Genomic DNA, 106,169 nt, shown 5'->3' with positions numbered 1-106,169 from the left:
AATAACCAATAGGAAACCTGTTGCTTACCGCGCGCGCGAAACCTGCCCCTTTACCCTATAAAAACCTGTACCCCAAAAAGCCCGGTGTGCCACATAACCGAAGCTCCGGCTGAGGTTTTGCTGCGCACCCGCAGGCGCCTGTGTAACCAATAAACTGCCTCTTGCTTTTGCAGCCAGTGATTACGTGAGTTCTTCCTTGGACAGGGGGGCTTAGGGTCTTTCACACTGGTATTACCAGTAACAAATTTTATAAGTCCTTTGCATGTGTTATGATGTTTTAGGCTGAAAGATTACCCAACTAAAGATAAATTTTCACAAAACAAGAAGTCTAGAGAACACTCCAGAATTCTGTGATATCATGACTTAGGTGTCATGGGCTGACTTTGATTCTCTTAACTTTCTCCTCATGGTGGCAAAATAGCTACCATTCTGAGCATGCTGTTCTTACACGCTAACATCCAAAGTTAGGAAAGAAAGATGTATTTCCTCCCATGTACATCTTTTTATTTAGGACAAAAACCCAGAAATACCCAGCAATGCTCCCTAATGTCTCATTGGCCTGGATTGGTGACCTGTGTCTTTGTCCATTTTGTCTGCTATAACAAAATATCCTAGACTGGACAACAGAAATTTATTGTTCATAGTTCTGGAGACTGGAGAGTCCAAGATCAGGCACCAATAGATTTGGTGTCTAGTTAGAACTTGTTCTCTTCTTCAAAGATGGTGCCATCTCCCTATATCCCACATTGTAGAAGGGATGGCAGTTTTCTGGGTCCTTTTTTTTAATTTTTAATTTTTTTTTAATTTTTTAATTTTTTAAAAATTGTCAATGGATCTTTTATTTCATTTATTTATATGTGGTGCTGAGTATCGAACCCAGGGCCTCTCACATGCCTGGCAAGTGCTCTACTACTGAGCCATAGACCCAGCCCATCTGGGGCTTTTATAATGCCCTTTTATAAGAGCATTAATCCTATTCACAAGAACCCTGCCTTCACCATCTAATCACCTTCCAAAGGTTGTACCTCTTTTTGATGTATTTTTTTTTTAGTTGTAGATGGACACAATATCTTTGTTTATTTATTTATTTATTTTTATGTGGTGCTGAGGATTGAACCCAGGGCCTCACCTCTCACTGAGAAATAGCCCCAGCCCTAAAGGCCCTACCTCTTTTTTTTTTTTTTTTTTTTTTTTTTTTATTGTAAACAAATGGGATACATGTTGTTTCTCTGTTTGTACATGGAGTAAAGGCATACCATTTGTGTAATCATAAATTTACATAGGGTAATGTTGTTTGATTCATTCTGTTATGGCCCTACCTCTTAATACTAATACTTTGGGGATCAGATTTCAATATATGAATTTTAGGGGAATGCAAACAGGCCATATCTTTCTTCCTCTGCCACCCGCCCCCCCCCCATTAATGTCCTTCTCACATACAAAATACATTCATTTGGAGCTGGGGTTGTAGCTCAGTGGTAGAGTGCTTGCCTAGCATGTGCAATGCTTGGAGTTCGATTCCCAGCACCGCATATAAATAAATAAAATAAGGGTCCATTGACACCAGGCATGGTGGCGTTCGCCTGTAATCCCAGCAGCTCCAGAGGCTGAGACAGGAAAATCTCAAATTCAGAACCAGCCTCAGCAACGGTGAAGCACTAAACAACTCAGTGAGACCCTGTCTCTAAATAAAATACAAAATAGTGCTGGGGATGTGGCTCAGTGGTTGAGTGCCCCTGAGTTCAATCCCTGGTATCTTCCCGCCCCCACCAAAAAAAATGTGTGTTTACAACTAAAAAATATTTTTTTAAAAAAAATACATTCATTTGATCCAATAGCCCCAGTCTTAACTCATTCCAACATCTACTTTAAATTCTTAGTCAAAGTATCTTCTATGTATCAAGATGTAACCCTTTTAAAAATAAGAACCCTTTTAAAAACAAAGGCCCCAAGTTGGTTTTTGTCCCCAGCTTTCTGGTAAGTTATTTTTTGTCTCTCTGAACTTCCTCATGCTGAGAATGCAAAATGAAAAGCTACCCCATGGCCCAAAGAGGAATTGTGACTCTGGCTAGTACAGCCTAGCTAAATCTACATATGTATATTTCCTGGGTTTTGCTTCTAATAAGTTGTAACTGCTTATATAGGACCAGCAGAGACAAATTTACTGCTTCTCCCCATTTTTGTCCAAATACTATTAAACGTTCACTTTTTCCTTTTTAAATCACTTGCTTATTTCTTAAGCAAGTGGGCAACTGAATCCAGCCAACTGAGATCCAGATTCCCTGGTTTGGCTGCTGGTAACAAACTCATTCCAGATATAGGTAAAATTAAAAGTGTGAATTCATTCTGATACAAACTGCTCTCCAACTATGAGTCTGTGGAATCAAATAAGTGATATAATTCCAAAATACAATGGTGGGATAGGTGTACAATAGATACGTTCATTCCAAAATGGAGAAATGGAAGGAAGGAAGGAAGGAAGGAAGGAAGGAAGGAAGGAAGGAAGGAAGGAAGGAAGGAAGGAGTAACAGATCCCACATTAAAAAAAAAAAAAAAACAACAGGAGTCAGGCATGGTGGCACAAGCCTGTGATACCAGCAGCTCCGGAGGCTGAGGCAGGAGGATCACAAGTTCAAAGCCAGCCTAAGCAAAAGCGAGGTGCTAAGCAACTCAGTGAGATCCTATCTCTAAATAAAATACAAAATAGGACTGGGGATGTGGCTCTGTAGTTGAGTGCCCCTGAGTTCAATCCCTGGGCGGTTGGGGTGGGGGGCACTCAACAGGGCAAAAACATGAAATCTTAAGGCTTGAGAATAATCTTTGACTATGTCACACCTTCCAGACGTAACTGAGGATTGGGCTCCCATGGCTCTCAGAAGGCTGGCCCTTCTGGCTTTGTTGGGTGCATTTCCCTCAGCAGTTTTCACAGGTTGAAGTCAGGCCTGCAGTTCTCTCAGGCTGGAGTTGCTCACTGGTAGCTCTATCATTCTGGCTGGGGTCTTGTGGGTGACCTGTCCCTGCTGAGCACTGCCCTAGTAAGGGCTCTCTGTAGTATCCCTTAGCCTGAGGCAGTTCTCTGCCTGGGCCTCAAGGCTATCCCTTAAAACTGAGATGGAGGTAGCCACACCCCAACAGTTTGTGCACTTCCTGCACCATGGTGATAGCACTGTGCAGATGTCACCATGCTGTACAATCTATACCTTCCAGAGGGGTGGCCTGAATCACTCCTGGGCCCACTGGAACCACAGCTGGGGTGGCCAAGGAGTGCTGCCACGAAGGGCACAGAATCCCAAAGATCTCCAAAATGCTTCAGGGTTACTCTTCCATCCCCTTGATGAGTTCCATCTGTCCCTACTAATCTTATCAAATTTTCTCTTGGCCATTCTCTTGAACATGAATTTTCATTCTTTATAATACCATCAGCTGAAAATTTTCCAATTTTTAAATTTATTTTTATTTATTTTGCAGTACAGGGACTAAACCTCCGGCCACTTTACCCCTGAGCTGCTATTCACAAGCATTTGTTTGTTTGTTTGTTTGTTTGTTTGTTTGTTTGAGACAGGGTCTTGCTAATTGATCTTCCAATCCTCCTGCCTCCACCTCCAGAGTTGCTGGGGGATTACAGGCATGCACCACCACACCCCGCTCCAAATTTTTTAAAGTTCTGGTCCCCTTTTGATTATAAATTCTAATTTTAATTCATTTCTCTCTTCTCACATTTAACTACAAGCAGTCAAGAGAAGCCAAGTCATGCCCCCAACACTTTGCTTAGATGAGCCAGTCAGGGACACTCCCCCACCCCCATGCAGAGAGAGGAAAATGCACTTGAGGGACTTTAATTTATAGCTTTTCCCACCTTAATCCATAGCTTGTCCACTATAAAGAGCATGATATGAGACTTTTCCTAGCTTCTCACTCACTCAGTCTTATCAACCTCAGAAACTAGGTGCATCATTACAGCAGGATGCCCTCACCATAACTCTCCAGCTCTAAACAACACAAAGGTAAAACTGTTAAGGAGCCATCAAAATGGCAAATTCCCAGGGCCTTTAACTTGTAACTTGCATGATTTATGTTCTCTCCCTCTTCATAATGGTATGTTCTCTTAACAGCTGTAGCAGTGCATTTCTGCTGCAGGGCAAAGATGTTTAGGCAGGATGTCACATCTGTATGAGAGATGTAATATAAGAGAACTTAGGAAGGCTACTTTTGCTAAAAGCAATGACTCTTGACCTAGGTCTGCAGATGCTTTATGGATAACTCACAGCAGGGTAAAGTATCACATCTCTGGCTTCATTTGGTATCTATCTTCTTTATTAAATTAAATTGTGTGGCCTGCTCAGCTCTGCATATAGGTACATTAATCATTTTAGGAGTGTTCATCTAAATATATAATAAAAGACTCATTAGCCCTAAACTACCTAACCATCTTGTCTACCTCCAAACTGTGGTCAGATTTGCAGAGATTTGCAGCATCTTGTTTCAGATCTCTGCAATGGCACCTAGAAATCTCCAGTCCTAGTCCTACACCTTCCAGGAACAGCCCCCTAGGCAGAAGTATTCATCTCACAGAAACTGGATTGCCCCCTTCCAGGATCACGGGGTTAAAAGATAAATATCCTGTATCTTGAGAAGCCCAATCAAGCAATAAGGACTTCTCCAGAGCCAACTCACAGAACCAGAACCAAGAGAATGGTCAACCAGGCCACAGTATGACCAAGACAGCTCAATTATGCATACCCTGCCCCCACCACACACCAATTCTTCCTTTATTTAAATCTAAAGTTCCTGTCAACAACCCAAAGTGGGATGTTGGATCTCATTTGGCATTCCCAATATGGACATATTAATTAAAGATTCCTCTCACCATTACCTTTTCTGTTTGGTTTTTGGGTTGAGTGGGCAGATCCAGCATGTTGGTACTGTGCATGTCAGGCTTGAGTGACAAGCTAACCAGCTGATTACCCCTCTCCCAAGGCTGAAATGCTCATCAGGAAAAGAAACACATCTCTGAAATACATCTCAACCCAATTAACATTCCTAACTCTAGCCTACCCTGCAAGCAGCCTTTATACTGGAATAAAAACTAGCCCATTTTGTTTGAGGAGCTAGCCTGACACTGTGCTGTCTCCTTTCTGAGTTAAGCAGAAACCCCTTAGTAAAGACTTGTCTGTGTTTAAATTCTTTCCAAGTCCAGCATTCATTTTTAAAATGCTGGATCCAAGAACCTGAAATCTCATGACATATTTTGGTGGCCAGAATGGGGATTGATTGAGACAGACTCCTAGGCAGGACCTGAGACCCAGATTGTCATTCTTTGCAGATGGCTAAGTGGACTATCCTGACTCCTTTGTTACTGAGCTGCAGGAGTAGCTGTGATTTCCAGCTGCTTTTGTCACTGCTAAAGCTTTCTGTACCACAGATGACACTCCCCTGGACCCTTCTGGCCCTCAAAAAGTTATGTGGGCTGCATCTTAAATGATTCCCTACTAATATCACCACCTAGAAGGAGACCTTCGTCCCTTCAGGGCCTGTTTCAGTCCCCAAACTGAGCAGGGAGAGGCCTCCAGCACCTCATCATCTATCTCCAGTTCAAACCCCCCCTTATCAGAATGGCCCCAATTTATATGCCTCCCTGCCAGAGAGTCTGGAGAGCATAAGTTTGGTTAGTACTACCCAGATCAGGACAGGTTGTCAGCCAGACAAGGGAAAACTGTACCCATTGCTGGATGTAGCAATCAGGAGGTCAGGGAGACCACCAGGGTTCATGCCCTCTTCTCTGTGACAGATCGGGCCCATGCACAGATAGAATTTCAGAAGATTCTCAAAGAACCCCAGAAAATTAATAAGGAATTCAAAAAATTAACCTCCTTTGATTTAACCTGGGGATATTTGCATATTTTATTGCCTACTTGTCCAGTGGAGGAAAAAGAAAGGATCATGGAGGCAGTGCATAGCACACAGATGCCACAGCAGCACATACATTAAGTAGTGAAATCTATGGGGAATGGGGGTCTTGAGCCGAGGCAGCAAGGATTGGCAAAAGAGGGACTGTATGATTGCTTGCTTTAAAAAAGAAATGAAAAAGTGCTTAGCCAATCCTGTCAATTATGACAAAGTTCTTGAGATCATCCAAAACAAGAGTGAAAATCCTGTCCTCTTTCACAGATGACTGATTGAGGCTCTTAAAAAGAAAACCAACACTGACCCTGAGTTGCCAAAAGGGTGAGCCCTCCTGGCCATGCATTTTATAACTCAGTCTACCCCGGCTATTAGGTGGAAACTCCCGAAGGCCCTAAACCCCTATAAATCAACTGATAGATATGGCTTTTGGAGTCTACAATAACAGAGACAGAAGAAGACAAAAGGCCCAAAGAAGTAAACAAAAGTGTCAATTGTCAGCTGCTGCTCTGGGCCCTGTGCCACTTAAGGGATGCCCACCAAGAGGCAGTGGTGCAAGGGCAGAGTGAAGGAAGACCTAGCTATAAAGCCACTACCTAGCCAAGGCCCTAGACAGCGGCAATGCCACCTATGCAAGCTAGAGGAACATTAGAAAAAGGAACAACCCTTTGTAGGGGAGAGACTGACACCTCCCTGCTCTCTCTGCAAGCAAATGGCGCAGTGGAAAAGGAACTGTCCTTGCTTCCCAGGGTCATCTAACATCCTGGTGGCCCAGGACAACTGAAGAGGCCCAAGACTTCCTTCAGCCTCTACAAAACAGCTTGTCATTCCCACCGTGGAGCCTTGGGCAATTCTGGAAGTGGATTGTCAGAATGTTTTGCTTTTAATAGATATGAGGGCTGCTTATTCTGTTCTGACCCATTTCTGTGGGTCATTACCCACTCAGACATGTACAGCGATCAGGGTTGGTGGCCAACCAAAGGTCCAAAAGTTTACTTCTCCCTTGGACTGCACTACTGTGACTCATACAATATCTTTTTGCCTTTGAATAGGAAGACCTTGAAACTTACCTTGCTTCCCAGTTTATATGAACAGTCCTACTCCAGAGGATTAAAAACAGCTTCCACTTGTTTGGAAATGCTCTGATTAGAGAACAGGAGAACTGCAATTAAATCAAGGCCCCATCCTCTAGTAGTGTGATGACTTATTGATCTGTACCCCCACTAGAGATGTCAGACCAAAATACCATCCAACTGCTCAATTTTCTCAGTGAAAGGGGCTATCACATTTTGTCTCAAAAGGTCCAAATCTCAGTACAAAAGATTACTTACTTAGGCTATGTCCTTACACACAGGGCGCAGGCTCTGGTTCATTCCCAGAAAGAGACCATCCTAGCCCTTCGGGCTCCCTTCTCAAACTAAAATCTGTTACAGGTCCTTTTTGAGGATGACCAGGTTCTGTTGGATTTGGATCTCAGGGTATGGACTTATAGCTAACCCCCTCTATGAAGTCCTAAGGGACAAAGATAATGAACCCTTAATATGGAATGAAGAGACTGCCATCAAGTTTTCCTTACCTTAAAGGAGAACCCAGGAACCACCCATGCCCTAAGGCTCCCAAAGTTAGAAAATCCTTCCCCCTCTATGTGACAGAGTATGACCCTAAAACAAAACCTTACCTACCCTCTTTTATCTTAAACCACTCATACTAACAAGTTAGTTATAATTTATATATATATATATATATATATATATATATATATATATATATATATATAAAACAGAGAACCTGGGAGACGATGAAACCAGTGGAATATTTTTCTAAATGCCTAGATTCAGTAGCATCAGGATGGTCAGGATGTTTATAGGCAGTAGTGGCCAAAATGCTGCTGGTAGAAGAGACTAGAAAACACACCTTCAGATCCACAATTAATGGTTCTGATCCCTTCTGAAGTAAGGGGAGTATTAGATATCAATGTTTAATAGAGACTCACATTCTTAAATATCAGGTCCTCTTTCTAGAAACTTCTGATGTCATCATTAAGTCCTGTCAGCTCTAAACCTGGCCATGTTGCTACCTAGCCCAATATCAGAGGAGGTACACACCCTGCCCCTGTGTACAGATCATAACCCAAATTCATTCCAGTAGAGGTGAACTTAAGGATAAGCCCATGTCTAATGCAGAGGCTAAACGGTCCACAGATGGAAGTAGATTATTTTTGGTTTTGTTTTTTGTTCTACTGGGGATTAACTAGCACGTTAGGCAAGTACTGAGCTATATCCCCAGCCCTTTATTTTTTGTTTTAAGACAGGGTCTTGTAAGTTTCCCATGCAGGGCTCAAACTTATGATCCTCCTGCTTCAGCCTCCAGAGTAGCTGAGATTACAGGTATGCACCATCTGTAATTTGTGGCTCAGATGGAAGTAGTTTTTATCCAGCAAGGAACTAGAAGGGATATGCAGTTCTGAGCCAACATATAGTCATTGAAACTCAAGTCCTACCCCCTAATACTTAGCCCCAAAAGCAAAGCTGATAGCCCTGACTTGAGTTTTCCAGATAGGCGAAGTGTCAAGGATTAATATATATAATGATTCTTAGAATGCCCATTTGATACTCCATGCTCATGCAGCTATTTAGAAGGAAAGGAACTCTTAAAGGGTCACAACTCTCACATAAAGCATGGAACAGAGACAACAAAACTGCTAGAAGCAGTTCATCCCCCTAAGGAAGTGGCAGTAAAGGATACAAAATGGGAGGCCCTATATTATTAAGGGAGACGACCTGGCCAACCAAATTGCTAAGACTGCAGCAACCAAAGGGCCCCAATTCCAAACAGCCCTGATACCTTACCCACATGGTTCACTGCTTCTCAGTATACTAAGGAAAAACAGGAATGGGTGACTCACAGGGAGCTCAAATAGGACCCTCCAGAATGGTGGGAAAGGGGGACTAAACTATTCCTTTCTAAAGTTCACCAGTGGGGGACAATTAAGAACCTTTATCATAAAATCCACTGGGGATTGGATACTTTATTTAAATGTATTGCCCAAATTTCCATGGGAAAAAACTTGTCTCAAACAATAAAAGCTGTTACCTAATCCTTCCACATCTCTGCTGCTAATAATCCTAAAAAATCATTCCACACCTCCACCTCTAATGAAGCCTGTCCAACACAGGAGAACTACCCTAAAGAGGTCTGGCTAATTGATTTTATCCAGATACCATCCTATAAGAGATTGCAATATTTACTGGTCTTCATTGATGTCTTTAATGGACAGATAGAAGCTTTCTCCACTATGATGGAAAAGGTTACAGAGGTATCCAAAACACTGCTTGAGAAAATAATTTTAAGATTTAGACTCCCTTTAAGCCTTCAGAATGACAGTGGGCTTGCTTTTGTGGCAAATAAATAAATAATCCATCAGGTCTCTGGAACCCTGGGCATAAAAGACTACCTCCACTACTCCTATAGGTCACAGTCCTCTGGAAAGGTGGAAAAGTAAACCAGACTCACAAGGGAACTTTGGCAAACTCTTCCCAAGAGAACACAGAGCCCTAACTTCTTCCTTTTTCGCCCATAGGACCCCTGCAAGTTCAGTGGCCCCAAAAGGAAAGCTCCAGCTTAGCCCTTTTGAAATGGCATATGGGAAGTCCTTCTTCACAACTCGTGGATGAAACTACCAACAACCTAATAGACCACACCAGTAACCTAGGTCATGTTCAAAAAGTACTAGAGGTGTATGGAAACATGATATTACCACAACCCTCCCCACTGAATTAGTCTCCTATACAGCCTGGAGATCAGACACTAGTTGAAACATGGAAGAAGAACTCCCAAAGGATCAGTTAGAGCCTAAATGAAAGGGACCCTACCAAATGTTAATAAGTACCCCCACCACAGTCAAAGTGCTAGCCATTTCCTGTTGGGTACATCTCTTTAGAATTAAACCTACTTCTTAAAAGCCCATATAGGAAAACCAGAAAGATCAAGCTGAATATACCTGTGAGCTGATAAAAGACCTCAGGTGTGTCTCTAAGACTGTTAAGATTCAACTATCGATTCATAAAAAGATGCAAGTTGCAGTACTTTTGAAAAGTACTGATAATAACTATTCTAACCCCATCAGGCATCCTACTCTTTCATTACATAAGTCTCCCAGGATGTAGGATTTAATTCTACTCACACTTAATTGGGAGGCTGGAAAACAAATAGTAGTGTCAATATTTCCCAGATTATATCCCAGGGGAAAAATCTTACTAGCTGTTGGATTTGTCACTCCAACTCAAGCACTAAAGACTCCCAACTGGGGTTCATTCATTTTAGAGGAAATGTTAACCCTAACCATACTCAGAGAATGAGGCTCTGAGAAAAGGAATTCCCTTATAGTTAACTTTCCATCTAACACATTACTCTCATGTGTATATGTAAGTACCACCTTTATACTTAACATTCAATCCCCATTTCCCAAAGTCATTACCCTCCTTGGTGTTAAAAAGAAAACTCTTTCTGTTGTCATTGCTCCAGGAACAAGCTAATTCACCCTGTATATATGCAACCACATGACCAAGGGACAAGATCTATAAATGCCTCTTTGGTTACCCCCTTGTTCTATCGTGTTCCTCGCTCTCATAATTTAATCCCTTATTGCCCCAATCCCTAGATGCAAATGGGAGATGCGACCCTTGGAATGGCTCTACACTCTCCAGAGCTTCCTGTCTGATTGTACCCATGCACCACCTTGGTGCTCTCGATTAGAAATGTGGTTAAGAAGGGAAAATGGCCACAACGTATGTGCTACCTCAGGATACATGTTTCTCTGTAAACTCCACAACATAATTTTGGCACATTGCTGCTTGAAATTCACTTCCAAGCCCTCCTAAAACTGTATCCTTGGAGTTCTGAACCCTACAGGCAAAGAGATGACTATACATAAGGTGACAAAAGTCAGGCCTGTAAGGGCTATTGCACTAGTATTAGCTCGTATAGGAGCTGCCATCAGACTGGCAGCATCATGAGGTGGATTCGTTTATCATGAGCCCTCTCAGAAACCTCAAGGCTATTCTGGAAGCCTTATCAACATCCACTAGGAATACCTTCTTTGGGTTACAGTCTTCACTAGACTTTCTGGTGTAGTCCTAGACAATTGACTTGCCCTAGACTCTCTCCTGGATGAACAAGGGGACGTTTGTGCAGTCATTAATAAAATTTGTTGTACCTATGTTAACAATTCAGGACAGGTAGAAGAAAACTATTCATGCCATTGATGAGCAGGCCACTTGTTTACATAGTTATAATCAAGGTACTGATGCAAATACCTCTGGTCCATTATAAAGTGAGCTTTACCTAGTATTTCCTGGCTCCTACCTGTGCTGGGACTTTTAGTTGCCCTTGTCTTCCAATATTTGGCCAGTGCTTGTTTAAATTCCTTATTAAGTTTGTCTTTTCCAGTCTATGATTTAACTGTTAGGAGGGGATTCCAGCCCAGCCCATCTTATGTGGAATCTCAACATATTAGTGCTCTGCCCTTGGAACTCTTAGACTAAGCTTCCAGAGATTGCTATACCCTTCAATAGGTAAGAGACTACATCCCTTTCCAGCTTGAAGGTGGAAAACAGATTTTCAACTTTCAACAAACCTTAAGATTAAGGAAGTAAAAAACCCAGGGGTAAATGAGACAGTCAGGGTGCCCCCTGGAAAAAGGCAAAATCACCTCAGAGACTTAACCCATAGTTTGTTATCTGTTAAGAGCATGACATGAGCCAATCCCTATCCTCTCACTCACTCACTCAATCTTATCAACCTCAGAAATAAGGTGCATCATTACAGCAGGATGACCTCACCACAACTCTCCAGCTCTAAACAACACAAAGGGTAAAACTGTTAAGGAGCCATCAAAATGGCAAATTCCCAGGGCCTTTAACTCGTTACTTGCATGATTTATGTTCTCTCCCTCTTCATAATGGTATGTTCTCTTAACAGTTGCAACAGTGCATCCCTGCCACAGGGCAAAGATGTTTATGCAGGAAGAAGCATCCATATGAGAGATGTAACATTTGGCTCCAGGCCTACTGGCAGACTACCCTCCTTCAAGGCTGAAACACTCACCAGGAGAGCAAACACCTCTGAAGCCAGTTTCAGTTACAGTTTCAGAGCAGTCAGTTCAGGTTTAGGTGTGGTGTCCAGATTCTACCATTCACCTTTCTCCTCTTACATGGTTCAGACTAATAAAAATAAAGAATTGCCAATCAGATAAGGATAGTAACAATAACAGCAACACTAATAGCAGACAACACTAATGGTGTCCTCTGGGTCAGGCAGTACTCTAAGGGCTTCACTGTAACCATGACATTGAACAGGCAGGACTGATGGGATGTAAACAGATAAAAGCTTTATTCTCCCTCCTTCCCCAGTGCTTTGCCTGAAACACACTCTCATGGACTAGTTCTTTCCTGCACTCTTAGATAACATCTCAAGCAGGTGCCATTGGTTTTCATGGTTACTCTTAGTGAGTTCTGAAGATGTGGGTTATACCAGTGTATACATTTGTCAAAACTCAGTGGATACACATTTAGGATTTTTAGGTTTCAACCTATGTACATTGTACCTCAAAAGAAAAAAATGTGTAAATAAATATTGAACTCTAACTAATAATATCAACCCAAGTTGATGCCTGCAATTTACCTTGATATACATCCAAAGATAAGATGGTTCTAGAACCTGCACTTTTAGGCCTGAGATAAAAATGGAGCCTCCTTGTTATCACCCTACATACAGGCAGACCTGGGAAGACCAGCTTCTCTCATCTGCTCACCCACTTCCTGAGAAAAGAAAATGGAGGAGCAGATGCACCTGGGATAAAATGAGAAGAATTGGAGCCTATTCCTCCTTTCAAGGCAAAATAACTTCATCTATATTCTCAGTGAATGTCTTAGATGCAACTTAATCATGTTAGTCCTTCCCTGCTCCTCATGGAGAGAGAAGAGGACTCATCTATGGAAATAGAGGGAAGGAGAATAAGACTCCCTCTTGACTAAGAGATGACCTTGCTCTGTGGACTACTCTCCACATCTTCCAAGGCAGTAGTCAGAGAAGAGTCCTAGGGGTCAGCTCAACTCTGCTTCCATGGTGGATGATTGCACTTCACTTTCTGTTTGCTCAGTCTGCAATTTGTGTAAGGTCTCACTTGCAGCTCAGAGGTAGAGCATGTGACCCAGACTGGTCAATCAGAAATTCTCATTTTCCTGGTCACAGTGATTGACCAGTTGAAGCTTTGGGAACAGGGCAGGAATTTTTTTTTTTTTTTTCGTTTTTACGAGAACAAATTATATTTTTATTAATTCACATACTTTTTTTCAAAGACATAGAAGGAGATTTATTCAGGAAAGTAGTACATATTCAAGGGAAAATGAGGGCAACCTCAAGAGAGACACTTTGGGATGAAGCAAGGAACACACATTCAAGGAAGAACACAGGTCATCTCCAGAGGGAGAGACAGCCAGGGCAAGTGTTCTCTCTTACTGATTTGAAGTTGAGGTGATACAAATTCTCAAGTCAAAACTTGTCACAGAGACCACTAAGCTAAGAAGAGAGTACAAATCCTTATAGCGTAGGCACAACCTCTGGATTTTTTAGTTACATGAGCCAATATTCTTTAAATGCTTTCAGTTGTGCCCCTTAGTACCATCTGAAGGGTTATGGGAAATAATATTCCTCCAAGACAGTTCCCTCAGAAAAACAGAGGGAGAGTGTGACTTGGGAGGAGGGAGGGAAAAAGCAAACTTTCATCCCTTCCTAGGTTCATCACTAGCATCTCCACCACAAGCAAACATTTACTGCTTCCCAATCACAATGGGTCCTGAAGGGAAGAGGCAAATACTGAAAGACTGAGCCCTGGATTTTCATCCTTTCTCATTGCAGATGACTCCTGGAAGGAGAAAAGCAAATAGTGAAGCTCTAGGTAACAATGGGTCCCAGAGGAAGGAAGATATAAGCAGTGAACACCAAGTTGTAACCTTTTCCCAGAGACAATGTTTCAAACTTTTTACAACTGCCTTCCTGAGTTAAAATTTTAATCTGACGGTCCAAACAGCATGTCCACAGTCTCCAATGATTACTTCACCCTCATTGTAAACTATAAACTCAAGACTCCTTCTGTAACCCAGGGGCCATTTCCACACCCAGAAAATGAGCCCTCCCATGCCTGATGGATTGACTTCACTGCAGAATAAAGGAAAGCTTGCTGATCAGAGGTTTGCTTCCTATTCCAACCTCTGTCATTTGTTTGCTCATGTGTTTACAACATCCCCACCAACACTGCCTAATCTTGCTCTTGTCATCTTTCATCTGACTCAATGCCAAAAGTCTCTTTACTCCTTTCTTCTCTAAACGGTCTGCCACTTGCTAGAAGATTTATTTCTTTTGTACTGGTGATTAAACCCACTGGCACTCTAACACTGGGCTACATACCCCACCCTTTTTCTTTTGAGCCAGGGTCTAACCAAGCTGTGAAGGATGGCCTTAAACTTTTGATCATCCTGCCTCAGCCTCCTAAATTGCTGGGATTACAGGCAAGCTCGACCACGCCCCACCTAAAGGGAACTTTTTAAAACACCAAACTGACTAGGTCATGGCCCTTCTTAAAATTCTTTAATGGATCCTTATGCCTCCAAGGACAAAATCCAAATGCCTTAGAACACGATGCAGGACTAGTTAACCTAGGCTCCACTGACCTCATTTTAACACCTCCTCTCCTCCCACCACACCCTGATCATGGGAAACCACCAGGAGCTTCCCTAAAGCATAAAATTGGTGCTAAGGCTTTATACATTCCTTTCCGTCAGCTGGGAACACACTTTCTCTTTTTCATCCAATAAACTGCAGCAGGGGTTGGGTGGGGGTGGCAGCTGGAGCATCATTTTCCCTGAGAGGTCCTTCCTTGTTGGCTAGGCGCACCATTTTTCATTCTCCAAAGTGTTCTGCTTTGGACACTTGTTTTCAAAAGTTCTTCACCATAAATAGGGAAAAGTTGACGGTGGTCACATTTCATTTTTCTAGAGCAGAGTGCACAGACCACTATGTGAAAAGCCATGTTAAGAAACAGTCAAGCCAGGCATGGTTGCACACGTCTACAACCCTACTGGCTCGGGATGCTGAGACAGGAGAATTGTAAGTTCAAAGCCAGCCTCAGCAAAACAAGGCACTAAGCAACTCAGATTCTGTCTCTAAATAAAATACAAAATAGGGCTGGGGATGTGGCTCAGTGTTTGAGTGCCCCTGTGTTCAATCCCTGGTACTCTCTGCCCCCACCAAAAAAGAGCCAATTAGTTGGGTTCTGTGGCACAGGTCTATAATCCCAACTACTCCAGAGAATGAGGCAGGAGGATCATGAATTCAGGCCAGCCTTGGCAATTTGGCGAGACTGTCTTAGAGACATAGTTCAGTAGTAGAGCACCTTGGAGTTAATCCCGAACACGGGATGGGGATTATATTACTGCACCTTAGTTCTTCGACTGTAAAACTCAGTCTTCTTATTTATCTACATATTCTATTACCAAAATTTAATGCTGTTAAAGTTTTAGATGTTACACTTAAAATAACATAAATATTCTACAATCAACAAACGCTAAACTGCTTAAAATATACTCTCATATATGAAGAGTCTTATATACTAACAATCTGAATTTTTTGTAACATTAGATGCCTAAGCATTTTTTACAAATTAGGTGTTAGTAAAACATGGTTTTAACAAAAATTATAGATAGTATTTAAGAATTATGAAATTCCCCTGATGTGTAAAAAATAAGTTTATTTGCATGACTTGTACCCTTCTACCTCCCATGAGCCAAACAAAAATAAAATTTCCGATACATTTGATGGTGACACTCTGCAAAGCTACTTCCTCTAAGTATATTAAAAATAAATATCAGCTGGGGGTTGTAACTCAGTGGTAGTGCATGAGATTAGCATACACAAGGCCCTGGTTTCAATCCCCAGCACCAGAAACAAACAAATATTGCCTAGCATTTCTCACTTGTTTGGAAAAGATATTCAATCAATATTTCCATAGACCAAATCCCTGTTACACTGTTGGTCTAGTTTAATAATTCCACAATTCTTTATGACTTGTGATTTGAAACGCACACACACACACACACACACACACACACACACAAAACCACCAAGAATATATAGATTTTTAAAAGAGGTTAGCTTTTAGTTACTTTAGAGAACAATTTGGTAGCATCAAGTAAAACTGAAATTGTGAATGCCTATGACCCAGCAACTCCACTTCAGGATATATACCCTAGAACAGTTGTTCTCAAACTTTAGTACCAGTACTTCATTACACTCTTAAAATAATTGATTGAGGATTGGGTACAGTGGCACAAGAAGACTGCAAGTTCAAGGCCAACCTGAGTAACTTAGTGAGACCCTGTCTCAAAATAAAATATAAAAAATCCTGAGGATGCAGCTCAGTGGTAAAGCACCTCTGGGTTCAATTCCTAGTACGCTCAAAACAACAAACAAAAGGTAAGTGAGATCTTCTTGTGGTTCATAGGTACGATTAGTAGGTTTCCATGTCATTCTGTGATATGTGCCTAATTCAAACCTTGTTAGGCTATCAGGTCATTACCCATCTGATGTGAAAAACAAAAGATTGAAGACACCAAAAAGATTTTGTTTATACATAAGATATCTACTGATATTTACCTTAAAATAACAATAAAATAACAATACACAGTATGTGTTAATCTAAATAATATTTTTATTAAAATAACTATATTTTCCCAAGTGAAAAAAAATTAGGAAGGAAAGTGTCACTGAATATGTTGTAGTTTTGCAAATCTCTCATGTCTGGCTTAATAGAAAATACCATGAGTCTCATATCTGTTTATAAAGTCAATCAGTTACAACATCACATGTCATGTAGCCTCTGGAAAGCTCCACTGTACATTCATGAGTGAGCATGAAGAAAGGCAAATAGCCAGGCCTGGTGGTACAAGCCTGTAATCCCAGTGGCTCAGGAGGCTGAGACAAGAGGATTTTGAGTTCAAAGCCAGCCTCACTAACTTAGTGAGGCCCTAAGCAACTCAGTGAGACCTGCCTCTAAATAAAATACAAAAAAAGGGCTAGGGCTAGGGCTGGGGCTGAGGATGTGCCTCAGTGGTTAAGTGAGTGCCCCTGGGTTCAAGTCCCAGTACCAAAAAAAGGCAAATAATACCTTAATATAATTATGAAAATAATTTTAGTCTCCAGGCCCAGGCCACATTTTGAGAACCAGAACCCTAAAGAATCCCACACACATGTATAATCTACTCTTTGTAGTCATGTTTGTTACAAGAAAGTGAAACTGACCTATCTGTCCATTAATAAGGAGCTATCTATTAGATCCATGAAGGCTGCAGTGGTGTTTCTTTACTCACCACTGCATTTCCAGTAACTTAGCATATGTTGGCACGCGGTAGGTGCTCAACAAATTTTTGTGGAGGGTGGAAAAGAAGAGAGGCAGCAGGAAACAAAAGAGAGGAGGTACAAATATGGTTCTGCCACCTGTTATTTTAACTCTATTTCATAAACATATTTTTAAAAATATATATTTTTAGTTAGAAAGGTATGGACAGAGGACTGGTGAATCTTGCGCAAGTAGGGGGCTCATTTTTCTATTGTTTAAAAATAAAGGTGCTAGGTAGCTGCAGTTTAGAACCATGGGTTGCAAACCACTGCCACCTAGCGGCGTATTAAGAACTCAACACATTACGGGCAAAACAGCTGGAGTAGTAGAGTGTTTGCCTAGTATGCTCCAAGCCCTAGGTTAGATCCAAAAAAAAAAAGAAAGAAAGAAAGAAAAGAAAGCAAATCAGCCCTCAGCAAATCAGCCCTCAGTATTCATCCATATTTTGTTTGGGGCAAATTTTGTTTGGGGGCATTCTGTTACTGGGACAGAAGGCCTTTCTAGAAATTAAATAACCAATGTGGACCTCTTTGTTAGGCCTGTAGTAAGTATGTACATTGGAGGATTTCCTTAAGGTAATTTAGATAAAATTATTGACATTTCTCCGATCAAAAAGCAAAATCAATGATAAAAAAAGTTAGTAGATTATTTTCTTCATTTAAAAATATTTTTATTTCTTTCCTCTTTTCTTCGTTTTATCTCTGATTTCCATGGTGAGAGGTTTTTCTGCACCTGGATACAGAAAAACAACAGTGCATAGTAACTATTCAAAATGTTTGCTACCATGAGGAAAGAAAAAAAAACATTCACAGCCTCCCCTGCCCAGCTCCCATTATCTGGTTTTGTTCATTTTTTTTAATCTCAATGCCTAACACACACACACACACACACACACACACACACAAAAATTCAAGAATATTATGGAGGGTGAGGGTAATTATGCTCAGAAAAAAGGTAGAAAACTATGATCTTCAGAATGCCTTTCATTTTGACAATTCCAGAACAATAATAATGATCATAGGGGCTAAGGGTACATAGTTCAGTGGAAGAATTCTTGCCTAGCATGTATAAGACCCTGCATCCCCATCATCGCAAAATAATAACAACAATAAAGACAAAAAATATGACAAAGTAATCATGTTGAATTAAGATTCTTTCAAACAAAGGCAAGCTAAAATTACTGCACTGGCAATGAAGGGATTCAAGTCCCCTTACTATAGAGAGCTCCCTTTATCACCATCAAAACAGCCTTGCCCTAAGGATGATTACTGGAAGGATTCTCATTTTTAAAATAAATATTCATTATCTAAGTCTCCACAGTTAAGAGTTTGGATATGGAAAAGTCATCAAAATATGCAAATATTCACTCATCAACTTCCACTTCAAAAATAAGTCTCCTTGCAAACATCTCTCCCCATTTAATGTTCTTGCCCATCACCACCTATCTAGCTAGCATCTTTGCACTTGAGTAATATAAACATTCTGTAATACAAAAGCTGTACAATGCAAATTTATTGCAAAATAAAACTAAATATTCCAACAAAAGATGAATTTCACAAAGTGAGGGGGTAAATTATTGAATAAAAGAATTCAGCAAACTGCAGATAATCTGATTGGCCCAGCTTAGGTCACCTGCCCATCAATGTACCAACTGCTCTGACAAAAACAGGCTATGCAGATTATTTACTAGGCTAGGTTGTATACCCCACTCCTATGGCCAGGAAGTGTGGCACCACGAATTTTGGTCCACAGGATTTGTGAATGGAGGTGGGTAAATACACAAAAACATGCTACTAAGAAAGAATGAATAATCACAGCGAGTAGAGAAGAACTATAATAACCACAGTTCATCCTGCTGCATATTTAGCATCTTTTCATGTGTTTCTCAACCAGTTATATTTCCTCTTTTGTAAACTGTCCTTTTATATTCCTTTTACTGATTTTTCTCCTGGGCTGCTTACTTTTTCTTTTTCTCATTTTTTTATTGGTGCATCATAGTTGCACATATTGATGGGATTTGTTGTTGCATATTTGTACATGCACACAACATAATAATATAATTAGGCCAATATCACTTCCCAGCATTTCCCCCCTCCCTCCTCACCTGCCACCCCTTGGTCCCTTTCTTCTATTGATCTCTCTTTGATTTTCATCAGATTCACCCCCATCTTTCCTTTTCCTCTCTAGCTTCCATATGAGAGAAAACATAGGACCCTTCACCTTCTGCGTTTGACTTAGTTCACTTAGTGGTCTCTAGGGCCATCCATTTTCCTGCAAATGACAAATTTCATTTTTCTTTATGGCTGAATAAAACTCTATTGTATACATACCACATTTTCTTTATCCATTCATCCATTGAGGGACACCTAGCCTGGTTTCATAGTTTGGCTATTCTGTGAATTGTGCTGGTATAAACATGGGTATGTATATATCATTGTAGTAAAATGCCTTTAATTCTTCAGAGTAAATACCTAGAAATGATATAGCTGGGTCATATGGCAGTTCCGTGTCTAGTCTTTTTGGGAAGCTTCCATGCTGATTTCCATAGTGGGTACTAATTTACAGTTCCACCAACAGTGTAAAAGTTTTTCTCCACATCCTCTCCAGCATTTATTATTTGTATTCTTGATGACTGCCAGTCTGACTGGTGTGAGATGAAATCTCAGTGCAGTTCTGATTTTCATTTCCCTAATTGCCAATGATACTGAACATTTTTTCATGTATTTTTTGGCCGTTCGTATTTCTTCTTTTAAGAAGTGTCTGTTTAGTTCATTTGCCCAACAAATGAACAACATATTAGGTTGTTTGATTTTTTTTTTTTTTTTTGGTGTAAAGTTTTTTGAGCACCTTCTATAGTCTAGATATTAATCCTCTGTGAGAAGAGTAGCTAGTAAAGATTTTCTCACATTCTGAGTTGTCTTTTCACATTCCTAATTGTTTTCCTTTGCTGTGCACACGCTTTTTAATTTGCTGCTATCCCATTTATTAATTTTTGGCATTATTTCCTGAGCTTTTGGGGATCATATTGAGAAAGTCATTGCCTGTGCCTAAAAGTTGGAGTGTTGACCCTGCTTTCTTCTAGGAGTTGCAGAGTTTCTGGTCTACTTCCAAGGCCTTTGATCCATTTTGAGTTGATTTTTGTGCAGGATGAGAGAGAAGGTTCTAGTTGCATACTTCTACATATGGAAAACCAGTTATCCCAGCACCACTTGTTAAAAAAAAAAAAAAAGCTATTTTTCTCCAATGAATGTTTTGGCACTTTTGTCAAGGATCAGATGATTGTACCTATGTGGGTTTGTCTGGTTTTGTTTGTTTGTTTGTCTGTCTGTTTTTATGCCAATACCATGCAGTTTTTATTACTATAGTCTAATTTGAAGTCAGGTGTTGCGATGCCTCCAGCATGGCTTTTTGCTTGCCTTTTTCTTATTGCTTTTTAGGAGCTCTTTATATTATTCCACATCCTGTCAAATGTTACAAATATTTTCCTCTTAATTTTTCACGATCTATAGTTTTTTAAAACACATTGTTGAATTCCAATATATAACTTTTATTTGGTGTACTCTTACTGACAGAAAAAGTAAAATGAACTATAAATTTTTCTCACTTCCTAAGTTACACTTTTTGCGCATGCTAGGCAAGCGCTCCACCACTGAACTACACCTTTTAAAAAATGACGCTCTCCTTGCTTATTTCTCTATCGCCAACGCTTAGGGAAAAGCAAACCGAAAGCAATGAAAGAGGGCGGGGACGTTAAAAATGAGGAACAAAACAGAGAGGGGAGAAAAGATTAAAAAGGGGGCGGGGTGAATACAACTACTTTAAGAGGGTGCCCACCCCGACCCTACGCCCATCTAGGACGGCCGGAAGACTCGACGTCTCGGTAGTCTTCAGGGGGCAGACGCTCCCCTCCCGAAGCTACCTCCTCACGTGGCGCCTCGCTGCCAAGTGCCCCAACCTGCGCGGCGCGGGACCGCAGGAGTCACCTCAAGTGCTGGGGACCCCAGGAGCCGGTGGGAGGGTCCAGCGGGTGGAAAACCCCGCCTAGGGGATCGCTCCGGAAGTGGCCACCGGCGCCGCGCCCAAGATGGTGGGGGCTACGCGATGGCGGCCGCAGCGGGGGCCCTGATCGAGCGGGAGGCTGGGATAGTCTGGAGGTGAGACTCCACCGCGTCTGCAGAGCTGGGGGTCCCGGCGCTTGCGTTCCTCTGGGAGGTGGCGGAAGGGAGCATACCTCCCTAGGCAGGGGCGGGACCCTGCTTACTCAGAGCGGCATGGAGCCGGGCCCCTGGAGGACGTAGGCGCGCGGTGCGCAGGGCAGGGTCTCCGCGCGCCACACCCGGGGCCCCAGCTCCACCGCCACCCTCTGTGTCAGTTTGCACCAGTTTTCTCTGTGCAGACTGCAAACGACATCTCGTAAAGGCCCAGAGTCAAGTCAACAGGCATGAATTTACCCTGTTCCCTGCCCAGTGTCTGCCATGCGCCTTTGTATGTACAACCAGGATGTGGTTTCTAAATTCCAGGAATGATTGAGGGTCAGGGCCCTGCTGGGGAGACTAGACTAAACCACAGGAATAAACTGGAGTTCAGACATATTCTAATATTGGATTTAAAATATTCATACTGTTGGGAGTTCAGAGGCGAAAGGATTTGGGTAGGCTAGTCTCTTCTTTGTAAAGTTCCGCATAATAATACCTTTAGGAGTAGCATCGAAAGTTTTCCTTTGGGAAACTTTCCCAGATTGCTACCTCTCTGCCTCCATCTTCTGTAAAGCTTTACAGCTGTACTTATTTAGCATATGATTCATAAGCACTTATTTATGTCCCGTTTTTGTGTGACTCTCCTCTAGGCACCAACTCCATCATTGTTAAGCATTACCCATTGTATGCATGAATGTGAATTTAAAGGGACTGAAGTGATTAAAAGGTACTTGAGCCAGGCCTGAAGTAGCGGGGAGTTTTTGTGCAATATGAAAAATAATGGCCTCTGGGCCAGATTTGACTGTATGTTCTTGACTCATGCGTTTGTACTTACTTAAATTAGTGGCCAACATTTTTAAATCAGAAAATTTCACACACATAATCTAGATTTCCAACTTTAATTGAAAAATCAGAAGATGTTGCCAATCAGGGCCCACATACTTGCGTGGTGCAGTTACCATGAGTTGAGTAGCAGCACCCCTCCGCAGATTCAATAAAATTTCCAGATCTGTAGTTCCCTCTAATCTCCATTGTCTCCCTGACACTGAAGCAAAGTATCAGTTGTCATGGAGCATCTGGTTTGCTTTACTCATTCTAATTAACTCCCTGACCTCTGGCAGCTGTTTGAGTTTTTTATTCCAAGTGTAATGGAGTCGGAAGGGCATTACAGGTAGGAGAGTCATGGGCAAAGGTACAGAATGAAAACAAGTATAATTATGGAAAATTTAGAATCCTGGAGCACAGATTTGCTCTTAGATGAATCATACAGAGAATTCAATGTAACTGGTATTGTTACAAGAAATGACCATGTGAAGAGACAGACATAGAGAATGTCATGTTAAAATAGAAGCAGAAATTAGAGTGATGCCCCTAAAAAGCAAGGAACCAAAGACTGTCAGCTCTCACCAGAGGCTAGCAGACAAACATGGGATAAATTATCTCTTAGATCCTGCAGAAGGAAGCAGCTCTCCCAACACCTTTATTTTCAGACTTTTAGCTTCCAGAACTGAGAGAATAGATTTCTGCTGTTAAAGTCCACCAAATCTGTGGTCCTTTGTTACAGGAACACTTAAGAAACTTTTACAAAATCAAAAAGAAGTTATGATTTCCTTTAGTAGGTGATAGAAAATCATTCTAGGTTTTTGGTTATTGGTATCAGTGACAACAATGTTTTAGAAAAGTATTTCATCTGGCAGTGATGAAATGTCACCAGTATCAACTGGAGCCAGAAAACATGTTGAAACATGTTGAAAGATTTTATAGCAGTTCAGACTGCTGAGGCAGAAAGGTTCTGGACTAAGATGGAGTTGGAAAGAACATACAGATTAGTTTTCAGTTTGTCAATCAGATGGCATGGAGAGGGAAGAATCAAAGATGACTAGAGCAGCGGCTTCTGACATTTTAGCATTTGTAAGAATCTCTTGGAGGACTGTTAAACATAGATTGCTGGGCTTCACCCCAGGGACTCTGACTCAGTAGGTCTGGGATTGTGCTTGAAAAATTGCATTTTTACCAAGCTTCTGAGTGATGTTGCTATTGCTGGTGTGTGACTCACATTTTAGGTATCACTAAACTGGTGTTTCTGTCTCTAGATACAAGCCCCCTGAATGCAGGGATTTGTCTTGTTCACCAGTATATCATAGTAGGTGTCTTAGTTTGTTCAGGCTGCTATAACAAAAATACTATATGCTGAGTGGTTTATAAACATTTTTTTTTTCTTCTTACCATTCCGTAGACTTAGAAATCCAAGGACAAGCTGCCAGCAGATTGGGTGTCAGGCGTGGACCTGTTTCCTGGTTCATAATCTTTTCACTGTGTCCTCACATAGCAGAAGCCAGGGAGATATCTGTGCCTTTTCTTATAAGGACACTAATCCCATTTGTGAGGACTGGGCCTTCATAACCTACTAACCTATCAAAGGTCTTATTTCCCAATACCATCACATTTGACATTAGGCTCCATATGAATTTGAGAGGCAATACAAATATTCAGTCTAGGTTCATGATAAATATTTGTTAAATGGAAACTGACCGTTTAGACAGAAATGGGTGGTAAGATAAACAAATGTAGAAGCAAAATGATGTGGTCATTTTTATCTATTTGATTTATACTGTCAATAAGACATTGGACTGAAGAGACATTGTGAATATAGACTAAAATGTGGGTGAGAAATAGGAGTTTTTGACTTAGAATTCATTTGGTACAAAGGTGATAAATGAAGTCAGAAGTTATGGTCATCAAGATATCAAATGTTGAAAGACCAGGGGCTCAGCCTTAGCAACAGACATTTAGTGGAAGGAGAAAATTGAAAGGGTAAAGCCAGTAAGGAAGAAGTAGAGTGATTGGAGTATCATGTACCATAGAAATCGAGGGAGAAAAGAACTTCAGGGATTATTTAGTCAAAAGGAAAAGAAGAGAGAAAGCTAACCTACTATTCACTTATCCAAGTGTTTTTTGTTTGTTTGTTTGTTTTTCATTGAGTACCCATTTAGTTTAGGAACTGTTTCCACACTGAACAAAGTGTGCAGCTTTATATATTAATATGTACAATAACCCTTTGGATAAGTGATATTATTTTGGTTTCACTATTAATGAAATGTGGCTTAGGGAAATTAAGAAGCCAGGATTCTGATTTGGTTCTGCTTGCTTCCAAAACGTTCTGTTCAGAACTCTTTAAGTTACAATCATTATCACCTTTCTGCTGAACAGACTAACCTCTCTGTGATGATTCTAAAATATTTGTCATTTTAGATTTTCAACCTGAGTTCCTGACCCATTGATCCATCCATTTCCTGAGTATTTCTTCCTTGATACCCTACAGGTACCTCAAATATAATATCTAAAAGGGAATTCATCACTTCTTCTCCTCACCTCTACTCTTTTAGTCCAGTTATCCAATTTTGTCAGTCAAATTAGAAATTTAGAATGCTGTTTTTAATGCCTTGAATCCTTTTTTTTTTTTTTTTTTGGTAGTGAGGAATTATCCCAGGGCCTTGAACATACCCGACAAACTCTGTACCACTGACCTATGCCCCCAGAATGCCCCCAACCAGCATTGATTGATTGATTGACTGACTGACTGACTGACAGGGTCTTGCTAAGTTGCACAGGTTGGACTTGAACTTGGGATCCTCCTTCCTCAGCCTTCCAAGTATCTGGGACCACAGTAATGTACCACCACTGTCAGTTCCTTGGATGCTTCTTAATACTTCATGCTCTCCATCTAGAATACCATCAGTTTGCCTGGTTTTGCATCTTTAATATATTGATTCAACCAATTTCTTAGTATGCTTATTGGCAGTAGTTCATTAGGTGTTCACTTTCTCCAACATAGATTACTGTGGTAGTTTCATGACTGATATCCCAGCTTTCACCTGTATCCACCAGTCCATTTTCCAGAAAGCAGTCAGAGCAGCCGTTTAAAGAGAGAAATCTGGTCATTCTCCTGTGAGCTTCCCATTGCATTCGGGGAAAAGTCTAAACTTCCCAGTCTGGTTTACAAGTCTGTCCATAATTTGACAATTACTGCACCAGCTTCCTCTTTTACTTCTTGTACTCCAGTCATGAGGTCTCAGTCATGAGGCACATTCATGAATACAACATAGGCTTGCTCACCTCCTGGCCTTTGTCTACTCTATAGCCCCAGTCCGAAAAGCCCTTCCTTTTTCTTATAGGCTGATTATGTCCAATTTCCTTTCAGGCCTAAGTTTCAGAAAGTTTCCTTACCTGTCCCACCCCTACAAGGTTGTGCTCTTCTTGTAAGGCCCCACAACACCCCATATTTACCCTTATTGAGCACTTAACCCACTTTATTGACATTGTCTATAATTGCTACCACAAGCTTCTAAAGAACAGGAACTCTGTCATCCTCATTATTGTATTCTAACCATCTAGTAGAGTACCTGGTTCATAGTAGGTGCTCAATTAAAGAATAAATATTAAAGAATAGGGGAGAGGAAATACAATAAAAATGGAGATTCATCACAAAGATAGGGTGATGTGAGATGTTTTTAATCACATTGTCTCACACATTTTTGAAGTAAGAAGAAAGATTATCTACTGAGACCAAGAGTTACAGAAGAAATAGTAGAGATTTAGAAAGAGAAGAGAAGGTATGAGTATCTGTTGTTTGTACTGTATTGAAGAGTTATTGAGCAAGAACTTCCATTTCAGAAATTTAAGAAGCTGCAGGATGCTGCAAATGAGTCACAAAACAATGATGGATACCAGGTCTGCACTCGGTGGAAGTTCTGCAAGAAAGACATGCTAGAAAAGGAGATAGATCTGGTCTCACTAGGTAAGGGTTCTGATACCTAATTTAGAGTCCATACACTCTGAGTTCTCTGTGTTTTGGTTTAAAAATAAAGCCTAAGAAGTTTTGAAGGAGCTCAGTTGAATTAGAGGTTTCCATTAGAGGCAAAATGTTTTCTCTCTTTGTTCAAAGATATCTAGCCCAATTAGTGGAGATGGAAATTCACAGCTCTTGCTCTGCTTAAGTTTGTACTACCTCTGTCTTTCTATGAGAAGCCAAAGTGTGACCAAAAGCAAACTCATCTGCAAACCATCAAAACTACTTTCAACTGTCTTGAAACCTACTCTTCCTCATCTGACTGTCTTCACTAATAGTGCCACATCCCACCCACTGCCTAAGTCAGAAAGCCAAGTCATTCTTGACTCTTCCATAGTAGACAGTGCTAACCCTATTTACAGCATGTTCACAATATCTTGTTATTATTTATTTACACGAATTCCCCCTGCAACACACACTGTAAGTTTCTGGAGGCTAGAACCATATCTTATATTTATAATTGTATTCCTGATTTCTTATACAACGTTTGGAACATGGGAGGTGCTCAGGTAATGTTTATGAGGTGAACAAATCAATGAATGATATGAAACATGGAAGCCCTTTCCTCAGAAACTCCTGTTTCGACTGAGTTGGATTGTCCAGGAGAACTTACCTCTGCTCAGCCCTGTTTCAGATGTTATTGCCTTCTGCCATGGACATCCTCTAAAGGGAAGATTTCTTTAAATTACTTCTAATTCCTTTCATCTGTAGAATAGAGAAAAATTTTGGTTTGTGTGGCCACACATCTCTGCAGAGCCATGTGAAACTTGGAGTAGATAGTTTGCCAAAACTGCCCATGGCAAAGGTTGATTCTAATGATTCATATAGAGAGAAGTCCTTTTTGAGCTATTCCCAAATAATTTTTTTTGTTTCCCATTTCTAGTCTTCTTATTACTTTTCTTATAGCATCTTCTCTTTGTTCTAACTCTCAAATGAAATGATACTATAGGCCTGTTATCAGTCAGGATTTAGTGAGGAGACAAAAACAATACAAGTAACTTAAACAAGAAATGTTTAACATAAAGAATTTTTAACTAGTAAAAGATAGTTAACAACAGGTGTGGTGATACATGCCTGTAATGCCAGCAGTTCAGGAGACTGAGACAGGAGAATTAAAATTGCAGGACTCGCCTCAGCAATTTAGTGAGTTCCTCAGCAACTTAAGACCCTATCTCAAAATTAAAAAAATAAAAAGGGCTGGGGCTGTAGCTTAGTGGTAGAGTGCCCTTGGGTTCAGTCCCCAGTACCCAAAATTAACTAATTAATTTGAAAGACAGTTAACTATTAAAACGGTTAAAAGAGGACTCCAAGGAAATAAATAATGCAGAAAGCAGCCTTACCTCTAGGACCGAAGGAGAGTAAACAAGGAAAGAACCAAGAAGTTAGAAGAGGACTCCCCCACCCTAAAACAGATTCAGATATTTTGGAGGATGTGGCCACCAATGGAACACAAAGCCTGCTGATGAAGAAACCTGCCAGAGGGCATAGTCCAGAGCTGTCTGGGCATGGCCTAGCAAATGGGGGAGAAATTCACTGAAGAGTGTAGGCAGGCCACAGGTAGTCCATAGGTAAGTTCTGTTGAATGGTAGAAAAACTCACTGGAGGGTATAAGCCATCCAGAGCTGCCACACAGGAAGCCATCAAGCCTCCCATTTATTGATCTGGTGGCATTACCAAAACCAAAGAAGCTCATTGGTACCAGCAAAAGAAATTCCTTTGTCTTTATATGGCCATACAGTACTCCTCCAGTGCCCTCTATTGATAAAGCCAAATGACAGAAGAGAAATGTTTACAGGATCCAGCTCAAATATGACAAGTAGGGCATTGAAGACAAAAAGAACACATATAATATGGTCCCATTTTTGTATTAGGAAAAAATATACCCAGAAATAAGTTTAGAAGAATATATACCAATATTACAAAACATTAGTGGCATTTCTCTTTGGGTGGAGGAAAGATGGGATTATGGGGGAGTATTTTCTTCTCCTTGTTTTACTTTGCTATTTTTCCTATAATAGGCATGTAAAATTTTTGTGATCAACAAAAACGGGTTGGGCACAGTGGCTCATACCTGTAATCTCACGTTCAGGAGGCTGAGGTAGAAGTATTTTGAGTTCAGGTCCAAACTGAGCAATTTATAAAGACCCTGTCTCAAAATAAAATATGTGCTGGGTATTGACTCAGAGGTAGTGTGCTTGCCTAGCGTGCACAAGGCCCTGGGTTCAGTCCCCAACAAAACACACATGCACACACAGAATTATGGAAAAAGTATTTCTCTGAAAATTTTAGGATTCCTTCTGTAAAATTGTGGGAGGAAAAGGTTATGAAAAACATTAAGATTTTGGAGTCATTTCTATTTTAGATGGTATTTATTGATTCCATCATGAAAGATAGACAAATTAGCACAATTTATGCTTATTCCTACTACCTTTCCCCTCACAGTCCAATTATTTCCTCCAGTATGGAGGATTGAACCCAGGGATTTTCTACCCCTGAGCTACATTCCCAGCTCTCTTTATTTTTTATTTTAAGACAGGGTCTTGCTAAGTTGCCTCACTTAATGTGTATTTGATTATTGTTCTATATTGACTAGTTTTCTCTATAATCACATTTATACCTATTTTATATGACTTCTCAAGGCCTTATTATAAACCTATAGTGATTATTTTTATTGTTTTTATGTGAATTTCATCTATATAATGCTTTTCATTTGCTTTTCCATTTCTTTCTTCAACTTTGTCAAATTACTGCTTAGTTCTTTTTATTGTTTTATAGTCTATAATCTGTTTTAAATCCTTATGTCTCCTCTTTAAGTTTTTTTGTTTGTTCGTAGTACTGGGGAGTGAACCCAAGGGCCATCTATCACTGAGCTACATTCCCAATCCTTTTTATTTTTATTTTTTATTTTAAATTTTTTTTGGTAGTTGTAGGTAGACAGCATGCCTTTATTTTATTTCTTTCATTTTTATGTGGTGCTAAGGATCGAACCCAGTGCTACGCAAGCGCGCTGCCACTGAGCCACACTCCCAACCCAGGCCCTTTTTATTTTGAAAGAAGATCTCATTAAGTGGCCCAGACTGGCCTTGAACTTGTGATCTTCTCCCTCAACCTCCTGAGTAGCTTGGATTATGTGTGTGTACCACCAGTCTTGTATTTCAAGAGTGATTTGGGTCTATAATTTCTTTGAGATAATAGAGAATTCTCTACTGAATGCTTCCTGTTAATTCCTTTGGTTCCTCATATATGTATGCTTCTGATCTGCTGGTTACTCATGTCCCTTTCTTAAACAAACAAAGAAAAAAAACAAAAAACTATTTTTAAGTATTTGTCCCACAGATTTATCTTACTATTATTCAACAATAAATGAGACAAGCTCTCTATTAAAAAGTACTATGAGGTCTAGGGTTGTGGCTCAGGGGTAGAGCACTTGCCTGGCACATGAGGCACTGGGTTCAATCCTCAGGACCACATGAAAAATAAACGAAGTTATTGTGTCCATCTTCAACTAAAAATATTTCTTTAAAAAAGTACTATTAAAAGAGACAGAGGAAATTGAGCTAGGGCATGTCAAAGCCTACATATGAATTTTCTGCCATAACACCCTCTCATCTAATCTAGAGTATGTCTCCCTCCAGACTTCGGTTTCCAAGAAATCAATGTGACATAATAAGAAGCCCTCTAGATGACATTTTTGTAATAAAATTTGACAGTCACCTTTCTACTTCTTCACCTGTAGTTCCTTAGCTAGGAACTAGGTAGAAGATGATGAAAGTTACTGCCAGAAATGGTATATTCTTTAGCATTCTGTTCCCTGCCACCCTTATAGGGCAAACTGGAGCTCTATGGGGACAGTCCCTATATTCTCTGAGACCTTCCCCTCACCCAATGTCTATGGATCTCCACTTAAAGATCACTGAGTGTGCCTTTGGGATATGGTACTTTGGGACCCATTGTATATAGCCCTTTTGTAGAACATGGAATTTATCTCAGTTGTTGTTTTAATTATTTTCAGTGGGTTTTGAGAACTACCTTTACTCTACCATATTTTAAATAATCTGTTTCTGAATTCCAAACAATATATATCAAACAAAAGAAAAGGTCCTATAAGAGAAAGTTATAACAAAACCAATTCTTTGCAGTAATTGATTTTATTGTTCCTTTACTGAAATCCATCCTGAATGTGGAGATTTATATTAGGGACACATTGCTTAATGATAATTCTTGGGCTTTTAGGGTAAAGATTAATAGTAATATTAGTGGGCTAGGGGTATAGCTCAGTGGTGAAACACTTGCCTAGCATGTGCAAAGCCCTAGGTTAAGGACTGGGGATATAGCAAATGTAGTGCATTTGCCTTGTGTGCATAAGGCCTTTGTTCAATCCCCAGTACCAAAAAAAAAAAAAAACCCTTGGTTCAATTCCCAGTACTGCAAATAATAATGATAGTAGTAGTAGTAGAATAACAACAGCTGGCACTTATATAGTTTTCTAATGACACGCATTATTCTAAATGTTTTATATATACAGGTTGCATATCCCTTATGCAAAATGCTTAGGACACTTCTGTTTCTACTTTGGGACTTTTTTGGATTTGGAATATCTGCATGTACTAAATGAGATATGTTGGGGATGGGAACCAAGTCTAAACACCAAATTCATTTGTTTCATATATACTTATACACAGGTATAGGATAATTTTTATATGGTATTTTCAGTGTTTTTACTGTGTTTTGACTCCAACCCATCACATGAGGTCAGGTGTGGAATTTTCCACTTGTGGCATCATGTCAGTTTTCAAAACGTTTGGATTTTAGAGCACTTCAGAATATGTATTTTTGGATTAGGAATACTTAACCTGTTATTATATGCATTTAGTTCTCATAATAACTCTGCGAGGTAAGTACTTTTATTCTATTTTATAGGTAAGGAAACTGAGACAGTGAGAGGTCCAGTGACTTTCCTGAGATCACAGTTAGTTAGTGATGGATTCAGCAGTCTAACCCTGGCAACTTGCCGTACAGTCCATGCTCTTAATCACTGTGCCATGTTACTTCAAATTCATTTCAAGATTAAGGACTAGAGAGTTCAAATCATCAGGATCAAACTGAAATGACTCTCCAAAGAGCTTAGAACTATGTTTTAAAACTGGGTGAGATCAGGGATTTGATAATATAGACACTTAAAAGCAATAAGTTAATCTGTCATCAAATTGCAGGAGGATGTAAAATTGCCATCCAAAAGGAGGCAGTTCTACCACAATGCCAGAAAGAAAAATGCTGCATTTTAGAAAAGGAGAATTGATTTTTTTTTTTTTTTTTTTTTTTGCAGTGCTGGGGATCAAACTCAGGGACTTATGCTTGCAACACAAGCACTCTACCGACTGAGCTATCTCCCCAGCCCAAGGAGAATTGGTTTCTATTGAAATGACAGCCATGTGTTTTCATTTTGAAGCATTGTTTCATAGTGTCATGACATATGGAATAAATGGGTAGTATTTTATTTATTAATTCATTGCCTCTCAACTTCAAATCCACTTGTCCTTGCTTTGCTTGTGTTACTTGGGATGAACCTTATAAACATTTATCCTTTGCCAGATGACCCAAGATATAGTCAATAAAGAATGCTGAAGGGTCAGTGAATTCCTATAGAAAGAGAAAAGAACCTCATCCTGGTACCAGTGTGCTGTTTATATACATTTTTTTTTTTTTTTTTTAAATTTATGGGTGTGCTACCAACAGGTCAACTTTTAGGTATCCTTGTGGCAATGCTTCCTGTAAACCATTTCTGACCTGACTGTATCATCCAGTGAGTTCCTCCTCATTCTACAGACCACTTCCTGTAGACTAATTCCAGACTGCCAACCTCCTGTCATGAATTTTACTACCACCCTTCAGGCCACCCACTAAGACCAGCTCCCAATATACCCTGGCAAATCTCCACCAACTGGGTTTGTGTTCCTGTGGTAGTCATGATCTCTCTAATAAGGTCTGACTCAGCTCTGGTGAGGGAAAGGGTCTTCTTTTAAAGTCTTTTATTTCTCTCTCTTATACTATCCAGTACAGATAAGGGTGTTTTGGTTTTTTTGTAGGAACACAGAATGATATACTTATCATTTCAGATTCTGAGACCAGAAATAAGATGAAACAGTGAAAGTCAAAGATGGAAATGTCTGAAGAAAAAGATTCAGCAAGAACTTCACCAGAAAGACTACAAAAGCTCATCTCCCAGGAATGTGAGTTAATCAATACCAGTGATCCTGAGGACCAGATATTGAGGCACTGTGTAAGCCCCTTAGAAGATGCAGTGAAACATCTCCCATCCCACGAGGGAGTTATCAGGGAAGTGAATCTCATCCCCAAGAAATCCATCGCTGGAGACCAAGGATGCAATGGAGAAAAAATACTTTCTGCAGAAGAAAGATCCCATAGATATGAGGTCTGTGGCCAAAACTTCAAACAGAAGACAAGACTGACTGAACATCAGGAAGTTCATAACATAAATAAGATCTATGAATGTAAGGAATGTGGAAAAATCTTTAACCGGAGCTCAAACATGATAATACATCAGAGAATTCATATGGGGAAGAAACCATATGTATGTAATGAATGTGGAAAAGACTTTAATCAGAGTTCAAATCTTATTATACATCAGAGAATCCATACAGGAAAGAAACCATACATATGTCATGAATGTGGAAAAGATTTCAACCAGAGCTCTAATCTGGTTAGACATAAAAGAATTCACAATGGTGAAAATCCCTATGAATGTAAAGAGTGTGGAAAGGCCTTTAAGGGAAGCACAAACCTTCTCCTACACTTGAGAATCCATAATGGAGGGAAACCCTATATGTGCAGTGAATGTGGAAAAGCCTTCAATCAAAGCTCAGATCTTATTATACATCACAGAATTCACACTGGAGAGAAACCCTATGAATGTTATGACTGCGGACAAACGTTCAGTCAAAGTTCACACCTAGTTACACATCAGAGAATTCATACTGGAGAGAAACCCTTCAAGTGTAATCAGTGTGAAAAAGCCTTCAGGCAGCATTCTCGTCTTACTGAACACCAGAGACTTCACAGTGGAGAAAAACCCTATTTATGTCAAGAGTGTGGGAAATCCTTCAGTGGTCACACAGCTTTTCTTAAACATCAGAGACTACATACTATAAAGAAACTTGAATGTGAAAAAGCTTCCACTTTTGACTTGGACCTTATCAGACAACAGAAAATTCATAAGGAAGAAAAACCTTACAAATGTACTGAATGTGGGAAAACTTTCTGGGGAAGTTCAGATCTAATTCGGCATTGGATAATTCATACAGGAGAGAAGCCCTATGAATGCAGTGAATGTGGGAAAGCCTTTAGTCAGAGGTCACACCTGATTACACACCAGAAAATTCATACAGGAGAGAAGCCCTATGAATGCAGTGAATGTGGGAAAGCCTTCAGACAGCGTTCCCTCCTTATCCAACATCAGAGAGTCCACAATGGTGAGAGACCCTATAAATGTAAAGAATGTGGAAAAGCCTTCATTTGGCACACAGCCTTTCTAAAACATGAGGGACTTCATATCATACTGGAGAGAAACTTGAAGAATGTGAGGAAGTCTTCAGCAAGAATGAGGAACTTAGGAAAGAGCAGAGAATTCACCAAGAAAAAAACACTTCACAGTATAATCAGAGTAGTAGAACTTATAGAGGCAGCTCTGACCTTGTCAGACATCAGGAAGCTCATATAGGAGAGAAACCATATGAATGTAGAGAATGTGGGAAAACGTTCAATCAGAGCTCAGATCTGATAAGACATCATAGAGTTCATAGTGGAGAAAAACCTTATGTATGTAATAAATGTGGAAAGTCCTTTAGGGCCAGCTCAGATCTTATTAAACACCATCGAGTTCACACTGGAGAGAAGCCCTACAAGTGCCCTGAATGTGGGAAAGCCTTCAGTCAGAATTCACACCTTATTAGTCATCAGAGAATTCACGCTGGGGAGAAACCTTTTGAATGTAGCCACTGTGGGAAGGCCTTTGGTGGGAGTAGAGCTTTTCTGAAACATCAGAAACTTCATACTGGAAAGGAATTTGGGGAATGTGAGAGTCTTCAAGTAGGACTTAATACTACCAGGTAGGAGAAACCTAATGAATGTAGGAAAAGCCTAGTGGAAACTACATCTTACTACACTACAGAGAATTTTTTATTGTTGGGGGAAAAAATTGAAAGCAGAAAAGTATTAGAAAATCCCTGTTGGGTGAAAAACATACAAGTGTAATCAAGTGGGAAAGCTAAAAGTTCTTGGGCATAATAACCTTTTTCTGCCTCAGTGTTGACACTGGAGTATGGTCCCAAAGATATAATTACTTGATAATGTTTTAGGGGATTTCTGTCATTAAAATCATTAGAAATCACTGTGGCAACAACCCCAAAACTAAATTCTTCATGGAAGAAGCTGTTTCAATCTTTCCATAGTCCAGAGACAATATAAATCTGTTCTAAATCTTTCGTTGGGGTCTTTAGGATACATATGTATCCCCCTTCTTCCTTACAAAAAAAAGTGCTCATGCATATGCCATAATGCTAATTAGGATAATCCACTTATTGATAGGAAACAAAAAGATAATAAAAATGACTTGAGGTCTGGAGGTATAACTCAGTGGTAGAGCTCTTGCCTAGTATGTGTAACATCCTGGGACCAATCCCCAGCACCCTCCTCCTCCAAAACATACATACATACAATAGCTGAAGACCAGGACACCAGAGCTAAGACAGGTATTCCTAAGAGAAAGACTCGTGACTTAGGAGTAAGTAGTATCAGAAAATTGAAGAGAGCAAGAGACAGGAGAAGAGTATGTACTAGGAATAGAATTAGACAGATGTTAGACTATTTAGATGACTTCTTTGAAAGATCAGATGATTAAAAAGTTTTATCTTTAATGACACAGCTTATTTGAGAAGTGGAGAGTCTAAATAGAACTCTAGAAATAAGCCAGTCAAATAAGGTGATTGAAAATACTAATTAGACCCTGCTTAATTATATGGGCCCTGACTGTGCAATCAAACTCAATCATCAAATATTTGTTATACTCTGACCTACTAGCAGATTGTATATTAGTTTCTATAAGTCATCAAATAGGAAAACAACCAAGTGGGTCAATATAAAACAAGGAGAAATACAACTTCATATCTTCATAATAGAGGTATTTAGGAGATACAAGGAGGGAGTCAGCAGTTCTCCCTTGGGGTTATTTTGCCCTCTTCCCAGGGGATAGTTTAGCAATACCTGGGAACATTTTGGTTTTCACAACTGGGAGGAGAGACTACTGGCCTCTAGTGACCAGGGGCAGGTTTGCTACTATCTTAGTACACAGCCCCCACAACAAAAAATTATCTCGTCCCAAGTGTCCATAGTGGCATAGTTAAGAAATCCAAGAATATTTAGGATCCTAGTCCCTGGGGCCATTTAAACAAGTGTGAGGTGGGCATGGCAGTGCATCATCAAGAGGAATCCAGAGTCTGCGGGAAACCTTTAGACTGATGAACTGCTTCAAGAAGGTCAACCTGGTATAGTGAATGGAACATAGACTAAATCCAGGAGGACCAAAACTGAGAGAAAATTAGTCTAATAATCTGAGGAACAGGTACAATTAAAATGTGTATCAGGAGAGGTTTCCTCATGTAAAATAAAGATTTCATAGGAAATAAAACTATTACTGTCAACCTTATGGGAGAAAGTGTGTGTGTTCAGTAGAGGAAGTGAATGTTCAATAATTTGCCAATTCAGTCCACATTTCTCAACTTCGGGTGGAGGGAGAGTACTGAAGATTGAACCCAAGGATGCTTTGCCACTGAAACATATCCCCAGCCCATTTTATTTTTTTATTTTGAGACAGGGTCTCATTAATTTGCTGATGCTGGCCTCAAAATTGTGATGTATCTGCCTCAGCTTTCTGAGTTGCTGGAATTATAAGTGTGAGTCACCTCCCAGCTTTTTTTTTTTTTTTTTTTTTTACTTTTGGTATGTCCTTACATTGAAGCCACCATCAACTCTTGGTTGTAGTATTACCATACTACCTAATATGTCTTCATGCTTCCAACTCCTCTCTACCAGGCAGCATCAACTTTCTTTAAAACAAATCTGACAATGCCACCCTTTTTCTAAACTTCTGCATTGGTTTCCTACTAACTTCAGCCCTGAAGTTAAGTTCTTAAATTGACACATGTATTCTGATCTGGTCCCATTCATCCACCTATTCCAGACATATTAATCTTTTAATATGTGTCAGGCACTGGGGGCTACAAAGAGTAAATAGAAATAAACAACAGTGTCTTGTTCTGATAAAACTTATAAGAATGAAGGGGAGGGCTGGAGTTGTAGCTCAGTGGTAGAGTGCTTGCCTACCACCTTTGAGGCACTGGGTTCAATACTCAGAACCACATATAAATAAAGGTATTGTTTCCATCTGCAACTAAAAATATTTTAAAAAAAGAATGAAAGGGAAATCAATGAGACTAATAAATAAAATTACAATTGTGATAATTGCCAGAAAGGAAGGGCATATGGTAATATAATGAGAAGTTTAACCTAGTTGGGAAGGCCTTCCCTTTATAAATCCAACATTTACCCCTCAACCTCCTGCAGGCCTAGGCACTGCCTTCTTGCCCTATGCTCTTTCTAGAAAAATCCTTGTCAGGAAGCCTACTCACTTCCTAGCTCATTATTTTTTAGGACCTCCTTTGTGTTGGTTATAGTGATAAGCACTTAACCCCAACTTTATCTTTGCCTTGGTCTTAATTTGTATGTACTAGTGTCCCTGTTTTATAAATAGGAATCTAACTTCTGGAAATCAAAGTAATTTGTCCAAAGACCCACAACTGGAAGGGAATTCAAATTTCCTTGTGTGCAGGCCTCACAGACTCTGGTTACCTTCCCAGGTAAACTGCCAATTGGTATTAAGTGCTTCCACTGTGCTTCTATGGGCCACAGCCAACTTAGCTCATCAACTGTAATCTAGACCAGGCCCTTTCTGGACCTGGAGGTGGCTTTTCCCGTGTAGGGTCATGCCTTCAGATGTGAACCAAACCCTCAGCTGGACAGACATGGCTCATGTGGACCAGAAGTGCATCCCCTTCCCCTGGGTTTGTGTAGGAATAGAAGAATACTCAACTCTGGGTGTTAGTCCAGGGGAGTCCCCTGGAACAAGCAGCTGGTGACTGCAGGCTGAGAGGACCTGAGCAAGTAATCCTCTCAAGAGAGCATCCCTGAGTGCAGCCCGCGGCTTCTGGTGACTGGTTGGGGCGGGACACGACCACCGAGGTAGCTAGGCAGCTGGGCACTGGGGTCTAGTCGCTAGGTGCCCTGCCTGGCAGGGTCTGGTGCCTTGAATCCCTCCTTCCCCAGATCCTGCAGCCCTGGCCTACATCCTCCCAGAGTGCTCCCCATCCCAGGGCACTGCAGCAAATAGCTCTGCCTAGCTCTGCACCCAGAGAACTGATATTTCAGCATCCAGCGACTCCGTTGGATACACTCGGACAGTGTCCCCAGGGAGCTGGACTTCTGGTCCGTGCACAAGGAGATCTCTGCGAGAACTGAGTGCAAGAGAGGGAAGGAGGCTAGGGCTTTCTGGGTAAGGAGCTTCTTCAGAGACTCCAAAGTTTTCCATGGGGACTATTTTTTTTTTTTAAAGGAAAGATGAGAGTTCTTTTATTGTTACTTGAAATGCACATTTGTGTCACTCCTTCCAAAAGTAAGTGAAACTGGGAGGGTATAAAGGAATGTTTTTATACAGGAGTGCCTGAAAAAATCACAAAAGCTTTGTCTGAGTCACAAGTTTCTTCTGTATCAATTTGAGACCTACACATCTTCCTAATGACATACAGAGTCCTACTTAATCTGTCCACCCTTTTTTTTTTTGTTTGTTTGCTGGTATGATTATAATTAGTTGCCACTCAGACTCCTTATCTGGAATTTATAACCAGCCAGTTACTTTGCTTTAATCAAGACCTGGAAAGAAGACAAGTCTCAACTGAGCTGGAAAAAAACTTACAAAGTCTTCTAATCCCCAGAATGGCTACCCAAGCTGCTAAAGAGGGAGAAATCAATACCATGGGTGATTTCGAGTTCCAAAAATATTAGTATATCTTGGGTGCATGGCAATTCCAAAGGGCACAAGAGCAAAAAGGAAAATAAGACCAAAAGTTAGGGAAGAAAAAGGGAGAATTTGTGTGAAATACAAAGTCTGGTAGTCCATTGTCAGAATACAGTATGTAGGCTTAATTGGCATGTAAGATCCAGTTGTGGGCATTTTGAGCTTTCCAACATGCATCCAATCATGGACATTTTAACAATAGCTTTAGGCTTTGTCCTCACCAATTTCAAAACTAGCCAATTATAGATTATTAGCCTACCCTTCTCCTATCAGAGCAAGGGCAGTACTGTGTTAGGATATGTGGACTGTCTGCCCAACATTGCACAGGATGGCAGGCAAATCTACTTGCCAGGTTTGTTCAGTAGCACATTCTCCTAAAGAAGACAAGTATGCCTTGCTCAGCTACTTCTGACCATATGTTTGATTCCTTGTGGCACCACATTATTTCTAACATTATCTGGAATACAGTTGTGGCTGTTTTTCCTTAATGTTCTTAACTTGTCTCCTTCATAAAACAAACTTCCTCCTGAGTTGGAAGAATATTAGGGTGTGACCTTTTTTTTTTTTTTTTTTTTTTTTTTGAGCAGACATTACAAATAAATCCCTCAGGGATACACACTGTCTCTGTTTTGTTTTGAAATAACTTCTCAATAAAAAGGTTTGCTTGGGGGTGTAGCTCAGTAGTAAGTCCCTGCCTAGCATTCATGAGGAGGTGGGTTCAATTATCAGCATCACACACACACAAAAAGTACCCCCCTCATCACCCATCAAAAAAAAAGCCTCTAGCAAATAAGACGAGACAGACTGATATCTTGCTGGCTCCTTCCGGAATGTGTAGATAAGTCAACAAATAAGAAAACTACCAAGTATAAAGGTCCTAAGCACCTTTTGGACATGGGATCCTTTTACCTTCTCATCCCCACCAAAGTTCTCCCCTCTTAAAGGCTGGAAGTCCATGAACAGGCTTCCAGCATGGTTAGGTTCTGTCACCTTGCTGTGTCATTACACAGCAGAGATAAAGTGTTAGCACAAAAAGACCAGACAAGATGCAAACCTCACGAGTCAATTCAGCTGTTCATTCAGGGGTTCCAGGGATGAAATGGTGCCTATGGAACTCAGTTTCCTGGTGGAAAATGAGCCCACTGAACAAAGAAAGGGACTGGATTTATATAGGTTATTTTGAGGGGTAGTCTAGTGAACCTATCAGTTTCCTTGAACACTCAGTAATTTGAGCATTTGTCTGAGGGCAGTGTCTGAAGAGGATTTACTTTGGAGGAGATAAACACCTCCTTAGAGACTGTCTTTCTGAGGATGTAAAACACCTCCTCTCTTCCTTTAACCAGTATCTGGAAAACATTTGTGTTGGGAGATGAAAGCTGTCCATGCATGGCCTTCATTTTTACTCCCTTTTTCTCAGGCATCATTATCTTGGGAACTTCTCATTCTCCATATCCATTAGAAAGGCCCAAAGATCTTTGGTACCTCTCCTTAAAGGTCACTAATCCTATCATCGTAACCTTGCCCTCTTGTAACAGCTGTGCTCTTGTGACTTCATCTAAACTAATTATTTTCTAAAAAGTCAAAAGATCAAATACTATCACATTTTGTTTTAGAGCTTTAAGATATGAATGTTGAAGGGACACAGTCCAAACCATAGCATTCCCCCATTTTTTAAAAATTTCTATTTTAAAAGACTTTGGGCTTTTGAATTAATTTTAGGTTCATGGCAAAATTGAGAGGAAGTTAGGAATTATTCTTATAACCCTGGTCCTACATATGCATGGCCTCCCCCAACATAATATTCCCCACCTAAGTGGTATACTTGTTACAAGTGATGAATTTACAAGGGCACATCATAATCCCCCAAACTCTATAGTTTACTTTGAGTTTTATTCTTGGTATTGAACATTCTATGACTTGGAACAAATGTATAATGGCATGTATCCACCATTATAATATAAACATAGTATTTTCACTTCCCTAAAAATCCTGTACCCCAAACCTTTTTCCCTGCTTGGGGTACTGGGGATTGAACTTGTGGCACGTTACCTCTGAGATATTTTCCCATCCCTTTTGAGACAGAATCTCTCTAAGTTGTCCAGGCTGGCCTCAAATTTGTTATTCTCCTGCCTCAACCTCCTGAGCATGTGTCATCATACCTGGCTAAAGATGTGATACAGCGGGGTGCCAAGATGGCGGCCTAGAGGGCAGCTGCATTTCGCGTTGCTCCAGGACGCAAGATTCAAAAGAGGAGATAGTGAGAGACTTGGGACCAACTCAAAGCCACCGGGTGAGTGTCTCCCGTTGGGGAGGCGTCCCAGATGGGGCAGTAGCCCCGGAACACAGGGAATTTGTGAAGTGGAGTTGCTCGGCGAGACACCCCTCCGCCTGCTGGAGCGGTAAACACGGACCACTGGGATCATCATAGAGGAGGCGGCTCAGCACAGCGCTTAGACTCGAGCAACCACTGGGGCTCTGGGCGGCTGCCTGAGGAGGAGCTGCGTGGTGAGCTGTTTAGACCCAGAATGACCACTTCTGAACACCGGGGGGTTGCCCGGAGGAAGAGGAGAAGCGCGGTGGGTCGCTTGGTCTAGGAGTGACTGCATCAGAGCCACAGGCAGTTGCCAGAGGAGGAGCTGTGTGGCGAGCTGTTTGAACTCAGAACGACTGCTCCAGAACACTGGTGGCCTGCCTGGAGGAGGAGAGCGGTGGGACGCTTGGTCTAGGAGTGACTGCATCAGAGCCAGAGGAGGAGGCCAGTGGTGAGTTGATTGGACTAAAAGCGACGGCTCCTGAACACCGGTGGCCTGCCTGGAGGAGGAGTGTGGTGGGTCACTTGGTCTCGGAGCCACCGCTCCTGAACACCTGGGGGGCTACCCCAAGGAGGAGGAGGAGGAACAGGGCGGGTCACTTGGACTTGGAGTGACTGCCTAGGGCTACAGGTGGTTGGCGGGAGGAGGAGACCCGAAGTGAGTTGTTTGGACTCCTAGTGACTGCATCGGAAACTGGGCGGCTGTCCAGAGGAGGAGGTGTGTGGCGGGTCTCTGGGTCTCAGAGCTATTGTACGGGGCTCCAGGTGGTGGTTCAGAGGAGGGGCTGCATAGCCAGGCAATTGGTGCAGAGCAGGGTCCCAGGAGCTAGGTGGCTTCTTGCTGGAAGAGCCACACAGAGACACACCTAGGGGCGGAGCGAAGTTTCCAGGGCTGCGGGCAGATTCTTGGGAGAGGCAGCCTAAGGAGACTCGCCTGCGAAGGGTGAGGCTCCCAGGGCCAGGACGTAGGTCCGGGCCCCTGGGATCGTTGCAGAGGAAGACAGCCCAGCCCAGGTGGTAGTTGTAGATTGAGGGGAACCTCTAGGAGGACAACTGACCAGCGAGACGTTCCCACCGAGTGAGTCTTCCCGGCCGGGGGAGGTTTTCCCACAAGGACGGTAAAACCAGAGACACAGGCACAAACAGGCCTTGCCTCAGCCTGCAGTCTAGTTCCCCATTGGATGACCATTGGTCAACAAGTGGAGGCACCTCTGCCCACTAGCAGGGAATATACGCCACCTGAGGGTCACCACCCCTAGAGAGGCAGCTTCTTCGTGGAGCTCTGCATTATCAACCTCCTCCAAGACTTCAGGCTACTGAAGGATAAGAGGGGATATACTAGCAATCTTCAGGGACATTATAAGTTGATAGAGGAAATCTGCAATATCTTAATGACCCACTGATTCCTGAACAATATGAGAAAACAAGGGAAGAAAATGCCCCAAACAAATCTAGATGTTACATCAATAAAATCCAACGACAGCATGGCAGAAGAAATGCAGAAAGGGAGTTCAGAATGTACATAATTAAAATGATTAGGGAAGCAAATGATGAGATGAAAGAGCAAATGCAGGCATTGAACGATCGCACCAATCGACAGTTAACAGAGCAAATTCAGGAAGCAAAAGATCATTTCAATAAAGAGTTAGAGATATTGAAAAAAAAACAAACAGAAATCCTTGAAATGAAGGAAACAATAAACCAAATTAAGAACTCCATAGAAAGCATAACCAATAGGATAGAACAGCTGGAAGACAGAACTTCAGATATTGAAGACAAAATATTTAACCTCGAAAACAAAGTTGACCCAACAGAGAAGATGGTGAGAAATCATGAACAGAATCTGCAAGAACTATGGGATATCATGAAAAGGCCAAATTTGAGAATTATTGGGATTGAGGAAGGCTTAGAGAAACAAACCAAAGGAATGAACAATCTATTTGAAGAAATAATATCAGAAAATTTCCCAAATCTGAAGAATGAAATGGAAAATCAAGTCCAAGAGGCTTAGAGGACTCCAAATACACAAAATTACAACAGACCCACACCAAGGCACATTATAATGAAAATACCTAACATACAAAATAAAGACAGAATTTTAAAGACTGTGAGAGAAAAGAACCAAACTACATTCAGGGGGAAGCCAATACGGATATCAGCAGATTGTTCAATCCAGACCCTAAAAGCTAGAAGGGCCTGGAACAACATTTTTCAAGCTCTGAAAGAAAATGGATGCCAACCAAGAATCTTATACCCAGCAAAACTTACCTTCAAATTTGACGATGAAATAAAATCATTCCATGATAAACAAAAGCTAAAAGAATTTACAAAAAGAAAGCCAGCATTACAGAACATTCTCAGCAAAATATTTCATGAGGAAGAGATAAAAAACAAAGAAGCAAATCAGCAAAGGGAGGAATTATCCTAAAGGAACTGTCAAATAAAGGAGGAACCAAGATGTGTCAAAAATTTTAAATATGAACCAAATGACCGGGAATACAAATCATATCTCAATAATAACCCTGAATGTTAATGGCCTGAATTCATCAATCAAAAGACATAGACTGGCGGTTGGATTAAAAAGAAAGATCCAACAATATGTTGCCTGCAAGAGACTCACCTCATAGAAAGAGATACCCATAGACTAAAGGTGAAAGGATGGGGAAAAACATACCATGCACATGGACTCAGCAAAAAAGCGGGAGTATCCATCCTCATTTCAGATAATGTGGACTTCAAGCCAAAGTTAGTCAAAAGGGATAAAGAAGGACATTTCATACTGCTTAAGGGAAGCATAAATCAGCAAGATATAATAATCATAAACATCTATTCCCCAAACAGTGGCTCATCCATGTATGTCAAACAAATCCTTCTCAATTTTAGAAACCAAATAGACCGTAACACAATAATACTAGGTGATTTTAACACGCCTCTCTCACCACTGGACAGATCTTCCAAACAAAAATTGAACAAAGAAACCATAGATCTCAATAACACAATCAATAATTTAGGCTTAACAGACATTTATAGAATATACCATCCAACCAAGAGCGAATACACTTTCTTCTCAGCAGCACATGGATCCTTCTCTAAAATAGACCATATATTATGCCACAAAGCTAATGTCAGCAAATACAAGAAGATAGAGACACTACCTTGTATTCTATCAGATCATAATGGATTGAAGTTACAAATTAATGAAAGAGTAAAAAACAGAAACTACTCCAACACCTGGAGATTAAACAATATGCTACTATATGATGAATGGATAACAGAAGATATTAGGAAGGAAATTAAAAAATTCTTAGAGGTAAACGAGAACAAAGAAACATCATATCAAAATCTCTGGGACACTATGAAAGCAGTACTTAGAGGAAGATTTATTTCATGGAGCACATTTAATAAAAGAAGTAAAACTCAAAAAATAAATGACCTAAGACTACAGCTCAAAGTCCTAGAAAAAGAAGAACAGACCAACACCAAAAGTAGTAGAAGACAGGAAATAGTTAAACTCAGAGCTGAAATCAACGAAATTGAAACGAAAGAAACAATACAAAAAATTGACAAAATAAATAGTTGGTTCTTCGAAAAAATAAACAAAATTGATAAACCTTTAGCCACACTAACAAAGAGAAGATGAGAGAAAACCCAAATCACTAAAATTCGGAATGAACAAGGAAATATCACAACAGACACGACTGAAATACAAAACATAATTAGAAGCTATTTTGAAAATCTATACTCCAACAAAATAGAAAATTTCGAAGACATCAACAGGTTTCTAGAGACATATGAATTGCCTAAACTGAACGAGGAGGACATACACAATTTAAATAGACCAATTTCAAGTAATGAAATAGAAGAAGTCATCAAAAGCCTTCCAACAAAGAAAAATCCAGGACCAGATGGGTTCTCAGCCGAGTTCTACAAAAATTTTAAAGAAGAGCTCATTCCAATACTTCTCAAAGTATTCCAGAAAATAGAAGAGGAGGGAACTCTCCCAAACTCATTCTATGAAGCCAATATTACCCTGATTCCTAAACCAGACAGAGACACATCAAGGAAAGAAAATTTCAGACCACTATCCTTAATGAACATCGACGCAAAAATTCTACACAAAATTTTAGCAAATCGCATACAAAAACATATTAAAAAGATAGTGCACCATGATCAAGTGTGTTTCATCCCAGGGATGCAAGGTTGGTTCAACATCAGGAAATCAATAAATGTAATTCACCATATCAATAGACTTAAAGTCAAGAATCACATGATTATTTCGATAGATGCAGAAAAAGCATTTGATAAAATACAGCACCCCTTCATGCTCAAAACACTAGAAAAAATAGGGATAGTGGGAACATTCCTTAACATTGTAAAGGCCATCTACGCTAAACCCATGGCTAATATCATTCTAAATGGTGAAAAACTGAAAGCATTCCCTCTAAAAACTGGAACAAGGCAGGGATGCCCTCTTTCACCACTTCTATTCAATATCGTCCTTGAAACTCTAGCCAGAGCAATTAGACAGACCAAAGAAATTAAAGGGATACGAATAGGAAAAGAAGAACTCAAACTATCCCTATTTGCTGATGATATGATTGTATCCTTAGAGGAACCAGGAAATTCCACCAGAAAACTTTTAGATCTCATAAGTGAATTCAGTAAAGTAGCGGGATATAAGATCAATGCACATAAATCTAAGGCATTATTATACAAAAGCAATGAATCTTCAGAAAGAGAAATTAGGAAAACTACCCCATTCACAATAGCATCGAAAAAAATAAAATACTTGGGAATCAATCTCACAAAAGAGGTGAAAGACCTCTACAATGAGAACTACAGAACACTAAAGAAAGAAATTCAAGAAAACCTTAGAAGATGGAAAGATCTCCCATGTTCTTGGATAGGAAGAATTAATATTGTCAAAATGGCCATACTACCAAAAGTGCTATACAGATTCAATGCAATTCCAATTAAAATCCCAATGATGTACCTTACAGAAATAGAGCAAGCAATTATGAAATTCATCTGGAAGAATAAAAAACCCAGAATAGCTAAAGCAATCCTTGCCAGAAAGAGTGAAGTAGGGGGTATCACAATACCAGATCTTCAACTCTACTACAAAGCAATAGTAACAAAAATGGCATGGTATTGGTACCAAAATAGAAAGGTGGATCAATGGTACAGAATAGAGGACACGGACACAAACCCAAATAAATACAATTTTCTCATACTAGACAAAGGGGCCAAAAATATGCAATGGAGAAAAGATAGCCTCTTCAACAAATGGTGCTGGGAGAATTGGAAATCCATATGCAACAGAATGAAACTAAACCCATATCTCTCACCATGCACAAAACTAAACTCAAAATGGATTAAGGATCTCGGAATCAGACCAGAGACCTTGCATCTTATAGAAGAAAAAGTAGGGCCAGAGCTTCAACATGTCGGCTTAGTACCAGACTTCCTCAACAGGACTCCCATAGCACAAGAAATAAAAGCAAGAATCAATAACTGGGATAGATTCAAACTAAAAAGCTTTCTCTCAGCAAAGGAAGCTATCAGCAATGCAAAGAAAGAGCCTACAGAGTGGGAGAAAATCTTTGCCACTCATACTTCAGATAGAGCGCTAATCTCCAGAATCTATAAAGAACTCAAAAAACTCTACACCAAGAATGTAAATAATCCAATTGACAAATGGGCTAAGGAAATGAATAGACACTTCACAGAAGATCTACAAGCAATCAACAAACATATGGAAAAATGTTCAACATCTCTAGTAATAAGAGAAATGCAAATCAAAACCACCCTAAGATTCCATCTCACCCCAATTAGAATGGCGATTATCAAGAATACAAGCAACAACAAGTGTTGGTGAGGATGTGGGGAGAAAGGTTCACTCTTACATTGCTGGTGGGGCTGCAAATTAGTGCAGCCACTCTGGAAAGCAGTGTGGAGATTCCTTAGAAAGCTTGGAATGGAACCACCATTTGACCCAGCTATCCCACTCCTTGGCCTATACCCAAAGGACTTAAAATCAGCATATTACAGAGATACAGCCACATCAATGTTCATAGCTGCTCAGTTCACAATAGCCAGATTGTGGAACCAACCTAGATGTCCTTCAATTCATGAATGGATAAAGAAAATGTGGTATATATATACAATGGAATATTACTCAGCCATAAAGAATGATAAAATTATGGCATTTGCAGGCAAATGGATGAAACTGGAGAATATCATGCTAAGTGAGATAAGCCAATCTCAAAAAACCAAAGGAAGAATGATATCGCTAATAAGTGGATGATGACACATAAGGGGGTGTGGGAAGGGTTAGTGTTGGGGTTGGAGTTGGGTTTAGGGAGGGGGGCAGGAATGGAGGAAGGAAGGACTGTATAGATGGAGGGGAGGGGTGGGAGGGGGTGGGGGAAGGGAAAAATGGCAGAATGAATCAAACAACATTACCCTATGTAAATTTATGATTACACAAATGGTATGCCTTTACGCCATGTACAGACAGAGAAACAACATGTATCCCATTTGTTTACAATAAAAAAAATAAAAAGAAAAAAAAGATATGATACAGCAATAAATAGAGAATTAACGGGTTTTGTTTGGGGATTTTTTTTTTTTTTTTTTTTTTTTTTTGGTACTGGGGATTAAACTGGGGGCACTTTACCACTGAGCTCTGTCCCTGGTTCTTTTATGTTTTGTTTATTTTTTTAAAATTTGAGACAGTCTTGCTAAGTTGCTACAATTGGTCTTGAACTTGTGATCCTCCTGCCTCAGTCTCCCAGTCACTAGGATTACAGGTATATGCCACTGTACCTAGTAAATTAAAGATATTTGAACTGTAATTAATATGATGAAAATAATGTACAGTTAATTCCAGTTTAATTGCAATTTGAATTAAAGCAGGAAAATCTTGGGTTCAAGATTATTAATCAAGTAACAAGATTTTAAATATTATGTAATGAGTTCTGTGAGCCAGGTGTTATCCTAAGCACTTCATACTTATCCTCACAAAATCTCTTCAATACTAATGTGTAACTCTAACTCATGGGGAAACTGAGGCATACATAGTAAGTCTAGGTAACAAAATCACACAGCATGCATTTGGTGGGGCACTATTCAATCCAGTACAATAAGGAAATTATTTAAGAACAATTTAAGATAAGAAACTTGAGGGCTGGGGCTGTAGCTCAGTGGCAGAGCACTTGCCTTGCATGTGTGAGGCACTGGGTTCGATCTTAGCACCACATAACAATAAACAAAGGCATTCTGGTCCATCTACAAGTACAAAAAAAAATTTTTTTTAAAAAGAAACTTGAGGCAGGGCATTGGCAGAGATAAGAATATTAGAAAAGAATGACAGTTTTGAAATTGTTAATTTAGAAATAATCTGGTCCAAGAGAAAACATTCACAATTTCACTTAGTGATGAAATGTAAATTTTGTCTGGGAAGGTCAGTTGACTCACTAACTGAACCTCGTACTCTAATTACCAGGTTTCAGAAATAAGTTCTCCACGTTCCAGGTCTAGAAATGTTATTTTCAGTGTACCTATCCAGAATTGTTCAGGCCAGGAAAATAGACTCCATACTTCATCAAAATCATAAGAAAAATCTGGGTACAGACGTACCAGTTAGGAGGCTGAGGCAAGAGGAATGTTTGAGCTCAAGAGTTTGAGGCCAGCCTGAGCAACATAGCAAGAGTTGGAAAAGCAGTATGGAGATTCCTCAGAAAATCTGGAATAGAACCACCATTTGACCCAGTTATCCCACTCCTCAGTTTATACCCAAAGGACTTAAAATCAGCATACTACAATGACACAGTCACATCAGTGTTTATAGCAACTCAACTCACTACAGAACCAATCTAGGTGCCCTTCAACAGAAGAGTGGATAAAGAAAATGTGATATATCTATCTATCTATCTGTCTAAATATGGTGGAATATTACTCAGCTTTAAAGAAGAATGAAATTATGGCACTTGTGGTAAATGGATGGAGTTGGAGGCTATCATGCTAAGCAAATAAACTAAACTCAAAAAACCAAAGGCCAAATATTTTCTCTGATATGTGGATGCTAATTCACAATGGGGGGCGGGTAGCTAGGGAAGAGTAGTTACTTTATACTAGGTACAGAGGAGTTAAGGGAAGGGAGGGGACATGGGAGTATGAAGGATAGTAGAATGAAACAGACAGTCTTACTGCATGTACATATATGACTGCATGACCAATGTGATCCTACAATACATACAATCAGAAAAATAAGAAACTATATTCCATTTAGTATGATTTATCAAAATGTATAAATGCATTGTCATGTACAGCTAATTAGAACAAATTTTTAAATTTTTTTTAAGTTGGGGGGAGGATGAAGCTTAGTGGTAGAGCCCTTGCCTAGCATGCACAAAACCCTGGATTTAATCTCCATGTACCACCAAAACAAAACAACACCAACAAGAAAATGATGTAAAAGTCAGGAAAAAAAATTAGCTGACAGGGGAGTCAATATTAAATGGGCCATCAAAATATTCTCTCTAGGAAAATCTATAGATGAAGCTAAATACTAATTAGAAGATTGCTTAGTTGGCATGGAAGCAAAACAGGGAAATTATCTGGGTAATAGTAATCCAAATCTCATCCAGCTCTCATCCAGGAGCTCCACCTGCTGCTCCTGGGGAAAAAAAATGTCTTCCATGAAGTCAAAGTACCTCCATCAGCTGGGACAAGAAATCTCCCCATGAACAGCATTATAGATGCAGCACATTTTCTTTCTGACTCCATCTTTTCTGGACTGCAGCTTAGTGCTTTTTCACTAGGTTTAGTACAATTGGTAGGGTAGCAGTTGGTGTGATAAGCCCATCAATCCCACCTTTCCTTTTCCTATACCCCCACACATACCCATGACTTAAGAAATCCAGAGCAGAACTCTGTTCTTAGTGAGCCAGAGGCAGCTTTAGAATCCTCAGTGGGATACCCTACGTCAACTACTTTCAATGTCTCAGGGTTGATGCTTGAAATAAAACCTACAGCCATTCTTCCCCTGTGTATTCATTATATCCACTAAATGGTCAAGAAGATAAAACCATTGTCTAAGAATCTTAACCTCTCAGGCAAAAATGATGTAATAAATTTTTAAGCATCCATGCTATCTTACCTACATTGGTGGGCCCCCAGAAAATAAATTTATCCTATGTGACCCCCTCAAAATACCTCCCCTGTCACAATTGATAGGGTCAACACTTGATCTACCAGGACAACTGATTCTAAGATTTTGGGACTGGAACCAGGGGCTTCTAATTCATCTAGAGCTGGTCTTTCAAATAACACAAATTTCAAGATTCAAGAACTGAGGTAATAAAGGAGAAAGACTGCAGAGAGAAGGATGAAGTGCACTCCTTTGAGCAGCTCTTCCAGGTGTTTCTGATGATCAGCTAAGATTGAAAACTGCCCTTATCAATAGACCAAAGAGAACAGAGTGGTTTAGAAGTTTTTGTCTTTCCCAGATTATAAAGCCAATTTTGAAACTTTAGAAGCTCAACCCAAATATAGGAGTTTAACTTTAGTCATTTGCCTCCTTTCCTAAGAATTTCTTTTTTTCTAGCATGAGTAGGTAGTCATTGATACTTCTAATTTATGTTTCAGATAATGAAAAGAAAACTGAGAAGGAATGAAAGCTAAAGCAGGAAATTTGTGGGGGGAAAAAAACAGACAAAATTAGCATACCCAAACAAATACTCCAGGAATCTAAATTCTCAGAACCCAGTGAATATGAGAACAATTTGGAGAGGCAATAAACTTCTCAGAGACTGACTGCAGCAACCCCCTTTTGAAGATAGAGGGTCTGGTCAAGTAAGTTGGGCATGGTGGCACACACCTGTAATCCCAGTGATTCAGGTGGCTGAGGCAGGAGGATCACAAGTTCAAAACCTCAGCAATTTAGTGAGAACCTATCTCAAAATTAAAATTAGAAAAAAAAAAAAAAAAAAGAACTGGGGATGCAGCTCAGTGGTAGAGCACCCTTGGTTCACCCAGTTACATACACACACACACACACACACACACACACACACACACACACACACAGAGAGAGAGAGAGACAGAGAGAGAGAGAGACAGAGAGAGAGAGAGACAGAGAGACAGAGAGAGACAGAGAGAGAGAGGAAGAAGGAAAACTTAAAGTAATAATTGGTAAATTGTGATCTGAGCCCACTTGTTATACATCAAAGAGTTGACTGCAGAAGAAAGGAAGTGCAAGACATGTGGTTAGAGCTTCAAGTAGAGGTCAGCACTTGCTCAGTGGCAAAAAATCATTACTATAAAGAGAACCTTTAAGAAGTCACACGGAATTGGACATTATGACCCTATGTGCATATATGATTACATGACCTGTCTAATCTACATCATGTACAATCAGAAAAATGAGAAGTTATACTCCATTTATGTATGATGTGTCAAAATGCATTCTACTGTCATGTATAACTAATTAGAACAAATAAAAAATGTTTAAAAAAAGGAATTCATATAGCAAGAAAACCTATGTTTGTGGTGACCATGGCAAAGGCTTCAATCAGAGCTCCAATCTGATTCAAAATCAGCATATTCATACTGAGGAGAATTTTTGTGGGTGTAATCAATGTGGAAAAGTTTTCAAGGATAGCTCAAATCATGTCCTTCACCAGAGAATTCATAGTGAAGGGAAGCCATATATGTAAAAATTTGGAGAAGTCTATCAAACTCAGATCTTATTACTCATCACAGAATGCACAGTGGAGAGAAACCTGATGAATTTAATGACTGTGCAACTCACATTTGTTACCCACCTGAGAATGCTCTGAATGTGGGAAAGCCATCAGTGGGTGCACATCAAAGACTTCATACTGGAGAGAAACTGGAATACAAGAAATCCTTCAGTTCAGCTTCAGAACTTAGTGGACAGCAGAAAATTCATAAGGAAAAGAAACATTATGAATGCAATAAATGTGAGGAAACCCTCTGAGGGAACGCAGATCTTATTAGACATTATACAGTTCATATTGAAGAAAAAACTTATGAATGGAGTTAATGTGGAAAGTTCTTCAGTCAGAAGTCAGAACTTAGTCCTTACAGAACACCAGCAAACCCACAGGGGCAAGGGGACTTATAAGTGTAGTGTGTGTGGGAAAACTTGTAACTTAGCATCAAAGAATTCACAGTGGGAAGAAAACTTATGAGTGCAATGAAAAACCCTATGAATGTAATGAATGTGGAAAAGCCTTCAGGAGCTCAGACCTTGTTAGGCATCAGAAAAGTCATACTCAAGAGAAAGTTTATGAATGTTATAAGTGTGGAAAACCTTTCAGTCAGAATAACCACATAGCATTGAACATAACCATATGAAGATAGTAATGATGAAGATGTTTATTTATTTTTAAAATATTTTTAGTTGTAAATGGACACAATATCTTTATTTTATTTTATTTTTTAAAAATATTTTTAAGAATGAAACAGGGGGTATCACAATACCAGAACTTCAACTATACTACAAAGCAATAGTAACAAAAACGGCATGGCATTGGTACCAAAATAGACAGGTAGATCAATGGTACAGAATAGAGGACATGGACACAAACCCAAATAAATACAATTTTCTCATACTAGACAAAGGGGCCAAAAATATGCAATGGAGAAAAGATAGCCTCTTTGACAAATGGTGCTGGGAAAACTGGAAATCCATATGCAGCAGAATGAAACTAAACCCCTCTCACCCTGCACAAAACTCAACTCAAAATGGACCATGGACCTCAGAATCAGACCAGAGACCCTTTATCTTATAGAAGAAAAAGTAGGTCCAAATCTTCAACATGTCAACTTAGGATCAGACTTCCTTAACAGGACTCCTATAGCACAAGAAATAAAAGCAAGAATCAATAACTGGGATATATTCAAACTAAAAAGCTTTCTCTCAGCAAAGGAAACTATCAGCAATGTGAAAAGAGAACCTACAGATTGGGAGAAAATCTTTGCCACTCATACTTCAGATAGAGCACTAATTTCCAGAATATATAAAGAACTCAAAAAACACTACACGAAGAATACAAATAACCCAATCAACAAATGGGCTAAGGAAATGAACAGACACTTCACAGAAGATCTACAAGCAATCAACAAACATATGGAAAAATTTTCAACATCTCTAGTAATAAGAGAAATGCAAATCAAAACTACCCTAAGATTCCATCTCACCCCAATTAGAATGGCGATTATCAAGAATACAAGCAACAATAGGTGTTGGCGAGGATGTGGGGGAAAAGGTACACTCATACATTGCTGGTGGGGCTGCAAATTAGTGCAGCCACTCTGGAAAGCAGTGTGGAGATTCCTTAGAAAACTTGGAATGGAATCACCATTTGACCCAGCTATCCCACTCCTTGGCCTATACCCAAAGGACTTAAAATCAGCATACTACAGAGATACAGCCACATCAATGTTCATAGCTGCTCAATTCACAATAGCCAGATTGTGGAACCAACCTAGATGTCCCTCAATTGATGAATGGATAAAGAAACTGTGGTATATATATACAATGGAATATTACTCAGCTATAAAGAATAATAAAATTATGGCATTTGCAGGCAAATGGATACAGTTGGAGAATATCATGCTAAGTGAGATAAGCCAATCTCAAAAATCCAAAGGACGAATGATCTCGCTGATAAGTGGATGATGACACATAATGGGGGGTGGGAGGGGGGCAAGAATGGAGGAAGGAGGGACTGTATAGAGGGAAAAGAAGGGTTGGAGGGGTGGGGGAAGGAAAAAATAACAGAATGAATCAAACACCATTACCCTATGTAAATGTATGATTACATAAATGGTATGCCGTTACTCCATGTATAAACAGAAACAACATGTATCCCATTTGTTTACAATAAAAATAAATTTTAAAAAATATTTTTAGTTGTAGATGGACACAATATCTTTATTTTATTTATTTATTTTTATGTGGTGCTGAGAATCGAACCCAGTGCCTCACGTGTACAAGGCAAGCACTCTACCACTGAGCTACAACCCCAGCCCCTTATTTTTTTTTTTTTAATGTGGTGCTGAGAATCAAACCCGGGGCCTCATACCTGCTAGGCAAGTGCTCTACAACTTAGCCACAACCCTAGCCCTGTTTATTTTTAATTACTGTTGTATCTACCTTTAGTCATCTCAGCAACTTGGAAAATTCTAAACTTACTAAGAGCAATTTTTACCTGATTCAGTTTAGCCTCAGAGCATGTACAGACATGTCCTCCCTCAATGATTCCCACATAATAAATCAGAATTCTTAACCAGGGTAAGTCTTTAATTACATTTCACCCCTTACTTTGTCACCAGAGATTCCACATCACAGGAAAATCTTACAAATGGAGAGACTTGCATAAAGCACCTAAATCATATCATCACAAAATGGCATCCTTACTCCTACTTAGCAACATCAGAAGTTTAATAGCTTTTCCTATCATTAGCCTTAATATGAATTGTACCAGGGAATAGTAAGATAGGTATGACATACTGAACTCTAGGGCAGGTGGTCCTTCCTCAGAGAGAGTCTAATCCAAAAGTCTACAAAAGGACCTGACGCTTTCCCATTAGACTAGATGTCAATATGTAGTTAAGGAGTTTGAGCTGTTTCTCCAAAATTAGATACAAAAGCAGCTATTTAATTAGAGAGAGGAAATGTATAGAAACTTCAGGACCAGTTGTCATTCATATGAGGGTAGAAGTTGTGACTAAATCTCTTCTATAGCATTTAAAAGTATAATGGCACTTATATACTGAATCCAGGCTCTGTTGCTTAATCTGGGTAATTTTAGACAAAATTTCAAAAGTTTCTGAGTTGCTTTTCTCATTTATAAAATCAAGATGATACCTCCCTTGTAGGGCTGCTGTGAAGATTAAGTGAAACAATGTTGTTAAGTGTATCCCATAGTTCTAAACACAAAGTAGACACTCAAAAAACAGATAGCAATGTTTATCAGTGTTTGCTCTATGCAGTGATTATCTAAGGTACTTTGAAGGAAAAGAGGCGACATATTCCTTGCAGATTATAAGAGTCTCTGCCTCCTGATCCTACTTGAATTCAGAAGAGGCTTAATCTAATAAATGGAAAGAATTTGGGCAGGGGGTGGGGATAATTCATACAATTTTCAAGGATGCTGTATCTAGAAGAAGCAAATTTAACAGTTACCTAAGAATTGTTACTATTGTACCACAGAACTGAATAAAGATTTTTCTTGGAGAGACTAGGATTAAGATACTTATGAACATATTGAGAGATTGGATCAATAAATACCCTGCAAATCTGACAGTGAGAGAACTTTAATTGCTATAGGTGGTTGAACTGGTTTTTGAGAAGGTTAATGATCAAGAATGAGGAAATCGCCGAATGTTTTCCCTGATAAGTGCAGAATGATATACAATGGGGAAGGGGGGTGGGGAGCGAAAGAAGAATGGGGGAACTTTAGATCATGTGGAAGGAAATGAGAGGAAGAGGGGTATGAAAAATGGTGGAATGAGACAGACATCATTACCCTATGTACACTATGAATCTATATTGTGTACAACCATAGAAACAAAATGATGTACCCCATTTGTGTACAGTGAATCAAAATGCAATCTGTAAAAAAATTAAAGGATAAGTAAATAATTTAAAATTTAAAAAAAGAATAAGGAGATCTTACCTTTTACATATCTGAAGGTAAATTGTAGCATATTGGGAAAGGTTCTCTGGATCATCTGAATTACTTCAAAGGAGCCATGGCATCATGTATAGTTTAATCTTTGCCTTCTTCTTACTCATTAGGATCTCCAGTCCAGTGACTTTCCACTTTACCCTATCCATCATCCCTCTACCTAGTTTTTACTCTTCCCTATTAGATAACACTGTTCAACATTTAACCACTCTTTTGTCAACATTCCTTTTGCCTAGTTTACTTTTTCCACATTGTCTTTCAGTAATAGTACCTTGCTACAACAGAAACTTAGCATGAACAGTTCTAATTGTTCTCTTTTGAGCCTGTACCTGAGTTGAGGTAGGAAAACCACGGGACCTAGGTAGCTGCACCCCTTTGGGGATTCAACACAACACAATCTCTAGTCAGCATTCTCTTCCATTGTCTGTAATAAGCACTTAATAGCTTCCTTCTCTCCTTACACATCTAACCACTCACCCACCACCTAATCTTAGCACCTGATCTCTTACTTCCAAAAAAAATTCAACATTTTCACACAGAAACATCTTCAACTTTTTGTTCCCATCCTTATCCCTGACCCATTTCTCATGTGCATTCATTGCTCCCTTCTCAATAGAACTTCCCTTTTCCCTGTCTGGAGATCATCTTTCTATCTGTGTTTCCCATCCTACTCCAAGAACTCATTCTATCCAGTTATCCCAACTCTATTCAGTATCTTCAATATTTTCCCACTGCCCCTTCCCAAATGTGTAAAAACTGTGCCCCCAAGTGTCTTGTGTCTTAAACACAATAGACAATTCACAATTCAACTACACCTCCCTTGACCCCATTCTCCCCACATCACCTCCTTTTGTAGCCACATTTTTATTTAGAGTTTTCTGCATTCACCTTTTCCAATATTTTCTCTCCTTCAATACATTGGGGTCCCTCTCCCAGTGTCTATCAAATCTACTTTCACAAAGCATCAGTGACCTTAATTACTGAATCTCCTTACCTAACTCCCTTCTTCGAGGCAATCTCTTCTCTGAAGGAGGATTAGTTTTACTATAGCAGTTGAGGATGTCTAATAATAGAGCAGGTAAATAAGTTGATGTTGCTTGGCTGGAGCCAGAGTACAAGTCATTTCTTCTTCCAATTTCTGAATCTGATGAAAAATTTAGAGGAATTTTTCCCTGCCTTTGAAAGCAGTGAGATTCCAAAACAGGCTTAAAGTTCTGTTGAAGACATAACAATATGACCATGTCCTATATGGTTGAGGATGAATTAAACCTTTTGGGCCAGAGCAATTAGACAGACCAAAGAAATTAAAGGAATACAAATAGGAAAAGAAGAACTCAAACTATCCCTATTTGCTGATGATATGATTATATACTTAGAGGAACCAGGAAATTCCACCAGAAAACTTTTAGAACTCATAAGTGAATTCAGTAAAGTAGTGGGATATAAGATCAATGCACATAATTCTAATGCATTTTTATACATAAGTGATGAATCTTCAGAAAGAGAAATTAGGAAAACTACCCCATTCACAATAGCATCGAAAAAAATAAAATACTTGGGAATCAATCTAACAAAGGAGGTGAAAGACCTCTACAATGAGAACTACAGAACACTAAAGAAAGAAATTCAAGAAAATCTTAGAAGATGGAAAGATCTCCCATGTTCTTGGATAGGAAGAATTAATATTGTCAAAATGGCCATACTACCAAAAGTGCTATACAGATTCAATGCAATTCCAATTAAAATCCCAATGATGTACCTTACAGAAATAGAGCAAGCAATTATGAAATTCATCTGGAAGAATAAAAAACCCAGAATAGCTAAAGCAATCCTTGCCAGAAAGAGTGAAGTAGGGGGTATCACAATACCAGATCTTCAACTCTACTACAAAGCAATAGTAACAAAAATGGCATGGTATTGGTACCAAAATAGAAAGGTGGATCAATGGTACAGAATAGAGGACACGGACACAAACCCAAATAAATACAATTTTCTCATACTAGACAAAGGGGCCAAAAATATGCAATGGAGAAAAGATAGCCTCTTCAACAAATGGTGCTGGGAGAATTGGAAATCCATATGCAACAGAATGAAACTAAACCCATATCTCTCACCATGCACAAAACTAAACTCAAAATGGATTAAGGATCTCGGAATCAGACCAGAGACCTTGCATCTTATAGAAGAAAAAGTAGGGCCAGAGCTTCAACATGTCGGCTTAGGACCAGACTTCCTTAACAGGACTCCCATAGCACAAGAAATAAAAGCAAGAATCAATAACTGGGATAGATTCAAACTAAAAAGCTTTCTCTCAGCAAAGGAAACTATCAGCGATGCGAAGAAAGAGCCTACAGAGTGGGAGAAAATCTTTGCCAATCATACTTCAGATAGAGCACTAATTTCCAGAATATATAAAGAACTCAAAAAACTCTACACCAAGAATGTAAATAATCCAATTGACAAATGGGCTAAGGAAATGAATAGACACTTCACAGAAGAAGATCTACAAGCAATCAACAAACATATGGAAAAATGTTCAACATCTCTAGTAATAAGAGAAATGCAAATCAAAACCACCCTAAGATACCACCTCACCCCAATTAGAATGGCGATTATCAAGAATACAAGCAACAACAGGTGTTGGCGAGGATGTGGGGGAAAAGGTACACTCATACATTGCTGGTGGGGCTGCAAATTAGTGCAGCCACTCTGGAAAGCAGTGTGGAGACTCCTTAGAAAACTTGGAATGGAACCACCATTTGACCCAGCTGTCCCACTCCTTGGCCTATACCCAAAGGACTTAAAATCAGCATACTACAGAGATACAGCCACATCAATGTTCATAGCTGCTCAGTTCACAATAGCTAGATTGTGGAACCAACCTAGATGTCCTTCAATTGATGAATGGATAAAGAAACTGGTATGGGGCTGGGAAGATAGCTCAGTCGGTAGAGTGCTTGCCTTGTAAGCACAAGGCCCTGGGTTCGATCCCCAGCACCCAAAAAAAAAAAAAAAGAAAAAAAAGAAACTGTGATATATATATATATATATATATGTATATATATATATATATATACATACACATACACACAATGGAATATTACTCAGCCATAAAGAATGATAAAATTATGGCATTTGCAGGCAAATGGATGAAATTGGAGAATATCATGCTAAGTGAGATAAGCCAATCTCAAAAATCCAAAGGACAAATGATATCGCTATATGTGGATGATGACACATAATGGGGGGTGGGAAGGGTTAGTGTTAGGGTTAGAGTTAGGGTTGGGGGGGCAAGAATGGAGGAAGGAAGGACTGTATAGAGAGAAAAGAGGGGTGGGAGGGGTGGGGGGGAAGGGGAAAAATAACATAATGAATCAAACAACATTACCCTATGTAAATTTATGATTACACAAATGGTATGCCATGTACAAACAGAGAAACATCATGTATCCCATTTGTTTACAATAAAAAAAAAAGAAAAAGAAAAAGAAACCTTTTGGTGAAGAGGGCCTTTAACAACATGGGACAAGTCTGGAAGGACTGATTTTTCTGTCTCTGGAGTTTATCTTTTGGGTAAAATTGATACCGCCGTTTACCGGTGACGAGTTCTGCTTCTTCTAATGTTGAAGATTAAGCACTAGAGAAGCACGCCAAGGCAAGCATATTAAGCAGGTTTATTTAAAGGGAATAATACAGACTTCTCCCGGCAGGGAGAAGGGGGCCATGGCTGATGTTCTAAAGTCCCAAGAAGTGAGCACACCCTGCATCTTTTATAGGTTAAAGTCTCTTTTGTTCTCCAGTTCTCTCCCCCCTTATCTCTCTCTCCTTCCTGCCTACGTGACTAGGCCCGGTTTTGCATAAGTGAGAAGCCAAGGGCAGGGGGAGGGCCAAGGTGATTCAGGCGGGTAAGGGCCAGGGGGCATTAATTAGCAGCTCCTTGTTTGCAGTCCTTGATAAAGGCAGGTAAATTTGGTAATCAATGGGCTCCGGAGATCTTTGATATTCCATTCTTCCAGGGGCAGTCTCCAACTTCCAAAGGCAGATGGCTTCATGGCTTCATTTCCTTGAATTGACCCGATTTTCTATTTCTACACTAACTACCTGTCCTTAATTCTGGCTTCATTCCCCCCTTTAGCTATAGGAACTCCTAACTGCTTTAAGGAAAAGGGGGCGTCGGTCGTTCTGGCTGCTTCGAAGCTGAAAGGGGGCAGCGAGGGGTAAAGCAGTTTGGAGTTCCTTTTTTAAAAATCGGGTCAATCGAGGGGTCCAAGGTAGAAGTCTGGTTGGGGAAGAGCAGGTTGTAAAGTCATCTGGGGGTGGGTGCTTCTATGATAGAAGAACAAAAAGACATGAGTACTGAAATGAGATTAGTACAAAGTAAATGTTGCAGCATCTGGAGCATGCCACTGAGTATCATGAAAATGACAGAAGTCAATCTTTCACCAGGCGGGTGGAAGAATTGAGAAATTGTTCCCATAACTAGGCCTAGCAAAGGCTGGAAAGGACAAGGCCTTTATTTGGGAACTTTAACATTGTCCAGGTTATCAGGAATGTAAACACAACATTTAACTCTTAATGTCATAGATGTCCCAAAAAAAAACATAGTTAAGCTATACTTAATGTTATCTGATTTTTGTAAAATATCCCTTTATTGGTATAACCTGTGTTTAGTAGAGAGCTCTATACTTCTGTTACTTAGGGATAGCTAATCATATGAGCAAACATAGGTTAAGTCTACCTGTGTAGCTTAGGAAGGTCTGCAGGCCTTAAACTGACTAAAAACTTCTGACTCTGGCAGTTTCTCTTGATAGTTATCAGGCACATTTGCTGAAGAATCTTTCTTTCATTTGTAGCTTCCAGTTTTTATTCTAGTGGGCTAATACAAGTGTACATCTTAAGTTACATTTAACTATTATTTCTTTTAAATGCCCAAGAATGATTATATTTTGGTTTTAACTGCTTTGCTGGGTGTCTAAGATCAAACTGGTCAAATTGACCTGGTTCCTGTCTTGTTAAAGAGTCAGGTGAGTTCCCACAGGGGCCACTTGTAGAGAACTTAAGAGCAGCTTCTTAGCTCCTCCAGTGCCATTGGTTAGGTAGGGTCTCCTTGATGAGGTGACTTCCTTTGGAAGCATTAAGGGATGTCTCCCTTTTTCCATGACCCTCCTCTGCAGCAGATGCACTGAGTGATTTTTCATCCTCTAGTCTCAACAATCTCCTTGATCAGGAGGTTGTGTGACCCAGAGTTGCAGCGCTCCTTAGGGAAGTCCTCTTGCTCCCTGGGTTCAGGCTGACTGAGAGCAAAAGATCCAAATACTGGTCTATCTTGCCTTCTGTATTTAATTCCAATCTCTAAGTTTGATCTTAATCATCCAGCAAGCCAGTCTCACCAGTCATAAAGTAAGAGTACTGGGCTTTAACTTTAATGTCCATAACTTTACAGTTATTTACCCTTTTATCTAACTGGAGTCTGCATTAGTTCTGGAAGTTACCACTATCTGTTAGGTGATGGCTTATTATCACAAGTTACCTAGGTTGCGTGTTCTTGAAGCACCTACTTCTGCAAAACATTAACAGGTAACAATTTTACAAAATGAAATTAGCAAGAGTAAAAATATATTCAGCTTGTATAATAGCTATCTTGAATTTTGACTGAGAACCACATTATATTCCCTATTTGAGATCATATAACTTTAAATAAGCTGAAGTCTGACTTATTTTGGAGTCACTCTAACATGCAGTAAGGTGGGAGGCAGAGCCTTATCTCAGGTAAGGCGTGGCTCTTTACAGATCTTAAGTGTTCTTATTCTGATGTTGATCTTTGCTTCTTCCTTAAATATCATTAAGTAGTTTACATATACTGTTTCCTGAGTCTATATAAACTTTATAATTAACACAATTTAACATTGTATCTAAAACATGAATCAAAGAAAGGCTGAGAGAGCTTTTAACTTTCCTTTTGTGTGTCAAAGTGGCAAAATATTTTCATGTTTCACAAAATTAACCTTTAAACAAGTCAGGCTCTAATGTTTAGAAATACATTTACATTTGAAATTCTTTATCTCAGTGTAAAAAGTAACAAATTTTACATATACCCTATTGATAACAGGTCCTATAATAGAACATTAAATGATAGAAATAAATCCCCAATAAAATTTACTCTTTATAAGTTTAAAATTACCATTACAGACAAGTTTAATCTGGAGAATAGCAGCTGGATAAATTCCCTGCTTTAAAACTTGTATACCTGAAAAATATGAACACATTTAATATACAACTAGTGACCACTTCACAATTACCTTGACACTTTTTCTTATCAAATTTAGTTTTTAAAGAAAAATGTAGACTCTGTAACACAGTATAATACTCTAACAGTTGTTTAACCATAATTGTATAAACCCCAATTTTTAAGACTAATTGTTCTAAAGAAAAAAACTTAATAGACACAAAGTTAAGAGTAAATTAGTGTTTCTAAGAAATCCTTGCCATTTAACCATGTCATTTTACCATATAGATTAAACTTTGGTTTATATCAGAACATTAGTATTTCACTTTAGGAAAAACCTTAAATAGCTTTAGCTGTTTCACATACATACAACCAACTTAGTTACACGCAAACTTGTTGAAACTTGCCCTTTACGTACACAGACTTTCTTAGCACTTACTTAGACCCTCATGTATTTCATCACACAGAAACATTTCCTTTTCCCTTTTACTAAATATATTTCCATACCCAGAACCTTTTATTTTCTCTTTCCTATCTGTTGACCCTTTTTTGCTCATATTCTGAAACAACTCTTATGAAATTTCTGAATTTAGATAAATTGCTCTATTTTAATAAGATTAAATATTTTGTTGTTTATAGTACTCTAATTGAAACACAGTTGAAACTTTTGGGACCCTTTGTACATAGAATTGCACTTGTTAGGACATAACTCTTAGTAACCTTGTTTTTAGTTTAGTGATGACACAAAGCAAGTTTAAACCCTTTTATTTACCAACCTATAAAAACACCAATAATGTTTAAGTATGATACCCCATGGAATTTAAAGAGTTAAGAGTACTTGATGTTATTTAACAATTAGCATTTTAACTTTGAAAATTAATCAGATGTCTCTACAAACACATTTGAGTAATCCCATACATGTTAACTCTAATTCACTTATTCTGTAAAAACCAAGAAAGCAGGCAAGTGTCCTGAACAGTATTTGCTATCTCTTTCCTGTTGAAGAAAAGTCCTAGAAACAATTGATATTAGACATTTTATTAACATCAATATTTTATTAGATTGACCACCTAGAGACTTGCGAGTTATTTTCAAAGACATTTTACTTTCATTAGTTTACCCAATTTGAATTGAACCTTTAAATCACGTGAATTAAAAGTATTTGGATCCATTTTTAAATTTTAATTTTAGGAGCGCTCAGTTTTGGTAGACAAAACATGACACCAGACAGCACGACATACAAATAACACAAAATCAAAGGCCTTGTAACTTTATAGGTGAATCTCCATTGCAATGTAACAGATGTTCAAAAACTCTAGTTGAATAAAAAATAGAACTGATCAAAAAAATCATGAGCTCAAAAAAATATAAAATTAAAAAAAAACAAGAGTCCTGGAAAAATGATACGGCCGTTAATTACTTCAGTAAAGCACCATAAAATTTACTTTTGCTGGAGTTTAGGTAAGGCTCTTTTTACCTTTTTTTTCTTTGGGTTTGAGACCGGTCTCCTACTGAGTCTTTGGGCTTCTTTTATTTACATTTCAATGTAAGCCTTGACTGAGATCTGGAAGGACCTAACAGATTTGAATAGAAACCTTGTGCCTAAGGCACTTTAGCCATCTCATCAGTACAGGTTGGATGTCAAAGAAAATTATGAGACCTTATTTTCCATTTCTTTTGAGAATGAAGCTACTTTGCTAAGTTCCTCACTGAGATATGCCATTGGTTATTGAGTTGCCTATGGCTGCCTATCCAGGATTTATTTTCCCCTTTTGTGACAAACAGGTTAAATCTTGCTTCATAGGTAAGCTGAGGACAGGAGCTTGAAGTAAGGCCCCTTCCTGGGGCAGAATATTGTCCTATAGTGGTTATTTTCTGTAGTATTGAACCTGTTGATGACATAATTAAGCTTTATTTTTTTGAGATCTTATAATTCCTATTAGCTAAGAAGTTTAGGAGTTCTGCAATGGCCTTTTGATATTCCTCCTGGGTGGAGGCACATAAAGTATGTACTTTACTTACTGGAGAACAATCACAGAATGTTTTATCTCTGAATTTTGTTAAGTCCTTAGCTAAGGTTTGTCCGGAACAGGTGAGGGCCATCTAAATCCTGAGGCAATACTGTCTAGGTTAGTTGAGATACAGTATCTGGTTACTCAAAGGCAAACAAATTGCTATTCAGAGTCTAGCATAAACAGGAAAAACCATCTTTTAAATCTAACAGTAAACCAAGCAGCAGTTGGAATCCAAGATAAAAGTGTATGAATTAAGAAATACAGGGTGGGGGAAATTACTGCTTCATTATTCTAAGGTCTTGGACTAGGCAGTTTGCTTTTTAACTCCTAAATGGGCAAATTGCATGGGCTATTGCAAGGCATTAAAAGTTTCTATCAGTTTGAATGATCTTTAATAAGTCCTTTTTCTTGCCTATATGTTCCCTTTTTTCTTTTGATGTCTATTAAAAACAGAAGATGCAAGCTGGAGAAGATCATCTGAGGATTGATCAGGGCCACGTGCCAATTTTGAAATTTCCTCTAAATATTTGGGGCTGACTAAATGATAAATTTATACTTTAAAAGTAGGTGGCCCTTTATGGATTCAGGATTCAGAGTGGTGTGCTTTCTTATTGCTTTCCTAAGTCTCTCCATGAAAATAGCAGGATTTTCGTGAAGGCTGCATAATAGTTTTTTTAGGCATCCTACTCATTATTGGATGGTTTCTGGGAAGTGCCTGTGCTCTAGATGGTTAATAGCATAATTTTCCAGGTGAGGTCAAATACCTGGCATAAGTTTTGAAACATCTCAATATTTATTAGGATCCTCCAAAAGCCTCCTTAAATTTATTTTTGCCTATCTTAAGTTGGGAGGGTTCCCTCAATTTTCCTCCCTTAGTGGGCGATTCCTCAAGACTTTCTCCTCTCATGGTAGAGATTATTGCTGTCAAGCATGGTAACATATGAAAGGCACTTTTCTTGATCATTTGCAATTTAGCAGTATGCAGGCTAGTGGTGAACCTGGCAATACTGTTGAGAGTGAAGCTCCCATCTAAGTGGAAGAAAAGAAAAATAGACCTCAGTCGCCCGCGCCGGCGACTATGTGCAGGGACGTCTCCCTAAGTTTGAGCTTCAATCCGGTCCAGAAAACCCGTCTCTCACTACCTGGCTTTGCCAAAGTATTTCTGGCCTCCTTCGGCAAAGTGCTGGGGCTCTAGTTTGCCCTGTGCTAGAGACCCTTGGAGGATTCAGACTTAAGGGCATTACTGCTTTCCTCCCTGCCACTATAAACTCCTAATTATGAAAAACGATGACAAAAGTAAAAAATGTGCCTTTTGCCTATCTTCTTGCCCTGTAAACTAAAGGAATCTCCGGAGGGTGAGGGGACATCTATTGGTTGTTAGGCGTATAACACCCTTTGCTTGGAGGGTCTCACGGGAGGGGTTTTTAAATGCCTCCCTCTTGCAGCTTAAAGAGAACACAGTGAGCACATTTAAGCATGGGAACAGTAATGGGGAGACTCTAGATAGACTAGTGAAGGCTAACTATGTGAACAAAGGGAACCTGGGCATTTTCATACTAATCATCCCAGGCCTTAATCCTACAGCTTGAATTCCTAATGTCTGACCGGCAAGGGAAGGGGAGCATCCAGGAGGGAGTGGATTTGCGGGAGTGTTGTGCACTGTGCGGCCCATACGGAGGCAAGGGTGATTGGCGCTTTCCCTCAGTGCCATTGTCTACTGATCAGTCTGGATACCCTTCAGGGCTGTCGGGAGGGGGAGTCTGGAGAAGGAACCTTTGGAGTCCACCCGAGAGTAGCCCGGGCCGAGAACCCCGCAGTTGCTCCAACCCTTCCTCCACCTCCACGCATCCTGGGCAGATCAGGACTAGGGACACTGTGTACTTGCGGCAATTGCGCTCCGGGCCTGGACAGAAAAGTAGGAAACGGCTTCAGCAGAGCCCCAACATGCCTGCAGAGCAGGGGATTGGAAACTTGCCTGGGCCGGGAAACCTCTCACCCGAGTCTTAAGGATGGCGGCTGCACTAACTGCATTTAAGTAGCCGACGGGTGCCCATTTTGCCCTCCAAAAATAAAGATACAGAAAGAAAGATGTACCTCAAACAGATGTGGGGTGCATGGAGAGAGAAGCTTACTTACCTTGGCGTAAATCTCGGTGGAACCTCCAAATCTGATACCGCTGTTTACCGGTGACGAGTTCTGCTTCTTCTAATGTTGAAGATTAAGCACTAGAGAAGCACGCCAAGGCAAGCATATTAAGCAGGTTTATTTAAAGGGAATAATACAGACTTCTCCCGGCAGGGAGAAGGGGGCCATGGCTGATGTTCTAAAGTCCCAAGAAGTGAGCACACCCTGCATCTTTTATAGGTTAAAGTCTCTTTTGTTCTCCAGTTCTCTCCCCCCTTATCTCTCTCTCCTTCCTGCCTACGTGACTAGGCCTGGTTTTGCATAAGTGAGAAGCCAAGGGCAGGGGGAGGGCCAAGGTGATTCAGGCGGGTAAGGGCCAGGGGGCATTAATTAGCAGCTCCTTGTTTGCAGTCCTTGATAAAGGCAGGTAAATTTGGTAATCAATGGGCTCCGGAGATCTTTGATATTCCATTCTTCCAGGGGCAGTCTCCAACTTCCAAAGGCAGATGGCTTCATGGCTTCATTTCCTTGAATTGACCCGATTTTCTATTTCTACACTAACTACCTGTCCTTAATTCTGGCTTCAAAATGGTTTCTCCAGATTACCTCTCAAAGGTATCCATTGACTATTTTTGTGAATGTGTGATCAAAAAAGACGACACCCATAGAGAATATCTAGGTTATATATGGCAGTACATCTAACTCCTGAGTGAAAGTACAGCAAGGTCTCTTTGAGTCCTGGTATTACAGTAGCCTTGAAACTATTCATCTTTCTAAGCCATGTGCTATTTGATTTTCCTAATGTAAGAACCCAGAAACCACTCCAGACACAGGAACTCACATAAGAGGGTTTATTAAGCAAACAGAGTATCTCCCTGCAGGGTAAGAGAGAAAATGAGAGGAAAAGAGAGAGAGCTTGCACAAGAGAGTGTGAAAAGTGAGGAGGAGAGAGAAAGGAAGTGAGTAGAAGAGAGAAAGCATGAATGTGAGGAGAAGAAGAGAGAGAAAATGGCGGGGAAGCTATCCTTAAGCAGTCAAATTCTGCGGGCTAACAAGACCAATAACCGAGAAGGATACTTGCAAGCTGACAGATGAACCAATAGCTAGCTAGGATGTTCACAGACTGACAAGTTGGGAGGCGGGGAAATGATTACAGCATAAAGGCGGGGGAGCAGCTTTATATTATATTACACCTAACACTGCTTTATCATCTCTCACACACAAACATTAAACTCACACTGAAAAAAAGGTAAATGGTTGCCTATTACCTAAATTAAAAGGCCTTAATTTGGCATTTAAGCCTTCTCTCATCTGTCCCATACTAACTTGCCTCTCATTTCATAAAACTCTCCAGATCAAGATCTGGTCTAATTACTTTCCCTAAACAGTTACTGCATTGTGCTCTTATTTAAGGCCCAGCTCACTATCTCAGGCCCTATTAATCTGTAGCATCTGGATTCCCTATTACTTAAACTGATAACTTTTTCTTTAAATCCAGGTAATATGTCTAACTGGTGTGTAGTTAGGTACACACTCAGTTTTTTAAAGGGAAATGCCTTAACACTTTGGTATTATTATAGAGTTCATTTTATTTTATATTTTTAGTTGTAGATAGACATGATATCTTTATTTGTTTATATGGTGCTGAGAATCAAACCTAGTGTCATACACGCTAGGCAAGCACTCTACCACTGAGCCACAACCCCAGCCCTATAGTGCTCATTTTAAGAAAATTCCAAACACTGAAGTATAATTTGTTTCAATGAATAAGCCAAAATTCCTCATTTCTCCAATTCCCAGCTTAGAGGAAGACATTACCCTACTATAAATCTGTTATGTACTCTTGTTTTCTTCACATTCCCAGCTGCCAGGACATTTAGTTTCTTGAAAACAGGATATATTTTCAATACATAGGATTGAGGGGTTCTGGGGACTGAGCCCAGGGATGCTTTACCACTGAGTTACATCCCCAGTTCTTTTATTTTTTATTTTGAGACACGGTCTCACTAAGTTGTTTAATGCTTAATTAGCTAAGACTGGCCTCAAACTTGTGATTCTCCTGCCTCAGCCTCCCAAGTCTCTCAGATTACAGGCAAGCATCACCATGCCAACAGGAAACTACATTTTTATATCACCTCAGCCCCAACCCAGATTCAGATTTAAATATACATTCTTGCTCCAAAAATGCTGGAATGAATGTCCATATGTAGCCAGGTAGAGCAATTTAGCAAGACCCCGTCTCAAAACAACAAAAAAGAGTTGGAGATGTAGCTCACTGGTAGAGCACCCCTGAGTTCAATCCCCAGTACAGCAAGGAAAAAAAAAAATGTCCAAATTTATGTGTCTAGTTTTTTTATTGAAAAGTCTATTCATAAGAGGATAGTACTATCATTTTCTTTCTTGTTTTCTTTCCCCTCTAAACATTACTTTTTTGCAATTTTGCTTCTCCTCAGTTAGGCTCCAAGCACGTTTATCTATTTTAATGCTCTTTCAAAAGAAAAAAATAAGCATTTGAATTTACTCCTACTTTTTGGTGGGGTTGTGGGGAGGAGGGCAGATTTCAGAGATTGAACTCAGGAGTGCTTAACCAGAGCCATAACCCCTGCCCTTTTTATTATTTTAAGACAGGATCTCCCTAAATTGCTTAGGCTGGCTCTGAACTTTGGTTTCTGCTACCTCAGCCTCCTGAGCAGCTGGAATTACAGGCCTGCACCACCATGCCCGGCTCTCCTACTATTTTTAATTTTTCTATTTCATTGGTTATAGTTTGTATTAATTCACTCTTTCATTTGCCTCATTTTAATATGCTTTAAAAGTTTGTTAAGACGAATTTTAAATTACTTTATATCTTTGTTCCTTTTTAAAGGCGATAATGAAGTCATTTTCAAATGTGGCTATTGCTAGGTACCACAGATTTCAGCATGAAATGTTCTTCACATTGCCTTCTAGATCGTTTGTAATTTTGCTTTTGAGTTTCTCTTTTGATCTAAGTAGCTTTTCCAATTTTTTTTCTGGCTTACGCATATTCTGGTGCACTCTTTTTTCCCTAGTTAATTTCATATTCTGTACTTTTTCCTTCTCACAATGATCACCTAACCTTCCTAAAACTTATAATCAGATTAAACTCTATTATCAATACAAAACAGGATAGCTTTCCGCTATCAAACGAAACCTTTGAATTTTTCTTTTTCCTCCCTCACACCCCCACCCCATGTCCCAGGAATTGCTTTATATCCCAAAGAACTTGAGTCGGTTGGTTGTCAAACATTTTCTTCTTGAAAGGATCTCCTTCCTCGGTTGTGACTGAAAAGGTCTGGAAAGAGGTAACTGGAAAACAGAACACAGAGAAATAAGTGTTGCAACAGGCTATCCACAAGGGTAGAATTTCCCTGACATTTCTCTCAGCCTACACTGCCCCTTAAACTACAATTCACAGAGAATCGAGGTCCGCCAAACTTGGTCGCCTGGCTCCCACCCACAACTCCCCTTCACCTCCCCCGGGACTGCAACTCGCAGAGGTGTTTGCTGGGCCCGGCAGCCTGAAGTCCAGGCGGACCGGTGGCAAGTGTGTTTGTTGCCTGCTCCTCTCGAGCCCGAGCTGATTCACGCCGGGGTTTGCCAGCGGCCGCTGGCGGCGCCGAGGCTTCTGGGAGATGGAGGCCTTGCCACGAAACGCGCAGGCGCAAACCTGGGGCTGGGGCTGGGGCTGGAACTGCGTGGTCCAGGGCAGTGCCTGATGGACACCTGGCCCTGTGGGGTGAGTGCTGGCGGCTGCCACTTGGAGGTCCTTCTCCGTGGTTCGGCTGCTTTTGTAGGTCACCGCAGGCAGCGGTAGTCCTATGGCGAGCAGGCCTCGCAGGCAGCTTCGTGGGATTTTGCGCAGAGTGGTCTGGTTCCCCACCTACCCTCTCTGTGCTGGCTGCGTTGCGTCACGTGTTGGGGAGGGTCCTGGGGGGGTGATGTCCGGGTCCCTCTTTTCTGGAAATCCCAGGGGGAGAACTGAAGGGTGGGGATAGTTTGTTGTAACTGGCGTGGACCACAGCTTCTCCCCAGGTCTTTCGGGTATGCACCTGCCAACACCAGGCACAGAGTTCAGCTGGGCGCTGGCAACGCTGAGGAACACTGGCTGTGCATTTGAGCGCCTTTGTCTTTGGCCAGCATTACCTCTGTGTGCTGCTTTAGTGGCCACTGGTTGCCTCATTTGCCCTATTAGATACTCCTGACGCTTGACATTGTACCTCTAACTGTGTTCCTTCTAAAAGTCCCATAACAATCCTGCAGAAATCCTGGACATTTAAATGTGATCTAACCCCTTAGAAGGACTTTACATTTTTCTTTTGCTGTAGTACTGCCTCAGAAATCTGAGAAAGGGTGGAGTTGCCATCTTAGGAGGGGTTCCGCTCTCCTACACCCATGCACTGAGAACTGCTTAGCTCTGGGCTTTGAATCTGAAAATGTGGGTTTTGCTTCAGACTTGTTTCTTGCCAGTAATCATTTCTTCCTGTGGGCCCCCAGAACAGTTTTTTTTTTTTTTTTTTTTTTTTTTTCCTGCCTGTTACGGCGTTTATCTAGAGGTAGAAAAATATTTTACATGTCTGTCTCTACCAGATTGCAACTTTCTCAGACAGTGACTTAGTAAAGCAGGATACTGGGGAGGATTGAAGGAGAAAGAGGAAAGAAAGGGAATTGTACAGAACTTGGCTCCTTGTAGATGTTGAGTATGTGTTTAATGGATGAAAAAACTGAATTATTTCTTATGTTGCAGGGTACCCCTGAAAGATTCCAGCTGGTGTGGGCTTTCTGCAGAGCTAGTCCAGGCTAGTATGGCTGTATCACTAACAGCAGTTAAAACTCTGGCCCTTCAGGGTACACAGGAACAAGAGAAGATTATGATTTTGGAACCAAAAGAAGAGGAACAGTCTTGGGAATATGAGACCAGACTACCTGGGAACCACTCTAGCAGCCAAGAGATCTTCCGTCAGCGCTTTAGGCAGCTCTGCTACCAGGAGACCCCTGGTCCGCGAGAGGCCCTGAGCCAATTACGGGTATTGTGTTGTGAATGGCTAAGGCCAGAGAGACACACCAAGGAGCAGATCCTGGATTTACTTGTGCTAGAACAATTCCTGACCATCCTGCCTGAGGAACTCCAGTCCTGGGTGCGGGGACATCACCCAAAGAGTGGAGAGGAGGCTGTGACTGTGCTGGAAGATTTAGAGAAAGGACTTGAACCAGGACCTCAGGTGGGAAGGGGGATTTGATCTGTTGTGGGAACCAGATCAATGACCTCAGGCTGGACGGAGGGGCAGCAATAGGGGGAGTTGCCAAGGTAGAGCAGTTAGTATGTGTTTCTATCTCTGTTTTTTCTTCCCTCAAGCTGTGAATGAGAAAGAGACTCTAGTTTCTCTTCCTTTCCCTGTGCTGACTCTGAGGAGGCTCTCTAAAGTCTCCTTGGAAGCTTTGGTCCCACATAAACCAAGTGGTGCCTGATCACCTCCAGGTTCCAGGCCCTGCACATGGACCTGCACAGGAAGAACCTTGGAAGAAGAAGGCACCTCTGGGACCAGCCCAGGAGGCACCAAGCATCCAGCTCCAACCTAAGGAGACCCAGCTCAAGTGTGAATCTCAGGAGACCCAGCCTTTACCACAGACTGGTGAGGAGAAGGATTCTGTGGGGAGGGAAAGAGAGGAAATGACATATAAAGGACACATAGTAGGTCCTCAAATTTTTGCTGTGATCATCATGGCCTCACAGTACTTGCCTCTTAGGTCAGAGACAGCTTGTCTCATCACCTATAAAATTAGGAATAACAATAAGCTACCTTAGAGTGGGGGTATAGCTCTATAGTAGAGTACTTGCCTAGCATGTGAGAAGCTTTGAGTTCCATCCCCAGCACCACACAAAAATAAATAAATAAAAACATGACCTACCTCATAACTCTGTGAATTAAATCAAATTTATATTGTATCTGGCTATAAAGCTGGCTAGTATTTCTCAGCTTTAAGGAGCCCTAACACAGGACCACAAAATATTTTACTCACTGCCTGCCTTGTCCACTGCTCTTGACACCTAGTTCATAATAGCTCTGCTGTGAGCTAGAAGCTAGCCTTAAGATCCTTTTGGCTTCCCTGTGTCTCCCACAGCACATTTTTTAAACCATAAAGCACGCCTGTGTGTGCACAGCCTGTCATTACCCTTATGTGCCACATACACTCTATCTTCTAAAAGCCTTATTTGAAACTTTCTTGTCTGCACCTACCTTATTCCTTCAGATTAATTGCAAAAACTTTCTTTCAGGCCTATATACATCCCCACAAACATCCTCCCCTCTCTCCAAGGTAAACTGTAAACAGAGACTTAGAGCTTAGAGGCTTAGAGCCTCAGGACTGTGAACTGTCCTTTCTGACCTCTGTAACAACATGTGAATGTATCATTGCTAATCATGGAGCTTTTTATTCAATATTTGGTTCTGTGCCACAACCCCACTACCAAAGAGGCATCTGAAAAATTGAATTTTTATTACAACAACAGGGGGAAAACATGAAATGAAAATTAATCTTAGAGTCTGTTCCAAAAGTATGTTTTATCTCCCAATTCTCCTTTCCTCTTTGTCTTTTTTTTCCAGACTCTTTCTTGTCTTCTGTTTAATTTACTAAAAGTATCGTCTTGATACTTAACTTTAAAAAATCTAGCTATCATGTGCCTTTTTTAATAGTAAGCATATTTCAAATTAACCATTGCATTTAATCTGGAAAAAATGTTTGCTTGTTTTTTAATCAAATGATCTTTAGTTATCTTAAAGCAGTTGCTTTTTGTATTTCTTAGACTATAGGGAATGTTACAGACAAATAAAACAACTAATACAAACATTTAAAAACAAAAGAGCCAAGCACTCTCTTCTTCCTTTTTTAAGGAGCAGATCAAAGGGAAAGGCAGAGAGCACTAAGCTATAGAAGCCAGGGAGCTGATGAGTTCTCTCTGCAAGGACATCTGTGAAGCTGTGTGAGGATCCTCCTTAGTGACTGAAGAATTATAGGACAGGAGAATGAATGGGAAGAGGTCAAGTTTACAGAACTGAGAAGGGCTGTCTTTCTGCTTTTATGAACATTCCTTTCTCCTGACCCTAATGATTCTTCTTTGTTTTTCCCTTCCTTCCCAACATCAGTTGACCACTCCCCAATTCCTTAAAAATACTTTTTTTCTTATTTTTGAGATGAATTCTAAAAATACTTTTTTTTCTTTTTTTGTACCAGGAATTGAACCCAAGGGCACCCAAACACTAAGCCACATCCCCAGCATTTTTTATTTTTTCTTTTGAGACAGGGTCTTACTAAGTTGCTTAGGGCCTCGCTGAGTTGCTGAAGCTGACTTTGAACTTGTGATCCTCCTGCCTCAGCCTCCTGAACTTCTGAGATTATAGGTGTGCGCCATCATGCCCGGTGAAACTTACTTTATTTTTCAAATGAGACTTTTTTAGTGTTTCATTGTGGAAAAATGAAAAATTATCTGAAGGGACAGATAGGCGGGAAGTGAGCAGGGGAGAAAACAAAAAAGAAACCCTCTCCTATGCACAATCCCACCACCAAGAGAATAACCATGGGTAATAAATATCTAAATGAATATCCTTCCAGTGTTTGTCATAGGTATAGTGAATATTTTTAAGGTTTTATTTTCTTTCCAGAAATACAAATTCTAATCTAAGTGTCATTTCTCCATACATCCAGAACAGGTATATTTACATTTTCCATCAATTGTTGCAGAAGATGGCCCAGAACCCAACAACAAAGGATCACTGCCACAGCTGCCCATTACCAAAGTGGAATCACAAGTGATCTCAGAAAAACTCACCTCTCCATTTGAAGCTACCTCTGAAGTTGAGGGCACCTTAGGACAGCAGCAGAGAAATTCCAAAGCAAAGAGACGGAGGAGGTCCCCTGCTCAAGGGAAAACTTTTACACAGATGGTTGTCACAAATAAGAAAACTCCCACAGGGAGGAAAGACCATGAGTGTAGTGAATGTGGGAAAGCCTTCATTTATAACTCACATCTTGTAATACACCAGAGAATTCATTCTGGAGAGAAACCCTATAAGTGTAGTGACTGTGGGAAAACTTTCAATCAGAGCTCAAACCTTATTCAGCATCAGAGAATTCATACTGGAGAGAAACCCTACGAATGTAATGAATGTGGGAAGGCCTTCAGGTGGGGTGCTCATCTTGTTCAACATCAGAGGATTCATTCAGGAGAGAAGCCCTATGAGTGCAATGAGTGTGGGAAGGCCTTCAGTCAAAGCTCATATCTCAGTCAGCACCTGAGAATTCACAGTGGAGAGAAACCTTTTATATGTAAAGGATGTGGGAAAGCTTACAGATGGAGTTCAGAGCTTATTAGACATCAGAGAGTTCATGCTAGCAAAGAGCCTTCCCAGTGTATTGAAGATGAGAAAGTCTCCAGACAGACTTGTACTTTTGTCTAAGCTACTTAAGACTAGATCTCATAAAAGTTATAAACATCTTAAGGTTTTTCCTGTGTCTTTCTTGATTTAGGAAAAACTGTTGAGGTAGTGTCAGCTGAAGATTTTATTACTTCATGTCCTTTGATTAAAATGAATATATCCATAGGATGCCTTTGGCTACAAGTAATAGCCAAATTGTGCTGCTGTTTCTTTCTGGCAGACCTTGTACAAGACTCTTAGCTGCCCACAAATAAAATAGGGATAGTTATGCTTTCAATAGAGGTCTAATTCTAACACAGAGTAGCTGCTCAGGCAGTGATAGTTATTGGTATTTTTTGTGACTGGATCTTTGGTCCTCGGCACACTGTTCTGCTTCCTTGGACAGGGTCACACCTGCAGACATCCAAGAAGGAGACACAATCTGCACTAGTAATTTGAACAGGGAACGTTTAATATAAAGAATTAACTAGTAAAAGGGTATCATTTACTAAAGGATATAGAGATAGTGGAATGAGGAACAGTTACCTCTATGACCAAGGGCTGCAAACTTAGAAACTCCCCTTCTACCCTCACAAGACTGAAATTCAGACCTCACAGGACAGGGTGTTGCTATTCCAGAGATATGCTAGAACCAGTCTGTACAGACTTGCAAGAGACAATTTTGCACATCTCTGCCCAAATCTGTACTGAAATTAGCTGCAATGGGAATATTCACACCATGGAAATCAGTAAATGCAACAATGAAGAATTTTTTGGTGTGCAGCTGGTTAAATATTTACCAACACAACACTGGCTATGACCCACTGGATGGTAACATTCACTGAGGTGCAGCAGTCCAAGACTGATAAACAGGAAGCCACTAGATGAGGTACCATTGACACCAAAGGGTGGGTGCCACTGGATCTCCTGCACACTGCTGGCAGCTGTACTCTCTTGAACAGGATGGAGAAGAAGGAAAAAAAAAAAAAAAACCTAGAATAAGCTCCTTTTTTATTGTTCTCTCCAGTGCCCTTAATTGTCAAAGCCTTCCATTGTACCACCTGACAAAGGGGAACTATTTATTGGTCAGGGAGTAGTAAAACAGAACAAAGAATGGTGCATTTGAAACTAGGCGTCAATAAATTGATCATTGGCCTACATTTTGAACTCATTTCCCTCTTAGGACCTGTCTTTTTCCTCTGTCCCTGTGCCTATTTTCCACCTTACAATTATGTCAGTCACCCTCTTCATCTAGATGTCTTTAAATGTTACTTTCCTTGGAGAAACCTTTCCTGGCTCCAGCATACAAGTTTATTTCTCCCACATAAACATCCAGAGACAGCAAGGTGGTCAGCAAGCTACAGCTCTCAAGGGTCAAATTCAAATCCAGCTCATGGCCTTTTTTGTGTGAGCCATTAAAAATAGTTTTTACAGTTCTTTTTAGGTGTTTAAAAAACCCAGCTGGGCACTGTGGCATATAATATCAAGAGGATCACAAGTTCAAGGCCAGCCTCCACAATTTAGCAGACCCTGTCTCAAAATTAAAAATTAAAAGGGCTGATGGTACATGCCTGTAATCCCAGTGTCTCAAAAGGCTGAGGCCAGAGAATCACAGGTTTGAAGCCAGCCTGAGGCAACTTAGGGAGGCTGTAAGTAACCTAGTTAGACCCTGTCTCAAAATAAAAATATATAAAGTCCTGGGGATGTGGCTTAGTGGTTAAGCCCTGAGTTCAGTCCCTTCCGCTAAATAAATAAAAGGGCAAGGGATGTGGCTCAGTGGTAAAGCACCCCTGGGTTGAATCCCCATTACCAAGAAAAAAAAAAAAAAAAAATGTGACAGAACATGGTCCAAAAAGCCTAAAATATTTACCATCTGGCCTTTTACAGAAAAAGTGCCAAGCTCTGGTCTAGAGGGCAGACCAGTTCAGTTTCACTTAATACTCAGGAGCCTATATATTTTTCATCTTGTTTTTATTCCCTGGTGATATTTTTGTATGGTTGAAGCTGTATCGTTGCCATATTCTTATTCCAGCTCACAGGAAATTGGAAATAATCACAAGGACAAGCAATTTCCCTTTCAGCAAGTGTCATGCAAGGTAGCCCAATCCTTTGGTCAGAATGTGATTATGTGGCTACATGTATCTCCCAAGGAGTTTGGAAAATGCCTCTGGCAGGACGGCCATTTGCCTACTAACTCCTATAGAGCCAGGTGGAGTGGTACAGGCCTGTAATCCCAGCAACTTGGGAGGCTTAGGCAGGAGGATCACAAGTTCAAAGGTTTAAGGGGTAACTTAAAACTTTTGTCAAAAAGAGGTGGGGATGTAGCTCAGTGGCAAAGCACCCTGGGTTCACTCCCTAGTACCTGGAAGGGGAAAAAAATGGTTCTCCTTTTATGGAGCAGAGTTGCTGAGGTTGGCCTTGAACATGTGATCCTCCTGTCTCAGCTATACCAGTCACTGGGATTACAGCTGTGTGCCACCATGTCCAGCTATTTACAAGATCTTAGTTTCAGCTGAGTACATTTCCATTCTACTTCATTGGCTCCACCAGTAAAATCTCACTAATAGGAAGGTGCAAGAAGCAAGCAAACCCTGCCTGGAATAAAGAAACCACTGATGAAGGGACTTGCAGACAACCAAGCAATTTAAACATTTGCTATTCCAGGATCTTCTTGCTGTCCTATTTTCCTGCTTCCATGTTTCCCTTGCACCATGGTTTCCTGGGGTGTGGCCATGAACAGGGAAGCCCTTTCAGAAATCATCCTGTGAAGACTGCCTGGGAGAGGGAGGTTGGATGGAATGGAGAGAACATCTTGAAAAAGTTGGAACATTTTCTCTCAGCAGATATTTGAGCAGCAGTCTGCATTGTGTGGTCTCCACTTCCTGTGCTGTACTTGATAGAATTCATTGCTTTAGTAATGAAGTGTGGGTTCTTGAGGCAGCATCCAGTACAAATTCCAAGTGCAGTGCTCAGTAGCTGTTCATATGAACAGGAAGGTCAATAGGAGGTACTGCCACATAGGAAGCACTGTTTTTTGTGACTTACCATAATATGGGTCTGAGTCCTGACAGGAAGCTGCTGTGAGAGCATACCTGAGAGGAGGTGCAATTCAAGTTCAGTGCTTCACAGTGCTGACCACCACCAGGTTATTCAAGTCACCCAAGTCTCAGCTCACCCCACCTGCACTTTGCTATCACATTACAGCAAGTGGATGACTTCATACTGACTTCTCACTGAGGCTCCCTTATTCAAGTTATGACTAGAATTGTCCCCACCCTTCTCACTGTATTTTTACTCAGGCTCCAGCTGCCATCCATTTCCAGCTTTACCTTGGGAGGGTATTTTGATAATTTCATCCCAAAAACTGAGGGACAAGCAGAAGTTATTGTGGAAGTTATTTGGTAATTTTTTCCTTAATTCAAGAATTCAATTTTAGGAATGCATAAAGGACCACAGGGGTCCAAAGGATGGGTTTCAGAAGATTCACAAATTCCAATTTGTATGTATTTTTCTGGGGAGAGCTTTCCTGATTCTCAAAGATTCTTGATTTAACAGCCTTAGTAACTTAACTTGGACCAGGAGTCTTTAGAACACATGTAAAATTGAGTTGTAGACAACTAGCAATGGCAATCCTGAAATCTGTAATCCCAGTGGCTCGGGAGGCTGAGGCAGGAGGATCATGTGTTCAAAGCCAGCATCAGCAACTTAGCAAGGCCCTAAATTCAGTGAGACCCTGTCTCTAAATAAAATACAAAATAGGGCTGGGGATGTGGCTTGAGGTCAAGTGCCCTTGAGTTCAATCCCTGGTACCCACCCCAAAAAGCAAAACTGACCATCCAGATGACCCAGAATATCTTACATTATTAATGAAGAAAAATGTGTACACACAAACACAGTAGATAACTCTTGGCCTAGCATGAAAGATAAAGGAACTCACCAAGCAAAGCAACAGGTCAAGGACAGAGTGAACTGTGTATGCAAAATCAGAAGCTAAAGTAACAGCACAGCAGATTGAAGTACTTGGGTAGGGGTGAAACTTACAGGGATGAAACTGGCATAAAGTCATATTAGGACCATAATGGAATATAATGCAGTTTGTAATAATAAACATTAGAAAGGCATCATATGGGAAAATTATACACAGACTTTATTTACCTAGTGTTAGTTCTGGAAGGAAAAAAATGTAAACTGACATAGCTTCTAAAATTCTGGAGGATATTTCTGGGTATTTAGGTAGGACTTTGAGATATGGAGACTTTATTTTTAATGGGTTTAAAATTAATTCATGACTTTTCCTTTACATAATTCTACTTGCACAGGATCATGACTACCAGTCACAATTATGGTCAGATATTAACTCCCATGTAAGTTGAAGAAAGAGGAAGGAAAATTGAGAAATCTGAGATAACTGGGGTACAGATGAAGAGGACAGAAAATGGTGTTATAGAATGTGTGTGTGGTGTACATAACAAGATGGAGACGATTTCACTCACCAGAATTCCTCTTGGGAAAGCAATATAATACACATTGGAAGATTCTCCTGAGAATGACATGAGACCTCCCCCCATCTTAAGACACGCTCAGTTACAACAAAAGTTGGTTACTAATGTTCAAATGAGTGAATTGCTAACTGAAGAGCCTTCTCTTCCTTCAATAGTGATGGGTCTAAGGTAACTGAGCTAAGTGCAGAGGGTGTAGGGTATCTGGCAAGAAGAAAAGAACTAAGATGGCTGATTCCCTGAGAGGGAAGGACAGAGAAAAGGAAAAAAAAAAAAAAAACTTCACTGGAAGTTTAGCCAACAAGGAACTGCTGAGAACAAAATGTCTGATGGGATGAATATGTAATAACAGATCCCATCAATACATACAACTATAATACACCAATTAAAAAATGTGGAAAAAAGTGTCTGATGGGATGTACAATGTGAACTTTTCTCCACCTTTCACACAGCATCGTCAATGAAATCCTTATTACTCATGCATTTGTTTAGGTAGAATCTTTGTGGGGAGAGCTTGAAGAGTTGCTAAGTTCTGGACTGGCAAGAGATGAAGGTGGCAATAAATTATACAAACACAAAAATCAGAAGTTAGGTAGCATCCAGGTTTCATGTGAGAAAGATGTTCTCAGCACAACTCATTTGAGCTTGAGTAACAAATAAGGAATGAGAGAGCACACTGCAGTCATCAGCACCTAAGGAAAGAGGTAAGTCAAAGAACTTCACCGAAGGCAGGAGTGGTGGCTTACTGGTAGAGCACTTGCCTAGCAAGTGTCCATTACAGAAAAACAAAAAATACTTCTGCTAATAACTAGATATTTAGAGGCAGACATACCCGGAACAACGTGGGAACTGTGCAATCATGCTTATTTGTACAGTCCTTTTATCAAACCAAGGATATGAACCTGGGGAGACACTATAGATGTACAAAATAAATCCATTTTGTGGATTTGGGGTTTTTTTGTTTGTTTGTTTCTGTGGTACTAGGATCAAACCCACGGTCTCACAAATGCTAAACATTTGCTCTACCACTGAGCCACACTGCCAGTCCTCATCTCATGAATTTTGGTTGTGACCAGCTGTTTCCAAGGACATGATTTAAATTCATTTAAAATCAATGTAATTAGTAATAAAAATGTGCAAAGGATTTCAAATAAGGCAGTAACAAATTAGTCTGTACGCAGCACAGCATAGTGGTTAAGAAAACAGAACAGACCAGGGTAGCATCTTGGTTCTAGCACTTAAGAGCTGTGTGAGCACAGGTAAATTATTTAACATCCCCTCTCTACCCTTTTTTCCCCCAGTGCTGGAGATTAAGCTAGGGCCAGATGACAGGTAAGAGTTGTACCACTGAGCTACATTCCCATTTTTTTGTTTTCTTAACATTTTGAGAGAGTGCCTTCCCAAGTTGCCCAGGATGACCTCGTACTTAAAATCCTCCTGCCCCGACCTCTAGAGTAGCTGGGATTACAAGTGTGTCCACAGGCATGCATCACCAGGCCTGGCTATCTCTTCTCGTAAATTGGGGCAGAAAATACCCACATTACTGATGATTGTGCAGTTCTATAAATTAAAAATCATTCAACTGAATTCTTGTAACAGGTAAAATGTATGGATATTAATAACTCAATAAAGTATTCTTTTTTAAAGAGTACCCACATCAGGGTTGGTGATGTGGTAAAGTGCCTGCTTACCTGGTATGCATGAGATCCTAGGTTCAATCCCCAAAACTCACAAGAAAAAAAAAAAAGTTACCCGCATCATAGAGGTGTTGTGAAAATAAAAATGTACTTTCGGGCATAAGCCTAGCACATAGTAAATACTCAATAAATATTGGTGATTAGTATTAGTGTTAATAGTGATTGAAGAATAGAACAAAGATTATACAGTTAGATTTTTTTTTAAAAGAATCAAAGAATTATTGGGTTGGTGGAAGTGTCAGAGATCATTTAGCATTTAGTCTAACTCCCCTCATTTTACAGATAAGAAAATTAGAGCAGGTGAAGTGCCTTATTCAAGGTCTAGCTCTCAGACCAGACCCTATTCCCCATTAGTGCAATTCCTACTATCACCCATTGCCTCAAAAAATAGACACAAGAGTTGGGCACAGTGGCACACACCTGTAATCCCAGCCGCTTAGGAGGCTGGGGCAGGAGGATTGCAAATTCAAAGCCAGCCTCAGCAACTTAGCGAGGCCCTAAATAACTCAGTGAGACCCTGTCTCTAAATAAAATACAAAAAAGGGCTGAGGATGTGGCTCAGTGTTTGAGTGCCCCTGGGTTCAATCCCCAGTATCACCGAAAAAAAAAAAAAAAAGACATGAAAAATGAAAGATATGTTTTCTTAAAGAAGAAATGACATAGAGAACACAAAACATGTAGAGGTGTTGAAAAAAGAAATTTTCATGACCATTAGTCAGACCAAGCAGAAGCTATCACATCTCAGCCTATCAGTCAGGACTGGCAGCGGTGGGATCCAGGTTATAAGAGCTAAAGTGCCTTGGCAAGGCCAGGCCCTAGTTAGTCAAGTGAATCAGCTCATTACTGTGGCCAGATACCTAGTAAAGGTGAAGTCGCACAGTTCTCTATGTTACTTTCTTACACAGCAGCAGAAGCTGGGACCAAAAGCAAAATGCAGCAGAATTCTTGGTAGCAGTCAGTCTGAGCAGCCCTGAAGTGGGGATAGCTGCCAGAGCCCCTTTGCCCATGCTGAGTGTTCTGACCTCAACTGTTTATCCCCTCACCTTGCTCAATCAGACCTTTTGGATCCTGCGGCCTTCATTTACAATTCTGTGAACTGCCTGTCAGTTTCCTCCTTCACGGCATCCTCTTCAGATGAATGAGGAAGCCTAACAGATGTGAAATGACCCAACCTTCCTGCTTTTTCATTAATGCTGCCATCTTCTAAGGGAACTTGATAGCATAGCTGGAAGACCTTGAGGCTATTAATAGAAATATGCTAAATTATTCCAAGGCTAAACAGTGGACACAAAAATGAGATGTGTCATCTAGGTCATTACTTTATAACATTTCAGAGGGTAAAGTTCAATGAGTCAGCCCTGTAATTTTTAGGAGGTGGTGAATCCTGTTTCTCCACTTTTCAGAAGAGCAACCAAGTAGGATAGATGGCAGGTACAAACCCATAATGTTATGTAATCCACTGGGGGAGGAGCAAAGAGGGGAAGGGAAGAGGGACAGATGAGAATTAAGGCCTGAAACAGCTTTTATGATTTAAACCAGTACATCAAAACTTCTCAATGAATAGTTCATAAAAGTGCCTCATCCTTTTTCAACCAACGATTGAAATTAAAAAAAAAAAAAAAAATCAGTGGAAGGACAGAGGTCTTTCCTTTCATTTGATCTGAGAATCTGGGATGCATATTAAGACCAATAAGTATGACTTCAGCCTTTCCCCAGAAAGCTTTTCTATTTTGCAGGTCATTCCATACAATGAACACTTTGATGTCGGAGGAGGTGAGAGCTCCGACTAAAGGTCTTCTGACACTCTTGGCACTCGTAAGGCTTCTCTCCCGTATGAATTCTCTGATGTATGGTAAGTTGGGAGTGCTGGCTGAATGTTTTCTCACACTCACTACACTCATAAGGCTTCTCTCCAATATGAATTTTCTGGTGAAGAAGCAGCTCAGAGTTATCCCAAAAGGTTCTCGCACACTCATTACATTGATGGGGTTTCTCTCCAGTATGGATTCTCTGGTGGACAATAAGGTGAGATGTCCGCCTGAAGGCCTTCCCACACTCAAAGCACTCATAGGGTTTCTCTCCTGTGTGAATTCTCTCATGTCTAAGAAGTTCTGAATTCCCCCTGAAGGCTTTCCCACATTCTTTACATACGTAGGGCTTCTCACCAGTGTGAATTCTAATATGTCTAATAATCTCTGAGTTCTGGCCAAAGGTTTTCCCACATTCATTACATTCATAGGGTTTGTCTCCTGTGTGAATTCTTTGATGACGGATAAGTTCAGAACTCTGACCAAAGCCCTTCCCACACTCATTACACAGATAGGGTTTTTCTCCAGTATGAATTTTCTGGTGTCTAATAAGGCCCGAGCTATGCTTGAAGGCTTTGCCACACTCATTGCACTCATGGTATCTTTCTTCAGTATGAATTCTCTGATGCTGAATAAGCTGTGAGCTAACCCTAAAGGTCTTCCCACATTCATTACATTCATAAGGTTTCTCTCCAGTGTGGATTCTCTGGTGTAGAATAAGGGCTGAATTCTGACTGAAGGCTTTACCGCATTCTTCACATTTATAGGGTCTCTCTCCGGTGTGAATCCTATGATGGTGGATAAGATGTGAACTCTGAATGAAGGCCTTTCCACATTCATTACAAGCAAAGGGTTTCTCTCCAGCATGAATTCTCAGGTGCCTTCGAAGGCTTGAGTTAGTTCCAAATGTCTTTCCACATTCTTTGCATTCAAAGGGTTTTTCTCCACTATGAACTCTCATATGCTGGATGAGATGTGAGTTCTGATTAAAGGCTTTCCCACATTCTTTACATGTATGAGGCTTTTCCCCCCCAGATGTCCTCTGAATTCTGCTAGGTTCTAAATTCTCCATGAAGTTTTGGCCAGAAATAGCAAAGGTACTAACACTCTCTGCTGTGGTATCTCCCTGATGTGTCACCAGATTAGGACTAGGACTGCAGCCTCTCTTGCTTTCACTATTCTTCTGGTCTTTCTCACTTGAGGGTGATTTCTTAAAGATAATCAACCCTGGTGCAAAATCTCTCTCCTGGGGAGACATCTGTTGTATAATTTCTTCTGAGGACTCTCTTGAATGTCCCTCTAATATGTCTTTTTCACACACTGCTCCAAATCCATGAACTTGGTAAATCACTTTTGGAAGTTTTTCCAATGTTTGCCCATGCAGCTCAGATTCTTCAGAAATTTCTTCCTTAATTACCTCTTTGTTCTCGGTCCCCATCTCACAATCTGAAATGAGAGAGGGTAAATACATGAAGTCGCTATTTCATATTTAAATGAAGCTAATGCAGAGGAGGACAGAGCTTTGACATAGCACTGACAACGCTCAAAAAGTTTTGGTATCTGGTGAAATGAATGGATGCTGCTGGAGAGGACAGAGATTTAGGATTATGAAAGACATGCTTAGGAGCAGATGCTAACTGAAGATACGAAAACTTATCAGAGGCAGAGATTTAAAGACAGAAATCAGAAATGGATGGTAAAAAGATACTGATAAACATTCTGTAACATTAACAGTGAACTGGAATAGAACATGAGGTTGGTAATGAACATTTAGGGAAAATGATAGCCATATTCATAGATGGGTATATGGAAAAGGGTAAGAAAAGGGACAAGAGTGCTATGTCAACAGAAATAATTTGGGGGCTTACAGATGAAATAACCACAAAATGAACAGTAGGATGACCTATCCTTAGTCCGGTTCTGTGTTGCTCACCAGCTCTATGGAGCAGGGCATAATATATACTGGGGTTACCTATTTAAAAGTTTAATGCAACTGAGCTATAGCACAGAAGTAACTACTCCTAGCTCCCTACGTTTGCATGAAGTAAAGGTCTAGCTTTAATTTTCTCCAGATGGTTAGTGAATCATATCAATACCATTTACTAAATAATTCTTTTTCCTACTGATTTAAAATGCCACCTGTACCATAGTAAAAAAGTGTATATATATTTGAGTCTTTTTCTTTTTATGGTACTGAGGATTGAATTCAAGGGCACTTTACCACTGAACTCCATCCCTAGCCCTTTTATTTATTTATTTTTTTTATTGTGAGATAGGGTCTTGCTAAGTTGCTGAAGCTGGACAAGAATTAGCAATTCTCCTGCCTCAGTTTCCCAAATTGCTGGGATTACAGGTGTGCACCACTGTGCCCAGCTCTGGGTCAATGTCTATATTCTGTTCAGTTCTACTGATTTATTTCTTCTCCAATACCAAATTGTTCAAATTGCTAAAGCTTTATTAAAAAAAATTTTATATGTTACAGAAAGTTATCTCTCATTAGTCTTCTTTCTCAGATATTTCTTATCTATTCTCATATTTTTTTCAAGTAAATTTTAGTATACTTTTGTAAAATTTCCAAACATAGGTGTGGTAGCACAAGCCCGTATTCCCAGTGACTCTGGAGGCTAAGACAGGAGGATGGCAAGTTTGAGACAAGTCTCAGAAACTTAGCAAGGCCCTAAGCAATTAGTGTCTCAAAATAAAAAAGGGCAGGGGATATAGTTCAGTAGTAGAGCACCCCTGTGTTTAATCCCCAGTACAAAAAAAAAAAAAAAATTCCAAACTTATCCTGATTGTTTTATGTCCGTTCTGTCTGTCTTTTCATTTAGTGAGTTTTTCTTACATTTTCAAACTAGTTATTTTTATATATAGCAATGATATTGATCTTTACATATTAAGTAATCACAAAATGAGTAACCATAAAATCAGCCCTTTTACCAAATTTTCTTAATATTTTTATAGGTATTAAAGAGTACATTTTTTAAATTTCCAAAAATCTTTGGGAAAAATTTTAGTTGCCTTCCCCAATATCTATCCTTCTCCATCTCCTCATAATAGAATAGTGAATGTATTTATGGAGGCATTGAGTCTAGTTTTTTTATATACATATTTTTTTTTAGTTGTAGATGAACACAGTATCTGTATTTTCTTTATTTATTTTTATGTGGTGCTGAGGATTGAACCCAGGGCTTCAAACATGCCAGGCAAGTGCTTTACCACTGAGACACAACACCAGCCCCTAGCCTAATTTTAAAAATACATTTCCCAGCTTTTATTACAGCTGACTTTGGCCATGTGACCATTGTGGCCAATGAGATAGTGAGATGCAAATTAAAGCACACAGGGCTACTGGGAAATCTTAAAGTTGACAGGATGCATTTCTTCCATGCATGTCTTCTTCCATGCTGTTCCTGAGGAGTGATGTGCCAGCTTAGACCATGAGTATATGAGTACACCAACATACACAGGACTGGAGATCAGAATTGGAAGGTACCTGGGTCCCTGATGATTCCCACAGCTGCCATATCAATCCTGGAACACTTACCTCTGGACTTCTTTTATCTAAATGACAAACTTTTGCCATGCTTAAGCCATTTATGAACATTATTATCATTATCATTATTAATTTATTTTTTCATACTGGGGATTGAATCTCACCACTGAACTACATCCCAAGTTCTTTTTATTTTTAATTTGAGACAGGTTGTCACTAAGTTGCTGAGGCTGACCTCAAATCTGCAATCATCCTGTCTTAGACTACTGAGTCACTGGGATTACAGATGTGTGCCACCACACCCAGGTAGAAAATATTATTGTATGAAGTCAAACTTATTTCTAATAAAAATATCCTGGGAATTTAGCTGTCCCCATCACAGAAGTGGAGTCCAAATGATAGACAAATGAGCCTGAACTTTGCTCAGGTGATAAGCAAACTGGAGCTAATACTGAAGTAGCCCTTTGCCTAGGGCAGTGTATTTGGGCACCACAGCAAATTTGGGGAACACAATCTTCCCATCAATAAAAGTGTTAATTGTGGAAGGTGATACTCATGGGGGTATAGAATTTCATGCGTTAGACAGTGCAAAGTCATGGAATGTTTTTTATCCAAGAAGTGTCTCTGGTAAAATTAGTATTTCAAGTAGATGTACACTAGTGGTCATTTAGTAGCTGAAGTAGAAAGGATGGTGATGCCTATAGGTCTTGGGACAGGCAAATCAGTTTGGAGACTGATGAAGTCATCAAGACAAGGGGTGATGAGATATACCTAGGGCAACAGTCGTAAAACAGACTAAAGAAATATTTAAGAGGTTGAATTCTGCGAGATTTGGTGTGTGATTAGATACAGGTGTAAAGAAAAGAAAACAATCGAAGATTGAACCCAGATGTCCCTTAATTTGAGGGATAGTAATTAGATAGATGGTGATGCTACCAAAATTGGGAATCCTTTTTGTTGAAATCTTTAAAAATTATAAATATGTATCTGTAAAATTATAAAGATCCATTATAGACAATTTAGCTATTTTATTCATCCATGGAATCATGTGAGTTGGGAAGTATTATCTTAAGTAAATTTCTAATAGCTAGCCAAGAACAAGTTCCACAAGCTGTATTTCAGTTCTTATATACTTCCAACACCTCTCTGGCCTTTCCTTTTTACCTTTACGTCTCCTATGATGGCTTATTTTCCATCTTCTAGTTTCTTCCCCCTGCCCCTCATACCAGGGATTGAACCCAGGGGTGCTAAACCACAGAGTCACATGTCCAGCCCTTTTCATTTTTTATTCTGAGACAGGGTTGCAGAGGCTGTCTTTGAACTTGCAATTCTCCTACCTCAGCCTCCAGAGCCACTGGAATTACAGGTGTACATCACCATGCTTGGCTCCCATCTTCTAGTTCTTTACAAAGTCAGCATTTGTAGAATCTACATCTGCACCACACCATATGAAAAATCACTTGTTCATAGTAAAGTAAGATACAATAGAAGTTAGATATACATCTATCCCAACTTCAAGACCAAATTAAAAACTCAAATTCTAAAGTTGTACACAACTAAATCTGAGCACCCTAACCATTCTTTTACTTTGAATTCTAACAAAAACACAATACTAGTGTCATTCATTAAACAGTGTTTTGTAGGTATCTTCTCATATCAAAGTCTGTCTCCTTTTTATTGATTTTCCCAGAGGCACAGACCTCATCCTCCTATGGAAACACTCCATTTCTCATATGTAAATTCATATTCCCAAATATAATTTCCAGTTTTTGTATCACTGACTACTTTTCTAAATCTGAAATAAGGCTTTCTGAAGATACAGGTGCCACCTGAGGAATGGAGGTTCACTACTCTTGGTCCTCAATTTGAGGGATGATAGGCAGACCTTCACTGTCTCCAGAGGATCTCCAGAGTTTAGAATAGGTTCCTTAACTCTGCTGAACTAAATTTGTTTTTTCCTGAACCCTAGGATAGCAGCCTCAGAAAACTTCATACACAAAACACTAATACATGCACCAGATGCCTATAAATTAACAATAAGAAATAAAAGTTCAAAAGCACCATGCTGCCTAGATGAAAATCTCCATCACACACACACACACACACACACACACACACTGAAAATTGTTTAGTAGGCCCGCAATCATGGTAGGAAGATCTACTTAGATAAATGCTTCTTAAATAATGGTTCTTGGCTTGGAATTAGGCTAGCTGTGGAAGAATCAAATGGAAAACTTGTTAAAAATACTGACTTCCAGATCCTACCCCAGATTTCTCAACGAGAATCTCTAGGAAAACTAAAGTACTTTTAACAATTATGTGCAGGGGATTCTGATGCCCAGTCAGGTATAGTGTCAATGACTAGAGTTGTCCCGCTCAATCTGGTTCATTTATCTCTACCCAAGGTTTGGTCTCTGTGAAGCATCAGGATTATAATCACATTGCCAGTTTCCTACCTTCCTCTTTTTTTTTTTTTGTACTGGGGAGTGAACCCAAGGTCACCTTACCATTTACTTTTTATTTTGAGACAGAGGGTCTCACTAAGTTGCTAATGTCCTCCCTTCCCCTTGATTGTCCCTCTTCCACCTTAAATTCCTGACAGCGGACAGGCCAGGTAAAATACAGTTGACTAGATACTCTTTTCTTTTCTTTTTAGTTTGTGTGTGTGTGTGTGTGTGTGTGTGTGTGTGTTTGTGTGTGTGTGCGCACGCCTCTGAGCCACATTCTCAGCCCTTTTTTATTTTTTGTTTTAAGACAGGGTCTCGCTAAGATGCCGAGGGCCTACCTAAGTTACTGAGACTGACCTTGAACTTGAGATCCTCCTGCCTCAGTCTCCCTGGTCACTGGGATTACAGGTATGCATCACCATGCTCAACTCTAAATACTCTTTTCTGAGTTAAAATACATTTCTAGGGGGAAGAAAAGAAAGAAATTTGAAAAATCACATTTCTATTGTTTATCAGATTGACCCTAGTTACTATAACTAGACTGGATATTGCCCAAATTGCCTAAATCAGTTTACAACAATCTCTTTGACAGCAATATCAGTTAATTCTTTGAACTTATGTATCAAAAATCACATTGTGATTTGTAGTAAGACATTATTAAATAATTATCAGCTGAGAATGAGTAGACCTTTTCAAATTTTTGTTGAAAGCAAGGATTGGAGTTTGTATTACAGAAGGTCCAAGAATCATTTACTCTCTCAACAAACTATATCTTTGTATGGCATGCCAGAGTTTTTTAAGGATGAGATGGTGAGAGGTATGTCTTTCTTTTATAAATGAAAAAAAGAGCACTTGTAAAAGAGGAGTTGAGAAAAAGAAGCCTGTAGTCCAGAGGCCCATTCTCAAGAAGATTAGTCCTAGGCAAAGATACAAACTGAAGTCAACGATCTAGAAATTGATTTCCAGTTGCAATCCATATGCCCACAGATATTATAGAAAATGTTTGTTTACCTCAGTTTAAAATTTAGTGTCCTACAGCATTCTGGGAAGAAAATGGGCAAGCAAAGCTTCAGAGACCAGGAAGAATGGACAGAATAAGAAAGAACATTTTTACTTCAGTGTAAGCATGTACAAGGTAGAAACATAAGCAAGAATGCACTGACATTTTGATGTGGAGAGTGAGGAACACTTACTATGTGTCATGTGCTGAGCAACTTACAGAAATTATTTTGTTTAACCCTTACAACCTCCTTATGAGACACTGGAGAGCATCAGTGTAAGAAGGAGCTAATTGGCACACTCTCCCGAATTTCCCCAGCAGAACTTTTAGCATCCTTGGAGCAGGCTAGGAATCTGGGAAGATATGTGTAGTGGAAGACTGAGAGAGTGAGGAACTGGGAATGTTAGCCAGGACATAGCTGAGATGACTATGTGAGACAGGAAGGCAAATGAAGGGAGTGGGTCGGTAGAGGGAGGAGTGAAATGCTAAAAGGTTAAGAAAGGATGAAGATTGTTAGAAGCACATGAAAACAAGGGAAAGTATCTTGGAAACTCAAATGAGATTTTATTTTGAATATCAAAATGTTTAATTCACCAAAAATAATATCCTTTGCAACTATTAAAATTTATGATAAGAAATGGAAACATTTTGGATGTCAACATACAAATGTTTGAGAGGACACAATCTTATCAAAATCATTTTGTGGGGTAATGAAGCAAAGATGTTTCCAGTGGCCTTATTCTCTTTTCAGGAGATCTTACCTCACCCAAGACCCCCAGGAGTGCACCCCAAATGAATTTACCCAGGTAGGTACCAAGCACCTTGAAATGATTGGTTCAAAAACAGCAGGGATTCAGGAATTCCTGGTTCAGGAATGGACATATGCCTCCATATGGGTCAATAATATTTTGAGGAAGTTTGCTGGGAGCTTCTGGGAATTGTTTCCTGCCATTCTGACAGAACCACAGGAAGAGACTTTTATATATTGTTATCTGAACCTGTTGCTGCCATCATACTATCAGCTTGTGGATGAAGGCATGTAGAACTAAAAAAAGTCAAGGGGAAGTGAAGCCAAGGCCCCTGGGTTAAGTCAGGCCTGAAACTGCCATACTTCTTGACTTCCAGTTTAGGAGAGCTTATATACTTGCATATTTTTATTTTTTGGTACTGGAGATTGAACCCAGGGGTGTTTGACCACATCCCCAGCCCTTTTTATTTTTTGAGACAGGGTCTTGCTAAGCAACTGAGCAATTTAGCAAGATGTTTAGGGCCTCAATAAATTGCTAAGACTGGCTTTGAACTCACAATCCTCCTGCCTCAGCCTCCTGAGCCGCTGGGATTACAAGCATGTGCCACTGGGCCCGGTTATACTTGCATATTTTAAAGTCAACTTGAGTTGGATTTTGTTACTTACAGAGAAAATAATAAGCTTAACTGATACAAATGCTTTCCTTTAACTTCTGAAAGTCAAATTTGCCAAACACTCAAAATCTACTACAAGGATGACCTCCTCCCCAGTCTTCACTAACATCTACAGGATGGAGGCTCTCTCTTGGTCTTCTGAACCAGCATTTCACTGGTCCTTTTCTTAACTCTTTCTTTGTACTGCAGTTTCCATGTCACTTCCTGTTTATTGCTCCCCAAGGCCTCCAGAATAAAAACTTCTTCCCATGGCTCATAATGCCCCTCATAATGTGATCAGGCTTGTTTCCCTTCCCCTCTCCTATTCCTCGTTCTCTAAAAACAGCTGAAAGTTGCAGCCATGCTCAGCGTCTTGCAGTTTGAACACTTCCTAATCTTTAAAGTTACTTTGCCTTTGAGAACAAATTATTTCCACTTCCTGTAATACTACTGCCCACCTTGTTCAGTTAACAAACATCTTTGAGACTTAGCTGAAGCACATACAGGCCCCTCCATTGTCTTCCTGGACCCCAGGCTCTAAAATAAACGGATACTCCTTCATCTCGTAGCAGTTACCCCCAATGTATTATTTTAGTTACTTTAATGTCTATTTTCTTCTCTAGACCATGAGCACGGATAACATTCTATTCATCTGGGTAGTCCACATGCTTAGCACATTGGGATACCTGGTAAATAAATGTCTGTCAAATTAACTTAAGTTGTTATCTACACAACGAACCTTTGATACTCTTGAGGGCTAACTGGAGATTTCGGTCATCGTTATGCCTGAAGAGCCTAGGACAGTGTCTGACACGTAGCGGTCTCAATAACTATTTGTAAAAATAAATTCCTTCTCTCAGTCTGGATATTTAACTTAAGGCACTGTTATCCTCGTTCTCTCTCCTCCCTCTGGTATCCATAATCAAGCGGGCTCGATTAACTGTGTTCAATGCCATCTCCTCTATATAACTAACCCTCATAAGCCAATATCCTATCCGCCGGCAAAGGGCACAATCTGCCAAGGGGGCCTTAATTTTTGCCCGCCATTTCATCCCGTTGGTTTACTTGGCGAAGGAATGTCTGAGAAAAGCACAGTTCCCATGGATCCCCAAGTCTGACCCAGCTTCTCCCGTCCCCGCGGCTTGACAGGCATCGAACCAGAACTGGGACAGTCCCTGGCAATGTCCAGGGCCCACCCTCTCGGTGTGCAAGTGGGGAAATGGAGGCCCGTGGGGGAGCCATTAAGTCCAAGGTCACACAGCAAACCCGAGTCAGGAACGGGCCTAAACACCGGGCTCCGGCTCGGCTCGCGGGCTGGGGAAGTGGGGAGGGAGCCCAGCGCGGTCCTCCTCCCAGCCATGACGGAATGAGATCTCACCGCTGGCCGCTACCGCCCCACGTTCACTCCGCTTGGGCTCCCGGCGCCGCTCGGCAGCTAGCGCAGAACCTGCAGCTGTTGTCTTGGTGTCACGGGCGATGGGCATCGGCCACTTCCGGTACCCGGGCGACACTCCAGCCTATAGCAGCGCGGAGCACTCGCTGGAGGAACAGGTGGTCAGCATGCCAACGCCTCCTTGCCTTTTCCAGCTTTACTTTCCGCGCGTTCTCACCCTAACCCAAACCTCACCTCGTCGCCGCCTGCTGAGTCGTCTCCTTGGAATGTCCCTGTGCACCAGGCGATGCCCACTTCAGTCCCATGATCACTGACGAGCTGGGTCCTCCGGGTTTCCTAGAACGGCTCCAGGGATGAACTTCCGCCCGGTGAGCGGTCGCTCTGCGCCCTGGTGTCGCTCCCTAAAGTACTTCTGTGGGCTGGTAGAATTTGGGATCCACTTCACCTTCTTACCCGGACTGTTTGCGCGGCCGGTTTAACTCCTGCAACCCACATGCCACTCATCACTCCCTTTCCTGGCTCCGTGGGTCTAGTAAACAGACCTCTAGATCCTAGGAACAGGCCAGTTTTCGTCTGGGAGGACTGAAGAAGGAGTGACGTTTGGACAGAAATCTGAGTTGATTGTAAGTCACCTAGGTTAAGAGTAGGGGAGAGAGCTGTTCAAGAAGTGGGAATTGCATTCTATGTTGGCCTTCGTTTGTCCCTTCTTGCCTCTTAGGCTTGTCACTTCCTCTGCTCTTTCTCTATAACTTTGTGCAACAAACTTATTGTTTTTCAGATTTCAGTTTAAAGATCACTATGTTGAAGGAGACTTTCACCCCTGTGAATGTTGCCTCAAACACCACCACCCCTCCCAAATATCAGTTGCAGGGAATGGTATGATGGGTCCTGTTTGGGTCTGGTGCTCACCCCTAGACAAATCAGGGGGGAAATGATAGTGGAATTAGTCAAGCCTAGGACTCCTGTCTGCCCCACTGGTGAAGGAGGACTTCTGTGTTTGCCCCATCATAAATCTGTGAAACAGGAAAGGGAGTTTCCATCAGAAGGGAATATTGTGTTATATATCCAGTACATGAAATAGCAAAAAGGAGGATGTGTACAGTGCTGCATGCTTGTAATCCCATTGGCTCAGGAGGCTGAGGCAGGAGGGACTCCAAGTTCAAAGCCAGCCTCAACAACTTATGGAGGCCCTGTCTCAAAATAAAAAATAAAAAAGACTGCAGATGCGACTCAGTGGTCCCTGGATTCAATCCCTGGTACAAAAAAAAAAAAAGCAGAAAGGAAAACTTTCTTGAGTTCATCCTTGGACTTAGGCACTAGACTCCAGGGACCCTAACTTCAACCACTCTTGCACCAACATCTTTAACCCCTTTTCCCTACTATCTACATCTACCTGGGAAATTTGTTGACCTCTATTCATTCAAAATGTCGATCTTCCTTGCACAGGCTGCTAACAATGAGTGGGAAGAATACATTAAAGAGCCCTAAGATAGTTTTATGGTATCTGCTTTCCAGAGGTCTTTGACTTACACCTAAAAATAATTTTCTGTTTCCCTAACACTTTGTCTACCGTTTTCCACAGTTGCTATTTCTTCACTCTGCTCAAACATTACTCTAAGCCATGATCCAAAAGAAATCAATTACATCATGATCATTGTCAGTTATGTTCTTCTCAAGAAAAAAATGCCTAGACTACAAAAACATTCTGCCTCAGAACCAAGATAATTGGTTCTATTGATTTTTTTTTCTAGTATGCCTGCTTTAGTGGACATCTGCTTCAAGAGCCTAAACCAGTGATTCTCAATGGTGGCTGCGTAATGGAATCATATGAGAATCTTTAAAAATACCAAGATTTGTTGCCACCCACGTAGATTCTGTTGATATTGACCCAAGGTATGATCTGGGCATGGGTTGATTTGTTTTATTTTGAATTTTTCAGACAACTGTAAAATACAGCCAATATTGAAATTCAATGGCATAGGTCAGTAGTTCTCAAAGTGTGGAACCAGCAGCATTAGTATCACCTGGGAACTTCTTAGAAATGCAGATTCTCAGGCCCCACCCACAGACCTGAATCAGGCACAGACTGCTGAGTTAGAGCCCAGCAGTCTGTGATTTAACAACGCTTCAGGGTTTTCAGGCACACTAAAGTGAGAATCATTAACCCAGACATTGACTTGCTTCACTTGATCAGCCCTTGTATGTTGGTTAGAAAGGAAAAGGATATATTGTCTCCTTCTGAGTACTCCCCTGCCCATCCTCTGCTTTATTATGCTAGCCAATTTAGGAACCATCTGGAGCAATAGGAATCTAAGGGAAAGAGACCAGGGCATATGGTCCACAAATGCTATGCCCATTTTCAGTGTGCATGAAGCTATGTATGAGTGGATGGGGGCTGATATTTCAGTCTATTAACAGGATCAGCATTTCCATGGAATTTAGTTTATAGGTAAGTATTAGCAGTTTTGTTTCTTCCTAAAAAAAAAAAGTATAGGTAGGAACCTTGACTACCTTTCTAAATTAACAGATAGACGGGTACATGGCAGATAAAAGACATAATGCTCTTTTTCATTCTGTTCCCTGTGTCTGTGGAAAGTGTGGGAAGGAGAGCTAGAAGAACTGACTGTACTCCTTTCTTATGCTAAACCACATCTTCTCCCAAATTAGTTTGCAACTGATTTAGGCCTAGTGCTGTTCATAATTATATTTTCAATCACTTATGGCCCATATTCCAAGAGTTACAAACTATTGGTATTGGCAATTAATCTGATTAGATTTAAGCAGTATTGTAAGTGTAAGCCACTGTTAGGATTCTGGAAGAAATAACCAAAAGGTTTGTACCCACCTTGTGAAGCTTGGAGTCTTTTGAAATCTTCCACAGGCACATGACCCAGGACTGGGGATGATCTAATGTAAGGGTACCAGCTTGGATATCTTTCTCTTCCTGTTGGCTACTGCCTTTTCTCTACACCTACTTCTTATTTATCACTGACATCTCTCTCCATTTCCTTTCTTCTTTCATCTAGGTCAACCTCACAGAACATACCCCACCCCACACCCAAGTCTCACTCAATGTGACAGAAATGCATCTTGCCTTATTTGACTTAATCATTTCTTTTCTTTCTTTCTTTCTTTCTTTTTTTTTTTTTTTTTTTAAGTGCCAGGGGTACTTAACCACTGAGCCTCGTTCCCAGCCCTTTTTTATTTTTTATTTTGAGACAAGGTCTTGCTAAGTTGCTTAGGGCCTTACAAAGTTGCTGAGGCTGGCTTTGAACTTGCAATCCTCCTGCCTCAGCTTCCGGAGTTACTGGGATTATTGGTGAGGCCACCACGCCCTTACCTCTGCACACTGAAGCACCTGGCTAAAGTAAAAAGAGGGCTCAGTTAAGTCCTCAATACCCCCCTCCCGACCTCCAGCTGTGAAGATGCAAGGAAGTAGAGCAAAAGGTTAACTTCCTACTCCAAAGTTAACAATTATACCAAGAAGGCCACAGAGAACAATTCTAATCCTGACTAAGGTCAAGTGTGTGTGTGTGTGTGTGTGTGTGTGTGTGTGTGTGTGTGTGTTTGCAGTTCTGGGGATTGAACACAGAGGTGCTCTACCACTGAGCTTTTTTATTTTATATTTTGAGACAGTGTCTCCTAGAGCTTGTGATCCTCTTGCCTCAGCTTCCTGAGTCACTGGGATTATAAGCAGGCACCCAGTAAGGTCTTGTTTTTCGATACTTGGATGGCAGATCCTCCTTCTTGGGCAAGTTCTCTAGGCTTGAGAGGTCTGTAAGGTTTGCATCTCTCTTAGGTGAAGCACCACCCCTTTCACATGGAGTAAAATGCAGCAATGTCCAGAAACCTCAGCCTTCCAATAACCACATGACTTGCTGCTACTCAAAGGAGAAAAGGAAAAGAGAAGATTGCCCTAATAGAGGAGTCAGTGCTGGGCTTTGAGTAGGGGAGCTGGAAGTGATGGGAGGGGCTGAACTAGAACTAGACAACAGTTAAATGTACAATAAAGCAAGTGGTCAGAGGACACAGCAGAACAAAGCTGTACCCCAGGTTATGAGGCTCTGGAGTCTTCACAAGGTAAACAGACTAACCGGCATGCTTGTCACTATGGGTAAGGCATCACTGAGCCCTACCTAATGGTAATGCTCTTGTCCACTGATCTCTGAATCTGTCTTAGAGCCCATTTAGTACTGCTGGGGTCCAGCCCTAGCAGCGGTCAGGGGTTCTAGGGGGATGGGAGGTGGCAACATGGTGGAGAAACAGCAGACAGAGACACCAAGTGTTCTGAGGCTGAATCTCTATCTTTATTTTTTTCTGCCAGCCTTTTTATACATTTTTTTCTTTAGTAATGATTATATCATTTAATGGTTAGTTTAAAATAAGAAAAACCTTCAAAAGTACAATCTATGCTTCTTCCCAAAGTACACATTCCCTCTGTATTACAGCCCAGACCAAAACAACCCCATCCCCCAGACAAACCGAGGGCACCATGAACTGCCAACCGTCAACTTCCAGAACAAACACGTCACTAGATTTTCTGAGAAACCACCCCCACCATGAACTCCAGTGTTTAACAGTGAAAAGCTTTTACTATTATTAACAAAGGGCAAAGAAATCAGCTTATAGTTAATATTTAGTCTATTCTATTTCATTTAATGGCTGACTACAATCTTATTTTGATTCTCAAAGAATTAGACTAAACAGGAAAAATACAAATTATATTTCTGACTAACCCAAATATTTTTATTATGTAAAGTATCTCTAGAGTTAATTATTAAAACTAGGAAAGCAACAAAGGCTAAACACTGCATCCAAGCTCAGAGGAATGCCTCTTTATCCATCTATATTTAGAAATTATTATACTAAAGTAATCACAGGCTCCTTTTAACTCGAACATAGCTACAATTGTTTATTTTTATATATTTTATCTATGTATTACTACTAAATTTTTATTGTATACTATTTTGTGTCCCAATACAGTAAAACCTTCCCAATGTTTTTCCAACAAGTTTCTAATGATATATTGATTATTAATATTAAAAAGCAACTACACATGGAGACATGCCACGCCTATGGCCCCCAAGAGGGAGAATGATCTTTTAACAGAACCGTGTCAAGTGTTGGAGTGGTAGGAAATAGATGCGGCACAGTAAAGCACTGCAAAAACAAAACAACAAATACAAAAAATAAGTTTGGTGTTCCTCAGCACAGTAGGATGAATACAGTTCAGAATAACCTATTATGTATTCAATGAAAATGTGGATTAGAGGAACTAGAAGGCTTTAAACATAAAGAAATGGCAAGGAGAGGAAAATAATAATTGCCTGATTTGATCAGTGCATACCACATAACGTGTGGCAATATCACACTATACCCCCTAGTATGCACAGTTATTACATGTTAAATTTTTTAATGTTAAAAATAAATAAATAAACAAACAAATAAATAAATAAATAAGAGGGCTGGAGTTGTGGCTCAGTGGTAGAGGCTTGCCTAGCATGTTTGAGACACTGGGTTCAATCCTCAGCACCACATATAAATAAATGAATAAAATAAAGGTCTGTCAACAACCAAAAAAATTTCAAAAATAATAAATAAGTAAATAAATAAGAACCACAGTAAATAAGGAAGGAAAAAAAAAGAGAAAAGAAAACCAAGCTCCAATGTCTCCCACCACTCCTACACTCTTATATTACAGGGACCTATAAACTCCCAATGTGTCTAGAGAGACTTAGGGCTATCAGAGGGACTCCTAATTAATTTATTTTTTTTAATTTGTTTATTTTAGAGATGGGGTATTTCTATGTTACCCAACCTGGCCTCGAACTCATGGATTCAAGAATCCTTCTACCTTGGCCTCCCAAGTGGCTGGGAGTATAGGGAGAAGCCACTATGCCCAGCTCAGTGTTAAATTATGCAAGGCAGTGGACATTCAGAGAACAAAGAACTATTCTACCCTTTTAGTAGAATAGTTCAGAACAAGAGCACACAATTGGATACTATCATGTTTCTTTCAGCCCTCAGGTTGATGGTGACCAGCCATCTGCCCTAAAATAATCTAATACATGAATTTATTTTCATAATCTAAGGTCTTAATCTTCCACTTTATTGGGGAGAAGACCCAATGTGCTTTGTCCAAAACCAGGCATCTCCTTCAAAGGGGAAAGTGTCCTAGCTTATATCCAATCAAAACCCCATAATCAGCCTTTGTTTGAGGCAGATTGAATGGGCAGGTCTTTTTCTGTTCTTAGGTAGTGACATTAAACAAGATGGCACAATTTTAGGGGGAAAAAAATCCAAGGCTGTTTTCTAGACCAAGTATTGAAATACTTGTCTGGAGGCAAAACCAGGTTATTCGAAAGCACTGCAAGGTTGAGAATTCTTTGTGAAACTATTGAGGAACCACCTGGAGCTGGAGCCACGTCAACTTCTCTGGAGTTCTAGTGCTCCAGACAAGTTGCACACACTGGGGTAAAAGCAGAGTTCTAACAGAAAGGAGGGAACGGGGCTGGCCCACCCTTTAAATGTTAAGGACCAGCTTACTGTTTGAAACAGGACCAGCTGTTGCCAAGTGGTGGAAACAGCATTGGATTAAGCATCTTAAGAACTGAATTCTGGTCCTTCCTCTACCATTTTACTATTTCTGGAAACTTAATAAGGTTTCTTAGCCATTTATCTAAAAATAGGGACAATGGAGTGTGCCATATCAGCCCTTAACATGCCTGATGTGAAAACCAAGTACAGAGCTGTCTGTTGTTGTTATGAGGGTCTCTGTATGTTGCCCAGGCTGGTCCCAAACTCTTGAACTCAAGGGATCCTCACACCTCAACCTCCCCAGTTGCTAGGACTGTAAGCACACACCACCCCACCTAACTCAGGATTGTCAGTCTTATGCAAGAAAATGAGATATAGATTTCCGAATACATCACATAGTTTAAGACAATTTCACCAATAGGAATAAAGGGTGATGCTATCATGTGGCTTATAAACCTATGATGTACTCATTTTGCTTTAAGGCTGTGTTCATTATCTCTAGGATTTCACAAGGTGCTTTCTCCACAATTTAATTTACTAAGTATCATAGCACTTGTTGAAATATGTTCATGGAGTTTACTACGTCTTCCATTTTAAAGAAAGTTTTTATATATTTGTGTGTGTGTGTGTGTGTGTGTGTGTGTGTGTGTGTGTTGCTGGGTATTGAACCCAGGCCCTTGCACATGGTAAGCATGTACTCAAATACTGAGTTGCATCCCTCTTAAAAGTTTCACATTGTTCTACCTCTTAATGTCTCATAATGGGGATTAAATTTCAACCTGAATTTTGTGGCAGCAAACCATATTCAAATCCTGGAGACATCTTATGTGAGTACATTTATTAAAATTAAAGAGGCAATATTGATACTTTGTTATTAACTAAAGTCTGCACCTCTCAGATTTCCTTAGTTTTTAACCTAATGTTTTTTTCTCTTCCAGGATCCCATTCAGAATACTACATTACACTTAATCGTCTTTTGTCTCTTTAGGTTTTCTTGGCTAGGACATAATAGTACATATTAAAATGACAGCACAATCCACCTCACCATAGGAGATTCAGAAGTAGATTAAAACAAATGCCACATTCTCATGAAACTCGCAAAGCAGGTGGCATTTGTTTATTGATTTCGTTGTGAATACTGTGAATCATTTACAATTTCCTCACATGCTTTCAAATACGACTCTTAAATTTTGTTTAGGGCTGAGAGTGTAGCTAGGCAATAGAGTACTTGCCCAACAGGCACTATCTCCAACATAACAGGGAGGAAAGTAAACTTGTTTTGATTTAGGGGATTGACTTTATTTCACATTTTGTATGTAAAATGCATATCATATGCTTTAAAATTACTCAACATCACATAAGATGCTCTCAGTAATACCACACAAATGAAGCCAGGCCACCAGTGAACTGGCTACAGATTCCAGAACCCAGGGACCCACCGGAGAGCCTGATTTAGAAGGTCCAGGATGGGGGCAGAGCTGTGTATATTTTAATTCCCTGGTGATTCTGATGCATTTTGGAATCTCTAAATCTAAATTTATAGACACAAACCTATAAATTTAAATTCAATTTAGTATCCAAGTAACACAGCAAGCCCAAATGATGAAATCCACACTAAAGAGAATTAATGATGAATATTTCAGTAAACAAATGCCAAGACACATAGTATACAGACATCTTTAAACCTACATACAGGACGTGCTCCCAGATCCCACTTTCAAATCGGTCATTTGAAACTATATGTGGTAATACATGCCTATCAGTAATCTGAGGCAGGAGAATCCCAAATTGAGGGTCAGACTGGCAACTTAGTGAAACCCTGTGTCAAAATAAAAAATAAAAAGGGCTGGGGATGAAGGTTGGTGGTTGAACGCCCCTGGGTTCAATCTCCAGGAAGGAAAGAAAGAAGGAAGGAGAGAGAGGAGTGAAATGAAATGAAATTTGTTGTTTGAAACCTAAAAGAAATTTTGGTTGTTTGAAACCTGACATTATTTACCCTTGGAATATTGTTATGAATGTTGAGTAAGTTCTTCCAACCCACAAAAATGTATTGCACAACCAGTAGCTAGTAAAATATCATGCCCTTGCAATGAGCAATATAAAACAATGGTCTGGCAGTACTAGTCATAAAAAAGTGGGAGATGTGTAAGAAATATTTGATTTATCTCAAGTGCTGAGGTTGAATAAACAGAATGAGGATAAAAGAAAATGAGCAGGCAGAGTTATTGAGGGGACCTGTGCATCCTTTCAAAAGTTCTAAGGGTTATTGGTCCTTTTTTACCCCAAATTCCCTTTTCTCTTATGGTTCTCTCTGGTTTACCACCAAAGTTAGCAGTACAGCTTAGATTTGCCCTAATTCTCATGCTGCTTACACCTAAGAATTATCTGGGGAGCTTTTAAAAATGTGTCCATGCATGATAGTCTGAGCAGAGTACCATAGAAAAGTACCACAAGTTTAGTAATCTAAACAACAGGAAATTAATTTTCTCACAATTCTGGAGGATGGAGGTCAAACACCAAGTTGTCAGCAGATTTGGTTACTCCTCAGGCCTCTCTCCTTGGCTTGCAACTGGCTACCTTCTCACTGTGGCCTTACACAGCCTTTTTTCCATGTGTGTACACTCCTGATGTCACTTGCTTTTACAGGGATGCCTGTCATATTGGATTGGGACCTCAGCCTTATAACCTCATTGAACACTAATTACCTTTTTAAAGGTTCTATCTCCAACTACAGTCACACTGATAAGTAGGGCTTCAAAATATATTCATTGTGGGGACACAATTCAGAGTTCTCTCTGACCCACCACCAAAGTTTGCAGTGCAGCTTAGATTAGCCCTGATTCTCATGCTAGGTGCTTCACCTCAGATCAATTAAATTAAAAATTGGGAGATGGGGACAAGTATTGGTACTTTAAAAAAAAGCTTTCCAGGGCTAAGGGATAGAGCATTTACCTAGCATGGGGAAGGCTCAACCCTAACACCTAAAATAAAAAAAATAAATAAATAAATAAAAAAGCTTTTCAATCTGGGCATGATGATACATGATGCTATATGTCTGTAGTCCCAGATTCTTGGGAGGTTGAGGCAAGAGGATCACTTGAGTATGAGAGTTAGAGGCCAATGTGGGCAACATAGCAAGGCCCCATCTCTAGAAAGAGAGAGAGAGAGAGAGAGAGAGAGAGCGCACTTTCCAAGGTTAAGAAGTACCATAAAAGGTTTTGGGGACATCTGCAAACTGTTCTTGGTTTTTTGGTTTTTGTTTTTGGTTTTATTTTTCCTTTTTGGTGCTGGGGATCAAACCCAGGGCCTTGTGCTTACAAGGCAAGCACTCTACTGACTGAGCTATCTCCCCAACCTCCTGTCCTTGGGTTTCTATCACCTCCTTGTTCTGTGTACCTGGAAAAGTGACCTGAGTTTGGAGCCTCAGTTTCTTCTCCTGTAAAATGGGACCCATCAGATGGCATCCAGGAGGGACTAAGCACCAGCTTCTGGTTGTCCTCTCTACAGAGCTTTTATAAGAATTAAATGAGATGCTCCATGACAAGCACCTCGCACATGCCAGGCACTAGGCGATGTACACTGGCAGTTGCCATTGCAGCTATTGCTGCCGTAACTAAGGGGACAAAGAGATTTCCCAGAGGTAGCAGGCAGGCAGGAGTTGGAAGAAAATGGGAAGAAGAAAGGATGTTTGTGTGAAAATATTATCTGAAAAGGAATTAAGTAAACTTAATTTTGAAAGCAAAAGATAAGATACCTTTATACATTGAGATATCCTGTCCGTGTCAGGATAAAGAGAGAATTTCCTCACTGGGCATTAGGGGGCGCCAGGAGCTTACAAATAAGAACATATGACGGGGGAAATGGATGAGAAGGAAGTTGAAAAAGTTGTCTCAGGGCACCTGTCCACCTGATGCATCTGCTACTTGGTATAGATGAGGTGTCTTAAGCCAGGTGCTTACATTTCAATTCATCCATAAAATTCAATATACAAGTCGAAAAGGGTGGTGCATACCTGTAGTGCCAGCTGCTTGAGCAGCTGAAGCAGGAGAATCACTTGAGCCCAGTAGGTGGAGATCAGCCTTGGTAACATAGTCAGACCCCATCTCAAAAAATTAAAAAGAATAATAAATTCAATATACAGATTAGTTTGTCTCCTCTACTTTTTTGTTTGTTTGCTGTGCTGGGGATCAAATTCAGTGCCTCACACATGCTAGGCAAGCACTCTACCACTGAGTTATACCCCTAGCCCTCTAGATTTTTTCTAATTATTTCTGTATCAAGGGACATGTTAAAACATGCATAAAGGACAACAGTATTTAAGTATATTTCCTATAATAAGTAACATCACAATTGAGATCCCAAATCAGACAGGCCATTTTGGTTTGTAAAGGCAGGAGTGAAGTATGGGTTGTGATGAAGACAGGAGAGAGAAAAAAATTATAAACACAACTGCAGCAGAAACTGGCAATTGCCTACTCCTCTTTGAATCCTGGAGGTTTAGTTGGGTGTATGACTGCTTGCCATAAAGAGTACAATTCTCACCCTTCCTTGAGCTGAGGGTGACCATGTGGCTAAGCCTTGACCTGTGGAATATGAATAGAAATGGCAGCTTATGGGGACTTCCCAGAGAGCCAGATGGAGGGACCTTCTTCCATTCCCTGCCTGGATCATGGTTGTGAAGACAGGAGTTCTAGCTTGAACCTGAAGATCAAAGCTGCAGGCTAGGGATGACAGAATGCAAGTTAGATGCAACCTAGATCCCAAGTGAGTATCAGGGCTCCCTAGAAACTCTAAATTCTCTGCCTCTGGTTTTTTATGTGAGAAAAAAACAAAGTTAAATCATGTGTAAGCCACCGTCATTTTGGTTCTCTGCCATTCATTGCCAAACACAGTCTAATACAGTATATAAAGAATAAATACCTTTGGAGAAAAAAGAAATATGGATGGAAAGAATGAAAGATCAAATAGAGAAGAAAGTGAGAGATACAAAGACAACTCTCGAGCCTTTAAAGACCCAGTAGCAGCTCAAGTAGAAATGGAAGGGGACAATGGTGACGAAGATAAATATACTATGAATTTGAGTCTTCTTTCAGTGCTGTCTGAAAAGGAGAAGTCAAGTGGAGGACTAAAGTGAAAACTTGCAAACTTCTGCTGTTGAAGTTCTTTGAGCTGTTGTAGATACAAAATGACCCAAAGCCTTTCTGATCAACTTTTCCTAGGTTCTTTTGCATGATTGCCTACATTGGAGTCCTGAAGACCACCCTCGGGTTGATTGGGTTATCAAAAGAACTCACTTAATTCAGAAAACTTATGGTTATATTCAAGATTACAGTTTATTACAGTGAAAGGAATACAGATTAATCCACATAGGAAAAAGACCCATAGTATGGCATCTAATAGGGACTAAGCACCAGCTTCTGATTGTCCTCTCTCAGTGAAACCACACAGCATTTTATTCTCCTGCAACAATGTGTGGCAACACATACAAATTATGGCCAACCAGGAAAAACTCGCCTTAGAGCTCAGGATTTTTATTAGAGGTTAGTCACATAAACACGGAGTGCCTACAAGACAGATCTTCGCTATGCAGCCTCTAGACCCTTCCAAAAGTTAACTAATACAGCCTGGCCAGAACTCTAGTTATACTAAAACAGGTACTCATGACACATTATATTGTTACCATAAACTATCTTCGTCAGGTATAGAAAGGCACTCTTGTCAGGAGGGATATTCCACGGGCTTCAGGGTTATCTCCCAAGAACAAACCAAGGGCTAGTCCTGAAGATCAGTGTTTGGGCAGCCCAGGGTTACTGAGTTAACTCTTCACTGTAAAGTACTTTTATTATAAAACACCATTACCTGAGTTACTTCTAAAGACCTCCACTCCTTCCACGAAAAGGGTCCGATCAAAACATTTCTAATAGCTAGCAATGTGTCTTAATATTGTGGGTATTCAGCGATTAAATGGATTGATATAGGGAGGCTCATTACTGGTACCCCAAAGATGGGAGATCTGTGTCTTAGAGCTGTCAAACGTTTCCAGCTGCACCTCTGTGGTTGAATCTTCCCTTGACCAACTTCCTCCTAAGCATTTCCCTTGTGTTCTCCTTCCATTCCTCTCTCTCTATTCCAAGGTCCACAAGAGCCAGATACCATTTCTGTTTTCTCCCCACCAGCAAGTAATCCAGGCTTCAGGGCTTCTGTCCAAAGTCAGGACTGGGATGGGGCAAGTGGGACAGAGAATCACAATCTTTTTTTAAAATAATTTTTTAGATGTTGATGGACCTTTATTTTATTTATTTATTTATATGTGGTGCTGAGAATCAAACCCAGTGCCTCATACATGCTAGGCAAGCACTCTACCACTGAACCACAACCCCAACCTGAGAATCACAATCTTTAAGATGGCCCTCACTCTCAGGGTCATTAAGAGGGAGTGCCTCCTTAAATTTTGTACCTGAGACACATGCAGGCCCATGTTAGTACAATTAGCAACACAATTCACAATAACCAAACTATGGAACCAACCTAAATGTCCATCAATGGTTGAATGAATTAAGAAAATGTGGTACATATACACAATAGGGTTTTATTCAACCATAAATAAAAATGAAATTGTGTCATTTGCAGGAAAATGGATGAAACTAGAGCTAGAGACCATCATGTTAAACAAAATAAGTCAAACTCAGGTGTTCAAGGGTTGTATCTTTTCTCTCATGCAAAAAATAGAAAAAAAGGAAAAGAAAGGTATGGGCAATCTCATGAAAATTTAAGATCAGTAGAGGAAAGGGACTAAGGGGTGGGAGGTGGGGAGGAAGTTGGCTAAGTGCTGGGGAGTGATATTGACCAAATTATGTTGCTATATTGTGTGCATGTATGAATAAGTAACAACAAATCCCATCATTATGTACAATACTAATGCACCAATTTTAAAATATGGAAAAAAAATTTCCTAAGTACCTGCTTCACCTCACTCCTATGTTCTGCCTTTTTGTTTGTTTGTTTGTTTTTTCATACCAGGGATTGAACTCAGGGCACTTAACCACTAAGTCACATCCCCAGCCATTTTTATTTTTTATTTTGAGACAGGGTCTAACTGACTTGCTCAGGGCCTTGCTAAGCTACCGAGGCTGGCCTTGGAATTTGTGATTCTTCCAAACTGCTGGGATTACAGGCATGTGCCACCATGCCTAGCCTATGTTCTGTCTTCAAAAAGTTTCTGGATAGGAACCCGTATCCCTTAATTTTGTGTATATTAAGAAGGAATGGGGGGAGGCCTTATGAATCCTGGGGAAGCCATGAGCTGCCATCTCATGCCCGGAAGGAAGCGGGCTGCGTTGGAGGGTTGAAGAAAGGAAGGCCCAGAAACATTAACTCAACAAACTCACAGAGCCAGAAGGTGGGGCTGGATTCTACCTCGGGCAATCTGAATGAAGAGTCCACATCCCCAGTCACAGCCTGGGCCACAGCTAAGATCCCATCTCAGACAGGGCACGAAGAGGCTGAAGAAGCGGAAA

At 40.3% G+C, this 106,169-nt stretch overlaps 3 protein-coding genes, 1 long non-coding RNA gene and 1 other non-coding gene across 11 annotated transcripts; 4 read left to right on the top strand and 1 right to left on the bottom strand.

The window, feature by feature from the left end:
* The first annotated feature begins 16,440 nt into the window (after window positions 1-16,440).
* On the top strand, window positions 16,441-16,544 carry LOC124981579 (small nucleolar RNA U13). The gene has a single exon (XR_007108084.1). It is a non-coding gene; the product is annotated as a small nucleolar RNA U13 (small nucleolar RNA).
* Window positions 16,545-21,175: 4,631 nt separating this feature from the next.
* On the top strand, window positions 21,176-31,989 carry LOC124980503 (uncharacterized). 2 transcript variants are annotated; one of them, XR_007107820.1, is made up of 4 exons: window positions 21,176-21,507; window positions 24,802-24,871; window positions 26,224-26,347; window positions 31,725-31,989. It is a non-coding gene; the product is annotated as an uncharacterized LOC124980503 (long non-coding RNA). The 2 variants fall into 2 exon arrangements; XR_007107819.1 differs by lacking the exon at window positions 24,802-24,871.
* Window positions 31,990-32,534: 545 nt separating this feature from the next.
* LOC124979365 (zinc finger protein 594-like) lies at window positions 32,535-34,136 on the top strand. Its single transcript, XM_047543827.1, is given in 1 exon segment — window positions 32,535-34,136. A coding segment is annotated over 1 exon segment (1,602 nt).
* A 35,465-nt stretch (window positions 34,137-69,601) lies between these two features.
* Znf232 (zinc finger protein 232) lies at window positions 69,602-75,902 on the top strand. 3 transcript variants are annotated; one of them, XM_047546110.1, is made up of 4 exons: window positions 69,602-69,702; window positions 70,711-71,185; window positions 71,443-71,596; window positions 73,704-75,902. In XM_047546110.1, the coding sequence occupies exons 2-4, from the start codon at window positions 70,769-70,771 to the stop codon at window positions 74,417-74,419; spliced, it is 1,287 nt and encodes a 428-aa protein (XP_047402066.1). In that variant the 5' UTR covers window positions 69,602-69,702; window positions 70,711-70,768; the 3' UTR covers window positions 74,420-75,902. The 3 variants fall into 3 exon arrangements, with proteins under 3 accessions (XP_047402066.1, XP_047402064.1, XP_047402065.1); XM_047546108.1 differs by having other exon boundaries at window positions 73,668-75,902; XM_047546109.1 differs by having other exon boundaries at window positions 69,653-69,702; window positions 70,811-71,185; window positions 73,668-75,902.
* Window positions 75,903-76,241: 339 nt separating this feature from the next.
* Window positions 76,242-92,408, bottom strand: Zfp3 (ZFP3 zinc finger protein). 4 transcript variants are annotated; one of them, XR_007107848.1, is made up of 3 exons: window positions 92,101-92,343; window positions 81,617-83,827; window positions 76,242-79,568 (listed from the first exon to the last, which is right to left on the bottom strand). XR_007107848.1 is itself a non-coding variant. In XM_047546496.1 (2 exons), the coding sequence occupies exon 2, from the start codon at window positions 83,817-83,819 to the stop codon at window positions 82,311-82,313; it is 1,509 nt and encodes a 502-aa protein (XP_047402452.1). In that variant the 5' UTR covers window positions 83,820-83,827; window positions 92,350-92,408; the 3' UTR covers window positions 81,201-82,310. The 4 variants fall into 4 exon arrangements, 3 of the variants coding, with proteins under 3 accessions (XP_047402452.1, XP_047402449.1, XP_047402451.1); XM_047546496.1 differs by lacking the exons at window positions 76,242-79,568; window positions 92,101-92,343 and adding an exon at window positions 92,350-92,408 and having other exon boundaries at window positions 81,201-83,827; XM_047546493.1 differs by lacking the exon at window positions 76,242-79,568 and having other exon boundaries at window positions 81,201-83,827.
* Window positions 92,409-106,169: the final 13,761 nt, after the last annotated feature.

Source organism: Sciurus carolinensis, chromosome 3 (assembly GCF_902686445.1).
Source record: "Sciurus carolinensis chromosome 3, mSciCar1.2, whole genome shotgun sequence".
Taxonomy (NCBI): Eukaryota; Metazoa; Chordata; class Mammalia; order Rodentia; family Sciuridae; genus Sciurus; species Sciurus carolinensis.
This window is presented reverse-complemented; position numbering and strand designations above follow the sequence as displayed.

What these genes read in the sequence shown, in the direction of transcription:
- Znf232 (XM_047546108.1), top strand. Translation starts at nt 70,769, where the DNA reads ATGGCTGTATCACTAACAGCAGTTAAAACTCTGGCCCTTCAGGGTACA. An exon ending in GACTTGAACCAGGACCTCAG is followed by an intron (nt 71,186 to 71,442) that starts GTGGGAAGGGGG and finishes GATCACCTCCAG; the next exon opens with GTTCCAGGCCCTGCACATGG. An exon ending in CCAGCCTTTACCACAGACTG is followed by an intron (nt 71,597 to 73,667) that starts GTGAGGAGAAGG and finishes CCATACATCCAG; the next exon opens with AACAGGTATATTTACATTTT.
- Zfp3 (XM_047546493.1), bottom strand. Translation starts at nt 92,206, where the DNA reads ATGCCCATCGCCCGTGACACCAAGACAACAGCTGCAGGTTCTGCGCTA. An exon ending in TGGGGCGGTAGCGGCCAGCG is followed by an intron (nt 83,828 to 92,100) that starts GTGAGATCTCAT and finishes CTCTCATTTCAG; the next exon opens with ATTGTGAGATGGGGACCGAG.